Here is a 144,179-nt window from a genome sequence, read left to right on the forward strand (position 1 = left end):
AATTACCCAGGATACCAAGCGCCGCTCCACACTCCATGATCCGGACACCATAACAGGACAACTCGTGAGACACTAAGGGCCGCATCAGTCGATCGAAATCCGGCACCGGAGACAGCATGTTGGTCAAGCACAAATCCAGAGGCCATTCAAAGGGACAATCCAGGCAGTGCAATACAGGTTGTACGCAGGTGAAGTAGGAATACCTGAAGGATAATCCATAAGCCAGGCTCAAAGTCGCCAATGGCAAAGTACCATAGAAGTCAAGCATCCTATCACGAAGAAGATGCAGACGGGACAGGCGCTCGTGTGGCACAGAAGGAGCAGCCATTCCGTAGTATGAAAAGTAAAAGCAGCACACCTTCCACCAGCGCCAGATGCAGCGGAACACCTCCAAAGATGCTCGGGAACAGTGAATGTAAAATGCCGAAATTACACAAATAATAGTGTGGAAGGAGGTCACGAGACCCGAGCCCCACATGTTCACACAAATTGAGCCAGGCCGGTCGTGGACGAGGCATTGATAATACATTGGATCAAAGAGCCGAAATGCAGGGGGAGGTCAGAATTCAGAAGCGCCTGTTCCTCAGTGCGCGTAGTAGCAACGTGAAGGACAAATATTTCACGAGGGAAGTCAAAGGCACCTGTTTGTGGGACAATGGCGCTCTATTCTGCTCAACTAGTTGGACTCTGCTTTCAAGGTTGGAATCGAAGGTCAGATGGAAACATCCCGCCGCCCATGCGGGGGTGGAATAAGAACAGTATTGCAGCAGACAACTTCATGCGAGACAGTTATGTACGGGATTACCACTCACATCCCGCAGCAAACATCATTTATCATATTTAAATGAATACCGTTTGCAAGCACAGTGAAAGAAGGTGTAATCACAGGCACTGGGATACCTCGTAGGACGCACGCCGAAATCGGGGCTTGTACATTGCATGCGCCGTGTACTTGCATGTGCCCATTGTCTCATGCATGAATCCTAGGAGTGAGAGTGCTAGTGCTAATATCTATAACGGCTTAGGCCTTCTCCATGTTCGCTTGGTCAATGGCTCTCAGTCTGGAGGCCGCCTCACTGTGCGACAACTTGCAGACCTCGTTGTAAATAGCATACGCGCACCTTTTGGTTTTGCCACCCACGGGACCTTTCACAATAACATTCCATTCGGTATGCACATTGATGGAGTGGGTGGACTTCCTGATCCTGTAGATGTGCTCTGTGTCAGCTGGTGGACAGAGTGGGATGTGTGTCCCATCAATGCAGCCAATGTAATGGGGGAATGAATTCCTGAAGGAACGGGACAGGCAACTCTGGGATACACCACCCACCGCAGCTGTCACCACCTGCGAAATGCCGGATGCCAGCAGATGTGGGCTGCAGAGCACCTGCACATGTGGGGGTATGGCGTGCGCCCTTCTTATTGGCTGGTCCAGGAGTGGGTGTAGGTCCCTGCTTAAGTCCATGATGGTTTCGGGGTGTAGCCTGTACCTCTCATGTATCTCTGCATCAGTCAGCTGGAATAGTGTGATGCGCTGTCTGTGGATGCGTTCCTTCCGTCGCCAAACCCTCAGTCCTGCTGCCTGTAGACGTAGGCGCATTGCAATGACGTGCATGGCTGCCAGGCTGTCCACGCTGTTGCATTTTGGGATTGCTGAGCTGCACTGCTGTTGGTTACCACCTGCTTTCAATCCGTGTTAATTACCGACTCTTATTTACCGATTTTCCTGGATTTCTTATTTACCGAGTGCTCCTACATGTCATTTTAATTATTTCCACTTCATATTTACCACTTCATGTTTACCGATTCGTTAATGATGTATTCGGTAACTATGAATCGGTATTTACCGCCTCATATTTACCGAAAAGTGGTTTTTGGACTCCTACATCTCACTTGTCTGTATACCGGTCGGTAACGGCATATTTACCGAAATTCGGACGTTACCGACCGGTATTTCGCTACCTACATGAGGCCCTTGGTGCGAGAATGCCGCCCCAGGATCACTGACCAACTTCAACAGCCACCGGCAGCTGGACTTCAGCTTCACTCGGACTTCGGAGGCCTGAGGTTTGATAACTTATCCTCTCTGTTCCTCCGCTCCCTTGCGGCAGGGGGACCCTGCCCGTGAGTTGATTTCGTCATATCTCTGGCTCCGGCTCCTTCTCTCTCTCAGCACATTTGTATGGACCTGGTTTAACCGGTTTTCGGCACACTTCTTCTGGCCTTTCTCCCTCTCCTTGCCACTATCCTTAGTGGCATCTTGTCAATGTAGAGGTAGGAAGAGTTGTCTTATGTCATTAGGATGGCGCGAGGTGGCTTCATTTACAGGTTAAAAAGCATGACGGAGAGTATAAACCCATGGGGGGCTTCTTGAGGTGGAGGTAAAGTAATTTAGAGTGAGCTACCCAATTGTATTTGCTGGGAATGATTGGATAGATGGGATTTGACCCACGTCATGACAGTGCCACAGATTCCCCTCTGCAGTGACAGTGTTTCAAGGAGTGTAGCACGGGCGACTCTGGCACATGTTGTAGATACGTCCAGGGGGATGAGAAGGCCGGAGTTTCTGTTTTTTAAGATACGCAGCTCAGCATGTACTATGCGCAGTATGGCCCATACTGCAACCCGACCTGAAAACTGACTGAAGGTCACCAAGGAGGGTATTTATTGTTGATCGAGTGAGTAAGGATTGGGCTAGAAGGGAAGCCTCAGGGTTGTTCTGCATTGCCAGTGGGGGTTGAAGTCACCTAGGGAGATGTTGTTAGAGGAGGAGTTAGTGGAATCTGCTATGAGTTCTAACAGTGGGCTTGGTAAGATCTCTCTTACCACTCTGTTGTTACCAGGAGTTGGTTTTAAATGAGATGTGGACGTGACAGTGGGGGAGCCATGAGAGAGGGTAGGATAAGGGGCATGGGTGAGGATCCTGTCAGACTGTGGGAAGTTACAAATGTAAAAACAACAATTGATGGACATAATGCAGAACAATGTCATACATTCACCCCAGTACAGAGATCTGGGCCTAAATCCATCGTTTTTATGCTCACCATGCCATTCTAGTTTGAACCCAGCCATGTGCAAATCAGTCTTGCTGAACTGCCAGGCCAGGTCCTCCCTGGTCTGGAAACAAGCATCCTAGGACCGGTTTTAGGGTTTCACCCCTATTCAGCCAGGATAACTTGACTCCAGTGGCATGGAGAGCACGGGGCCCACGTCTGGGCATACCCGTCCCACCCGAGGTGACAAATGCATAAACAACAATTGATGGACAAAATGCAGAACAATGTCATACATTCACCTCAGTACAGATATCTGGACCTAAATCCATTGTATTTTTGCTCAGCATGCCATTCCAGTTTGAACCCAGCCATATGCAAATCAGTGTTGACCCTCTGCCCAATGGGAACAGTCCAGCCCGAACTGCCAGGTCAGGTCCTCCCTGGACTGGAAACAATCATCCTAGGACCGGTTTCAGGGTTTCCTCCTCTTCAACCAGGATAGCTTTACTCCAGTGGCTTGGAGAGCACGGGGCCCACGTCTGGGCATACCCATCCCACTCAGGGTGACAAATGCAAAAACATTAATTAATGGACAGAATGCAGAACAATGTCATATATTCACCCCAGTACAGAGATCTGGGCCTAAAACCATAGTTTTGTTGCTCAACATTCCATTCCAGTTTGAACCCAGCCACATGCAAATCAGTCTTGACCCTGTGTCCAATGGGAACAGTCCAGCCCGAACTGCAAGGCCAGGTCCTCCCCAGACTGGAAACAAGCATCCTAGGACCGGTTTCGGGGTTTCACCCTTCTTCAGCCAGGATAGCTTGACTCCAGTGGCAAGGAGAGCACGGGGCCCACATCTGGGCATACCCATCCCACTCGGGGTGACAAATGCAAAAACAACAATTGATGGACAGAATGTAGAACAATGTCATACATTCACCCCATTACAGAGATCTGGGCCTAAATCCACCCTAATTGGGATGGGTATGCCAAGACCTGGGACCCTTGCTCACTGTGCCACTGGATCTAAGCTAGCCTGGCTGATGAAGGGTAATACTCAAAATCCGGTCCCAGGATGCTTGTTTTGGTCTAGGGAGGATCTGGCTTGGCATTTCGGTCTGGACTGTTCCAATGAAGCGCAGAGTCAAGACTGATTTGCATATGGCTGGGTCTAAACTGGGGATGGCATGGTGAGCAAAAGAACGATGGATTTAACCCAGATATCTTGGCTGGGGTGAATGTATGATTTATTAAGCATTCCGTCCATCATTTGTTTGCGTAGCACTCATGGGAAGTTACAGGCAGGAACTGAAGGATGCTATTGGGACCAGAAGGAGTTGTGTCCTCAGTTTGGGAGGACCCGTTATGAGTGGAGCACGGCAGAGGGCCAGGAAAAGGGAGTTTAAGGCGGATGGTTCTCATTTTGTCTATGCAGAGTTGGGGCATAGAAAAGGGGAGCGGGAGGGGTGGTGTTGGAGTCAGAGAAGGGATAATTATTTTCTCTGTCAGAGAAGGTGAAATTTAAGATTAAAGTCGGCGAATGTTCGCTGGTGCTCGAATCATGAAACTTCCATTGCTAAAATGGAGAGTGGTGCAGAGAGGAGATGGTTTGGAAGAAAGTGTCCATCCATAGGGACTGTTTCTCCCTCTTGTAATATCAAGCAAGTTTGTAAACACTGGGCAATGTTACGGGAGAAGAAGTGGAGGTCTGCGTTGAGGTAACCCTTTCTGAGAAGTTTTTGGAAGTGTGTATTTTTTTACTGTGTTGTATTTTAAGCAAGCAAATAAAATAATACAATGTTTGCAAGTATAGAAGGATATTCTCCTTTTGAAGTGCTGCAGTGTTTTTATTTGCCTTTGGTTTTGTTTTCTTGTTTTCTCTTGTTTGCTGAGGGAGGATGGGCCACTGAACATATAGCGACACGATACCAGAGACCAAGTGCCTCTATAAAACAGGGGCGGCTTCTCCACTAAGGTGGAGGAGCGGTGCCCTACTGCCTTTCAGCATGGCAAAAAAAAGGAAAAATAAAATGCTAATAATGCGATGTAATTATCATTTTATTTTTCAGAGCTGAGGCAGTTTTGTGGGCGGGCTAGGGTGGGCAGCAGGGGGGAGGAGTGGTGGCACCCTCCTAAGTGCGCATTAATGTTTGGGCGGCCCTCTGGGGCCAGCCAAACATTCATGCACATTTTTCATGTTCTCCACCCAGGCTACATTAAAGCATAGGTGGAGAACATGCCCAGGCTCCCATTCCGCATCTGAGCTCCTAACCATGGTGCTCCAACAAATCTTAGGAGAGGAGAGCCTGGGTGCTTACCAATCACAATGCTGCATTGCAGTGCTGTGAATGGCTTAGGTGAGCCTGGGTGCTTCCTGTTCCAAAAGAAGCCAGAAAGAGGCCCCTTCTCCACCTCCCCCCACTCCGCTTCCCCCACCTCACTATTGGTTTGCTGGAGCATGCACGACTGCCATAAAGTCATAGAACAATATCCCTTTTGCCCATGTCATTTAGTAATATCAGTGTCATAAAGTCCAAATTCTCTCTTACTCTTCACAATAATTAATACTCTTGCACTCTGGTAATTACTTTTTCAATCCCCTTACTAATGTGAGACTAAGTACATTAGGGATGGTATAAAGATAGAATATCGACGGGAAAATATCGACTAGCATTAATATCGTGGTAAGAATATCGAGTGTTAAAAATATCGTAATAGAAAATATCGTTGTAAAAAATATCGTTTCGTGAGAATGACAAAAATATCGTCATAAAAAAATATCGATGAACAGAATATCGTTGATCAAAATGTCGTTTTATATAATATCGACACAAAAATATAAGGTGTTATAAAATTTATAAAAAAATATGTATTATGTTTTTAAAAAACTTACAAAACTCCTACTAGTAATAATATGTGTTAAAAAATATTTTCTACAAAAGAATTGTTAAAATTTTAGTAGCGGGTTATTGGTATTATAGGGGATAAGGGTGGGTAGTAATTTAAAATTTGGTTTTTAAAAAATTTATAAAATATAAACAAATTAGAAAATAATTAAGAAATCGAAATTTTAATTTGAAATTTCGAATTGTTCACGAAATTAAATTTGTAATTAAATTTTAAAATTTCAAATAAAAATTTTAGGAGCGGGTTTTTGGTATTATAGGGGATTAGGGTGGGTAGTAATTTAAAAATGTAGTGTTAAAAAATTGTATAAAATATTAATAAATTAGAAATTTATCATGAAATCAAAATTTAACATCGAAATTTAAAATTTTACACGAAATTTATTTTATAATATTAATAAAAATTATTAAATTAATATTGAAGAAGCGTTATTTTGGTATTATAGGGGAATAGGGTCTAAAAAATAATTTAGATAGAAAAATATATATATTGTTTACTAACCTGCACATTTCCTGACTTATGTTGGATTGGAGTTAGAATAGTAATTTATTATAGTTTACTATCCAGCACTTTCCCTGAGTTATGTTATGTTTGGAGTTAGAATAGTAATTTATTATGGTTTACTATCCAGCACTTTCCCTGACTTATGTTGGATTGGAGTTAGAATAGTAATTTATTATGGTTTACTATCCAGCACTTTCCCTGACTTATGTTGGATTGGAGTTAGAATAGTAATTTATTATGGTTTACTATCCAGCACTTTCCCTGAGTTATGTTATGTTTGGAGTTAGAATAGTAATTTATTATGGTTTACTATCCAGCACTTTCCCTGACTTATGTTGGATTGGAGTTAGAATAGTAATTTGTTATGGTTTACTATCCAGCACTTTCCCTGAGTTATGTTATGTTTGGAGTTAGAATAGTAATTTATTATGGTTTACTATCCAGCACTTTCCCTGACTTATGTTGGATTGGAGTTAGAATAGTAATTTATTATGGTTTACTATCCAGCACTCTCCCTGACTTATGTTATGTTTGGAGTTAGAATAGTAATTTATTATGGTTTACTATCCAACACTTTCCCTGACTTATGTTGGATTGGAGTTACAATAGTAATTTATTATGGTTTACTATCCAGCACTTTCCCTGAGTTATGTTATGTTTGGAGTTAGAATAGTAATTTATTATGGTTTACTATCCAGCACTTTCCCTGACTTATGTTGGATTGGAGTTAGAATAGTAATTTATTATGGTTTACTATCCAGCACTCTCCCTGACTTATGTTATGTTTGGAGTTAGAATAGTAATTTATTATGGTTTACTATCCAGCACTTTCCCTGACTTATGTTGGATTGGAGTTAGAATAGTAATTTATTATGGATTACTATCCAGCACTTTCCCTGAGTTATGTTATGTTTGGAGTTAGAATAGTAATTTATTATGGTTTACTATCCAGCACTTTCCCTGACTTATGTTGGATTGGAGTTAGAATAGTAATTTATTATGGTTTACTATCCAGCACTTTCCTTGACTTATGTTATGTTTGGAGTTAGAATAGTTAATTATAATGGTTTACTATCCACCATTTACCCTGACTTACGCAGGATTGGAGTTAGAATAGTTAATTATTATGGTTTATTATCCAGCATTATCTATTTACTATTTTTAATAAGAATAATATATGTCATGTTGTAATATTCATTTCAACAATATAAATTAAAAACATTTTTATAACATTTTTACATACATATGACAAGTTTCTAAATTAAGAAATAACATTTTTTTAATTTTTTTTTATTCATAGTTTAATTTGTTACTGCAAAGATTTTGAACATTTTATAAAACATTTAACATAATTTTTGCTAACAAATTATATTGCAGTTTTGTACATAAATACAGTTTCAATTATGCATAAATTAGTATATTAAATTTTAATATTTTTTATAAAAATTTAATATATTACATATTTTTTATGTCATTGATTTTATCACGATATGTACATAACATAAATTTACATTTTTTAACATCTGAGAAAAATATTTAACAATGAAAAACATTTTTTAATATACAATAAACAATTAATACATAATTCTATTGAACATATTAATGTATATTTTACAATATTCATTTGTTTTTTAACAATAAAAAGTAAATTATTACTAAACATGGTAAATATTATGCTATTTAATACAATTTATTTTTGATCAAAAGGGTATTTAGTCCTATTTTAGTTTTTATTATGCATCCATTTTGTTTTTGGAACTTCACGTTCACAAAGCAATGGGATTTTACTTACTTGAAGTGTAGTATGACGTTTTGTAGTTGTAGTCGTAGGTTTGTATTCTCTTCTCTCAGCAAGGTAACCGTTTTTCTCCAAGTTTGGGCCAAAAATGGTAAATTACGTTAAGTGTATAATTGTTTTTATATTAGTGAGTTAATTAATGGTAGCTTTTGATTGGTTCAATTAGTGAAATTTCAAAATCATTGGTCGAGAACGTTATTTTGAATTAGAAAACCGTTATTTTCTTAAGAGTTTGTTGCATCACTATTTGTTTGTTAAAGTACATAGTAAAAAGTTTTATATGTGCTTTTTTGTTTTATATGTAAATAGTTTATATGTAGAAAATAATGAAATGTGTTTCACATTTAGGCCATCGGAGTGTATGATAGTATCAGTAAATGTAATTTTTTTTAACCTATATTATATATTTTTATATCAATAAGTATTAGGAAAACTAAATAATTATATGTGTGAATAGTTTTGTAAAGTAAAATAGTAAAAAAAAGTGAGTAAAATAAAAGAATACTGCATATCGAGTTGGTAATAAAAAGACGATATTTTTTGTATATTTCTATAAGCAGATAGGTCCTCGATGTTAGTGTAGTCGATATATATGTCTAAGGTAATGTTATTTAAAATAAAGTCGATAATGTAGTAGTCGATATTTATGTTGTCGATATTAGTGTGAACGATATTAGGGTTGTCGATAAAAAAAAATCGATATTTGTGTGAATCCTTGTTTAAGTATAGGATGACGATATTAATGTAAGCGATATTTTAGTGACGATATTTATTTCTGACGATATTTATGTTAACGATATTCCATCATGGAACCATTAGGGATCATGGAAGCAAGTGCCTCCTTTCCAGAAATGATCACTCCCCCCATGCTATAATCACCCCCCAAAGACAGACCAGAGACACTGACCTTAAACCAACCATTTTTACCTTAACACCCGCTCCTTGGTGAAACACCAGCTTGACATATTCAATATTTCGGACTCAAGCCACCCAGACATCCTGTTCCTAACGGAAACTTGGTTGTCACAGAACTCAGCTCTAGACATTTTAGCAGCTCTCCCTAACGAATATTATATCCTCCTGGCAAATCGCACGTCAGGGAAAGCAGGTGGGGGAGTGGCGGCCATTGTGCGCCAAGATTTAAAATTTACAAATGTAATCCCACTTGATCTACCTCTGGTAGATCATTTTGTCCTTAAAATGGAGTCAACTTTGACCCCTTTAATCTGTGTGCTACTCTATAGACCGCCCCAGAATATGTCCTCGTTTCCCTATTCCCTAGCTGAACAGTTGGCTCTGCTAATTATCAACAATGCAAAATATTTGCTGATCGGTGATTTTAATTATTGGGTCAACGACACACAAGGCGGACCCCATGCCAAAGAACTGACTGATCTGCTCATTGGATTAAATCTTACTCAGCAAATAACTACGGCCCCACATAATAAGGGACACACATTGGACCAGGTGTGGACAGCCAATATTACAGTATCTGCATTGACTGTCTCCTCATGCACTTGGTCTGATCACTCCTTAATTCAGCCTACTATCAATGACATTGGCATAGTAAAACCCCAAAGACTAAAAAGACTAGCAGCTAGGAATTGGAATAATATTAATAGAATCCAATTCCATGCCACTCTAGCAAACACAGTTCCCATCCACCAGATGTCAATTAATTCAAGTGAGAAAAATCTCAAAGCATGGCTTACCGCGGCCAGCAATGAAAACGCCTCACTAAAAATAATTCGGTCAGCAAGACGCCACGCCGCACAAAAATGGTTCTCCCCAGATTTACAAAGCCAAAAACTAGCACTTCGTCAAGCCGAAAGGAAATGGAGAACTAACTATTCTCTAGATAAAAAAGAGAGATATTTGATCCAACTGAAAGAGTATAAAAAATCAATTTCTTCAGCTAAGGCTGTTTATTTCCGTTCAAAAAACATGAGCCCTACCAATAAGTCCAAAGAAATATTTGCCATTGTGGACGAATTATCCAATCCTGATAGAGTTACATTAAAATCTACTCCCAACCAAGATTTTTGTAACTCCCTCAATTCATTCTTTATTGATAAAATTGTTACAATAAAAGCCAGTATTCCCTGCTGCCCTGCTCCTGAGGGTTCACCCTCAATGTTGGAAAACCCCTGCTCTCTTGAACAGTTCTCAGCAATAGACAGTCAGACTTTTTTGGACCTTCTGTCCAAAGTAAAGTCAGGATCACCTACAGACAGTTGTCTGCCTCATATTTTAAGAGAAGTTTTTACCATTTTCCCCGGACCCGCCTTGGCACTCCTTGATGACTCTCTAGCACATGGCTGTGTTCCGAAGGCTTTTGAAGAAGCAACAGTTGTCCCCCTGCTAAAAAAATAAGGTACGAACCCTGGGATTTTGACTAACTATCATCCTATCTCCCTGCTTCAATAGTTCCTTTTGCATTTGTCACCCCGAGTGGGACGGGTATGCTCAGACGTGAGTCCCGTGCTCTCCATGCCACTGGAATCAAGCTATCCTGGCTGAAGAGGGGTGAAACACCGAAACCGGTCCTAGGATGCTTGTTTCCAGTCCAGGGAGGACCTGGCCTGGCAGTTCGGGCTGGACTGTTCCCATTGGGCACAAGGTCAAGACTGATTTGAATATGGCTGGGTCCAAACTGGAATGGCATGGTGAGCAAAAAAACGATGCATTTAGGCCCAGAACTCTGTACTGGGGTGAATGTATGACATTGTTCTGCATTCTGTCCATCTACAGTTCTTTTTGCTGGATCTGTCAGCGGCATTTGACACGGTCGATCAGGGTATTCTGATCGACCGTGTCAGGATGGCCGGTCTCAAAAGGATGGCGTCCAGCTGGGTTGAGTCATTTCTTGAGGAACGTACTCAGCCAGTGCGTGTCTCACAATTTTCTGCACCTAAAATGGCAACGACATGTGGAGTACCACAGGGTTCCTCATTGTCCCCTCACTTATTCAATCTTTACCTTCTTCACTTACTTCACACCTTGAAAAATAGGAAGGTATGCACGTATAATTATGCAGATGATCTGCAACTGGTGTTTTCAATCGATAATTCATCTGATTCGATATCTGAATCCCAGGCAACAATTTTACACATCCGTGACTGGATGAATAACAACCAGTTAAAACTGAACCCAGATAAAACAGAAGTGATTCTGATAGGTGGTCCCCTGAACCCCTGGAACGCACTGTTCTGGCCAAGTGAACTAGGATCCCCACCTAACCCTCCTTCCTCAGCTAAAAGTCTGGGAGTGATCATCAATAGCGATCTCACTATGAAATCTCAGATAGGAGCAGTGACCTCCACCTGTTTCTTTCAGCTGAGGAATATAAGGAAGATTAGGAGATTACTCACTCGGGAAACCTTAATCCAGGTGGTCCTAGCCATGGTGATATCTCACCTGGATTATGCCAATTCTTTATACTTTGGCATTCTGCTCTATCTCACCAAAAGACTGCAGATGGTTCAGAAGCAGGCAGCAAGGTTGATATCCCAACAACTCAGATGGGAACACATCTCTCCCACTATGAAAGAGCTACATTGGCTTCCCATCCCGCAAAGATGTGCGTTTAAAGTTGGTTGCCTTATTTTTAAAGCCTTGCATGGTGCTAGCCCAACATTTATATTCAGACTTGTCCAGAAATACCTACCTGCACGGAGCTTACGCTCTGCCCACAAGAACCTCTTAACCATTCCTTCCTATAAACGGAAACAAATAGGTGGCTACAGGTTTTTAGTATTGACCCCCAGCTTCTGGAACACTCTCCCGTTAGATATAAGAACCTGCACTGAATTCGTCAGATTCCGTAGACTTCATAAGACTTGGCTATTTACCCAAGCTTATAACTAGACTTGTTGACAACTAAACACATGAGGTCCCAGTAAAATTCTTAAGTTCAGCGGCAAGAAACCAATCGGTGCACGAGTGCTTTATAAGAAATTTTAACATTACATAACATAACATAAAGTCACCTTCTCTGCATGGCCATTCCATACTTTTTGCCCTTCTCAGAGCCCTATTTTTACTAGTAATGTGATGCTATGAAAAAATAAAGGCCAGCACTCAGACAGATCCATAGTTTATAAAAAGTAAGATGTGCCTGATGAACTGTTCTCATTGGCAGACAAGGGATGTGCAATTTGCACAAACTGGTTTGTGAATGGGAATGCAATTGAAGATGTGATCTCTATACTATAGGTGCATTGCAATCTGTACATTGACAGAGGGTTGTAAAATGACCCATCTACTGCATATTAATTAGTCAGGGCACAATTTGTGATCCCCTGTGATCAGCATCATTTTAAGGATTTTGGGAGCCCCGGGCAAGAAATATTTTGGGGGGGCCTATTTTGAACAACTTCAATTTTTTGTACCCATTTTTGCTAACTCAAGCCCTATGTTGCCTAACAATATTCAATCATACATTAAAGGTTAAGATACAAAAATTAGCAGACGTGAGTTTTGCTTTGCCACGGGCCCCTTGGAGGGCGAGGCCCTTGAGCAAATGTCCACTTTGCCCAGGCCTTAAAACTCTTCTGTCTTTGATTGACTGCGAATGCAGGGATGGAGGCTTTCGAGGGACAAAAGATAGCCGTCCCTGCATCTGCATCCCCAAACAGGAAACATCTTTTGTAAAGCAGTCCATGTCTATTCAAAGAACAGGTGCTGCTTTCAAAAAAGATGGTTAACTTTTGGAAACACATCCATGGAGAAAGCAGTGGTTTACTCTAGAGCTCTGCCTTCTCCGCTGAGGTTATTGACATGATTCCCAAAGGAAAACCTGCCCACGGGGGCAGCTTCCCCTTTGAGAATCGGGTGCCACTCAACTTAGGGTTTGGAAATGTATCAATGGGTTGCGACTGCAATTGCAGTCACAAACAATTCATACATTCTGTTGCAAGTTTCAAAATAGGAGGGGACACCTCGGGATATACGTATGAACATATTTTCCCTTAGACGCAGAATGGGTAAAACACTTTGATACATCTGGCCCCTCATTCACGCCCTTATTATTTGTGATTCGTAGTGGATCACAAAAACGTTAATGTAAAAGGCCTTTGATACACTTAAAAAGCGTTCTGTGTTTCCAAACCTTGTGCTGACCAGATTCGGAGATGTTACACCTGCAAAATACCTTTCTCAATGAGGCTTTGTGTCTTTATTAATTATAGAGAATTGTAAGGCAATTGATTTCATTATTCCCAAACGTACATGACCCCAAATAGATGTATTGCTCTTCTGCAGAGACAGATTTTAATATTAGAATCTATGGCCAATTTATCCTAAGGCTCGGGGTTCACAATGTGTTGGAAGCCTTTGTGTGGCCCTAGCGCCTGAAACAAATAAGGCTCAGTTAAAGCCTGGCATGGTGACCCGTCAATCCACCCACCAGAAGACGAAGACTCTGGCACAAGCCCATGGGTGGAAGAACCTCGGCACATGTATAGATCAATGCCTGCTTGGCAGGGATCACTCTGCCTACAGTGAATTCACCAGTGTGGTGGACACACTGAAGCTGAAGATAAATGACAAGCAGAAGCCATGTTAGTTCCCCCAATCAGCATTTTTTCGTTTTATTGAAGCAAAGCTGGAGATTGTTTCAATAACACAAAGAAACTATGATCCTGAATTGCTCGGACCAGTGCTTAATTTGAACTGGTGGTTTCCGGTGCTCAGCACCAACACTTGATTATCAACACCGGCACTTTTCACAAGCTCCACTTAAGGACACATTAATTTATGGGGAAATTAAGTGATTTGCCCAGAATCACAGGATGTTAAGACAACGGCAAGACTCAAACCTAGTTCCCCAGCTCCGGAGTCTACAGCTCTGGCCATTACGCCACATCCTCTTCCCACTTTCATGGTTAGTGGTTGGTTCTCCTGCTTGACAAGAGCTCTGACACTTATTCTTTTTACAAATTAACCACTCGCTCGGACTATTCACTCTATGAGTGGATCTGTTGTTTGTGTACCCTGGCCGAGTTCCCCAGCCCTTGTGTGGTGGACCCAGGCCAGTGACGGTCATCCCGCTCTACTAGATCTTATAGACTACGACTGTGACCCGATATCTACTGGTGGATGGACCATCCGCTGAAGGATTTCTGTCAGCAGGGCGGGCTGAGGTTCTGCTGCTAGAATTACCGAGGTCACCCCCGACTCTGTGAGGTGAGGACACTGTTAGTTGGGTGAGGCGGGAGCGCCGCCTATGTACTGCAGTGCTCCCAGCATGACAAACTCAAAATGAGCTTTTTACGCTTTTACAAAGAGAAATGTTCCAATCAAGGGAGCTGAGGCCAGGCAGGACTGCAGCAGCAATGTGTTTATTTATTGATGTAACAGTTTAATATAGCACAGTTTCTTCCTGCTGGGCATTAACGTGCTTTGCAGAATACAAAGAGAGATGCATATATAATTATAATAGTGCAGCAGGTCACATGTCGCTTTTACTGGCACTATAAAGAAAAAAACATACAAAGTCAAAGTCAAAAGGTACTTTATTTGGCAACTAGAAGCCATAAAAGCAAACAAATTAAAAGAATACATTTTATCAGGGTATATTCAGTTTGTAAAACTAGGATCACAAAAAAAGATAAAATATGAACATCTTTATGTATCATTAAAGAAGGGCAGGGTTCAAGCTTTAAACTTACAGGAGATACATTATATAAAGTGCAAAAGTGCTAATGATAAAACCAGATACTATGGGGAAAGTATCATAAAGTGCATGTGCTAACATGATGAGAGCCCCGAGCACAGAACAAGAGAAAGCAGGCTAGCTACTGCAGGGACAGCTTTTTCCTGAGTTTAATGGCCCCTGTTAAGAAACTTGCAACCCCCAAACAGACCACAGGAGAAGATAGCATTTGAAGGTACAATAATGCGGGCCTAACTTGGGTAAATTGGCTGTCTCTGAGCAATGGAAATATAAACGTTTTGCGCAGTGAACAATAAGAATCACAGAAAAAGATAAAGTGTTGGGTATCTTGCTCTGAGAAGTTGTCACATGGGAAGGGTTTTAAAGTGCCAGATTTAATAAATCCTTGGGGAAACGCCAATAGCCAGGTGACCAAATGCAGACGGAATCTAATCAACACAAAACGGTGGTATGCATTACAAACGAGGAGTAGATACAATTGAACCTGTTGGCTCAAGGTCAGTGTGACAAACCTCCTAGCAGTGGGCTTTGCTAGCTCCTTCTCTTCCCTGGTCCCCTGCTGTTTGTCCAAGACAGCTGTTTTACCCAGAAGCTTAGGGCTCATGTACAAGCCGGGGCAGCCAAGCCATTTTGGCTGTTCCATTATATATTTTAGCCAAGCAATGTGTAGGGCCCCCTACAGCGCAGTGCAGTCAGTAATTATAAGTGGATTTAGGTTAGTAATGGGACAGGCCCAAATTCTTAGCCAGGGCAGCAGGGGTGCTACTGCTATCAAATCCGAAATATACCCCGCCCCTAATTCTTCATGTAAGATATATGCCGGGGTAGCGGGCGGGACTATGGATGTGATGTCTGGGGTTACAAGGAAATAAAGGATATCCAGGGGGCTGAGAATAAATTCATGAGTAAGCTCTTCAGCTTACGCATGAATTTATTCTCAGCCCCCTGGATATCCTTTACTTCCTTGTAACTCCAGACATCACATCCATATGTTGCCGTGGGGATACATTTTTCTTTACAGATTTTCAGCAGGGCAGGAAAAGGTTTTGACCCTAATCTTTTAGCAAAATTCAGAGTGGCCCCCGCCGCTCTGGCTAAAGTATTCTTCAATAAAATTTAGCTTTAGCAGCCTTTCGGGAACCTATGGACATAGTATGTGATTTAGTGAAGGTTGTGGTCAGGTCTAGTGAGTCCATAAAAGCTATAAAACCATTTAAAAGTTGTTGGAGGCCCACAGCCGTGTAAGATTGCATAATCTGCATACAGGAGTGCAGGGATCAATTTAAATGGTGGGCTACTGCTGCAGATCAGGGCATACAAATTCTCCCTACTTCCACGGATAGAGTAATTTCACAGATACACGCACATACACTCATCATACGCTTGGGCCCATTTCACTAACACACGCTCGATTACTCTATTAGCACTGGTCATGAGAGAAACTCCTGAAACACCCTGTATCTACAGTAAGGTCAATGTGATCGATTTGATACTATCCTGAGTCATGATTTAGACAACAATAATCACATTAGAATATTCAATAAACGACAAGAAATAACCACCAACACTGTATTTGAAATAATGGTACTTTATCTAAAATGAGTTCAAAGAAAGTCAATCAATAGCAAAATCATTATTCTCATAGTTACCTATTCTAGCTAAATGTCATAAACGGGTCAGGACAAGTCTCTCAGTAAAGTCTCCCGAGTCGTCGTCCTCACAGCATCGATCCTCACCAACGCAGGTTTGGGAAGAAGTGGCCTTAGAAATCCCGAATGCAATGACACAGACCCTCTCTAGTCTAGTATATTTATAATGAAAATTACAAAATGATAGCAACAAATAAGTTCTGAATATCCGTTGAGCCGCTGAGCAGAGCGAGCAGGAAAGGATGTAACATCGCTACATTTGGAAAATCTCCGCTCAGAAAAATCACAAAAATAAAAAGACGGAAGAAGGAAACTCGAGTTTGCAAATGTTACTTTTGTAGATGCTCTTCCTCTGAACCATAGCGAAACCACCGCTGTAATCACAAAGTTCATTGTGGCTTTCTTTCCCTCCAACGTTATTTGGATGCTTGCCTGGAGTCACTGTCATCACGGAAACTTTCAAAACTCCAGCAGAAGCCATGGTCAGGTGACTGTCAACCATGTTCAGCAAGGCCCTCTCATCAAAATTCGATCACTCGAGTGCAGGCTGTAAAAGGCAGCCATCTTTTCTTAGGCCAAAACAGACCATCTTAATTAAAAGAGACAAAAACAACGTAACCACAGCATAGTGATTAAACAGTGTTAACCCCACTAATACCCTTATGTGTATGTAATTATCTAGCCTTTTGCAACACAATAAAGCATTAGTACACGTTATTTCAAAAGCGTTTTGTGCTTTAAAACAAACAGCACTTAGCAACATCCATTTAATTAAACCTGCACATTATTATTAAGCAACATATATGCATTCCCACGTGTAATTTCTCTTGTTAGTTGTGTTGGTTAATCAAAGTTTTCACACAAAACCAATTATTATCGATTATAGATTAATAATTTTAATCACGATTTATAGACAAAACTGGAGCTTAAAACCTGATAAATTTTCAACAGAAAACCCTGCTCCAGCAATCCCCCCTTTGGTGATATCATCACCAAATAAACAACCCAAAACAAAAAAAATTTAGTCCCATTTTAGGAGAAAATTGGAAATGTCTTTTTCGTTACACACCAGACTCCCTTTTTTCATCCCTCTTTGTCTCCAAATAAACACTCTCCCTCAATTCTTCTAATTCTATTTCTTGTGGCTCTCTTTTTGACCTCTTTTGTTTCTTTTCAATATTTCTTTTGATTAATTTCTTTTTCCCTCCCCTGTTCTTACAACACAAACACACCAATCTTAGTATGAATAAAGCAACAATCACACATGTCAAAGGAAACAATATCTTACCTATAATAGTACTACCTATCTTAGCAATAAAACTCTTAACAGCAACTATCTTATTAGCTAATTTGGTCCAAATACTTTCAGCTTCTAGTGGTACTAATTCTTCATGCAAATCAGTAATATTTTTGATATAGACCTTCAGGTCTTTGCTTTCGTCAGGAATGTAAGTGCAACAATGTTGAACTTTCAGCATTCCACAGACTCCACCCTCCTTGGCCAATAAAATATCAAGGGCAAGTCAATTTTGCATAGACATGGCACGTACGGCAATCATCTCCGTATTCACCAAAGGAAACCCTCCAGCGGTACTTGTCGATAAGCGATCCACCACTGTTGACAGTTTCCGAATTCCATATGCATTTAAAGAAATTCCCACTGCTGGAATTAAAGCTCCAAAGATATCACCAACTATTTCCGACCAAGTTTCTCTCTTAAAACGTGTTAGCAAATTAATATGTTCTACATCTTCTATTCTATCTATATGAAAGATCTTTGGAAAGACCAGGCCCACATAACACGTGCCATACCAATGGTCAGGCAACCTGTAATAAGCCTTGTTCCCACAAACATAATACACTCCTGGGAAAACTGGATCTTCTCCTCCTTTGAAACCCCATCCTGTTGCAATGAAGTATGTATCATGACACTCACTAGTCCCAACAAAATATGTATCATATTGGGATTTCTTCCTAGTAATGCATAGTTTACCCTTCTGTGGTGCATCTAGAGCTAAAGTTGGACTAGCCCCACTCTTCAACTCCTTTCCCATCTCAATGTCCCAAATTGTCTCACTCACTTTATATTTCCCTGCCTTTTCATGCATGCTCATTCTCCTTTCCTCTACCATGTTTAGGAAAGCCTTCTCTTCTTCTTTCAAATTACAAGTTAAATTGTTCTTAAAAATATAATCTAATGTTAATTCTTCTTTCTCAATAAAAATTTCACCAAAAATGTTAGCTTCTTTAGCTGGATTCAGCCTTTTGTTCATTGGCAATTGCCCAAAAATGTTATCTCTGTTAGACATCTCATAATCTATTTTCCCTAACAAATAAAAAACACTACTTAGCACACTACATGAAATTCCATACGTAGCTGGTAAATGATGATAAGTAACACCCTCTGAAACGGATGCAGGTAATTGCATACATATGTAGCAATCCCTAACTTCCATTGTCTTTACGTATTCATACAACAACTTTGAAAAAACATTACTAGAAAAATCATTAATTGACCTATCTTTATGTAAAGTGTTACTAATTCTAGTTGGAACTACTTTTTGCGCATTCTTCTCCACATTAGTCACATTCTCAGTGTGCATTTCAAATGTACCTATTGTAACTCTAAAAGTAACTAATAAAGCTAAAACTCAGCATAGTAGCATTAATAATCCAGTACAGCAGCAGCACATTCTACACCATCTTTTTAAGAAGGCACATCTACTTTGATTATTTTCTATGTTAGCCATTTTACTACTTTGACCGTGTCTTTTGACTCAGCCTCTACTACTCCACTACTGTAATTTCTATAACTCTGGATTACTTCAGACAGCTAAATTTCAGACTTTCTTCTTTTCACTTTTCTCCAAGTGATTGCTTCAGTTCACTCAATTTGGATATTCATCACTCTTCACTTCAACTTCTTCAACATCAAATTGTATTAGATCTCCAACAACATCCTCAGTATCCGACTTTTCTCCAATGTCAGTCAAGATAACTTTCAGGATTTCACCTGTTTCTTCCTCAACCACTTCTCGTCAGGATTTCCTTGACTTTCTGCCTCTTCACCTTCAGACAGTGCCACGTACGTCCATTCCGGCGACCTATACTTCTGGTTAGGTTTTCTGATTCTTTTGATCCCTTCTGGTTCTTTCAACTCTTTTCGTTTTTCACCTTTTGCTGGATTTTGACTCGACACCTCATTCACTTGTTCAGCTTTCGATGTATTTGCTCGTGTCAATCTGTATCTCAGCCTCTTTACTCTGTTGTTAGGCCAAAGATCTCCTCTTACAACCTTTTTTGGTCGTGCTTCTTTATTATTTCTTTCTCCAATCCAAGCTCTCTTTCTCAGAACTCGACCCTCTGATTTCTCATTATCACTCTCATCTGATTCTGTCTCATTTGCCTCTTGTTCTTCAGCAGTTTTCTTTTGCTCCACAGTCTTTATCACCACTGTTTGAGACTTCCCTAACTCTTTCCCTCCTCGGATCTCCGACACGCAATCTTCTTGCAGTCTACTTGTCCCTTCACCTAACTTATCAGGAATGATCCCTACACCTCCTCGGGGGTCTTCCGCAATCTGTCCCTCTCTATCTTCTTCTGACCCTGCTTCTTCAGGTGTAATCTCAAGTGGATTTTCAACTTCTTCATCTGTTTCAGATGTAGTCTCTGTGGAATCGCTCTTTTCTCTTCTTTCTTCTCCACTGCTTATTGGAACTTCAGGCTCTCTTACAGAATCTGATCTCCCCTCTGTGACTCTCAATGTTTCTCTTGAAGTCTCCCCTGGAAAGAAAGAATCACCTGACCCTCTTTCTCCTTCACTCCTTCCAGAATTCTGATTTCTTCTCACTTGTTCAATTTCTTCTTCATCACTGGAATCTGACTCTTCAAAATACTCCTTACCAGTCCCTTCCTTTGGATTTGGAACTCTCAGAGTATGACTTGCATGCACCCAGTTTTTCACACCAGCACACTTTACTGCAGTTGTCGTAGTCAAAATAACTTGTCTTGGCCTTCCCCACCTTGGAACCAAGCAATTTCTTCTCCTGTGCACTTTAACCCTCACCCAGTCCCCTGGACTCAGATCATGGGCTTGCTTCTTCTCAAGTGTGGTAGCGTCTCCTCCAACCTGGTGAAACACAGAATGAACTGCGTCAGCCAGGCCTTTACAGTAATCCAAAATCATGTCATCAGTTATTGTCATCAACTTATTGACAGGCACAAATGCATGACGCATTGCACGTCCCATCAAGATCTCATGTGGACTCAAACCAGTAGTTCTATCTGGAGTAGATCTAATAGTCATTAGCACTAGAGGCAAGACATCAGGCCATTTCATTCCAGTGGCTAAACACATCTTACCAATCCTGTTCTTGATCGTGCCATTCATCTGCTCCACGACACCAGAAGCCTCTGGTCTGTAAGCACAATGTAACTTCTGCTGTATGCTCAATGCTTCACAAATTAAACTCATGAGCTCATTATAGAAGTGTCCACCTCTATCAGACTCAATCGTTACTGGAAACCCGTACCTAGGAATCAACTCTCTTAACAGTAACTTTGCCACTGTTATTCCATCATTTCTCCTAGTCGGATAGGCCTCCACCCATCTCGAGAACAAACAGACAACCACTAAAACATCCCTCAATCTGTTTACTTGGGGCATTTCAATGAAATCAATCTGCATTCTCGTAAAAGGACCACCTTCTCTGCCTATTGTTCCCAGACTCACCACTGTCTTTTTCCCAGTATTAAATTGTTGACAAATCAAACATCTTTGACAGATGCTCTCTGCAATCAACCTGAACTTTGTATTGTACCAAGTCTGTTTAAAAGACCTGATCATCGCATCCCTTCCCAAATGTCCCTGGCCATGATACATTCTTGCCATTGTCGACAGCATAGAGTTTGGCATGACTGGTCTACCATCTCTATAGATCCAGACATGATCTGTCTCTCTTGGGGCACAACCTGCCTTGATCCAATCTTTCTTTTCTTCTTTTCCTGCCTCATCCTGCAACTGCTTCACTTCATCCCACGTTTCTAGGACATTAGTAAACATCACAGAACAAAAAGACATTTCCTTCTCTCGTTCCCTATTAATCAAGTGATTATTTTTAGCACAATATTGTGCAATGTCGTTTGCGAAACGATTTCCAAGGGTAACAAAATCATCTCCTTGTCCATGAGCAGCACATTTTACTACTGCTAATTCTTTAGGCAGCTGTATCGCCTTGAGCAATTTTCCAATCACTTCAGCATTCTTTATTGGAGTCCCACTCGACGTCAAGAAACCTCTCTGTAGCCAAAGCTGGCCAAAATCATGCACAACTCCAAATCCGTACTGACTATCAGTCATTACAGTCACTCTTAGATTCTTCCCAATTTTGCAAGCTTTTGTCAATGCCACCAATTCAGCAACTTGTGCAGACTTCACTCCTTTTAATGGTGAAGCTTCCATCACTTCTGAAACCTTGCACACTGCATATGCTGCACTTAGCACACCATCATCATTCCTCAGACATGATCCATCCACAAACAGCACATGATCACTCTCAGGCAATGGAAGATCTCTTATGTCTGGTCTCGGTTTTGTACAGTAATCAAGCACATCCAAACAATTGTGATCATCTTCGTTCTTCACACCCACATTTTCAGTATCTGGCAACAATGTTGCTGGATTCACATTCACACATCTCTCAAGAGTCACATTTGATGCTCCTAGAATGACTTTCTCATATTTAGTCAGCCGACTATGTGACATGTACTGAGTTCTGCTTCTTGTAAAAAGAATTGCCACATTATGAGGTACGAATACCCTTACAGGATATCCCATTATTATACCCTCACTCTGTTCCAAACTTTTACATGTTGCAGCTACAGATTTCAGACAACCTGGTAAACCCACAGCTACAGGGTCAAGTGTCGATGAAAAGTACGCAATAGGCCTTCTTAGTTGTCCATGCTTCTGGATTAACACTGAAAGTGCACATCCATTTCTCTCACTGCAGTACAACTCAAACTCTTTTTCATAGTCTGGCATTCCCAAAGCAGGGGCTTCACACATTCTGCTCTTCAGCTCTTCAAATGCTGCCATTTGTTCCCCATCAAGTTCCAATGGGTCTTTCACCTCACTTTTTGTCAGCTTAATCAGTGGTCTTGCTATCAGGGAGAAATTACTAATCCACTGACGACAATCACCCACCATCCCCAGAAACATCCTCACTTCTCTCTGGGTCCTCGGGGCTCTCATTCCCCTGATGATTTTGATCCTGTCATCAGTCACCTTTCTCAGACCCTTTTCAATATTGTGTCCAAGATAATGCACTCTTTCTTGCAAAATTGCAATTTGGCTGGAGATATCTTTAACCCTCCATCTGCCAGATGATTCAATAAAGCTATAGTATCTACTTCACAAGCTTCACGTGTCTTTGATGCCACAAGTAGGTCATCAATATACTGCACTAATACTGAGCTTTCAGGCATGATCAAACTCTCCAATGATTTTTTCAATAACTGATTGAATATCGAAGGACTCTCCTTATACCCCTGTGGGATACGACACCATGCTAAAATACGCTGGCCAAACCGAAATGCAAAAATTGTCTGGCTGTCATGATGCAATGGAATTGAAAAGAAAGCATGACACAAATCAATCACTGTGTACCACTCAGCATCATGTGGAATCTGATACAAAATCACTGACGGATTTGGCACAATGGGACAACATGCCACCACAATTTTGTTAACTTTTCTCAAATCTTGTACAATCCTGAACTTTCCATTAGGTTTCTTTAGCCCCATTATTGGTGAATTACACGGGCTACTCAGTAGTTCTCTCAAAACTCCTTGCTGAATCATTTTCTCAATGATAGGAGTTATTCCTTCAATTATTTCTGGTGTCATTTTGTACTGAGGAATATTAGGATAAGTAATTCCCTCTTTCACTGATATTTTCACAGGATCTACATTATTCATCAATCCCACATCCTCTCCAGTAAAATCCCAAACTGTTGTTTTCACTGTGTCTCTCAGCTCTTGAGGCATATGTACCAACCATGTCACTCTCTCTATTATCTAGAGTCATTCGGTACAAAACATCCTCATCTTGTGTTTCAAAAGCTACTCCATCCGGAGTACAGAAAATTGTACAATTCATCTTGCATAACAAATCCCTACCTAACAGATTCACTGGACTAGTGTCACAGACCACAAATCTGTGCATGTCTGAAAATTTCCCTATTCTTACCCTTACTGGTTCAGTAAGACGTGTCTTGATTTGTGTATTTGCTACACCAACTACTTGGATTGCTTCATCCGAGAGAGGAAGATTTCTCACATCTGCTGACCTGACAGTTGATCTCGTCGCACCTGTGTCTACTAAAAAAGTAACACTTTCTTCATTTATTTTCCCATCCACAAATGGTCCTGCCTGGTCTATTTCTAGAGTTGCACCAAGTATGCACTCTTCCTCCTCTCTTCGGCACCGTCAATAATCACCCTCAGACTCACTGCCTTCATTCTTTACCCAATACTGTTGTACCGGGTTTGAACGTCTCTGTTTGTTTACCTGCTCATCATTGTAGAATCCCGAATCCTGATTGTACTTTTGGGACCCTCTATTCTGCGGCAAGGGCGGTTTTGGCTCTTGACTCTGCTGTCTCACAACCTTCTGTTGTTGCTGCTGTTGATTACTCCCCTCGTTCTGCACCTGTTGATTTAAGGGTTTACTCTCATTATTCGCTAATGGTGGATTGGTACACTCGGGTCTCCAATGTCCCAGTTGACCACAGTTGTGACAAGGAAACTTTTTATTGGCTTCCTCAAGATTCCCCTTTCCTTTCCTCACATATCTGGGCCTATTCCCTGGATTATTTGCCTGTTCCACCAACTGTGCTTCTTGTCTCTCCGCAACTTTCACTTGTGCCCACATTGCCTTTTCTTTCAGCTTTCTTTGTTTTGCTTCAATCTCATCACTGAAGTACTTTGCATGTCTCAGTATCTCATCTATTTTCTTACTCTGCCAATCCACTGTATGCTCACGAATTCTCTCACTAATCTCAGGTCTCAGGCCATATACAAATCTGTATATAAAATGACTCAAATCCTTGTCACCCAGGTGTTCATCCCCACTGAATTGTTTAAAAGCGAGTATCAGCCTTTCGTAAAAAGCATGAACTGATTCTTTTGCTTCCTGATGTGTTCGATCTATCTTAACCCAGTCTGTCTCTTTTGGAGGTACCTTATTTTTCAGGAATACGATCACCTGATCATATTTTTTCATTACCTCTGGATCTGGTGCTCCTGTTTTCTGATCTCTTGGATATTCCTCGGTAGGCCAACTTACAACTATTTTACACTCAGCCCATAAGTCTGCTGGAACAATTATATCAAACAGACTATTCAGGTCAATCCACAGCACTTTTGACAATTTCACAAACCTGTCTACCTGCCTATACCACTCGACGGGCTTTTCTCTCAGTCGAGGGAATTCATTCGTAAATGATAAAATATCCTGTCTGGTCCATGGAACATGTACATATCCTCCTCCAGGTATCTCTCTCATAGGATAATTATCCACTGTTTTCTCTTTTTCTCTCACAGGGAAAGCTGAATAAGTTCTGTCCACTGATTCTTCCCTTTTCTTGTACCACCTTTCCTTCCACTTTTCCACATCACCCCATTTTCGCAATAAAGCGATCATCTCTTTAATCTGTCCTGTTCTGCCAGCACCATTCAGATTCTCAATATCTTTGTCCGTAAAATCCATCCTGTAAGACCTCTGCAAAGCTTTCACCTTATCAATATCAACTCCTTGTTCACTCGCTATTGCTCTTAACCTGTCATGTGTACTTTTAGCTCTCCAGGTAATGCTTTTGCACATAAATAATAATTCTCCTTCATGATGGTTTTTAAGTATGTCTGTAGGAATTGTCCCTGCAATAAGCTCCTCCAATTCTATGCGCAACCTGGCTACATCAATTGCCTGTGAATCTTTATCCCTTTTTTGAAGTACTTTCAACCAATCATTCAAATCTTCAGCTGTTATTTCAGTAGATTTTTTCACTGCACCCACTTTCTCTGGCATCCTTTGTGGTTCCAACATCGGCATCCCTGAACAACTAGTATCACTAGTATCCAATCTTGAATTAGACTGCATCTCTAGTCCCCCACTACATGTGTCATGTCTGGATTGTCTCAAATCATTACTTTCTGTCCTTATTCCTGACTCTCCTGAAGGACCAGCCAAACTTGTTATTTTATTCCCAACAAATGGAACCACCAAACCATTTTCACCCATACTCTGTTTATCAAAAATAGGCATAACCGGACCTATGGTTACAGGCACCATAACAGCTTCCAAATTCTTCGTCAGCTCTCTAATCTTTTCAGTCAGTTCAGATGTAGTTCTGGCTAATTCTCTCATATTCTCGTCACCACATCTATTCTCTCTCTCTCTTTCTCTAAAAGAGCTACCACTTTTTAAATCAGGTGTCACAACTTCTGTCTCAATGATACGAAAAGTATCTCTTATTGGAGTAGCAACTGGTGTGCTCTCTTCTGGTTCTGGTCTATATGGAGGTGGTCTCTTGTAAATCATGTCATCCAAGACCTCATCCTCATAATCATTAACTCTATACCTTTTCACTTCTGCATCAGGAACCCTTTCTGTACCCTTCCTTTCTTCCTTCTCGTCAACTGTTCTCATAGGATATAATCCCTCTGTTATACTAGCATCTCGCCATCTCCCCATTCTATCATGATGGGTTTCACGATCATATTTCCTCCCAAACATATACCTATAGTTGCCTCCAGACCTCTGTTTTTCTCGCTCATGTATTTCATCCTCCCATTCCACCAACGCCTCAAACTGTGTCGACCTCGGTCTTGGGTCAAGACACAACATCTTTTCTCGTAAATTTCTCAACACGGCCATATTAAATGAACCATGTTCTGGAAATGCTAGGACACCATCTTCCTTAGTATACCTAGCCCAGTTCTCCGACCATATACAGGTATGATACCCATATTTCGCAACCATAAAGGATGCAGGCGTTTTCGTTGGAGGTAACTATTCACCTTCTCTTGTTTTAATGTCTTTATCCTTGTCAAACCATCTTTTTATTTTTCCAAACAAGGATTTCTTCTTTTTCTCCTCTTGGTAATACATTTTAGCGTTTACCAAAACTTTCTAATCCCTTCCGTAACACAACTGTGCAGTACGATTTTTCGTCCAATAACAGCGCGACTCACACCAACGCACCAATCCTGGAGCGTCTACGTCACCCTGAACTCCTTCCAATCCCTGCGCGGCTCACACCAACGCACCAATCCCAGCGCGATCACTGTTCTGATCCACTACCCAATCAGAGCGCGGGCTCTATGACGTCAGCAGTCGCTGCAGTTGCTCCTGCTCCTGTCTCCTGTCACTCGTCTACCCCTCCTTTACAAAATCTCCTTAGTAGACTTCGGTTTTCACAAATTCTATTAGTTACAACATATAAACATTTCCATTGTCTGCTTCGCTAACCACAGAACAGTAAAGAAAATCTTTTTTACAAGAATCCCGTCTTTCCCTGAAACAGCACTCACTTCTGCTTCACTACGGAATTAATACTCTCGTTGACACAGTAGCACATCCCTCTACTCTGCCCTTCTAACATGCATCCATTAACTGTTTCCTCTAGGACTGCTCCAAAAAGTCTTACAATCAATTAAATGCTCATACATTCACGCACTTTCATACAAGAAAATATAGTACATACACACAGAATCCTGCCCTTCCCGAGAACAGCGAACAGTCTGTCCCACTACAGAATTATAACACACGTTAACCAAGCAGCATTTACCTCTGCCCAGTCCTTCAAACAAGCTCAGAGAATACCTATTACTTCCCCAGCGATAAGCTTTAACGGCAAACCTTACGGATCCCTGGGACTTAAGACCAGAGTTTCACAGATAACCTTCGCTACCATACACACTCGTTTTATACTGAAAATATATCCCTAATAGTAACACACGACGATGTCACTGATTCCGAATCCAGACAATGTGACGCGCAACTTCAATTGTCACACGTTTCTCCTGCATACGTACAGGACCAACAATCCCGTCTTTCCCGAGAGCAGTATATACTTCCCTCTGCCCTACTACGGAACTGCCATCAGCTCCCAAGTTCCAGAAGCACTACATAAAACTCAATACGACGACTTCAACATATAGTATTAGTACATATACCAACATCAATCAATAATCAATGAATCAAAAGCCAATGTACAAGCAATCTAATCAACTCAAGATAATAATCAAAACCATTACTCTGCTACCAGGAAATTGCTGCAGATCAGGGCATACAAATTCTCCCTACTTCCACGGATAGAGTAATTTCACAGATACACGCACATACACTCATCATACGCTTGGGCCCATTTCACTAACACACGCTCGATTACTCTATTAGCACTGGTCATGAGAGAAACTCCTGAAACACCCTGTATCTACAGTAAGGTCAATGCGATCGATTTGATACTATCCTGAGTCATGATTTAGACAACAATAATCACATTAGAATATTCAATAAACGACAAGAAATAACCACCAACACTGTATTTGAAATAATGGTACTTTATCTAAAATTAGTTCAAAGAAAGTCAATCAATAGCAAAATCATTATTCTCATAGTTACCTATTCTAGCTAAATGTCATAAACGGGTCAGGACAAGTCTCTCAGTAAAGTCTCCCGAGTCGTTGTCCTCACAGCATCGATCCTCACCAACGCAGGTTTGGGAAGAAGTGGCCTTAGAAATCCCGAATGCAATGACACAGACCCTCTCTAGTCTAGTATATTTATAATGAAAATTACAAAATGATAGCAACAAATAAGTTCTGAATATCCGTTGAGCCGCTGAGCAGAGCGAGCAGGAAAGGATGTAACATCGCTACATTTGGAAAATCTCCGCTCAGAAAAATCACAAAAATAAAAAGACGGAAGAAGGAAACTCGAGTTTGCAAATGTTACTTTTGTAGATGCTCTTCCTCGGAACCATAGCGAAACCACCGCTGTAATCACAAAGTTCATTGTGGCTTTCTTTCCCTCCAAGGTTATTTGGATGCTTGCCTGGAGTCACTGTCATCACGGAAACTTTCAAAACTCCAGCAGAAGCCATGGTCAGGTGACTGTCAACCATGTTCAGCAAGGCCCTCTCATCAAAATTCGATCACTCGAGTGCAGGCTGTAAAAGGCAGCCATCTTTTCTTAGGCCAAAACAGATCATCTTAATTAAAAGAGACAAAAACAACGTTACCACAGCATAGTGATTAAACAGTGTTAACCCCACTAATACCCTTATGTGTATGTAATTATCTAGCCTTTTGCAACACAATAAAGCATTAGTACACGTTATTTCAAAAGCGTTTTGTGCTTTAAAACAAACAGCACTTAGAAACATCCATTTAATTAAACCTGCACATTATTATTAAGCAACATATATGCATTCCCACGTGTAATTTCTCTTGTTAGTTGTGTTGGTTAATCAAAGTTTTCACACAAAACCAATTATTATCGATTATAGATTAATAATTTTAATCACGATTTATAGACAAAACTGGAGCTTAAAACCCGATAAATTTTCAACAGAAAACCCTGCTCCAGCACTACCACTAAGTGGAATTCTGAGGAGTTGAATAAAAACTCAGTGAAACTCCACTCCCTAATTCCATTAAATCTCATCCCAATTAATAAAACTGAACCCTCACATACTTTTGGTAAAAGAGGTGACTCTATTTTTACATACTAAAATGCATATAGTCATGAAAATATAGCAAGCAGTGACAGAGGTGATGATTTTAGGGTCCTCCCTAACCTAGGGATAGAACCAAGCAGATGCCTTGAACACAAAGAACACATCATGCTGAACGATTCGGTGGTGGTCCCATCCTCCTAGGACGACCCCAAGCACAGTTATGGGCAAAAATACAATCCCAACCAGAGGCCCTGCAAAGCATTATGGGACGAGATTCTAGGGTGCAGTGAATAATATAGTATCCAATATCAAAACATTCCTCAAGGGGCAGTGGCTGTCCGGCTCAGCTGAGAGCTAATTAATATTCACTGTACTCTAGAATATCGCCCCATAATGCTTTGCTTAACCTTTGGTTGGCATTGTATTTTTGCCCATAACTTTGCTTGCGGTGGTTCTAGGAGGATGGGACCACCACCGAATCGTTCAGCATGACATGCTCTTTGTGTTTAAGGCATCTGCTTGGTCCTCCCCCTAGGTTAGGGGGGACCCCAAAATCATCACCTCTCTCATTGGCTGATATTTTTCAAAGTTCATTTTTGGGAATTGGTTATATGCTGCAAGCTGTTAGCATGTAAAGGGAAAGTTGTTGTATCAAAGGGTAGTGGGTGCAGTAGCTAACTCCGCTACGTGGCAGAGTCAGAGTTTAGAGTTTTTGCATGAATTCCATGTTCTCCGCTAGCGGAGCGGAGTTCATTGCCCTTGAACCGACCCTGGGGATGTCTTTACAGCTTGTTATTAAAAAATTCCCTAGCTTATTAATGTAGAGCGTAAACAACAGGGGGGGCCACAAACTCCTCTCTTCACTGTTATGTAAAATCACCCATAATTTAGACCTTTTTACACAATCAAAGGCTGATGTTAAATCCATAAAAGCCAAATGTAAAATTCCCTTCTTGGCAATAGTGCATTTCCCAATCACTAAATACAAGTTAAGACATTGATCCAGCGTCCCTTTGCTCTGCCTAAAACCATACTGTAAGTCAGAAATAACATTATAATGATCCATCCATACTGTTAAATGATCCAGTATCACTTTTCCCATGATTTTCGCAGCAGAGTCTAAGAGCGACATCGGTCTATAGCATGCAGGATCGTCCTGTGCACCCTTTTTAAAAATGGGGATATTAACTGCCATTGCCCAGGAGGGTGAAAACCACAAGAGCAAGCTGCATTATAAACGTGAGCTAATATCTTTGCCCAGATCTTGGGATCAGTGTTGTATAGGACTGCATATCCACCGCTCTTAAAACCCTCAAATGGCTTCCCATCGAAGGCAGATCCACCTATAAGATTGCATGTATCATGCACAAAGCCCTTCACCAAAACTCCCCACGTTACCTCTCAGACAAACTCTACAAAGCGGGCTGCACCCGACTGACAAGGAGCACCAACGCCCTCATTCTTATCCCCCTATGTTAAAAAAGAAATGCACACAAGCTCGCTCCTTCTCTGGAAACGCTCCTTCCATCTGGAACTCCCTGCCGAAAGACCTACGCTGTAACCCTTCCTACATCAACTTTCAAAAAGACCTCAAATTGTACCTCAACAAATACTGGGGTCAGTAATACCTACCTCTGACACTGTCTCCCACGCTGCACCCCATCGGGCTCCCCCCTATTGCCCTCCAATTCTCTCCCCTCCCCATTCACCCTCCTAACTCCCCTCCCTCACGCTACATCTTCCCCTCCCCCAATCCCCCTCCCTGCCTCTACCTTTAATTATGACATCTAGCCTCACGCACGACATCACACTGATCTCCTATTCCCCTATTCCCCTTACTCCCACTCTCCTTATCCACCTCCTTTATCCTCTCTTTTTCACTTCCACACACCCACCCTAGCCTAACTACTCTCTACCCATGTGAGCTTATTGTACTTTTGCAAATAGCATTCGTATTTATCTGCTTTCCTTGTTATATTGGTTCTTATTGTAATGTTTTTGACCAAATAGATCGATTACTGTACCTCCTCACACTCCTGTAAAGCGCTCTGTTACCCCTGGGTCTAGCCAGCACTATATAACACTTTTAAAATAAATAAATAAATAAAATAAATTAACTGCAGGTACCCCGTCTGGACCGGGAGCCTTATCCCCGGATGTTGAGATGATTGCTTTATGGACCTCATCCATGCTACAGTGGGGGGGGAGTGCTAGCTGTACTACAGACCATATGTGCCTCAGGTTCTCCTAGGTTGGTGCCGCTATAGATATTACCAAAATGCTGTACTCAATGCTCAGCGGGAATTATACAGTCTGTGTTGGGGTTTGGCATGTCGGAAAAGAAGGGGCTATTGACCACAGACCAGGATTTGGAGCTATCTGCCAAGATACTTGCTTGCCCAAGAGCCTCCCAGGCCTGCTCTCTGATCAGCTTCTTCCTCACCACCAGTGCAAGCTTATATGCCTTTCTTCTACTCCTGACCGCTGCTTCATCCCTTGGATTATGTTTAAGGGCCTGCAAAAGCTCCCTATGAGCCACAGAACAGGTGCCGTCAAACCACGGCTTGGCCTTAGGGCGTCTTATCCTGCTCACAGTGGTTAGGTTAGATGATATCTGCTTAGTTATTTTGTCGAAGGCCTCTAAAATGGCTCTGTCATGCGTAGTGTAAGCTTTGACCTCTGTAGCACAAACGGCGTACAGATTATACAAGAAACTTTCAGGGGTAATCCTTTCCCACTTCAGTTTGCGTGCTTGATCTTTGGAACTAATATTGTTGTGGGTGATACAACTGGTCACCTCCCCTTTTAAAATGGCAGAAAAGGACAACTCAAGTGTAAGAGGATTGTGATTGCTGTGACAGTTCCAAGAGACGTTCATGTTCTCTATGACCGGAACTAGTGGTGCGGACAGCATGATATAGTCAATATTACTAGGCCTTCCATTTCCTGCATAGGTAGGAACCGGGGCAGACATATCTATTTGCTGTAAGCAATGTAGGTTGTGGGCTGAAAGAAGACCTTCTAAAAAGATGCATGGCGGTCTGTGCTCAATAGGATTTGTCGATGGTAGAGAATCCCCTGGCTCCATTTTTAAAATGCAATTAGAGTAACATTGGTGAATCTTAAAATCCCCTAAAATTATCAAATCGTGGTAAGCTGGTTTGCCTTCCCTGTAGTGTTCCAGGAGTTCCTCTAGCGCTTGAAGATATTCTAACTCATGAGTTCCGGAAAAGGAATTATAAAAATTAACCACTAGCAGGGTAAGAAGGTTCTTGAATGACAACTCTACTGCTAGCACATGAGATGATCTTCATTCTATAATTTTGGTCTTTGCAGGAAAGTTTGAGTGAAAACATTAAAAGCAGGCCCCACCCTTGCTCTTCCTATGTTCGAAGGGTCTGCATATTTACAGAATGAGATGACACCATCTAAATAAAAACTTTCATTTACCTCCCAGGTTTCTTGTAGGGCAATAATATGGTACGTTGAGAGGAAATTTTCCCAGGATACACTGCCCCTTTTTGACCTAAGACCAGCTATGTTCCACGGGAGTGCCTTCAAACATGGGGCAGCAGAAATGGCAGATGTGTAGATAATGCTAGGGGATTCATCAAACATTGGGTCAGGCATAGATGCTAGTGGGATTGAGTTGTTTGGGACCTTATGTGGCAATTGCCCTGAATCTTTTCAACCACCGGCTTTAGTCAATCATTTTCATCTAGACCCTGTAGACCGGCCAGGGGTTGGAAGCGGTTTGTCATGGGTAAAGATTATATCCACAGTTCTTATTTGACCAGGCCTAACCGGTTTAAAGGGTAACTGTCATTGGAGATTAGCTGAGGACTGCTTAGGGGGATAGAAAAACTGTAGGGAAGCAGTTCTGTTTATGGATGTAGTGCTGGTCTTACATTGGCATCCCACTAGCGCCTTAGCCTGAGCAGGGTGCTTAAAATTGACAACTCTACATTTATTTTTGTCCTATGACCAATCCATCCCACTCTTCTGGCCATGATGATATTAGAGGATATTGTTGGACTTGGCCCTTTTTGCAGGGTCATCCCTGAACTTTTTGCCTTCCTCCTGTATTTTTTCTGACCTATTGTTGGCTGTTTTATGACTCTGGGGACTTTACCACTGCTGATCAGTGTTAAAGTGCATATGCTCTCTATTGTAAATTGATGTATGGATTAGTGACTCCATTATTGACTTATTTGGTTTACTTGTCAGACCCTAGTACAGTGCACTGCGTGTGCCCAGGGCTTGTAAATCAAATGCTTCTGGTGGGCTTGTGCCACCCACAGAAGCAGCTTGAAAAGTGTGTCTGCCATTGCAGGGCCTGTGGGCAGTCTGGTACTGCCATGTTGACTGGGCAAGTGCCCCCACTTGCCAGTCCTTAAACCTTCCCTTTTCTGCATATTAGTCACCCTTATGGTAGGCCCAAGGGCAGTGTGCATTGTAGGTAAAAGGTAGGACATGCCCTGGTGTGTGTGGCATGTCCTAATAGTGAATTACAGCCAGTTTAGTTTTTTACTATTGCAAGGCTACCTGTTCCCCATAGGCCAGAATGGGCAGTTTGATTATTACAGCTTATAATCCTAACTGTCTCAGGGAACCAGGTAGTAATTTGAGTTTAGTATGCCTGAACTCAGAATGATAAAATACATCTTTTAGTGAAGTTGGTTTTAACATTCTGTGTTGAAAATACCACTTTTAGAAAGTAGGTATTTTCTTGCCTAAACATCCAAGCCTGCCTCTGCTAGGTTGTGTATTCCTTGTCTGGAGTTTGAGTGACAGGGGCTGGGGGATTCCAGGAGACACGGTGAGTCAGCACAGAGCTGAATAGAGAGCTCTGCATGTAGATGGGTGGGAGGAGTTGCACCTGGGACCTGAATAAGGCTGTGCCTTCCCTCCACAATGCTGGCTCCACCTCCTGTGGTGCGTCTGATGTCCCTTGCCTACACTGTGAAAGGAAAGAAGAAGTCATGTAAACAAAGTGCTCCAGGACTGACCAGTACTGGTTTGGACTAGGCAAAGGCCTCACTGCCTTCAGAGAACAAAGGGAAAATTAGTATAAAAGAGGGGACCCAATCCCCAGAACTTTAGATCACTTTGGGAAACAAGAAGAACCTTTGCTGAGGAGAGGAACCAGAGAAACTGAGGAAGAGACTATCCCTAGCTGAGTTCTGTTTAGAGGATTGGCCTGCAGTGGTTGCCTGACTGCCAAAGAAAGGAACATTGTGTGTACTTTAATCAACTTGTGAAGGATCTCCAAGGCCTTGAGATAGAGCTTGCCTCCTGCTGAAGTCTCATGGACAACAGACTTCACCCATCAGCTCCCCAAGAGTTCTTTGGAAGTGCCTGTAGTTGTATTGGGCTTTCTGCTGGACTGCGTGTTGGAAGGAGCTGGAAGCGCGACTCACAAAGAAGAAGCATGTCGCCGCCGCAGCCCACTGTCGTCGCATCACTGGAGAAGGTTGTCGCCACTACAGCTGTCGCTTCGCATCGCAGAAGTGCCTCGCATCACCGGAAAAGTGTGTCGCCGCCGCAGCCACTGTCGTCGCATCACTGAAGAAGGGTGTCCCCGCTGCAGCTGTCGTATCACATCGCCGAAGCGTCTCGCGTCACTGGAGAAGCGTGTCGCCGCCGCAGCCGCTGTCGTCGCATCACTGAAGAAGGGTGTCGCTGCTGCAGCTGATGCATCGCATCACCGAAGCGTCTCGCATCACCGGAGAAGAGTGTCGCCGTTGCATCAGACGAAGTTTCATCACCGGGGAAGCGTGTCGCAGGGTCTGTCGCGGCTCAGAAGAATCGTTGAGTCACCGCACGGCCGTCGGGCGTGCACGCATCATGTCGCATCAAGAAGAAGACGCCATTTTTGTTTCATTGCACCGGATCTTCATCGCATCACGGCGTTGCGGGTCGCACCACCACGGAAGTGCAGTAAGAAACGCATCATCTCGCCATGCTAAGAAGAACCGACTCATCCCCTACGCATCAGTAGGGACCTGACGCATCACCGTTCTTGCGTGTAAGGAACCGACGCATCACCTTCCCTGCAACACTTTCGTTGTATAGCGTTACGCATCCAGAGGTACATTGAACTTAAAGTGTTGCATTTACCATCTTAAAAGAACTAAGCTATTTCTACCATTTTTAAGTACAGTATTGTGAATTTATGTTGTTTGTGGTCTTGTGATAAGTCTATATAAAGATACTTATTTTTATACTACAACTTGTGTGGTGTCCATCTGTAGTGTTGTCACTGGGTTACTGTATGTGTTCACATATGCTTTACACACTGCCTCCAAGATAAGCCTGTCTGCTCATGCCAAGCTACCAAGGGGGTGAGCGGGGGTTATTTTAGGAGTGTACCCCTTACCCTGACTAGACGCAAGGGTCCCTATTTGGTCAAAGGTACCTACCTCTGCCAACTAGAGATCCCCAAATCTAACATTGGTGGTCAGCGATGAGGATTCTGGACTTGCATTTGTGACACATATATAGTGATTGGTGGACACTACTAGTGGGTGCAGACCAAACGCAAACACGTACTATTTTTCCCTGTTTCCCTTTCGAATTTTGTTGTTGGAACTCTGGTTAGTTGTTGCACCTGTTGGACCTTGTCAAAATGGAAGTCAACTTTTCTCACCTTTACATCTACAAGATAGGGGAGCTAAAAGTATTTTGCAAGGAGAGGGGGCTGCCTGTGAAGAGGAGATCCACAAGGCAAGATCTTGAGGCAGCCCTGTATAGCTATGAGGTGCTGCGCTGGGAAGCAACACCAGCAGATGACTCTGAGGAGGAATCTGAGGGGGAGGATCCCCAGCCAGAATACCAAGAGGGCAGTGGCCCTGAGGAGGAAACATTTTGGGAAAGATTGGCTCGTGAAGAGAGGAATCAGATTTGTGCTCGTGACCGGAGGCTGAGGCAGCTAGACCAGGAGTGCGAGGAGATGGAGCAAGCCTTAGCTGAAAAAGAAAGTTGTGTAGCTCAGGAAGTGAGCTTTGCTGAGTTGGAGGTGGAATCCAGCTCAGATGGTGGCAGCAATATTGAGTTATCTAGTGCTGAGGGAGTAGTACACACACCTAGAGATGTGGCACCGACTTGGAGGGGTTGATTTATGCCAGAAGGTTCAAGGACGTGAGGTAGCTCCAGTGGTGCACAGTGTCCCTGAGATAGATTAGGGAACTGGCCCAGGGGTTCATGGTCCTAGTGGTGGGAGGGACACTCTACTGACTCTAGATGAGCGGTGCAGGGAGAGGGGTGCCCCGAGGGTTGAAGTCCTGGTGTGTGAGTGTGAAGACCGCCCAGAAGAGTGTGGGTTGTGTGACAGAGACAGTCAGATACTGTCTTGCCAATCTCAGGAGAGTGGTGTGGAGTATGTGTGCGAGACACTGGATGGTGAGGTGAAGGATAGTTTGGTTAACCCCTGTGGGGGGCTGTGTGATCCAATTGTGGGAGAGCATATTGTAAGTCCCTGTTTTCCAGAGCTATGCCAACACCTGTTGGAAAGTGAGTTCTCTGACCCCAGGGAGCTCACCAAGGAGACAGACCTCTGGCTGCGTGTTAGAGGATCTGAAGAGGTATCTGGGGGTGATCCTAAAGAAGGTGGCTCAGGCTTCTCCCAACCAAGTGAGGTGGGGGAAGAGGTTCAGAGTAGCCCAGCTAGGTCCCAGTGTAGTGGGAGGGGTGTAGGGACTCACGTTCAGTCTCAATGGATAAGGAGTGAGTGTGGGGCTGCATGTCCCAAGGTGCCAGAAACCCAGTCTCAGAGCCTGAATGGTTCTTTAAAGGAACACCAGGTGGGAAGCCTAGTCTGTCCTGAGGGGCTGCCCATTGTGGGGTATCCCCAAGTGTCTGGTGAACTGGGAGTGTCTGTTAGCAGGCCTCCATCAGTTCTGGTGTTTGGCAGTGCCACTGCTAAGTGGAGGGTGCAGGAGTCCAGATTGAGGGGTGAGAGGGGGAAAGAGTCCCCAGTGGAAGAACCAGTGGGTCAGGGGCCAGCCAGAAGGGCTGAGTCACTGGTTAATGACCATGGTGACACCACTTCTGTCCTGGGGGATCTTCACGCACTGTCAGAGGGACAGGGGTCAGGAGATCTGCGCCAGGCAGACTGTCACACAACACATGAGTTATGTGTCACCCTCGAGGAGTGCTCCCAATGAAGTCCTGGAACTCCGGGCAAGTGTTGAACCGCAGGGGTTGGTCCCTGGGTTGAGAAGCCAGGTTCAGGTGTTGTCTGACCTGGAGGGTGGGACAACTGTAAACAGTGTCCTGACCATTTTGTCTTCTGGGGGTACCGCTCCTGATGGGAAGGTGCAGTACTCTGGAAGAGGGTGCAGAGGGAGGAAGTCCTCGCCTCTGACCCCGGTTCAACTGGAGGGTTTAGACCCTAGTTTGGAGGACCAGTTTCAGGGTGTCCCCTCTGACCTGGAAGCCCAGTTGCAGGATAGAACCCCTGAACTGATGGGCAAATTGTTCAGGACACCTGCTACAGGCACCCTGACAATTCTGGAAGGGGTACCACTCCAAGGGGGAGTGTACAGAGCCCCAAGGAGGACCAGGTGTGGGAAAGCCCACCTCAGTCTCCTGTCCAGCCGCCGGGTACAGGCCTGGGACTGGTAGGTCAGCATCAGGATGTCATACCTGACCTGACAGAAGGGAGAGTGAACAAAGGGTGCCAAGCACCTGGGGCTACTGCCCCCCGTTCTCTGACTCCACCGAGGTTTGAGAGCCCTGAGAGCATAAGGCCTGGGTCTCATCACTGACTACTGTCAGTGGCCACTGTGGCAAGCTGTCTGTCTGTTGGGTCACACCTGTGAGCAAGCTAAGGTTAGGTGCTGCACAGGTGGTGTCCAGAGGTGAGGAGAAGTGTTCCCCATGGGATAGCTTGGTGGGCCCTGAGAGTATGGACAAAGGGATCCAAATGGGGTCAGATTGGCGGAGACCTAGAATATGCCCCTGCTGTTGCGGGCCAGGGTCCATGTTCTATCGCCCAAAGCAGGGAAGCCCATCAAGGTAGTGATTGGTCTACCCTGCGTTTTGGCTGGAAGGGGGTTGTGTTGGACTTGGCCCTTTTTGCAGGGTCATCCCTGAACTTTTTGCCTTCCTCCTGTATTTCTTCTGACCTGTTGTTGGCTGTTTTATGACTCTGGGCACTTTACCACTGCTGATCAGTGTTAAAGTGCATATGCTCTCTATTGTAAATTGATGTATGGATTAGTGGCTCCATGATTGGCTTATTTGGTTTACTTGTCAGACCCTAGTACAGTGCACTGTGTGTGCCCAGGGCTTGTAAATCAAATGTTGCTGGTGGGCTTGCAGCACTGGTTGTGCCACCCACAGAAGCAGCTTGTAAAGTGTGTCTCAGGCTTGCCATTGCAGGGCTTGTGAGCAGTCTGGTACTGGCATGTTGACTGGGCAAGTGCACCCACTTGCCAGTTCCTAAACCTTCACATTTCTGCATATTAGTCACCCCTATGGTAGGCCCAAGGGTAGGGTGCATTGTAGGTAAAAGGTAGGACATGCCCTGGTGTGTTTGGCATGTCCTAATAGTGAATTACAGCCAGTTTCGTTTTTCACTATTACAAGGCTACCTGTTCCCCATAGGCCAGAATGGGCAGTTTGATTATTACAACTTGTAATCCTAACTGACTCAGAGAACCAGGTAGAAATTCGAGTTTAGTATGCCTGAACTCATAGAAAACACCATTTAGTGAAGTTGGTTTTAACATTCTGTGTTTGAAAATACCTCTTTCAGAAAGTAGGTATTTTCTTGCCTAACTATCCAAGCCTGCCTCTGCTAGGTTGTGTATACCTTGTCTGGAGTTTGAGGGACAGGGGCTGGGGGATTCCAGGAGACAGGGTGAGTCAGCACAGGGATGAATAGAGAGATCTGCATCTAGATGGGTGGGAGGAGTTGCGTCTGGGACCTGAATAGGGCTGTGCCTTCCCTCCACAATGCTGGCTCCCCCTCCTTTGGTGCGTCTGATGTCCCTGGCCTACACTGTGAAAGGAAAGAAGGAGTCATGTAAACAGAGTGATCCAGGACTGACCAGAACTGGTTTGGACTAGGCAAAGGTCTCTCTGCCTTCAGAGAACAAAGGGAAAATGAGTATAAAAGAGGGGACCCAATCCCCAGAACTTTAGATCACTTTGGGAAACAAGAAGAACCTTTGCTGAGGAGAGGAACCAGAGAAACTGAGTAAGAGACTATCCCTAGCTGAGTGCTGTTTAGGGGATTGGCCTGCAGTGGTTGCCTGACTGCCAAAGAAAGGAGAAAGGAACTTTGTGTGTACTTTAATAAACTTGTGAAGGATCTGCAAGGGCTTGAGATAGAGCTTGCCTCCTGCTGAAATCTCAGGGACAACAGACTTCACCCACCAGCTCCCCAAGAGTTCTTTGGAAGTGCCTGCAGTTGTGTTGGGCTTTCTGAGGGACTGCGCGTCGCAAGGAGCTGGAAGCGCGACTCACGAAGAAGAAGTGTGTCGCCTCCGCAGCCGCTGTCGTCGCATCACTGAAGAAGGGTGTCCCCGCTGAAGCTGTCGCATCACATCGCCGAAGCATCTCGCATCTCCGGAGAAGTGTGTCGCCGCCGCAGCTGCTGTCGTCGCATCACTGAAGAAGGGTGTCGCTGCTGCAGCTGTAGCATCGCATCGATGAAGCGTATCGCATCACCGGAGAAGAGTGTCGCCGTTGCATCAGACACTGTCGCATCACCGTGAAGTGCATCGCAGGGCCTGTCGCAGCTCAGAAGAGTCATTGAGTAGCCACACGACTGTCGGGCGTGCACGCATCGTGTCACATCAAGAAGAAGACATTTTTGCTTCATTGCACCGGATCTTTATCGCATCACGGAATTGCGGGCCGCACTGCCACGGAAGCGCATTAAGAAACCGACGCCTCACCTCCCCCCGCCGAGAAGAACCGACGCGTCCCCTACGCATCAGTAGGGACCCGACGTATCACCGTTCTTGTGTGTAAGGAACCGACGCATCAGGAAGCTTTGGGCTGTGGACTACTCAATGTTAGATCTCTCCCTAAACATGTCACAGAGATCCAATTACTCACTGAAGTGCATCACCTTGACTTGCTACTCATGACTAAGACTTGGACTTTTCCTGACTCCGCTTTTGAACTAGGTCTGGCCTGTGCCCCAGGTCAAAAGATCTTTCACAAGCCCAGGGCCACAGGTAGAGGTGGTGGGGTTGGTTTTATGTTTAAAGATGGCTGGGATTTTGCCCCTTTGGACATCGACGCAATAGAGGGTTTTGAGCTCCTGGGGTTTTCCTTAAAAGACCCCATGGGACACCTACTGGATGGCATAGTGTGCTACAGACCCCCAGGCGCAGTCAATCCGTCTCAATTACAGGTGCTGATAGATGTTTTTAACAATATGGCTGTCACTCACTCAAGACTGCTTATTGCAGGGGATTTTAATCTCTGGCATAATGGGACCTTAGATATAGGTTGCCATACCCTTTTCCAATCTTGCGAAAGTCTTGGCCTCTTCCAAGGAGTAACTGGACCTACACATATAAGGGGACATATGCTCGACCTAGTTTTCACGGAGGAAAGGGTTATTGACCCCATGGAGATTCTTCCGGTAGATTGGACTGACCATCATTTGATCAAATTTACAATGGCCATTCCGAGCCGAGGAGCTACCGTCCTGATTGATGTTAGGAACTTCTCGGGTAGTGATTGGAAGAGGTTATTGGAAAAAGCGACACAGGCACCAATGTTCCCTTTCAAAGGGGATTTTTATGTACATAGATCAGTGGAGGAGAACTATACGGTCTTTTGTAGTCATATTACTGACACTGTTAATCAAACTGCCCCGCTGAGAAGCTGCAAAAATAGAGGCAGACCCTCCGCTAGGTGGTTCAATGAAAAACTTAAAGACTTGAAATCAAAATGTAAAAGGCAGAACGAAAATGGAGAAAGCACTATGCAGATGAGGATAAGTTTGCCTGGAAAGTGGCTATATCTCTTTATAAAAAATAAATTTCTGCCGCTAAACAGAAATATTTCGCAGAGATCATTCTGAACTCGTCGAATGAGTCCAAATGCATTTTTAAATTAGTTGATGATCTCACTAATCGTCAGTGCTCACAAAATCTGATTCAGCCTACTCAAGATCTCTGTGATAGTTTAGCAGCCTTTTTTACGAAAAAATCAGTACTATCATCATGGGGCTTAAAAACAACACCTCGGGGGGGGGGGGGGTAGGTTTTATGATTCCGAAAGTAGCTACCTCAATTGATAGTGCGGGCGGAGTGCCCTATGTAGGTATACAGACTGGGGAATGGATCGGTAAACTGAGACTCTTGGACCATTTTGAGCCCCTCTCGGAGGAGGAATTCAGTAGGCTCGCCTTTTGCGTCTCCTCAGGTTCCCCCTTGGACCCTCTCCCACATAAAATTTGGAAGGAATTTGCCTCAGAACTTTTTCCCAGGCTTCGACAGATTTGTAATCAATCACTTTCCAGTGGAGTGGTACCATCTGGCTGGAAACAGGCTGTAGTTACGCCACTCTTGAAGAAGGCCACTCCTGATTCAACCTGCCCGGGTAACTATCGGCCCATCTCTCTCCTCCCCTACCCAGTGAAAATTCTCGAACGCCTGGTCAGCAAATCTCTGTCAGCATTTTTAGAACGCACTAGTTTCCTGGCAGATGTACAATTTGGTTTCGTCCAGAACACGGAACAGAGTCAGCTCTGGTGACCGTGATGGATGATCTACGTCAGTTGGCAGACAGGGGACAATCATGCTTGACTTGTCTGCCGCTTTCGACACGGTCAACCACAATATTTTTCTAACCCATTTAGAAGAGATGGGAGTAGGGGGCACTGCCCTAAATTGGTTTCGATCCTATCTATCTGGCAGGTGTCAGGCCGTGGCTCTTCCACCGTTCCAGTCAGCCTTCACCAATATCTGTCATGGGGTTCCACAAGGATCTGCCATCAGCCCAATTTTATTCAGCATTTATTTGAGCCCATTGATTAATACCATTCTGGCCCATAATGTAAAATTGGTAAACTATGCTAATGACACCCAGAATATTCTATCTCTTGATGGAACCCAACCTAATGCCCTGGAGGAGTTTCATGCGTGCATGCATGACACTGCGCAGTGGTTACGAAATAACTCTTTGCAATTTAATTCGGATAAGACCGAAATTCTGCACTGCGCAGTTGGGAAGGTTCCTCTGCCTCTTCCTGGTAACTTCTGGCCTCTCAGCGCTTCCACTACCTTGGTGCCGATTACGACGGTGCGAAACCTGGGAGTCATGTTCAATGCCAACCTGTCATTGGAGACGCAAGTGAACAAGACGGTGGGGTGCTGTTTTGGCCTTATGAGAGCTCTAAGAAAGATCCTTCCATTGCTTGCAGTCTCGGCCAGAGCCTTGATTGTCCAAGGTGCTATCCTAAGTAGACTTGACTACTGTAATGCCTTATTATTGGAGTCCCCCAAATATTTAATCCAGAGATTACAACGTGTTCAGAACACAGCAGCGAAACTAGCTTTGTCCAGACCACGAGGTTCTTCTGCCTCAATGCGCCTAGCCGAGCTACACTGGCTTCCTGTGCAGCATAGGATATATTTTAAATCCCTTTGCATTGGGTTCAGGGCGCTGCACTAAGCCACTACAGAAGAAACTGGTTCGGAACACTCCTGCCCAAAGTCTCCGTTCCTCTTCCGCCTATCTGGCAATGGTACCCAGATTCTATAGGGCTAGACTGGGAGGAAGATCCTTTAGTTTTCCTGCCGCGAAACTTTGGAATGAACTTCCACTCGCAATCAGACAATGTAGTACCCTGTCCCTGTTCAGGAAAGGGATCAAAACGTGGCTGTTCCCTAGAAATTGATCCTGTTATCTCTGAGTAATGCTCATTTTAGGCTCTATTTCTTTTTTCTTCTTGTCCCTTGTTGGTCCGTGTTCATGTATCTTCAGCGCCGGGGTACCCGTAGGGGGTTTGTCGCGCTCTATAAATATTATATACAATACAATACAATACAATACAATACAATCACCTTCCCTGCAACACTTTCGTTGTATAACGTTACGCATCCAAAGGTACATTTAACTTAAAGTGTCGCATTTACCATCTTAAGAGAACTAAGCTATTTCTACAATTTTTTAAGTACAGTATTGTGGATTTTTGTCGTTTGTGGTCTTGTGAAAAGTCTATATAAAGATATTTATTTTTATACTACAACTTGTGTGGTGTCCATCTGTAGTGTTGTCACTGGGTTACTGTATGTGTTCACAAATGCTTTACACACTGCCTCTGAGATAAGCCTGTCTGTTCGTGCCAAGCTACCAAGGTGGCGAGCAGGGATTATTTTAGGAGTGTACCCCCTTACCCTGACTAGACGCAAGGGTCAAAAGTACCTACCTCTGCCAGCTAGAGACCCCCAAATCTCACAGATATGTTCTGGCCATTTACCATATTCTTCTTACACCAGTGAGTAGCCTTGTGAATAAGGTCCAGAGAAGTTTTCTTTGAGTCTTGTGAAAGTGGGCGGACCCCCGTTAATACAGTAACTAGGGGAAAGGATGGGGGGCAGATCAAGAATGCAAAGCGCAAGGGTCTACAGAACAGTTCGTCGCTCTCTGGATCTTGAGAACATTTTGTCTGAAAAATTTGATTTGTGTTGTCAGACACAGAACATGTCCCCCAACCCACTGGCTTTGGCCTTATGGGGCAGTCATACACATAGAAATAGAGTGAAGTCTTGTCTCAATCCCTTCCAGCTTTAGTGTTATTGGTGTTAAAAGGGCTTTGGTCATTGACTCCAGTCTTACAAAGAGAGTGTTCAGCAACAGTTCAAATTTGGGCCTAGCTGGTGGCGGTGATTTTGGCCGTGGTGGCTTCCCCGTGACTTTGTTACAGTCTGTTCGCTTCCTCTTGGTGGGTGGACAGTCCAAGATTAAATCATCACCCACTGGCGGTTTGGCTGTTGACATGCTTATGGGTGTTGCCAGCTCACCAGGTGGTGCCGCTGTGGGTGTGAAAACAGATGCAAGAGGGCTTGAAATCCCCGGTGTGACCCCCGCAGTGTCCCCTGTCGGCCCCGCGCCTCACCATTCATGGCCAAAACAGAGCCCTGGGCAAGTTTCTCTGTGTCCAATGAGAGTCTTCCCTCGGTCAGAGCTATCTCCTTCATTATCACATGCGCTGCTCTATTTAAAAAAGAGTTGATGGTCACTACTGTGATGTTTCCTGGGGCCCCCCCTTGGCCAGTTGTCATTTTCCTTTTGCCCATGTCTACATTAGCTGGATTCACCGTAATTATATGTACTTATATGTACCACAGTATGGACCGGATGGGAGGCCAGGGGAAATAGATAGCATTCTCCTTAATAAAGATTCTTAGATGGGCTTGATAATGGGGGTACCAGAAAAGTCAATAAGAATTCAAAATAATTAAAATTGCACTTCAAAGTGGAATATACAAAGTACCTTATTCTTGACCGTATAGACGAATGATGCTGGAACCACATCTTGGTAGCCTCAAAAACCAGCAGGTTCCAAATTAAAAACCAAAGGGCCTGGCCCAGCCCAGCCTCTTCCGGGCACAGAAGGACGCGGCCAATGATTTTCGCAGCAGAGTCTAAGAGCGACATCGGTCTATAGCATGCAGGATCGTCCTGTGCACCCTTTTTAAAAATGGGGATATTAACTGCCATTGCCCAGGAGGGGAAAACCACAAGAGCAAGCTGCATTATAAACGTGAGCTAATATATTTGCCCAGATCTTGGGATCAGCGTTGTATAGGACTGCATATCCCCCGCTCTTAAAAGCCTCAAATGGCTTCCCATTGAAGGCAGATCCACTTATAAGATTGCATGTATCATGCACAAAGCCCTTCACCAAAACTCCCCACGTTACCTCTCAGACAAACTCCACAAAGCGGGCTGCACCCGACCGACAAGGAGCACCAACGCCCTCATTCTTATCCCCCTTTGTTAAAAAAGAAATGCACACAAGCTCGCTCCTTCTCTGGAAACGCTCCTTCCATCTGGAACTCCCTGCCTAAAGACCTACGCTGTAACCCTTCCTACATCAACTTTCAAAAAGACCTCAAATTGTACCTCAACAAATACTGGGGTCAGTAATACCTACCTCTGACACTGTCTCCCACTCTGCGCCCCATCGGGCTCCCCCCTATTGCCCTCCAATTCTCTCCCCTCCCCATTCTCCCTCCTAACTCCCCTCCCTCACGCTACATCTTCCCCTCCACCAATCCCCCTCTCTGCCTCTACCTTTAATTATGACATCTAGCCTCACGCACGGCATCCCACTGATCTCCCATTCCCCTATTCCCCTTACTCCCACTCTCCTTATCCACCTCCTTTATCCTCTCTTTTTCACTTCCACACACCCACCCTAGCCAAATTACTCTCTACCCATGTGAGCTTATTATTGTACTTTAGTAAATAGCATTCATATGTATCTGCTTTCCTTGTTATATTGGTTCTTATTGTAATGTTTTTGACCAAATGTATCGATTACTGTACCTCCTCACACTCCTGTAAAGCGCTCTGTTACCCCTGGGTCTAGCCAGCGCTATATAAAACCTTTAAAATAAATGAAATAAATTAACTTCAGGTAGCCCGTCTGGACCGGGAGCCTTAACCCCGGATGTTGAGATGATTGCTTTATGGACCTCATCCATGCTAAAGTGGGGGGGAGTGCTAGCTGTACTATCGACCATATGTGCCTCAGGTTCTCCTGGGTTGGTGCCGCTATAGATATTACCAAAATGCTGTACTCAATGCTCAGCGGGAATTATACAGTCTGTGTTGGGGTTTGGCATGTCGGAAAAGAAGGGGCTATTGACCACAGACCAGAATTTGGAGCTATCTGTCAAGATACTTGCTTGCGCAAGAGCCTCCCAGGCCTGCTCTCTGATCAGCTTCTTCCTCTCCACCAGTGCAAGCTTATATGCCTTTCTTCTACTCCTGACCGCTGCTTCATTCCTTGGATTATGTTTAAGGGCCTGAAAAAGCTTCCTAGGAGCCACAGAACAGGTGCCGTCAAACCACCGCTTGACCTTAGGGCGTCTTAGCCTGCTCACAGTGGTTAGGTTAGATGATATCTGCTTAGTTATTTTGTCGAAGGCCTCTAAAATGGCTCTGTCATGCGTAGTGTAAGCTTTGACCTCTGTAGCACAAACGGCGTACAGATTATCCAAGAAACTTTCAGGGGTAATCCTTTCCCACTTCAGCTTGCGTGCTTGATCTTTGGAACTAATATTGTTGTGGGTGATACAACTGGTCACCTCCCCTTTTAAAATGGCAGAAAAGGACAACTCAAGTGTAAGAGGATTGTGATTGCTGTGACAGTTCCAAGAGATGTTCAGGTTCTCTATGACCGGAGCTAGTGGTGCGGACAGCATGATATAGTCAATAATACTAGGCCTTCCATTTCCTGCATAGGTAGGAACCAGGGTAGACATATCTATTTGCTGTAAGCAATGTAGGTTGTGGGCTGAAAGAAGACCTTCTAAAAAGATGCCTGGCGGTGTGTGCTCAAAAGGATTTGTCGATGGTAGAGAATCCCCTGGCTCCATTTTTAAAATGCAATTAGAGTAACATTGGTGAATCTTAAAATCTCTAGAATTATCAAATCGTGGTAAGCTGGTTTGCCTTCCCTGTAGTGTTCCAGGAGTTCCTCTAGCGCTTGAAGATATTCTAACTCATGAGTTCCGGAAAAGGATTATAAAAATTAACCACTAGCAGGGTGAGAAGGTTCTTGAATGACAACTCTACTGCTAGCACATGAGATGATCTTCATTCTATAATTTTGGTCTCTGCAGGAAAGTTTGAGTGAAAACATTAAAAGCAGGCCCCACCCTTGCTCTTCCTATGTTCGAAGGGTCTGCATATTTACAGAATGAGATGACACCATCTAAATAAAAACTTTCATTTACCTCCCAGGTTTCTTGTAGGGCAATAATATGGTACGTTGAGAGGAAATTTTCCCAGGATATACTGCCCCTTTTTGACCTAAGACCAGCTATGTTCCACAGCAGTGCCTTCAAACATGGGGCAGCAGAAATGGCAGATGTGGAGATAATGCTAGGGGACTCATCAAACATTGGGTCAGGCATAGATGCTAGTGGGATTGAGTTGTTTGGGACCTTATGTGGAAATTGCCATGAATCTTTTCAACCACCGGCTTTAGTCAATCATTTTTATCCAGACCCTGTAGACCAGCCAGGGGTTGGAAGCGGATTGTCATGGGTAAAGATTGAATCCACAGTTCTTATTTGACCAGGCCTAACCGGTTTAAAGGGTAACTGTCATTGGAGATTAGCTGAGGACTGCTTAGGGGGATAGAAAAACTGTAGGGAAGCAGTTCTGATTATGGATGTAGTGCTGTTCTTACATTGGCATCCCACTAGCGCCTTAGCCTGCGCAGGGTGCTTACAATTGACAACTACACAATCTCCCTCTACATTTATTGTCCTATGACCAATCCATCCCACTCTTCTGGCCATGATGATATTAGAGGATATTGTTGGACTTGGCCCTTTTTGCAGGGTCATCCCTGAAATTTTTACCTTCCTCCTGTATTTTTTCTGACCTGTTGTTGGCTGTTTTATGACTCTGGGCACTTTACCACTGCTGATCAGTGTTAAAGTGCATATGCTCTCTATTGTAAATTGATGTATGGATTAGTGACTCCATTATTTACTTATTTGGTTTACTTGTCAGACCCCAGTACAGTGCACTGCGTGTGCCCAGGGCTTGTAAATCAAATGCTGCTGGTGAGCTTGCAGCACTGGTTGTGCCACCCACAGAAGCAGCTGGAAAAGTGTGTCTGCCATTGCAGGGCCTGTGGGCAGTCTAGTACTGCCATGTTGACTGGGCAAGTGCCCCCACTTGCCAGTCCCTAAACCTTCCTTTTTCTGCATATTAGTCACCCTTATGGTAGGCCCAAGGGCAGTGTGCATTGTAGGTAAAAGGTAGGACATGGCCTGGTGTGTGTGGCATGTCCTAATAGTGAATTACAGCCAGTTTCGTTTTTTACTATTGCAAGGCTACCTGTTCCACATAGGCCAGAATGGGCAGTTTGATTATTACAGTTTATAATCCTAACTGACTCAGCGAACCAGGTAGTAATTCGAGTTTAGTATGCCTGAACTCAGAATGATAAAATACATCTTTTAGTGAAGTTGGTTTTAACATTCTGTGTTGAAAATACCACTTTTAGAAAGTAGGTATTTTCTTGCCTAACCATCCAAGCCTGCCTCTGCTAGGTTTTGTATTCCTTGTCTTGAGTTTGAGTGACAGGGGCTGGGGGATTCCAGGAGACATGGTGAGTCAGCACAGGGCTGAATAGAGAGATCTGCATGTAGATGGGTGGGAGGAGTTGAACCTGGGACCTGAATAGGGCTGTGCCTTCCCTCCAGAATGCTGGCTCCACCTCCTGTGGTGCATCTGATGTCCCTGGCCTACACTGTGAAAGGAAAGAAGAAGTCATGTAAACAGAGTGCTCCAGGACTGACCAGTACTGGTTTGGACTAGGAAAAGGCCTCACTGCCTTCAGAGAACAAAGGGAAAATTAGTATAAAAGAGGGGACCCAATCCCCAGAACTTTAGATCACTTTGGGAAACAAGAAGAACCTTTGCTGAGGAGAGGAACCAGAGAAACTGAGGAAGAGACTATCCCTAGCTGAGTGCTGTTTAGGGGATTGGCCTGCAGTGGTTGCCTGACTGCCAAAGAAAGGAGAAAGGAACTTTGTGTGTACTTTAATAAACTTGTGAAGGATCTGCAAGGGCTTGAGATAGAGCTTGCCTCCTGCTGAAGTCTCAGGGACAACAGACTTCACCCACCAGCTCCCCAAGAGTTCTTTGGAAGTGCCTGCAGTTGTGTTGGGCTTTCTGAGGGACTGCGCGTCGCAAAGAGCTGGAAGCGCGACTCACGAAGAAGAAGCGTGTCGCCGCCGCAGCCGCTGTCGTCGCATCACTGAAGAAGGGTGTCCCCGCTGAAGCTGTCGCATCACATCGCCGAAGCATCTCGCATCTCCGGAGAAGTGTGTCGCCGCCGCAGCCGCTGTCGTCGCATTACTGAAGAAGGGTGTCGCTGCTGCAGCTGTAGCATCGCATCGACGAAGCGTATCGCATCACCGGAGAAGAGTGTCGCCGTTGCATCAGATACCGTCGCATCACCGTGAAGCGCGTCGCAAGGCCTGTCGCAGCTCAGAAGAATCGTTGAGTAGCCACACGGCCGTCGGGCATGCACGCATCGTGTCACATCAAGAAGACACCATTTTTGCTTCATTACACCGGATCTTTATCGCATCATGGAATTGCGGGTCGCACTGACACGGGAGCGCAGTAAGAAACCGACTTCTCACCTCCCCACGCCAAGAAGAACCGACGCGTCCCCTAGGCATCAGTAGGGACCCGACGCATCACCGTTCTTGTGTGTAAGGAACCGACGCATCAGGAAGCTTTGGGCTGTGGATTACTCAATGTTAAATCTCTCCCTAAACATGTCACAGAGATCCAATTACTCACTGAAGTGCATCACCTTGACTTGCTACTAATGACTGAGACTTGGACTTTTCCTGACTCGCTTTTGAACTAGATCTGGCCTGTCCCCCAGGTCATAAGATCTTTCACAAGCCCAGGGCCACAGATAGAGGTGGTGGGGTTGGTTTTATGTTTAAAGATGGCTGGGATTTTGCCCCTTTAGACATCGACGCAATAGAGGGTTTTGAGCTCCTGGGGTTTTCCTTAAAAGACCCCATGGGACACCTACTGGATGGCATAGTGTGCTACAGACCCCCAGGCGCAGTCAATCCGTCTCAATTACAGGTGCTGATAGATGTTTTTAACAATATGGCAGTCACTCACTCAAGACTGCTTATTGCAGGGGATTTTAATCTCTGGCATAATGGGACCTTAGATATAGGTTGCCATACCCTTTTCCAATCTTGCGAAAGTCTGGGCCTATTCCAAGGAGTAACTGGACCTACACATATAAGGAGACATATGCTCGACCTAGTTTTCACGGAGGAAAGGGTTATTGACCCCATGGAGATTCTTCCGGTAGATTGGACTGACCATCCTTTGATCAAATTTACAATGGCCATTCCGAGCCGAGGAGCTACCGTCCTGAGGGATGTTAGGAACTTCTCGGGTAGTGATTGGAAGAGGTTATTGGAAAAAGCGACACAGGCACCAATGTTCCCTTTCAAATGGGATTTTTATGTACATAGATCAGTGGAGGAGAACTATACGGTCTTTTGTAGTCATATTACTGACACTGTTAATCAAACTGCCCCGCTGAGAAGCTGCAAAAATAGAGGCAGACCCTCCGCTAGGTGGTTCAATGAAAAACTTAAAGACTTGAAATCAAAATGTAAAAGGCAGAACGAAAATGGAGAAAGCACTATGCAGATGAGGATAAGTTTGCCTGGAAAGTGGCTATATCTCTTTATAAAAAATAAATTTCTGCCGCTAAACAGAAATATTTCGCAGAGATCATTCTGAACTCGTCGAATGAGTCCAAATGCATTTTTAAATTAGTTGATGATCTCACTAATCGTCAGTGCTCACAAAATCTGATTCAGCCTACTCAAGATCTCTGTGATAGTTTAGCAGCCTTTTTTACGAAAAAATCAGTACTATCATCATGGGGCTTAAAAACAACACCTCGGGGGGGGGGGGTAGGTTTTATGATTCCGAAAGTAGCTACCTCAATTGATAGTGCGGGCGGAGTGCCCTATGTAGGTATACAGACTGGGGAATGGATCGGTAAACTGAGACTCTTGGACCATTTTGAGCCCCTCTCGGAGGAGGAATTCAGTAGGCTCGCCTTTTGCGTCTCCTCAGGTTCCCCCTTGGACCCTCTCCCACATAAAATTTGGAAGGAATTTGCCTCAGAACTTTTTCCCAGGCTTCGACAGATTTGTAATCAATCACTTTCCAGTGGAGTGGTACCATCTGGCTGGAAACAGGCTGTAGTTACGCCACTCTTGAAGAAGGCCACTCCTGATTCAACCTGCCCGGGTAACTATCGGCCCATCTCTCTCCTCCCCTACCCAGTGAAAATTCTCGAACGCCTGGTCAGCAAATCTCTGTCAGCATTTTTAGAACGCACTAGTTTCCTGGCAGATGTACAATTTGGTTTCGTCCAGAACACGGAACAGAGTCAGCTCTGGTGACCGTGATGGATGATCTACGTCAGTTGGCAGACAGGGGACAATCATGCTTGACTTGTCTGCCGCTTTCGACACGGTCAACCACAATATTTTTCTAACCCATTTAGAAGAGATGGGAGTAGGGGGCACTGCCCTAAATTGGTTTCGATCCTATCTATCTGGCAGGTGTCAGGCCGTGGCTCTTCCACCGTTCCAGTCAGCCTTCACCAATATCTGTCATGGGGTTCCACAAGGATCTGCCATCAGCCCAATTTTATTCAGCATTTATTTGAGCCCATTGATTAATACCATTCTGGCCCATAATGTAAAATTGGTAAACTATGCTAATGACACCCAGAATATTCTATCTCTTGATGGAACCCAACCTAATGCCCTGGAGGAGTTTCATGCGTGCATGCATGACACTGCGCAGTGGTTACGAAATAACTCTTTGCAATTTAATTCGGATAAGACCGAAATTCTGCACTGCGCAGTTGGGAAGGTTCCTCTGCCTCTTCCTGGTAACTTCTGGCCTCTCAGCGCTTCCACTACCTTGGTGCCGATTACGACGGTGCGAAACCTGGGAGTCATGTTCAATGCCAACCTGTCATTGGAGACGCAAGTGAACAAGACGGTGGGGTGCTGTTTTGGCCTTATGAGAGCTCTAAGAAAGATCCTTCCATTGCTTGCAGTCTCGGCCAGAGCCTTGATTGTCCAAGGTGCTATCCTAAGTAGACTTGACTACTGTAATGCCTTATTATTGGAGTCCCCCAAATATTTAATCCAGAGATTACAACGTGTTCAGAACACAGCAGCGAAACTAGCTTTGTCCAGACCACGAGGTTCTTCTGCCTCAATGCGCCTAGCCGAGCTACACTGGCTTCCTGTGCAGCATAGGATATATTTTAAATCCCTTTGCATTGGGTTCAGGGCGCTGCACTAAGCCACTACAGAAGAAACTGGTTCGGAACACTCCTGCCCAAAGTCTCCGTTCCTCTTCCGCCTATCTGGCAATGGTACCCAGATTCTATAGGGCTAGACTGGGAGGAAGATCCTTTAGTTTTCCTGCCGCGAAACTTTGGAATGAACTTCCACTCGCAATCAGACAATGTAGTACCCTGTCCCTGTTCAGGAAAGGGATCAAAACGTGGCTGTTCCCTAGAAATTGATCCTGTTATCTCTGAGTAATGCTCATTTTAGGCTCTATTTCTTTTTTCTTCTTGTCCCTTGTTGGTCCGTGTTCATGTATCTTCAGCGCCGGGGTACCCGTAGGGGGTTTGTCGCGCTCTATAAATATTATATACAATACAATACAATACAATACAATCACCTTCCCTGCAACACTTTCGTTGTATAACGTTACGCATCCAAAGGTACATTTAACTTAAAGTGTCGCATTTACCATCTTAAGAGAACTAAGCTATTTCTACAATTTTTTAAGTATAGTATTGTGGATTTTTGTCGTTTGTGGTCTTGTGAAAAGTCTATATAAAGATATTTATTTTTATACTACAACTTGTGTGGTGTCCATCTGTAGTGTTGTCACTGGGTTACTGTATGTGTTCACAAATGCTTTACACACTGCCTCTGAGATAAGCCTGTCTGTTCGTGCCAAGCTACCAAGGTGGCGAGCAGGGATTATTTTAGGAGTGTACCCCCTTACCCTGACTAGACGCAAGGGTCAAAAGTACCTACCTCTGCCAGCTAGAGACCCCCAAATCTCACAGATATGTTCTGGCCATTTACCATATTCTTCTTACACCAGTGAGTAGCCTTGTGAATAAGGTCCAGAGAAGTTTTCTTTGAGTCTTGTGAAAGTGGGCGGACCCCCGTTAATACAGTAACTAGGGGAAAGGATGGGGGGCAGATCAAGAATGCAAAGCGCAAGGGTCTACAGAACAGTTCGTCGCTCTCTGGATCTTGAGAACATTTTGTCTGAAAAATTTGATTTGTGTTGTCAGACACAGAACATGTCCCCCAACCCACTGGCTTTGGCCTTATGGGGCAGTCATACACATAGAAATAGAGGAGTGAAGTCTTGTCTCAATCCCTTCCAGCTTTAGTGTTATTGGTGTTAAAAGGGCTTTGGTCATTGACTCCAGTCTTACAAAGAGAGTGTTCAGCAACAGTTCAAATTTGGGCCTAGCTGGTGGCGGTGATTTTGGCCGTGGTGACTTCCCCGTGACTTTGTTACAGTCTGTTCGCTTCCTCTTGGTGGGTGGACAGTCCAAGATTAAATCATCACCCACTGGCGGTTTGGCTGTTGACATGCTTATGGGTGTTGCCAGCTCACCAGGTGGTGCCGCTGTGGGTGTGAAAACAGATGCAAGAGGGCTTGAAATCCCCGGTGTGACCCCCGCAGTGTCCCCTGTCGGCCCCGCGCCTCACCATTCATGGCCAAAACAGAGCCCTGGGCAAGTTTCTCTGTGTCCAATGAGAGTCTTCCCTCGGTCAGAGCTATCTCCTTCATTATCACATGCGCTGCTCTATTTAAAAAAGAGTTGATGGTCACTACTGTGATGTTTCCTGGGGCCCCCCCTTGGCCAGTTGTCATTTTCCTTTTGCCCATGTCTACATTAGCTGGATTCACCGTAATTATATGTACTTATATGTACCACAGTATGGACCGGATGGGAGGCCAGGGGAAATAGATAGCATTCTCCTTAATAAAGATTCTTAGATGGGCTTGATAATGGGGGTACCAGAAAAGTCAATAAGAATTCAAAATAATTAAAATTGCACTTCAAAGTGGAATATACAAAGTACCTTATTCTTGACCGTATAGACGAATGATGCTGGAACCACATCTTGGTAGCCTCAAAAACCAGCAGGTTCCAAATTAAAAACCAAAGGGCCTGGCCCAGCCCAGCCTCTTCCGGGCACAGAAGGATGCGGCCCGGGCATGCCCACGTGCGTCCCATGCTGCGGGAGCTCTTTGCAGATTTTGAAGTGCCTCTAGGCACGGGAAGCTGACGTTGGCGGCAGCAAGCCGCTCGGGAGGCTGGGATTCGTGGTCCTGGTCGTCCCCTGTGCTCCCGGGCAAAATCAGGCAGGCAGGCAGCAAGATACAGGCGTCCCACACTGCGGGAGATCATTGCAGATTTTTAAGCGCCTCCATGCGCGGGAAGCTAACGTTGGCGGCAGCAAGCCGCCCGGGAGGCTGGGACTCGTGGTTCTGGTCATTTCCTGTGCTCCTGGGCAAAATCAGGCAGGCAAGCAGCAAAAAACGGGCATACAAAGCAGCTTACTGATGCAACTGTGGTGTAGCGAGAGAAAGGGAAGAGGAGAAATCAGAGCCAGGGAAGGCTGGAGCAAGGGCGTATAAGAAGGTAAAATATATTATTAAATAATGTAAACATAAGAGAAACTTGTATATAGTCGTAAATCAGAAAATTTGTCACGTTTAGAATATTTCCTGGATCAAATTTTGGGATTATGAGCAGTTCCTTTAATGGGGGTGGGGGTGAGCCATGCCAATCAATCAATCAATCAATCAATCAATCAATCAATCAATCAATCAATCAATCAATCAATCAATCAATCAATCAGATGGCTTGTAAATGGTGACTCCTCACCCATAAGAGTCTCAAGGCTTTGGGGGGAAGTGGGGGTGACTTGCGGTCTGTTGAAAGTGCTATGATTCAGTCGAAGAGCAATGTCTTGAGGACCTTCCTGAATTGAGGCAGTGACGGTGATTGCCTGAGGTAGAGATCAGGGTGTTCCAGGGCTGTGCTGCAAGGTAGGAGAAGGACCTTCTACTGGCTGTGGTCTTGCAGATATGTGGGACAGTAGCCAGGGCCAGGTGGGCAGAGTGGAGGTCTCTGGTGCGCGCGTGAAAGGCGAGGCTGTGGTTGAGGTACCCAGGTCCTGCGTCATGTAGGTCTTTGTAGGTGTGTGTGAGGAGCTTGAAGGTGATTCTTTTGTTGACTGGGAGCCCGTAGAGGTCTCTCAGGTAGCTGGTGATGTGGCTGCGGCAGGGGATGTTGAGGATGAGTCTGGCAGAGGCGTTCTGAATGTTCTGCAGTTTCATGAGGAGTGTGTGGGTGATGCTGGCTTAGAGTGCGTTGCCATAGTCGATTCTGCTACTGATGAGTATGTGGGTGATTTAGGGAGATCACAGGGCTTGGATCTTCATGGTAGAATCTAAATAGGTATGTCTTTGGTCCTTTTCTGAAAGTCAAGATGCTGCGTGCTAATCTCAGGTGAAGAGGGAGAGAGCTTCAGGAGCTCGAAGTGGAACATAAAAAGAACTGTTTTAGAGCAATGAAGGATTTCAATGTTGGTGTTTCCAGTATGAGAGCTCTTACTCCCTGATTGTCGTGAGCCTCCTGAGATGGTCAGGAGGTTTGCTAGTTAGCTGGGTGCCCCATGGTGTAGTGCTTAGTAGGTTGAACAATATATTTTGAATTTGACTCCTGGTTCTAGTGGGAGCCAATGGAGTTCCTTCAATATTGGAGAGATCTGGTCACACCTTTTACTCTCTGTGATAAGGCATGCTTTGGAGCGAGAAAATTACTTTTAACTGGGATAGAGTGGAAGCTAGTAAACTAGCTAGTATGGCATTTCCAGAGTTTATTCTGGATGTTAGGAGAGCATGGGCAGCAGTTCTGAGCTGATTGTAGGAGAGTAGGTATTTTATTTTATTTGCCTGGAGTAGCTGATGTAGGTGGAATGTATCCAGACTTTCAACACCTAGCAAAGTGATCACCAGCAGCAGGTTGAGTCCCTGCCGTGGTGTTCTTTAATCGTCAGAATCTATTGCTCAACACCCATACTGGAAATTGAATGCAGTCCCAAAAGAGGGTGCTCTAACTGGTAAAGGAGAGGTGCTTCACTCATTCAAGAGGTCCTAGTCACCCAGAGTTGGGTGGCTACAGGGTATCAGGGACCCTAAAGAATCTGATAGATGAGAGACTGAGGTGAAAGAAACTTGACACATTCAGTTTTCAGGATGCCAAAGGTGAAGGAAGTGACCCGATTAGGGCCACCTGGTTCATTCACGACCACCTCTCAGCCTTCCATACAAAGGAAGAGTCGGTCAGGCAGTAAAGAATACAAACCAAGTATATTTATTCAGGTACACTCGAGCAGAGTCCAGTTTGACCAGCCTCCTGGGATTGCTGCAGAGGGACTGACTTCAGAAAACATGGTGATACATTGGGGCATATTCGCAAGGAGCCATCGCCGAGTTAAAGGCACTTTATCACAGCCAAAGTTGCGATAAATTTATCACCCCATTCACAAGCTGGTGTTAACAGCCCATAACACTAGTTTACCCACCATAGCAGCCGCAAAAAACATCGCCACAGATGACCCCGCAACTATCACTAATGAGATGCAGGGTAGGCGTTCCTGTGCATAAAGTCGCGTCAACACCACACCGCAACATTCTCAACGACCAGCCACATCGGCGATAAGTCCACGAAGCATGCAAAATGGCACATTAGCAGCAGGAAACTAACACCTGCCCTGACCTGGTGTAAAGTCGGACGGCAGCCGACACCAGAAAAGGGAGCCCAGCCCACAGCCACACCTGAAGGACAACAGATGCCATGGAGCTACTCGTCATGCAGCTCGGAGCCCCAACAGGCCCACAACACCCACCGCCATCATCCCCCGGACTCCCCCCGCACCACCCCCACGGACCACCACAGAGGCAGCCCAGACACAGACCGCGGACCTTCAGGAAGTACGCCAGCCTCACAGACATAACACCAGAATAGGTCATTGCTCACTACATGCTCAAAAGGACAACCATCATCCGTATCCTGAGCATCATTGCCCACAGGCTGACTGTACCAACACAGCGGACAACCAACATCCCTCCGCAGACAAAGCTGCTAGCTGTGCTGCACCTGTTGGCCTCTGGGACATTCCAACCAACAACCACCAGAGTCGGAGGAGCCTCACAGCCAGCCCTATCAAAGTGCCTCACACCTGTCTTGGATGCCATCATCAGCTTGGTACCCCAGTACCTTTACTTCCCCCACACTGCGCAGGAACAGCTGGAGACCAAGCAAGGCTTCTACGCCATAGCTGGATTCCCGGCCGTGTTGGGGGCAATAGACTGCACACATGTCCTACTTGTGCCCCCTGGCGACACTGCACACAATTACCGCAACAGAAAGCACATGCATTCCATCAATGTGCAGGCAATAGTGGACCACCGGGGACTCTTCACCAATGTCGTCGCCAACTACCCAGGCAGTGTGTATGATTCATACATCTTCCGACAGTCCATCATCAACCGGCGCTTTGAGGATGGCACTTACGGAAATGCAGTGCTCGTTGGTAAGTACCAAATGCACACATCACACACCTCAACTCCACAATAATACAACTCACAACTCTGGGAAAGCACACGTTACAAACCCACATACAACATGATAAACAACATGCCCACCCACCAGACAGGACAGCACAACTTACCGTGGGAACCTGGCCTAGCCATGGACATGAGCCATCAACGGCATGGCACCTCAGCCACACATTAGCAGAATGTGGGAAGAGGAGGGAACCAGGCATGTGCGAAGGAGGCGATGTGACCGATGAATGAGACTGCACACAATGCCAAGTGTGGTGTGGATGTGTTGGACAGACTGCAGTATGCATACCACACACATATCCATGTCGACACACACCGCTGATGTTTGGTGTAGTGGACAGTGGACGCAACCATGTCACCCCAGCCAGTGGGGGATATCAAGGAAATGTAGCTTGTTACGTCCCCCCTAAGCGTGAGAGGAGTAGGCCGGCCCGGCGTACGCCAGGCCAGCATAGGGGTGTGAATAAAAAGCATGTAGCCTTGGGTGTGGTCCTCTTCCGGAATGCCCAACATCCCTGCCAGGGCAGTGCCCCTCCCCCCGTCATGAGGCCTACGCCATGAGCGGTATTGCCTGGGATCCTGTGGGCCTGTTGCGCCCTGGCCCGCTGGTCCCCGAAGCCGTCATGGCAGCCCCTGCACATTCAGGCATCACTGCTCACCTGCCGACACCAGCGTGTGTCAAAGAGGGCCCACCACATGCCGATGCAAGCTCCAAGCCTGAGGCCCCCGACCTTGGCAGACTCCTCGGACCATCACGGCCTCCGCGACACAGGCCCGTGGAACTCCTTTCTGGTTGACGTACTCCACCGGCGTACCCAGCGGACAAGTAGGACACACATTTGGAACTGAGTCTTGATCACACCATGGCAGAGTACATGATTTAATGCTGAGTTCATGTCACTATACTCCCTCTGATGTGGCACCACCAAGTCTGTGCATAAAACTCCCACCAAACGTGTCTGTGGGCCCTTGCTGACTCTGGCCTTCGGCCTGCCTGCGGTCCTGCAGCCCTCACACCAATCCAATGCAGTCCATCACCGGCAGGACACGGCCTCCTCCCCGGCTGCACACCCGCTCAGCTCTGGTGCCACTACGTATGTCACCCACAAATGTAATACAAATGTCATTCCAACGTCGTGTGTGAGAGATCCAGGATGAGATGGCTGGACAGGGGTTGGCCCGTGCTGACCACTGCCTCCGGCCGACACTGCGGCCAACTAGGTCACAATTTTGGAACTGAGTCTTGATTTCTTCATGGCAGTGTTTATGTCACAGTACGCAAGGAGTGGAGTAAGAGAAAGATGCGCTTCAGTCCGGAGGAGAAAAGGCTCACCTATCCGGAGATGATGGGACACTGCCAACAACTGCACTGGTGCCATTGACTCTGTGCATGACAATGGTGTGCCGTAGGGGTTCATGTGATGCAATCGCGCTGCGCAAAATAGTGAATGTGCTCGTGGGGAGGTGCAGCAGTGAGGCTACGTAATACACTGTGATGCCTCTCATTAGCAACACCCAGTACATGTCATACAGGAATCACTAAGTCACACATATCACACACCAATGAACCAGTGAGCCTGCCAACACATCATGCAGTAAGTAGTCTTGACTCATGTCTCTCTGCACTGTCACAGGTGACCAAGGATATGCAGTCTGTGCTTGGATGATGACACCACTCCAAGCCCCGAACACACAGCCCCAGAGGCAGTACAATTTGGCCCACAAAGGCACCAGGGGCATCGTGGAGCGCACATTTGGTGTGTTGAAGTCACATTTCAGGTGCCTGGACGTCACAAGCGGAAAACTCCTGTACAACCCAGGCCTCGTGCGCAAGATGATCGTTGCATGTTTTGTGTTGCACAACATATGTGTACGCAGCAGAGCTCCATGGATACGAGTGCCAGATGCACCGGACGATGATGATGAAGATGAGGCAGGTGGACAACACCCCACTACAGCCACAGCAGGAATTGCCCATAGGGACTACATCATTGACAATTTCTTCTCTGGTTGACGTCACATTGTGAGGGTCCTTAGCAGTAATGGCACAGTACGTTGACTGACCACAGGCACAGCATGTGCTAATAAATGCATTCTGAAAAAGATTTCCCACATGCATGTCATTCATCTGTACAGGCACTTCACTCAGACAAGTGTGGGTGTGACATGTTGTGCTGTCAATTTAGGAATTCGTTAATGGAAGGTGGGTCTGTTACCTCTGTGCAGTGAGGCTGTTTAGGGTGTCACGTATTGGAACTGCCAGTTCTGTGTGTCACAGTTGTTATGGTATCCCACTCTTCGGCGTTTCACATGTGTCCCAATTCATTCCATTTTGGCTGTCATATGTGGCCTACAAGTGACAAGAGGGCTTCTTTTGGGCTCTGATATGTGCCACCATGATGCAGAGATGCACCCTGTGACTCAAGTTCCGTGACATGGGCGACATGTACGTGGGGGGAGTCACTGCCCCTACATTGGTCCATGCTTTCATTATTTTTTGGTCATGGACATGGCACATCGGTGTGCAGGGGGAGTTGTAGCCCTGCAATGTGAAGAGGAGATGCAGTTTCACAGTGTGTTCCATATTTGTTTCCGTATTGGCGAAGGTTACATACTGAATGCATGTCAATGTACATTGTGGCTGTTTGTGGGGGACTGCCTATCTGATTTGGACAATGGTAATTTTTTCTGCATCTCAGCTGTAGAGTTGTGCTCGTACGTTGTCATATCACCTTTTTTTTGGTCTGCTTTTATGGTGCATTTTCCCGCCATACGCGTGTGAATTGCAGGCCTGTCGCTGCTTTTTGCTGCTTTTTGTATCACGCTTGGCCTCATCGCAACTTTTTATGTGTTCGTGTTTCGCATTTTTGCGGCGTGGCATTGATTTTATCAGTCATTTGACACGTTATCGTTAGACGCCCTATTTCTGACCGAAACATGGCTAACCCCCAACAACGACTTCGACCTGGTCAATGCAACCCCCCCCGGCTACAAAATCCGCTGTCTGAACAGATCGGTCGGAAGAGGTGGTGGGATCGCCATACTATATAAAGATCATCTCGGCTGCAGAATCGATGGGGGCACGGTCAAGGACTGTGAAAATTGCAATTTCACCCTCCAGATCTCCCCATCCACTTCAATATCGGGACTACTGATATACCGACCACCAGGCCCGCTAGGAGACTTCTCAAGTACCCTGATGGACCACATCCTCCTAAAAACAATATCAACTCCCAACTTCCTCCTCTTAGGAGACCTGAACCTACACTTCCTGGACCCAGCGGATAACACAGCCGCCAACCTACTAGCAGACCTTATGTCAGCTGACCTCATGCTTCTGAATTCTAAAGCCACCCACGAGAAAGGACAGCTCCTTGATCCTGTCTTCACCAACATTAGGAACTTCCAAACCCAAAATCCCACTCCCCTCCCATGGACCGACCATTTACTGGTCCCTATGCACTGGTCCCTCCAGTCCACCCCTGCCCTCAAACAGAAAACTAGGATACAAACTAGACGATGGCATAAGTTAATACCAGAAGAATGGGAAGCTAAGCTACGGGAATCCGCTGGCCCCCTCTCAACCGACCCTAACACCGCCGATAGAGAATTCAACAGCTGGCTCTCCAACCCCCTAGACAGCCTTGTCCCATTAACCAGCTCCCTTAAGCATGTAAAAAGGATCAACCATGCCCCTTGGTACACCCCGCCCTTGAATATGCTAAGGAAGGAGTGTAAAAAGACAGAGCGGACATGGAGAAAAAACAAATCGGCGACGGAGAAAAACGCCTATCAAACAGCGATGAAAACCTATAAACTAGCCCTCCATAACGCAAAAAGCTATTTTTATGAGGAAAAAATAAAGAACTCCTCTTGCTCAGCCAAAGAGACCTTTTCTATCCTCAAAGAGCTTCTCCATGTTCCAGCCCCTCCGCAGATACCCATGGACCCCAAAGCAGCCGTAGAAAAATGTACCAACCTCGCCAATTTTTTTGACGATAAGATCAAAAAAATTCTCTCATCCCTTCCTGCTACCAAATCCGCTACCTCAAACAAAGTAAAGGATTTATCCCCTGCGTTAGGGAACGCCCCTGATAAACCCGACTTACCACATTTAGTGTCATTCGGACCAGTCACTGAGGAGGAAGTGGCAGTAACCCTAGCATCTACTAAGAGTGGTGCCCCCAGTGACTCAGTTCCCGTTCGGTTCGCTAAACACATCACTCGGACCATCACAGCTAACCTTACTGCCCTCATTAACACCTCGCTTATCCAAGGAGAAGTTCCACAAAAGTGGAAAGAGGCGGTCGTCAAAGGTCTACTCAAGAAGCCTTCGTTAGACCCCGCGGACCTATCCAACTACAGACCCATCTCGCTCCTCCCCTGGATAGGTAAGATCGCGGAGAAGCTTGTTAACAAAAAGCTATCCCACTTCCTAGAAGCAAACCACCTTCTTAAAAACTCCCAGACAGGCTTTAGACCAGTCCAGGGCACTGACACCGCCCTTCTGGTTGCCGTAGATAGGGCAAGAGAAATTATCGACACCGGAGGATCAGTGGCAGTGGTCCTCCTAGACCTAAGCGCGGCATTCGACACTGTCAACCACCAGGTCCTAGCCCAGCGCCTGGATGACATCGGCGTGAAAGACAGCGCGCTGAAATGGCTCGCATCCTTCCTCTCCCGACGCTCCTTCCAAGTCTGGGAAGGAGAAAGCCGCTCCCCCTCTATCCCCCTCCGGTGTGGAGTGCCTCAGGGCTCCTCACTGAGCCCCACGCTTTTCAACGTGTATATGGCCCCACTGGAGGAGCTGGTCTCACCATTCGGAATCACTATCGTCAGCTATGCTGACGACACTCAGCTGGTGGTGACACTTTCCCACCCCAAGCTAGAGACCGCCAATCTTCGAGACTGTCTCTCCAACGTCCATCAATGGATGAATGACTCAGACCTCAAACTAAACGGGTCAAAAACAGAGATCTTGCTCCTAGGTCACAACACTGGGAGCCTTCCCTCAAATCTCTGGCCCGCCTGTATGGGTGAACCCCCTACTCCCAAGACGGAGGTCAAGAGTCTGGGAGTATGGCTGGAGACAGATCTCACCTTCAGGACTCAGGCTAGGAAAACAGCTGGCATCTGCTATGGCCTACTTAGATCCTGTAGAAAGGTGCTCCCGCTACTACCATCCCAGTCCCGTCTTCTGCTAATTCAAGGCTTAATTCTATCCAGACTGGACTATAGCAATGCCATTTATCTCGGAGCACCGGAAGCCACTTTCCAAATATTGCAAAAAGCGCAGAATGCCGCAGCGCGCATACTCACGAACACCCCAGCGAGAGCCTCAGCTAAACCAGCTCTGAGGAAACTTCATTGGCTCCCCGTGAGGGAAAGAGTCGCTTTTAAAGCCCTTTGCCTGACCCACAAGGTTTTGCACAACGCCGGCCCCCCTATTCTGAATAATTTGATCACTCCATACAGACCAACGAGAGCGCTCCGGTCTGAACAGGGAAACCTTATCACTGTCCCCAGGGTGAAGAAGGCCCGCATAGGCGGCCGCCGCTTCTCTGTCAATACAGCTAGAAAGTGGAACGCACTCCCCCTGAATCTCAGAGCTGAACCAAACCTCCTTCGGTTCAGAAAATCCCTCAAAACTCTTCTTTTCCCCTGACTCGTCAGCAGCCTCTCTTTGCCCCCTCCTTAGGAGTCTGAGGTTTCAGCGCTGGGATACTCAAGGGTGACTACGCGCTCTATAAAAACCTTAAATAAATAAATAAATAAATCTGGAGAGTATCGCATGGTGCCGCTGTGTTGTGAATACTTGGTTAACACGGCGTAAATTTCCCGCGATAGACTGCGATGTTAAAGGTTGCGTTATAATAATAATAATAATAATAATAATAATAAGCAAATTTATAAAGCGCATGGTTACACTAGGCTAGTGTGTCCCTGCGCTACGGAAACAAGGCCCCTGACATCCATGTCGAGATACAATTCCTACCCGTATGAGCTCCCTGCTACTCTATTCAGAGGGGAAAAGATATGTTTTCAGCTCCTTATGGAAGGTCGTCTCTGAGACCTCCGTCCTGAGCCCCCACAGGAGTTTGTTCCACTGTTGAGCTGCCACAAAGCGAAAGGAGCGCCCGCCCATCCTTGCTCTCTTGATGGTGGGTATGATGACCTGACCCTTCCCGCTAGACCTTAATTGACGGGTAGGGGCATAGGAGGTTAGGAGGTTATGGAGGTAGGCGGGCCCCTTCCTCTGTACAATCCGATGACTCACACAGAACGCTTTGAACAGAATTCGCTCCTTAATCCGAAGCCAATGCAGGGTGGCCAACGCTCTCTTGGAAGAGGCTCTCTTGGGCAACATCAAAACCAGGCGAGCTGCCGCATTCTGGATGCGTTGTAGCCTCTGAATGCACTTAGTGTTAGCTCCCAAGTGGAGGACATTTCCATAGTCCAGCCTAGATGTCACTAAGGCAGGTAGGTAGCAGGTCCAACGTCTTCCTGAGTCCCCGCAGGACTCCAAAACAGGTGCCTGCCACCCGTCTAGTATGATGTTCAAATGAGAGCTTATTATCAAGCCACACCCCTAAATTCCTAACCTGTTCGCTAGGCTTGGGGGTGGGGCCCAGTGTCTGTGGCCACCATGCCGATGTCCACACTGATGGTGCCTTGCCTATGACCAACACCTCCGTTTTGTTTCCATTCAGTTTGAGGCAGTTACTAGCCATCCAGAACGCCAACTCCTGCAGACATGGTGTAAGATTGCTGGCTGCCATCTCATCTGGTTGAGTAAGAGACACAACCAGTTAAGTATCGTCAGCATACGACACGACCTTGACCCCAAAGTTCTCCATAGTCTCTGCCACTGGTGTGACATAAAGATTAAATAGGGTCAGACTAAGGGTAGACCCCTGTGGGACCCCCTGTTTCAATTTGATATGTTTTGATCTGTGGGGTCCCTGTGCTACCTGGAAGCTGCGGTCCTGCAGAACAGATTCCATCCATTCCCAGGCTTTACCGACCACCCCTCCCTTTCTGAGACACTGTAGCAATGTGTGATGGGCCACAGTGTCGAATGCGGCACTCAAATCTAAAAGAACTAAGGCCACCATTTGTCCCTCATCCACAAATTTCCGGATGGTCTCAGTAGACAGAGGCAGGGTTGATTCAGTAGAATAAGATGCTCGAAAACTGATTGGGTTGGGTGGAGGAGATTATGCTTACTAATGTGAGCCGTCAGTTGGATATTGGCTACCTTCTCATGCTTTATATTCACTCCTACCGATAGCTGAAAAGTCTCTTCTCCACCTTCTTTCGAGGCGTTTACAAGCTGCCTTGGCCATCATAAGTTCCACCCCGAACCAGGGGGTAGACTTTTTTTGTCTCCCTGATACTTTGGTGGACCAGGGTGCATCATTATCGAGAGCCTCCGTGATGTGTCTGCCTAAGGCATCACAGACTGACTCAATATCCAAGCCGCCCGGAGGCCCACCCTGTATAAGGGCCATGTTGAAATTTTCTGAAGAGAAGCCCACCCACCTCCTACGTTTCTCCTTACTTTCCACCTTTTCCTGTACCTTAATTACAGGCATCCTAATTTTGAAAGGAATCAGGAAATGGTCTGACCATAAGACCGGCAGCGGTGGCTCTATTTCTAGTAAATGGGGTCCATTAGATGACCCAACTGATGAGTGGGGAGCTCCGATTTTAAATATCATCTGTAATGCTGCCAGTTCTTGGCAGATCTCTTGAGCCCCCACATTAGAAGCATCATCAAAGTGGAGATTCAAGTCCCCTAGTAGCAGTAATTTCTCATACCTAAGTGCTGGTTGGATAAGACACTCTATCAAGCTAGGGGCAAACCGCGTGGATGATCCTGGGGGTCTATAAACCAAGAGCCCCGTTAAGTTACTTTTGCGATGGTTATCATACGTTCTTGAGAATATGCCCCATTATGTACAATTCAGAACTAATGAAGACCCATCCTGACTAGAAATTTCCTGTTGGAGGCAGCTAGACAAAGAAGGTGCAGAAGAATGAGTTTCGATCCTGAGACCGGACACACGCTATCTTAACACCAAGGTTGTTCTGCCTGTGCCTGCCCCTCTAAAGGTGGGAGCAGGCCTATCTTGTGGGAAAGGTATGTGCTAATAAGAACAGTGTATTCATTAGTACATCAAGGCTCAACCTTGGAGAAACAAAAACTATCACAGCTGCTTTCCACAGGGGCAGGGAGAGAGAAATGAGTTTCAATCATGGCTCAAAATGACGACTAAACATAAAATGGTGCCGCGAATGCTAACTTAAGACGTACAATAAATAAACAGCACAGCTAAAACCTTTTTATTCCAACAGACCCTCCTTTTAGCATTCCCTAACAACTTTTATGTTACTATCTAGAACAGATAACATATTGCAAGGATAAGAAAACATCACCATAAGCTGATGTGTACATAGTCAGTATTCAAAGATACCTTCATCGATCTGCATGATGTCATCAATGTGTTTCTGCAACCTGATCGCAGCATTAGTGTCATGAACTGATATTTTTGGTTTAGGGGCCTGAGCACATACACAACAGGTACAACAAGCCGGGAGACAGTGTATGCAGAGGTAACATGTAAAGATAATACCAGCTACTGCAACCAAAAAGATAAGTATCTTCCAGCCCCATGTTGTTAGTATATTCCAGAACCACCCTGATAGTGTCCAAGTACCTGTCTCTTGGTGCATGTCTGACGAAAGTCTATGCAATTTTTGTATAGCTGTATACACACTAGGGGCATGGTCAGGTATGTAAACGCAACAGCTGCTACCAATGATGCGACAGGCCCCTCCCCGATCAGCAAGGATAACGTCTAACACCATCCTGTTCTTTAAGGTAACTAATCTTGTAGCCTGGAGCGCAGCAGTGATGTTTGTCAGTATCCCAGCTGTTGTATTAATAACCCCTTCCACAACTCTTGTTAGCCGAAGAAACTGAAGACTGTTAGCCATGGGCCTCAGAAAGGCAAACGACCCCTTGCAGCATCGTCAAACTGTTGCCAGATGGTATCTGCCTGATGTGTATCCCCAGTGTAGCAACCCTTCTGACTCAGGGCAAGTATATACTCCTACGTTGCAGCAGATGGTCTTTATGGTAATTGGACCGGGCAACATACACAGGGGGAAGAAGGAAAGAGAGGTAACATCTGCCAGACATGAGCCTGGGATCCACAATCAAAATAGACATTCTAGGGTAGGATCAAGGGGGGACTATTAATGGTGCTCAGTCTGTAGGTGAAATTGCATTTACTCTCCCCCACCTTTACCTTCCTGGTCCTCTGGACACAGAAACTAGCTGTTGTGTTAACCATAGACACTGGCATCAGGTTGTCCTTAGTAACATTACGATCTTGGAAAGATTTAAAATATTCAGAGGTGTTGAACCTGTGGAAATCAGCTATTTCCATTCTAAGCCATGTTTCGTTCTTCACTTTTTCACATATTCTAATAGAGGATTTTGGGGATAATGTACCAGAGGTCTCATTTCCTACCTGTCCTATGGGAGTAAATCTGTGATTAAAACGTATTTACTCTATCACAGTGTGAGAGTCAGCAGATGTAATAACCTGGGTAGTGAGTTGGAAATGATAGTGCACCATAATGAGCAATTCAAACCAACCTTCACAGCTGCCAATATATGACAATGGCATGGACAAATTATCGCTCTTATAATAATCCACATTTGTAAAGCGCGAACAATTACCCGTAAGGGTCTCTAGGCGCTGGGGGCCTTAGGGAAGATTAAGCAAGCTATCGCCCAGAGTCACATGGTGCTGGGCTAATCTGCCGCTGGCGCCGGGGATCGAATCGTGATCCCCAGATTCCGGAGTCAGTCACCCTGGCTGCGGCGCCACACCTCTTCCCTCACCCTGGCCGCGGCACCACACCTCTTCCTCTTATGAGTGACTGAGGGCAGCAATCCAAAAACCCAACATTTGTATAAATACAGTGTCTGTGTAAGACTTTCTATGCTCTTCTTTGTTAGGGGCCAAAGTAACAAAGATGTGCTCAGGAGAATCAGGCATTGTACTAACCAAGGAATGTACAGGATACTTGTCCTCCAGAAACCAGGATATTCCAAGGACAGTTATTAGTGCAATCACATCTATTAATGCGAAAACTATTTTACTCTTTGTGGACCAACCCCGCGCTGGACGAGGTGGTGCAAATGGCTGCACCTCCTCATTAATAGGCCGACCAAACAGATGCATTGTGAAGCAAGAAAGAGAATGCAATAAAACTAATAACAGAGGCAATTGTTCCCAGTATCCATCTGAGCCTCACTGGTACAGGGTTCTATTGTTCATCAGCGTTGGGGCTCTTGAGCACCGGCGGTGGAGCTTGCTCAGTCTTAGCTCTCGATGAATCCCATGTCACTCAGGATAGTATACCCTCCAAGGCAGCATGTTCGATCTATCCTGTCCAGTGTCAGAACAGTGCACCAATCTTGCCTCACCCTAAACTAACACAGTTGGTACTATAGCAAAGTACACCCTAACTTGCACAGTCTATCCCTAGCTAATCTGACTTCTCCTTTCATGCACCCTTCCTTAGCCGAGGGCACAAATTGTACCTGGTGACTCCACGCACCGAGGTGGTCAACAAATAACTTTTCCTTAATGGCTCGTATTTCCGGAGGGACCGCTGCATTTGGCATAAAATCTTTCTCTGCATCCGTTCGGGTCCATGTAAGCTTCGCATCACCAAAAGGGATGAACTGAGGCACCTTTTCACCCTCGGGGTCCCCAATGCCGTCCCTCACCCACTGATCATAGGGTAGGGGTAAGGGTATCCTGCGGAAACGGCTGGAATGGATCCAATTTTTTCAGCCATCGACTTTCACAGAGTTCCGAGTTGCAAGGAGGTCTTGCTCGGGCCCCTTCCACTGGGGCTCCAAGCTCTTCTTCCGCTGAAAATTACGCAGCAAACTCAAGTCCCCAGGCTGAATGTTGTGACTGGGCCCCTCTGGTATGGGTGGGAGTGACTCATGAATCTGTTGGTGAATAGAACGTAAACTTTCTGTTAACTTGCACAGATAATCTTTCAATAAAGGGTACTCAATCTCAGAAAACTTATGCGGGACGCCCCAGACATTTGCGGGACGTCCAAACACGACCTCATAGGATGACAATCCTCTTCTATAATGTGCTGTGGTTCTAGTTGACAAAAGAGCTAATGGTAAAGTATCTGACCACTGTAACCCTGTTGTCTCCTGAATCTTTGCCAATTTTATCTTGAGAGTACCATTGTACTTCTCAACCAAACCTGCTGACTGGGGGTGATTCCCAGCATGAAATTTCTGTTTTATGTGTAGACCCTAACAAACTAACTGAATAACCTTGGCATTGAAATGACTTCCGTTATCACTCAGATCAAACGGGGCAAGCCGAAGCGAGGAAAGAACTCCTTCAGGAGTACCTTTGCAGTCGCAATAGCTGTATTTTCTTTGGTGGGGTAGGCCTCAACCCATTTACTGAACGCACAAACAACCACCAACACGTACTTTAAATTATTGACCCTATCCATCGCTATGTAGTGCATTTGAAGGAGTTCAAAAGGGAACGTGGGAGGTTCAAAATTTACGGGTGGTGTAGGAGTACCCTTGCCAGGATTGTGCATCATGCACACCATGCAGTACTTCACTAAATATGCAGCTGTCTTCCAAATGTTGTCTTTTTGCCATACATGGTCTAACAACTTTTTAATACCCTTAGCACTGATATGGGCTGGGCCATGAGCCATTGTGACTACAGGAAGAACGTATGCATCTGGCAACATTCATCTCTGCTTCCCTGACTTGTCAATCCAACATCCCTCATCGTTCAAGTTTGCTGTACCTTCTTGCCTCACTGCTAATTCCTCCACTGTGGCCTACCTCTATATATCCTTCACATTCTCTAGTGTATCCTCAAACATGGAGACCTCGGGCACCCACCTAGCAGGACCTGCTACAAATAATATTTTCATCTTAGTTTGAGCTGTTTCCTTAGCTGTCTGATCTGCAAAGGTGTTCCCAATATCTACATCGTCAGTAACTTTCCTATGGGCGCTGCACTTCACTATTGCCAATTTCTTAGGGAGTGTCAAAGCAGACAGAAGCCTATATATAAGAGGGTTGTGTTGAATTTTCGCCCCATGGGAAGTAAGGAACCCTCTCTGGCCAGAGCTGCCAAAAATTATGGGCGACTCCAAAGGCGTACTGACTTTTAGTATAAATGTTAACAACTAGTCCCTCACTCAATTCACGGGCTCGAATAAGGGCAACAAACTCTGCAGCTTGGGCCGACTGATAGGGAACTCGTGATGTCTCAACTACCGTATGCAGTGTAGTAATGGCATACACAGCAGTTGAAGTGCCATCTAGTAACTTGAAGCAAGAGCTATCGACATATAGTTCCCCTTGAGGGTCAGATAAGGGAACATCAGTCAGGTCTACCCGTCCTTTCGTCTCTTCTTCCGTCCGGAAGATACAATCATGTATGTCAATTTCTTCATTCTCAGAAGGGAGGGGTAGTAACATGGCTGGATTCAGCGTGGCACAGCGTGTGGTCGTAATGTGCTTCGCAAAGAGCGTTAGCTCGTAACCTGTCAGACGTGCACTGTGTCCTTGTCTTCTTCAAAAGTGTATCCACAGCATGGGGTACCATAACTGTGGGGTCAGTATCAAGGACGAGTCCAGCCGATTGTCTTATTGAGACAGCCACGACCGCTCTTAGACAGCTCGGGAGGGCTCGGGCGACAGGATCAAGCACAGCAGAGAAATAAGCACACGGTTGTTGCTTATCCCCGAATTTTTGTGTTAAAACAGAAAGTGCACAACCACCCATCTCATGGACGTACAACATGAAGCATTTAGCGTGGTTAGGGGTACCAAGCACTGGACCCGAGCAAAGTGCAGTTTTTAATTGCTCAAAAGACTGCTGACACTCTGGCATCCAAGGCAGGGGTTCATGCACATCTTTTAGTGTTAACCCTTTCTGCGCTGCGCGAAGTTTCACGCTGTGCGGCCGTTTTATTGAGTGGGCAGGGTTCAGACGGCACCCGGCCATCCTCCACACACGCCCACCATGATGTCAGACAGCAGCGAATAGCCAGGTATCTACCACTTGCAATAGGAAATGATACCTATGAAAGCGCGCACATCTTTCCGTGTTTGTGGAACGGGCATTTTAACAATGGTACTGATGCGCTCAGGGGTCAATCTCCTACCTTCCTTCGACAGTAGGTGACCTAAGTAGGTGACCTCCTGTCGACAATACTGAAATGTGGAAAGGGATACTTCATGGCCATGTTGAGCTACATGTAGCAACAATTTAACTGCACTGTCGCTGCAACCTTGCTCTGTCTCCGAGGTGATGAGCAAGTCATCAACATATTGAAGCAATACATTACATGTAGGGAGCGACAAGGAATCCAACTGACTTTTCAATGCCTGACTATAGATATTCGGACTCTCTGCATAGCCTTGAGGAGTGCAACACAATCTAAAGCTTCTATCAGCTATGGTGAACCTAAACAGATATCTGCTATCAGGATGAATGGGAATATTGAAGAATGCATTTTTCAAGTCAATGAGAGAAAATAATTTAGCAGAAGCAGGAATCATTGTCAAGAGACCACTATTTTGTTAACTTTATGCAAATCAATCACAAAGCGATAAACATATTTTTGATACTCAGAGGGACCCAAAGGTGTTTGCTTGAGTATGGGAAGAATTGGGCAATTGCAAACATTAGCGGTCGTCTCCTCAACCACTCCTTTCTCAATCAAATCCTGCACAATTTGTATCAAAGCTCACTCACCTGCCTGCGATATTTTATACTGAGGTATAAGGGGTAAAATAGCACCTTCCTTGGCTTGCATTAAAAGAGGCGATATCTGCAACAAACCCACATCTGTGTCACCCGTTGCCCACAGTGTGGGAGGCACATCCTTAAATTCAGCAGGGAGGGGTGCATCTTTGGATAGACACTGCTTAGCATGCACCACATCAGGACCCATCATTTATATAGACGTCTGCTGGGGAGCAATAAATCGTAGCATGCAATTTCTTCAACAAGTCCAAACCCTTCAAATTCTCGCCACAATTGGACATCAACAAGAATGGCGAAGGATCAACAGTCAATGCAAGGGGTTTTGAAATGGGGCTCACAACCGGTACTCCAGAAAAACCTACTGAAACATTATTATGGCCAGACAGAGCCACCCCAGGGACCAAGAAACGAGAAATAGAGCTGTTTGTTGCACCAGTATCCACCAAGAACTCCTTAGTCGAACCATGCACATCCCCTCTGATGTACGGACCACGTTGATCTACAGGTTTCGCAACTACTCCCTCACTCTGTTCCTGGCTGTCCTAGCTATAAGACATCTCTGTCACCTCATCCATATCATAATCATCATGATAATACTGTCCACCCCGAACAATATCAAAATAGTTCTGAACTGAACGACCCTGAGAGGCCACAGCATTCTGAGCCCTGTCTTGGCCACCAGCTCCACGATCCCGTCCACGAGAACCTCATCCTCCAGGAGCCGCGACCTTCTACAACAGCACCGGACACTCAGCACGCAATGTCCCTCCTCTTTACAGTACACACACTGATTCGGCCCTAAAGGCGGGGAGCTCGTGGGCCTTCTAGTGAGGGGAAGCTGTCAGGCCGAACCACCATGTCCTCTATCATTTCCCCTAGAAGCCTGCTGTTACAAGACCTTCGTCTTCAAATCCTTATGCTTCTTTTCTGACCTCTCCTTATCCTCATTTTCCCTATGCTCATAATCCTGCGCCATATTCAGAATAACAGAAGGGGAAGAGGTAGACCAGGTGCTTTCGGAAGCCTGTAATCGGGTCGCAATCTCAGGAAGCAAATTGGAAACAAACATATTAACAAACAGTCGCACACCCCCTTCAATCGACAAATCCTGTCCACTATAATCCAAAAACACACCTTAAAACTGAGTGAAAAAATCAGACACACTCTCATCTTTCTTCTGACTACAAGCCGATAACTTGTCCCAATCAACCTTCCTCAGAGGAATAAGAGAATGCAGATACATAATGATATGGCCGGGCAATGAAAGTATCTGTGCTCTAGGCTTATCACCAGGCTTTAGTTCCTGATCCCATGCTTTAATTTGATCCCAGGTACCACCCAATTCCGTAACTTGATCCTGTGTGTGCACTTGTCTCCAAATATCGACCGGAAGTAGTAGGCTAAAAACATTTCAATATCAGCAAGTGTAATTAGTGTTGAAGAGGGCCGTTTCAGTCAATTCCTTATGATAAGTGGTAGGATTTTTCCTAGGGTCAGGATAACTGAGTCTTAAGAGACAAAACTTCACTCCTTTTCCATGGAGTAAACACCCATTGTTCTTGAAAATGGGCCTCTACCCTTGGCCTACTAACATGATCATGCTGATCCCTTAGCTCTGGTATCTCAGGATGGTGGACAGGATGAACCTCCGGCATCTATAATTGAGTTACCGGGGTGGGGTGCTTCTCAAGCAGCCTTCTCTGACAAGCAACCAACGTTGCAACATTACCAAAGACATGAGCAGGCTCCATATCAGTAACATACACCTGATCCCTAATATCGTATATGATCTGCGGTGCTGCGCCCTTGAAATACTGCTCCGAAAGACTGATCAAAGTAGCTGACATTAGGCCTGGGCGGTAAATTCCGTTCCGCTCACAGAATTTGCGGAATTTGGGTAATTTCGCATTCCACAGAGAACGCGGAATTGCCAAAAATTCCGCGATCCGCGCCTTCGCGGTATTTTTTGCTTGTTTGCGCTTTCAAAATGCGTGTTCGCAAGATATTTCTCCATGAGCACGCAAACAGCGTTCGCGAACAGGAAAAAAGCACCGCGAACGGGCGGAACAAGCAATTCCACGTGTTCGCTGAACTTTTGCGTGCTCGCAGAGATGTTTTACTGTTTCGCGGAGCTTTGTGTAGCGCGACTACGCAAATTTCGCCCACCCCTAGCTGACATATGCTTAAGGGCATGTTGTTGTACAAAAGGCTCATAATCTTTCATCACACGCCACACATCTTCCACACTGTAAATGGTGTTACGAGCCCACTAGGCAGCCTGATTGGCCACCACCTGTTTCTCTGCATCTCCCATATCAAATCGGACCAACGTCCGCCCCATACGTACATTAAATTTCATCCAATCTCTATCCTCAGGGCCGCGTACCGGTGTTCCACTACTCAGTAATGTCGGGGAATGGAGGAACACGGTGGGGGTAACAACAGAGGGAGCGGGCCCTAACGTCATTGGCGGCTGTTTTGAGGAGCTGGAGAGAGACGCCGAAGCAATAGGCGTTGCAGGAGTACTAACAGTCACAGTTGCCACAGATGGCGAGGGCAAGGAAAGGACAGGAGGTGCCATGGCCAAGGTAGTCTGATCAACAATAACAGAAGCAGAAACATCAGAGACAGCAGAACCAGGCAGCTGGGCCTGTGAGGGATAAGCTGGAAATACCCTCTGTGGGGCAGATGGGGGTGGGGGTCATTATCTAACAATTGTTCCACAAACATATCATTTTCTTCTTGGGCTACATAGGATTTATCAATCTGTATCCGGAATCTCCTGTCTTCACGTCCAATGCCTAGCTCCTGCTTCTCTCTATCATGCGCTACAGCTTTCTGAGTCAATGTTTGAATTCTCCTCTTCCGGGCATCTTTCTCTGCTTTCATTCACCTCTGTTTAACCTCCTTTTGCCATGTTCTGAGGGAATCAAACATAGACTGCCTACTTCTTCTTGCAAACAACTTCTCCTGTAAGACAGCAATTTTTTGCTCATTAAAGGTGCCCCTCAATGGCCACTTCAACTCAGCATTGTCCCTCGTGTATTTGTGCCATAGAGTACTAAACATAATAGGGCCAAGGCCATGCTTCACATACATGTCAAAATTCGGAGTGCCTTCCGGAGGCGCCGGCTGACTTTCTTACAGTCGAGCATCAGCAGAACAACAACAACAACAGGAAACCAAAAAGCCGACTGAACCCAGGAATTTTCAAATGTAAGCCAAATTCGTTATGTTGCCTGGCAAAGCGTTCACAAACACTTTGTATCCAAATCAGTCCTCAGACCGCACCAAATGTAAACCAAAATCGTTCCCAGACCGTACCGAAAACAAACCAAAATGGTACTATATCCACAAAGAACCAAAACAAACTCACCTGGTGCACACAGGTCAAACAAATTTATTCTCCACTGCCGACTCTTCGGACCAAACGATCAGATCCAAGGGTTTCGCCATTCAGGACCCCAGTCGGGATGACCACTTGGCGAGGCACCAACCGGTCAGACCGACGGGGCAGCTGTGAGTTCAGGAACTCTTGTGCAGGGATCCCTGGTCTGCCCGTCTTACCCGACGATGGGCACTACCTCCCCACTCGTCCGTGAGCAAGGATGGGTCAGCCGATGGAGTCCCTGTTCGGGCACCAACTGAAGGAAGTGACCCGATCAGGGTCACCCGGGTCACTCCCGACCCCTTCTCAGCCTTCCATACAAATGAAGAGTCGGTCAGACAGTAGAGAATATATTACAAACCAAGTATATTTATTCTGGTACACACAAGCTTAGTCCAGTCTGACCAGCCTCCTGGGATGGCTGCCGAGGGACTGACTTCAGCAAACATGGTGATACTTTATGTACAATTCAGAACCAATGAAGACCCGCCCTGACTGGAAATTTCCAGTTGGAGGCAGCTAGACAAAGGAGGTACAGAAGAATGAGTTTCAATCCTGAGACCGGGCACACGCTATCTTATCGCCAAGGTCGTTCTGACTGTGCCTGCCGCTCCAGAGGTGGGAGCATGCCTATCTAGTGGGAAAGGTATACGCTAACTAATAAGAACAGTGTATTCATTAGTACAGCACGGCTCAACCCTGAAGAAACGAAAACTATCGCAGCTGCTTTCAGCAGGGGCAGAGAGAGAGAAATGAGTTTCGATCATGGCTCAAAATGGGGGCTAAACATAAAATGGTGCCACGAACTTAAGACGTACAATACATAAACAGCACAGCTAAAACATTTTTATTCCAAAAAAGGTACTAGATAAATGGAAGCACAATAGGACGCACCCAAGAGAAACTGTGTCTTTAAGGGCCTTGGATCAGATGTACAAATCTATTTTGTGAATGCAAACCTTGTGAATTGGCAAATCACTGATTTTGAGACCTCTAAATGGTTTTTTGGTATGCATTAAACCCATTTTATGAGTCAGAAAAACATTTTCAGCATACAGAATGGGTTTACCGCCCCATATTGAATCACACTAAGGGAGGACGTAAAAGGGGTGTCCTGGCCTAGTTACAATTCTGCATGGTATATATCAACGGTTAACATTTGCTATTGCAGATCTAAATCATTGATCAGTTATTGGCCACTCAAAGAAGGTGCTAAGTGATTCACCAAAAGGCCCTTTGTGAAGAGTGTCAGCAGCCCCTGAGGTTTTCCCAAACGGGAAACATTTTTTGAAGCAGAACCAGCTCCATTAAAGAACATGAGCTGTTGTTAAAAACCTGTTTGTGATTGCAAACACGTGGGTGGAGTGTGCTGTTCCTTGCAGGCCACCATCCCTGTGTTTATAACCAATCACAAGGGGGTGCACATAGTAATCTGTCCAATTAATATTCATTAACGAGGTCACTCTGTCATCATCTGCAAATGGACATTTTTTTTGATGCGACTTAGGTCACATTGCAAAATTAAAGACTGGCCACAAAATTTCAGTGCCCTACTTGGGTCCACTTTTATGAGACTCTTGGTACATTGGGTCCTCAGTTAAGGACGGTCATTTATTTGTAAAAAAAAAATGTATCTGAAGGAGCCCAATGTTTTGCTCAAAAAGCAGTGGCTGGCGCTATGAATGAGTGAAGAGGTGGGGTTGCGGAATGCAAAGCCTTCGTAGTCTTTATTCCACCTCACGCCTCTTTCATCCTCAAGCTGGCTCTCTCGGCCCTTTTATCTCACTCTTGAAGGTTCTTTTCCACCCCTGCTTTCTCCTTTTGTCACTATTTCTCTGTCTTCCTCTTCCTCCCTCTTTCCACGTTTGGTGTGTTTTTCTGTCCTGCTCTGCATTCAAATATGTTGAGGAAAAGTAAGTGCAAGCCCCCTAAAGTAAGTTCTGGTGGCGCCCACCTGCAACCACAGGCTCAAATTAAGCACTGGTTATGGAACCAGTGTCAGTGGCACCAAGGGATCCGGGCACACCCACTGAATATGGTGGGGTGTGACAGCAACAGGGGCCCCCTAGTTTAAGGGTAGTTTACACCAGAATATTCCTACCTTGAGATCACAGCGTAAGATTTGTTAAGGTCAGGTCTCCATGATGAAGGGCACCATATGACCCTTGGGAAAACCCTAATGTGCTTTTTTAGGCTGTGAGATGGGCAAAATAGGTGTGTATATTTATGGTTCCACCAGTAAGGTTTGAGAAAGTAGCAAAATTTACTACATCATGAAGTTGCTAAATTAACCACCCTCATGAAACTTCACCCGTAAGTAAAACTTCCCATACAAAAAGACTTTTACAGATAATTTTTCAATAGAAGAAAATTGTGAGAAACGTCCTTTTTTCATAAAGTTTTACTGTGTCATCACCAACAATGCACTGCTGCTCAGAGTATGTGACCTTACTTATGTTTATATGTATATGTTTGTGTACATAAATATGTGCATATTTAAAAGATGGAACAATAACAGAGCCCTGTACTGAGGAGCAGGTATAAGCTAAATGAACTGGGCAGATTGGGGCTGGATATTGGTGGACACAACAAAGGGTGGAGAGCAGTGTGAGCTCAGCACGGGTAGAAGAGTTAAGGTGCGGAGAGTGGAGACGATACCGGGGTGGTAGGGTTATCATCCGGATTTGCCCAATAGATTGGCCTGGAGATCCAGGCCTCAGCTATAGCATGTTTATCATTTTTACTCCCTTGCAGAACATAAACCACACACATAGTCCCTTATTGGTCAGAGAACCAACCAATGAACTGCGGAGCTCCTCAGGACAAAGCTTTACCATCAGCACTTTAAACACTTCCAAGACACTGGTATTACCACACATTTCTTCTTTTAGATTGAAATTTGATGACTACATTGATGCCACACAAGTCTATCTCAAATAACAAAGCCACCAGAATCCAACACAAACATCTTTCTCAACTTCCTACAAAAGTTCAATTTCTTGACGACCACCTTAAAACTGAGATCTTGGGCAGACAGGACATGATCGGATTAGCAACCACCTTGTCTTTGCCACCTAGCTTATGCATATCATTCTATAAAACCTCTGGAAAGTACTGTGGGGAACAATGTAAGTGTTGTATCTCCACACCCTTTTCTACAGAATCCCAGTCCTCTCACATCCTCAAAGCTTCCAACTATATTATTCAAAGACTTCTTACTATCCCTTCGCCAACATCAGGAGAAGACTCCAAAGATACAAAATGCTGCATCCGGGCTCTTTCTTCACCTCAACCCCAGATAACACACCTGACCTGCTCTCAAGACCTTCCAATGGCTCTAGATCACACAAAGAGCCAACTCCAAAACGTGGTCTATCACTGACAGGACATGCAGACTATGGGGCCTTAGTAACAACAAAGTAAAGCAGCGCGGTGCCGCTAACCATTTGGGTTGCACCATGTTGCAAGGGGGCCTGTGTTGCGGGGATGATAGTTTTTGTGCCGAAAGGGACACCTTCCTACACAAAAACAACCACAAAAGGACTTTTCTTCTTTCTATGTGCGTTGCAGAATGCAGCACACATAGAAAGATGAAAAAACGAGGAGAAATGAAAACATTTCTCCTCATTGCACCTCCCTATGCATCCCCTGGAGAGGTGTAGCATTCAGACGCATTTCCAGGTTTCCAATTTCTCGTAAATCTGGAAATGCGGCAGAAGTCATGGGTGGTGAGTGAGAACACCCACAGCAACACCCATGGCACGCCCCTTTCACGCAAAGTGATGCGTGATAAGGGGCCATATTTAACAGGCCATGAAAGCCACGCAAGGTGGCTTCACTTGGCTTTGTAAATATGGGGCAGCACACTGCACCACTGGTGCGCCACAAAAAGTGATGCACCAGTGGCGCAAGCGGCTTTTAAATATGCCCCAAAGTTTCTCCAGTTAAAACTCCTCTTTGTCAGATCCAACATTCTCATCTCATCAAGGAAGCAGCATTTAAGAAAAAAGGATGGGTTGCTGCTGCTTTCCGGTCCTCAGTACTGACCAACCGGACTTACATCCCTCATCCCTCATTTACTGCTTCCAGACCACTGGTGCTTTTGAAAGGCATTGATATTCTGGCTACTTGAAAGCACATAGAACGCTTTATTACAATTACACCACTCACATCACCCATGTAAAGCAAGAAAACGACTCACCTCACTTTATCTATTAGTGTTCCTTCTCCTGAAGATCCCACTTTTCATCCTGCTCACTTCCTTCTCTTCTCTCTCTCATCTCACACCATCCATCCAGACGCTCAAACCCAAGCAACTGTAAAGTAAAGCATCTCTGCACTCAAATACACACAGACACACTGACCCTAAATCTCACACACATACTCACAATGCCATCGTAAACATTCAAACAACATAACATATGGAACCTACAACCAGGCATACAACTGAGCGCTGTAACATACCATTGGAGAAGGGTAATTTTGACTCCACCCTTTAACGTCTTGACTATGACATATATACGTACACACAAATCTAACTCTTTTTTCCACCCTGTGGGGCACCCCAGGGGTCTTCTTTATCCCCCTCACTCTTTAATATCTATATTACTCCCCTGCTGAAATGTATTCAATCATATGTTTTTCCTGCCATATTCTATGTGGATCATACTCAAATAATCATATATATTCCTATCGAAGAAGGGATGGCTGCTAAAAATGTCAACAACTGTTTGACTCCAATTTCAGTTTGGATGCAGGAAAATTGTTTACAATTAAACAAAGACAAAATGGAGGTTATTTTGTCTGGGAGGAATACATTGTTCTAGAACAACTCGTGGTGGCCTGTTTATCTTAGCCCACTATCCTCTCTGGTCCAGAATGTCAAAAATCTGGGGATCTTAGACTTTTCAGAACAGATCAATCTCAAAAATGGTTGTGGTGACTTTGATCCTTTCTCGGATAGATTATTGTAATGCTCTATATTTAGGGATAAACAAACTACTTAAGTCTAAGCTCCCATCATTACAAAATGCTGCGGCAGTGCTTCTCTTGAAGGTGCCCAAGTTCTGTTCTGTCACAAAGAAGATCCAGGAATTGCATTGGCTGCCGGGACCTGAGAGGATCCTGTTTAAGGTTCTCTGTATGATGTATAAAGCGTTGCATGGCCCTGATCCCTTTTACCTTCAAAAAACGTTTAGGTGGTACTCCCCTCAGCGAGAATTGAGATCTTCTCTTTCCAAATTTGTGGTCATCCCAAAAATAAAGAATGCCAGGTGGGGTGGCAGGAGTTTCCCATTCTCAGCAAGCAAACTTTAGAACTCTCTGCCTCTATCCTTAAGATCTTAACCTAGTCTTACCCTCTTTAGGAAGTCGATAAAGACATGGTTCTTTGTCTCCTCTTCTAAATAAGATCTGTGTTTCACTTTAAGCTGTTTTGAGGTTCTGCTAGCGCCAAGACACTTCGGTATTCGCGTGCCCTAGACATTTTTTACTCACTTATGGTAGCATATATTTGTGTGCTTTCATTTCAATAACGTAAAAGTGGTGGACTTGACCGAAGTACTTGAGGTGCATTTGGTGTATAATCCTGACCTTGAGTATGCATGCTAATGTTTTCTTCTAGTGTCACCAAATTGCAGAACGAAACGCGTCATGCCAGGTATTCAAATAAACTGCAGTTTCAACTGGGACCCCCGTGTGCGCTCAACTTCTTGCCGAAAGCGAAGTAGTGTGGTGTGTATGTTTCGGGTGCAGCCACTAGCACCCTGTGAGCGCCCACCTTTAAAGTGATCCAGAGGATATGGTGGCAAAGTAATGTTGGTTCAAAAACTTTTTGAAAACGCTGGATCCCCGCTCACCTGGAACAGTGAATCTTGCCATAACTGATGGACTGCAACTTCGCGGGAGGCGGCTGCTTACCTAGGTGGTGCCTGCTGGTCCTGTTCCTGGATGTCAGCGGTGAGGTGAGGGGTCAGAGGAACTGCTGCCTGCATGAGATCACGCCCCAGAAGATCAAAGGCAAGCCGGGGGAAAGGAGCAGACACCGTCCACTTGGGCCAGTACTGACGCCAGGTGTCTGCTCCGCACGGACTCACACAGTTGGGTCCGGGCCGTATTTTCCCTGCAGCAGTGCTCGCAGTGCATCCAACCAATTGTAGAGGGACACTGTGGTTTTAAACTGAGGGCAGCAAACAGTTCACTTTATCACGGCCCCTGAGGAAGTTCGCAAGAACGAAACGCGTCATGCCGAGTGTTCAAATAAAGCGCAGTTTCAACTGGGACCCCTGTGTGTGCTCAACTTTTTGCTGAAAGCGAAGGAGTGTGGTGTGTGTATATATATATATATATATTACCTACTGGCGGTCGCCAGTAGGTAGTTATAGTTAGGACCACGTTTCCATAGGAAATCCGCAACATTCTATTTTGAATAACTTTGGCGCCGGTCGACGAATCCTCGCAAATTTTTCAAAATAGGTGGGGCGCTACGCTCCGCTCCTACCCTGAAAGTCTCGGGGAGATTCATCAAGCGGGGGCTGAGATAAAAGGGGGGTCCCAAAACACGTTTTTCCCATGCATTTTTCCATAGGACCTTTAGACAGGGCTACAGCCCGAACGGCTGAACAGAATTACTAGAAATTTGGCAGAGAGGTAGTCCTCAGGTCAAGGAAGTGCCTTTTGTAGGTTTGGTGTAAATCTGTTCAGTAGATTCTGAGAAAATAGCCTTTAAATCAATATATATATCTGAGCCAGCTTACGGTGCGCTTACGGTACGCTTACCGTACGCGTACGGTGGCGTGCGCGAGCGCGATTCTGATTGGCTCTTAGATCTAAGTAAACATTCGAATCGGCCGAAACCAGGAAGCGGCGGCCGCCATTTTCTCTCTCGCACTGAGAGTGATTTTTAAAATATAAAGCCCAAAAACATGTAAAGGGGCTGTTTAGACAGCTCCCACACACATAGCCATGTTGAGGGAGTCCCCAAAGATCCCCCAAGGCCAAAAACGGAATTTTTATTTTTTCGGTAATTTCGCCGATTACGCTTACCGTACGCGTACGGTAAAAAATAAAAAAAAATAAAAATTATCCACACTCTCTCCACCCCGTGTGCAATTGGTGCCCGAAGGGCACCAATTGTGCATTGCTTATTACACATGAGATAAACTAAAATATTAAAAAAATAATAATAAAAAAAAAAATTATCCACACTCTCTCCACCCCGTGTGCAAATGTTGCCCGAAGGGCACCATTTGTGCATGGCTTATAAAATATACGAAAAATTACAATATTACCTTTCAAAACGAAGTGCATCATATGTCCTCCATGTGCGCACGGTGCGCGAAGCGCATCGTGCGTACATGGCCCATCTAGCGTAACGTGGGCACGCGGTGCGCGTAGCGCACCGCGTGCCCACCATGCGTGCACGGCACTAACTGCGTAAAGTGGGCGCGCGGTGCGCGAAGCACACCGCGTGCTCACTGTGCGCGCACGGAACGAACTGCGTTAAGTGGGCGCGCAAGCCACGAATGGCGTAAAGTAACTTAGCATTTAAAAAACCGTACAAATTCACTGAAAAAACCATAGGTTTCACACACGTTATAGTTAGGAATTAGCATTTAAAAAACCTTGCAAATTCACTGAAAAAACCATAGGTTTCACACATGTTATAGTTAGCGGAAATTTTACCGATAAAAAAACAATGAAATTCCCCCGTTATAGTTAGTGCAGGCAACTATAACTCACGCGACCGCAATCTTCTGCTGATGACATATGTGTCTTTATGAAAAAAAAATATTTGTAATATATGTATAGCTAAAAATGTATGGAAGAAGACATGGGCAAATAAGTGTCTAAATACAGTATTAGCATCAGCAGAGGATTGCGGTCGCGTGAGTTATAGTTGCCTGCACTAACTATAACGGGGGAATTTCATTGGTTTTTTATCAGTAAAATTTCCGCTAACTATAACATGTGTGAAACCTATGGTTTTTTCAGTGAATATATATATGTATATATATATATAAATATGTATATATGTGCATTTAAACATGTCTGAAGTGTTAACTTAGCCAAAAGCCTTAAGCATTTGGATTCTAATGTTTAACCTTCAATGGGAAAGTTTGCTCGAGTTGCAATGATTCCTTCTTCTTGCAGTTACATATATATGATCTCATAGTTAGTGAAAGGCACAGTGTGCATGCGAGATAGGGAGGCTTGGGAGAAGAACTTTTGACAAGGACGAGAGGTGCTAACGAACAAAGGGAAGACCATTATACATGTTGTATCTGGAGACGGGAGATATCCAAGGACTTTCTAATGTTGGACCAAGAGATGGGAGTTTCTATTGAAGCTGCAAAGTTTTACCTTGAGAAGGACACATGATATGTGATTCTCGAATGTTCTGTGGAGCTGAATAAGTGGTCACAGTTTAGCTTTAGTCAGACTCCCTTTAGGCTTCGAGGGGTACATACGTCTTTGCTATTCTTCTGTTGTGTGGCTTTATGCTATGCAATACCTCTGATTTTGGAGAACTTCTACAGACGTCTCTACAATGCTGACACCTTCCTGCTTTACTGGATCTAATTTGGTCTTCCCCACTTCAAGCTTCTTAGTTCAGGCTTAGTGTAGGTACTTTTGGGTCCTCACTGTGTAGCCAAATGGATTGCACTGTAAATGGAACTTTTGTATGATGTTAACTACTCTATGTTTCTCAGGCATCTAAAAACGGTCTATCGTAAGGGAATTTGGACACTAAGCTCAGTGCTCTGTCAGATGTTAGCAAAACGAGGATGGTTAGGTCTCAAGACAGGGGAGTTAGAATACTTCATGGTAGAATAGTCCAGGTCTAATCCCAGCCCTAGAGCCCATATTTCGGTGTGGAGGATTGGCGGAGTTCCAGCGGTTCGAGAAAGAGTTGTTATTTCAGATGTGTGAGTATTAACAGGGTTGCTCATTTTAATGGCTTATGCTTAGCTTGTGGTGTTTATGGAAATTGCATGATGTTTGGCGGAGATGTTTCGAATGTTGTGTCAATGTGGTGTTTAACATGGAGAAGTTAAATTTGTTATCGGGTCCGACATGGCCTAAGATCTCGGGATGATATTAAAAAGTGTAGAAGACACTGTATTGGAATTGTCTGCTAAAGTTTTGTGGTGCCTGTTGTGAGGCGTCGACAGCAGAATTGAGATAGGAACATTTATCTTTGTGTGCGAAAGTGAGGTGTGGTTAGTTATTGTGGTGGACTCTGCACAGGGGGAAGATATACTAATCAGGATGACACTCTGCAGGCTGTGGTTTCATTCTGAGTATGTGCCTGAGTAGATCGGAAAGTGTTATTCCCATCAATTTCTTGTATGAGTGAATACTGTTGATTTCTTTAGTGGAGCAGACAAAAATATGTGTTGCAATTGCTTTGTATTTGCTTGCATGCATATTGCTCAGGAGAGTGCGTTCGTGAAAATTGTAAAGTAAGCTGAACTGCTGCAAGGAGTGAGATTGACGTCATGGTATGCCGCATTGAGATTGTTCAGTTGGTGTAAAGCTGTGCTGTGATTGGTTGTCTGCGTCATAGGGTGTTGCGCTGGTATTGGTTGTCGGCTCTGAATGAGAATTGTGGGTAGACCATTCTTTCCTGATCTTTTTTTTACCTGAAAATTAAATGCTTTAAGGTTATATGATATTTGATTAGGGGAGATATGACGATAACTGTTAGAGAAGGAGAAGAGGCACCACCAGAAGAGAAACCCTAAGTCATTATATGCCAATAAATGTATGGCTTCATACCTGTATTTGGCTTAAACAATGTCACTAGAAGAAGGTATACTGAAATTCCCATGCTATGGTACATTTAATGTGAGAATCATTGACAATTTAAGGAGAATATTGTATGAGATGAAACCACAGCCTAGACCTACACAGTTTGAAGTGCTCAAAGCTTGGGATAAATGAATGAAACCATATGAGAGAAGCAAGTGACTCTAGCGATAATCTTCTAAATGTGTTGTTGTCAGAATGCCCACCGCCGTATAATGAGACCCAACTGATGGGAGGTGGAGGTGCTAATGCAAATGGAAATTCTGGAGTGGCTACCACACCAGTAAATGTGAGCCCTAGTGCGATGGGAGCCACCCCTGTGAATGTGAATCAAAACCTGGTGAGGGGTAATCCAGGAATGTGTGCCCCTGGCACCTCAACAGCTCATAATGCTCCAGATGCTCTTACTGTCCTGGTTACCATTGGTCCTGTGATTTCCTTATCTAAACCTAGTACTGCATAACATGTAACACACAATTTGACTGTCCCTGTCAAGGTAAAGGCCCCTACAATTTCGAATGCGGGAGGATTTGTTCATTTAATTCCAATTAATGCGAGTTCCTCTTGTGGTGCGAGTGCAGACTCAACAATAAAACAGACAGGATTTGGACTTCTAAGGTAATTCCCGGCATTGCGAGCAATAGGGATGCACACTTGAGAGCCACCCCTAAATGCACATAGTGGCACATCCAGAGAGAGCGCAGTAGCTAAAGTCCCTGAAGTGCGCCATAGTCTTAATGCTCAGGAATTAGATAAATGGTTGAAGGTTCTCAATGCCACCTCAAATGAAAGTGAAAGCACAGAACTGAGTCAAGGAACGATTAAGTCATCATTTAGGGTAAACTTGGTGGATGTAGGTAAATTAAAACTTGAATTGGACTAAATGATAAGAGGAAGTCTTGAATTGGTCCAATTAGATACTTACCAAGAAAGTGAAGTTTTGTTTATGAGTAAGGATGTTAGCAGATGAGCAAAGCAAGTCGACAATAAATTGTCTGAAGCAACTCAGAAATATGAAGTAGATTTGGATTGGACCAAAGCCTTACATAAAAGTTACTGACTTTATTTTAATGGAAGATATCGAGTGTATGAGAATACCAGGAATAAAATTACAAATTCGAGACCTGATTCAAAACATTCAGATCTGGAGTGGACTAGATAAATGGGAAGGCAAATTGGTGGAAAACAAAGGTCCAAAGAGATCTACGGGAGAAGCGCCTCCTCCTATAGGAAGGGGAGCAGGTCCTACAAGTTTCCCTTTATGGAAAGTACTTAGTGGAGGTTATATCCATGTGCCTTGGAGTAGGATTGATCTTGTGTCATTCATAAATGACTTCCCACAATTAAGAAAAAAGCCTATAGACGGGTATAAACAGGTATAAACAGGTTGAGCAGGTTGTGAAAATCTCGTAGGTTTTGTGGACTGATTTGAATACCTTATTTGATATTGTGCTTCCAATTGATTTGTGGACAACATGTAAGATATCCACAGCCTAAAGAGTGAACCGGTAAGAGATCCATTGACTAATGGTCCATCACACTCAGTAATGAGAAAGTATAACCAGTTGATGACGCGGTTGAAATATAAGGTAGCGTCCCATTATATTGACTGGGTCAAGATTGACAGAACGACCCAGTAGCCCAAAGAGACAAATCATTCATATTATGAGCGATTGTTGCAGGCACTTAAACCATTCAGTGGAATGCAGACGCTTGAGCCTAAGGATATGGGACATTTTGTGTCCAGGTTTGTGACAGGAGTGAGGCCTGAAATTAGCATAATGATTTTGCAGCATCTGATTGTTGGCAGAATAAGTAAGTTAATGAGATTTTGAGATACGCAAAGTACTGTAATGACAAAAAAGACATGAGGCAGAAGAAATTTAAAGAGAAACTGAAGGTGGGACAAATTAAGGCTGCTCAGAGAGGAGGACAGAGTAAGTCTTTCATAGGGAATGTTCCTCTTATTCAAAGAGTGTATCAGCAGGGAGCTCCTATGATGAAAGGTGGAGGTGGATTTCAGCCACAAGGTAGAGGTCGTGGTGTTCCAATTGACCAGAGTACTGGGACTGATGTAGCTACTTTGAAGAAGTCCAACCCCTGTCATTATTGCAATAAGTTGAAGCATTGAAAGCGAGAATGTTGTCTTAATCCTGCAAACCAGGGTCAAAATGTAGGTTTTGCACAGCCACAGAAAAACAACCCTGTGCAGTCACAAATTATGCTGAGACAGAGGTCCCAAATTGTCAATGTGCCCCAAGCTCCATTATGCAAGTTCCACAACCCCGAGCCCACAACAAGCTGCTAATGGTCCTAGATTCACTTCAACTAAAGTTCCAAAGATGAATCCGAATACTTTTCAAAATATTAATCCTTTCCAGCAGTATCCCATGTTTGACACAGTTGACAATTATTCTACGATCAGTCCACCTGACGGTACCTGAGAGGAGATGAAGAATGCGCGCTTGGGGCAGTCTTGGAGGTAGACCAGAATGGTCCATTTATAGATGGTAAGGTAAATGCCCACCCCGTATAATTTGATGGTTGATACTGGTGCTACCCGCTCTACTGTTAGAACAGTGGAGGTTTCAAACCTACCCCTCTTGAGATAGAGAATCCAAGTTGTAGGCGTTGCACATAAAAAAAAATAACAAACCCCGTAACAGAGGATGTACCTGTGAAAATAGGGGATTTCAAAGAGAATCACCAATTTGTGGTACGTGATTCGCGTCTCGTGAGTTTGTTGGGATGTGATTTGTTGTACAAGTTGAACTATACTATTTACTGCACTTCAAACGGAGTGGAGTTCTAAACCCATGATGAAGATGTTACTTTTAAATTGGTTAACCAAATTCCAGCAATTGAGCTGTTCCCTATGATGACAAGTGAAGAGTTATCCCTGGACCTCAGAGATACAGTGAATCCGGAAGTTTGGGACTTTTTAGGAAAGTACATGGGACTCATTAAAGGCATTGAGCCTGTTCGTATACAGATAAAACCTAATGTTGAGTGCTCATTAACCCCGCAATATAATCTGAACCCTGAAACGATTGCTGGAATTGCTCCAGTTATCGAGACAATGATCCAACAAGGCATTTTGAAGGAGATTATGGGGAGTCCATGTAAGTCACCCATTATGGGTGTACAGAAGCCTAGTACCACATAATTCAGGACCTCTGAATGATAAATAATATTGTGGTTTCTTGTTGTCCTATGGTACCGAAACTTCCTGTGATTTTGTTTCAGATTCCATGTGAGGCTGAGTAGTTTACTATCATTAATCGTTGTCAGGCCTTTTTCTCCATACCCTTGCATGAGGACAGCCAGCTCCTCTTTGCATTTCGGATTGGTAGTTGTGTTTTGGCATGGTGCCGAGTCCCACATGGGTATACGAAGAGCTTATCCATTTTCACCCAGATTCTTAAAAAGAACCTGGAGTCCTTGGTTATGCCCTGTAACTCTGTCTTTGTGCAATAAATTGATCACCTGTTGGTGGCATCACATTCTCAAGAAGCTTGCCAGACTGAAACTGTTTCTCTGTTGAACCACTTGGCTGAGTATGAACATAAGGTGTCTCCTAATTTGTTGCAATACTGCTTGAGAGAAGTCCTGTATCTCGGACATCATATTGAGAAAGGAGTCGGGAAGGTGTCACAGGAAAGAATCTCGGCGATTCTGCAAATGAAGCCGCCAACAACATAGAAAGAAGTCAGGATGTTTCTGGGAATGGTGAGCTACTGACACCAGGTGATATCCAACTTTTCTCTGTGGCCAAGATTTACAGAAGCTGACACACAAGAATGTGTTGGATCAGGTACCCTGGGATAATGACTGTTTGGTTGTCTTCCTAGAGTTGTGAGAAAGTCTCTGCCGCGTCCAACACTGGGAAGGCCTGATTACAACAAAGTGTTTTCACTTTCTACAAAGAGAGGGAGGACTGCGCTCTATCAGTGCTTACACAAGCGTATGGAAGTGCCGTAGACCTGTCGCTTACTTCTGTGCTACCTTTGATCCAGTAGCTGCAGCGTTGCCCATGTATCTCAAATTCATGGCTGCTGCTGGTGTCAACACTGAGAGGTGTGAACGCATTGTAATGGCTCATCCTCTAACTATACAAGTACCCCACACTGTTGAAATATTGTTGACAAGTACTTGCACTCAGCACTTGGCAAACAGTCGCCTGGTCCAGTATGAGCAAATCATACTGGTGGCTGAGAATGTCACTTTTTAAGAGATGTGCGATCTTAAACCCTGCCACCTTGTTGCCCCTTCCTAAGAGTGATAGTGATAATGGAGAAGTTGAGCATGTCTGTCTCAATGCTACTAAACGGTGGGCCAAGTCCAGATATACAAGATTAACACTCCCTGAATCTGGTTATGCATTGTTTGTGGTTGGCTTGTGTATGGGAGAACATGGAGGAAATTTACGAACTGCCTATGCAGTCTATACAATTTCAGGAGTAGTTGAAGCTTCATGGCTCCAGGAAGTGTTTTGTGCACAGGTGGTTGAGTTAATTGCTCTTGCAAGAGCATGCTGTGTCTCAGACCAGCTGAGAGTGACCATTTTCACTGATAATCAGTATGGCTTTGAAATTGTTCATGATTTTGGACAGTTATGGTCACAGACGGGGCATATGACCACTTCAGGGTCACCTAATCGAAACAGAGAGCAAGTGAGAAAGCTTCTTGAGGCCTTGAAAATGCCTACTCAAGTTGCGGTCACCCTATGTGCTGCTCATTGTTAAGGAGATGATTGATTATGTGACTGTTGGCAACAGATATGCTGATGAGGTCACAAAGTTCTGTCCTCCTAATGCTTGCACCTTTAATGGGGAGTAAACCAATGAAGGGACAGATGAGAGCAACTAAAGCCTTTTGTTAACAACAGCTGACACAAGGGAGGAGGTCAAGAGGCTTCACGATGAAGTGTCAGAGCAGAACAGCAGAGTTTGGTCAGAGCCGGTTGTGCTGAGAGGGATGATAATGAGATGTGGGTTTCAGGAGATGGCAGACCTGTGTTGCCGAATAGACTTTTACCACCGATGGTCAGGTAATGTCATGTGCCTACTCATGTTGAGTGGGACGCCTTGGTGAGGTTGTTGAGACAGACCTGCGTTAATCCATGTTTTAGATTGATGGCTGAAACATTGTGTCACAGATGTGTTGTGTGTCAACAGAACAATGTGGGAAGATAAGATGGTCCCTTCAACAGGATGCAGTTACATTTCATTGAGAAGCCTGTGTGCAATGAGTTGAGATATGTCCTGGTTGAGGTGTACCCGACCAAAATAAATGATAGTCTCACTGTAGCACAGATGCTTTGGAGGGAGTTAATAGCTAGGTTTGGCTTTCCCCCTTATCTGGAACCAGACCAGGTTACAAACTTCAGCAATTAAATCTTGAGAATGTTGTGTGTGGCTTTACAAGTTGAGCTGAGACTGCATTGTAGCTATAGACCTGAGACTTCAGGTCTAGTGGAGCAGATCAATAGGACATTGAAATCCAGGCTTGCAAAAGTGTGTACCTCTACGTCTCTGAAGTGGACTGCTGCTTTGCCTCTTGCGTTGATGAGTCTACGCAGCATACCAGATCGGGGACAGGATTGTACCCCCCATAAGATCATCATGGACAGAGCTATGAGACTGCCAGCTGTACCTGCAAGTGCGCTTGTGAACATTCCCGATGACATTATACTTGATGACTGCAAAGGACTTGTTGATGTGGTGCATTCTGTGTCTCATCAGGTTGAAGCAGCTTCAGGCCACCTAATCAGGAGAAATGCCATGACCTTACTCCTGGCGACTATGGGGCATATTATTGCTGGCCGTTCATAGCGATAGAAAAATTATCGCCAGCTATCGCTGAATATTATCGCCATGATAACGCTATATTTACAACGCATAGCGCTATGGCGATAATATTTCAGCGATAGCGGTGTTTTCAATGGAACATCGCTGGTTTTCCAGCGATGTTCCATTGAAAACAGCGATAACATTGCTGATAGGACCCTGTGGTCCTATCAGCATAATCCATATCCCACTAAAAGTATGCCTTAGTCAGGAATTTAACAGGTGGTAAATTCCTGAGTTAAGGCTGAGGTAGCGCGATTTTTTTATCGCTGCACCTCCTTGTTAATATCGCGAAGCTGCCTTCACGATATTAACATGTGTTGTTTTCACAGCCACGCCTCTTTTGCATCTCATTAGCGATGCGAGGCGAGGCGAGGCTGTGAAAAAACGGGCTCTACATCAAGGAAACACGCACTAGCGTGTCCTTGATGATATTGCAATATAATTATCGCCGCTTTTCGCCCACAAACGGACGCTAAAGCGGCGATAATTATATCGCCAGCCCTTGCTAATATGCCCCTATGTCTTGGAGAAGAAGCATGTACGAAAGAGTTGTCTGGAACCCCGCTGGTGTAGTCCTTTCCAGGTGATTCTAGTCACGACTACACCTGTGACCCTTCACATCTCCCCAACTGGGTGTACAATGCCCACGCTTGTCAAGTTTCATATTCTCTTGAAGATGTATCAACACCTTTCCCAGAAGTGCCGGTAGTGGTCGAGGGACCAAGGAAGCAGGTTAGTCAATCTGTAGGGGACCAACAATAATCTGAAACAGCATGTGTTCAGCGTGAGTAGGGTCTTGAGGAGTCAGTAGCTGGAGCTGAAGCAGGAGAGTCTTGTCCTGTGGTGGTGACTGAGTTAGACTCAGACCCAACGAAGGGCCTAATGCTGTAGGAACATGAGTGGCAGCAGGAGAATGTTGGCTGAGAAGACAAGAGAGAGGGAGACTGATCCCGCAGGTTGAAGGTGGGCCACTGTCTATTCCGGAGGACTCTGAAATGAAATTAAATGAAATAGTTTTATAAAGTGCCCAATACCCGAAGGTGTCTTAGCTGTAGACGGATAAAAAAAACAGGACAAAACATAGAACAAGACAGGCCTGGGACAGCTATTAATCTAGTGTGTAAATAACCAGATCTTCAACTGCTTCCTACATTTCTACAGTGTAGCCTGCGAGCGTAGAGCAAGTGGCAAAGTGTTCCAGAGTGTCCCTCCACAATAAGAGAACGTTATTTCCCTCTATTTCATTATGTATATTCTCAGGACCTAGACTTTTCGAGCCGAGCATGACCTAAGGTTCCTATTGGGGGTATAGCAGGAGAACTGTTCCTGAAAATATGTGGGGCCGGTCCGGTATAGGGACTTATGAATTATGCACAAGGCCTTAAAGGAAATTCTTTTTTCCACCGGAAGCCAGTGTAGCCTGTGCATTAGTTGAGATATTGGCGCAAACTTTGGAACTTTCAGCAGCACTCTCGCTGCCGCCCTCTGCAATGACTGCACTTTTCTTATCAGATGTTTATGGGTACCTAAATATAAGGTATTGCAGTAATCCATCTTAGAGAAAATGCAGGCCATATCACTCTCTTTTGTAAATCAAAAGGGATAAACTGGAGGATTTTTTAAAGCACTTTCAGCATAAAAAAACCTGATGAGGTAACTGCATTGATTTGGTCTACAAAACATAATTTAGTGTCAAAAATTACTCCCAGGTTTCTTGTTTTCTGGGCTGGCCTCGGTAGCGTGCCTAGGTCTGAAGGCCACCATGATGCATCCCAAAAGGTGGTCTCTTTTCCAAAGAGCATTACGGCCGTCTTTTTTTAGTTCAGCTTAAGACAGTTTCTCTACATCCAGCTGGCAACATGGGACAGACTCCTACAGAAATTGCTTGCCTCCTTTTCGGTGTCTGATAAGATTCTAATCTAAGTGACGGGGAAAGTGAAGCATTGCTCTCAGAAGATCAAAATGAGGTGGAGTACCTTGTCGGAGGTATTTATCTCCTGAATGTATGTATGTATGTATAGAGTACTTATATAGCGTGGCTGCTACCCGACGGGTATCCTGGTGCTGAGATTACCACTAACAGACACTGTGCGTAACTGAAAGACTGATCAAGGGCTAAAAATGTATTTCTTGGAAAAAGTCTGATTTTCAAATTCTTCCTAAACCTCAACAAGTTGTCACTTTGTCTGATCTCAATAGGCAATGAATTCCATAGTCTGGAAGCTACCAGACTAAATGATCTGCCTCCTAGACGGGCCTTGTTGAAATGTGGAATACATATCAAATTAGCTGAGGAGGAGCGCAGATTCCTAGCAGGGGAGTACCAGCGAAATTTTCTCTGCAGTATCGAATGCGGCCGACATGTCCAAGAGTACTAAAATAGCAGTTTGCCCATTGTTGGCCCGCATTCGAAGGTCATCAAGAACTGTCACCAGGGCGGTTTCGGCACCGTGTCCCGGACGGAACCCAAATTGAACTTCATCCAGAAGTTTATTTTCTTCCAAAAATTTCGAAATCGCTTTACTTACTATTCTTTCCAAAACCTTTATCGGATATGGTAGCAGAGCAATCGGTCTGTAGTTTGATGGACACAAAGGGTCCAAAGAGGCTTTCTTTATGAGGGGGGACACCACCGCCTTTTTCCAACATTTTGGGACCATGCCAATAGTTAGAGATTGGAAGCATAATAGGGGTAAGTGCGGGAAAAGCTCCACTCCGAAGGCTTTCCACAACTTGTGTGGAAGGGGGTCCAGAGAAGGGCCTGAGGAGATACCAGCTGCAATGATATTAAACTCCTCTTGTGTCGGGGTCTGAAAAATCTCCAGAACTGGCATGTGTTCTCTAGTATATCCTTCATCTAGAGTGCTACTACTAGACAACATCCGAATATCGGCTGTGCTATCCTTCTCTCCTGCACTAGGAGTGTCTAGTCCAATAAAAATTTTATTAATTTTTTTCTTCAAAGAACAGTGCCAAATTATCGCATAGTTCTTGTGAGGCCGGGATCTTATTCTTTGTGCAGTCAGGATTAGACATATCCCGTACTATATTGAAGAAAGTTTTTGACTTATTGGGTGCACTTAGGATAGTTTCCTCCCAGTATTTGGCTTTGGTCTTACCCACCATTTCTTTATAAATATGTAGCAATCTTTCAAATGCAGCTTTATCTGCTTACTCATAGTTCCTTCTCCATTTCCTTTCTGTCCGTTTACACTAAATTTTCATAAGCCTCAACTCCTCATTGTACCAGGGAGCCGACAGCTTCTTTTTGCTTTTAATTTTTTTCATCGGCTTCACTTGGTCTAATGTACTAATAATCTGATTGCTCCATTTCTCATAGTTCTCATCCACCATTTTATTGATGTCAAAACAACTATCATTGGCCAGTCGTGGGAGCTCTTTCAAAGCTAAAACTTTAGACCACCCCCTGCCCATACGAATATGGGTCGGGTTAAGAGCAGGTTCCTGTGTGGTAGCTAACCTCAAGGAAAAAAGGACCAAGAAATGGTCTGTCCAGCAAAGTGGGAGTATCTCCCCCATCGCTCCATCTGAATCATTAGCAAAAATTAGATCGAGTTCATGACCTACCACATGTGTGGGCTGCAATACCAGCTGGTGTAGGTTAGTATTCACACAGGCTTGGCACAATTCTTTAAAAGCGGTCTCCAAGTTACCATTTTCCCAAAGGTTAAAATCACCCAGAATCAGTAGTTTAGTATGAGTATGTGACAGAATATATATCACATCAATCAGGTCTTGATATTGGAGAGTGACTCTCCCAGGGGGTCTGTAACAAAGGATTCCGGAGTACAGACGGCCGCTACATTCTGTGATTGAAAATCCAAGTAGCTCAAAGCCCTGTCCCTCCTCTACATCCATAGGGACCAGGTTCCAGATTTCTCTATATATAATTCCTACCCCACCCCCTCTTGGTTTATGAAATATTTTAAAACCTGGGGACAGGCTAGGTCTAGTTCAACTTCCCTATCTGAACGTGTCCAAGTTTCAGTGAGAAACAAAATATCCACATTTAAATCTTCAACCAATAAATTGATTTCCGAATGGTGTTTAACAAGTGATCTAACATTAACCATACCGCACTTAAGAACTTTTATCCCAGCATTTTCCAAAATGTTCTTACCCCCAGTCTTTCCCTCATTACCAGTAATCATATGCCTCTCCGTACCCATGGAGAAGAGTTCATCCCTGGTGTAGGTAAGGCGAGGGGTAGAAGATGCAGCGTAGCTGGTGCTGAGCTCGATCGATGCGCGGACGGGTGCAGACGGGCTTGCCTTAGGCGCGCCTTCGGCGCGCCATCGTCACGCCCGCTGCGCGCTTGCATCGCGTCTCCTTAAGTAGTAAGGAGTACGTCTGGCCACTAGAGCGCTAACCAAGATGGCGTGAGTTCTGGTGGCCAGCTCTTACAGACCGAGTACATCAGCACACCTTGGTAGCTCTGAAGACTAAGTATAGTGTTGGTTACGAGTTCTAAAGTGACATGTGCAACATTCGCAAGTAAGTTGTTTTTTAAAAAAGCACTTCCTATAATCTAAATAAGAATATCCTGAAGCAGCGTTAAAAATAGTGTCGCGCACGTCAATAGTGCAATTAGTACTGATGCCCCCTTTTTTAAAAACATCAGTATAAGTCTAAAAGCAGCAAAGTGATTCTAATATCAAATAAAAACAGTCAAAAGCAGTTAGCAAAACGTTTCCAGGATGCGCAGCGGGTAATCAATCATTTACCTTGCTCTTGCATCGCGTCTCCTTAAGTAGTGAGGAGTACGTCTGGCCACTGGAGCTCTAACCAAGATGGCGTGAGTTCCGGTGACCGGCTCTTACAGACCGAGTACACCAGCACACCTTGGTAGCGCTGAAGACTAAGTATAGTGGTGGTTACATGTTCTAAAGTGACATGTGCAACATTCGCAAGTACGTTGTTTTTGTTAAAAAGCACTTCCTATAATCTAAATGAGAATATCCTTAGCAGCATTAAAAATAGTGTTGCGCTCGTCAGTAGTGCAATTAGTACTGATGCCCCTTTTTTAAAAACAGCAGTATAAGTCTAAAAGCAGCCAAGTGATTCTAATATCAAATAAAAACTGTCAAAAGCAGTTAGCAAAACGTTTCCAGGATGCGCAGCGGGTAATCAATCATTTATCTTGCTCTTGCATCGCGTCTCCTTAAGTAGTGAGGAGTACGTCTGGCCACTGGAGCTCTAACCAAGATGGCGTGAGTTCCGGTGACCGTCTCTTACAGACCGAGTACATCAGCACACCTTGGTAGCGCTGAAGACTAAGTATAGTGTTGGTTACGAGTTCTAAATTCTATGTCAGGACCGGAGGCTCCGATTATGCTACTCATTTCTTTACTGAAATTTGCTCAGCAGCCAATCATGTTACAATAAAACTAAAAACCACAATACCCATGAACCCACTGGGTACCACGTAATAACCATAGAGTATGCACGTATAAATAGTCAGCAAGAGAATACCACATCCTCTTTCTTTGCTGCTCCGCAGCCAGTTAAGTGCTTTTCTCATTACGATAATTGCCTGTTTCATTATAGCGACTGTATTGTATTAATTTTTACATTGTTTGCATGCTTTAGCGCTGTGTGCGTACTCGGCTATTGTTATTGTTGGTTCTCACTCGTTTGGATGCCGGTATCGTATCGCTGCAGGGAGCGCGTGTCTGCCTCCCCGGTTCGGGCGCTTTGCGCCCGCGCCTTTGTTGAGAGTGGAGCGGGAGTGAAACGGGGCAGAAAGACTACGCGCGTGTTGCGTAGGTCTTTCATTTCATTGTAAATCGGGCGGTCGTTACCGCGCATGCGCGGCGGCCATTTTTTCCTGTTGTACACAATATCTCCTCAGGACTTCAGCGCGAGAGCAGCGCTTCCTTTGCTCATGCCCACAGCCTGATTTCACTTGCCCCTTTTGACGTCCTACTGTATACTGACTCAGTTGGGGCTGTATAATTTTGCATAGGCATTGCCTAGAGTGGCTTTAATATTGGCAAGCCCTCCCTCCACATTTGAATATTTACATATTTCAGGTTATTTTTTTACCTGTTTCTGTGTAGTCTTGCCTTCGGGGTTTTGCCGCTCCCCCTTTATTGTGCTTAGGCATACAAGATTTCTATAGTGTTTCCTTCCTCTTGTGGGCTTTATTTACGCCAGGTTCTGTCATGGCTGACTATTTTGAGGAAGATGATTACTACTATGACTATGAAGATGAAGATGCCTCTGGCTCTATGGAGCAGGATTTGGTAGAGGCTCTTGACTTGGGTGTACAAACTTCTGTGAACAAGGCGCTGGTTCGCGCTATTACACCATTAAAACGTCACCTATCTCAATATACAGTGCAGCAGGGTTGGCTGCCTTCGTCCTCAAAATCTTCGAAATCCTCTCAGTCCTCCAGGTCCTCAAAATCTTCGAAACTGCCTAATCCTCACAAATCAGATTTTGTAAAGTTGGCTAAGGCCCTTTCTTCAGAGCATTCTTATGGGCAACCTCCTAAGGAGCTTTCTTCCTCTCCAGTTCATCAAACAGATGATGACGGTACCTCTCCCTCTTCTTCCTCGGACCATGGGGTTTCTTCTCCTCCCCCTCGTAAAAAAGCTCGTAAGGAGCATTTTGTTGATGCGCCGTCGCATCCCCAAGTTCTTACGTTTGAGCCAGCAGACATCATACATCCCAATTCTTCCTCTTGGCTACCGTCTCAGGAGGTGGCGGAGTACGTCCAGACACACATTCGTCAGCCTTTTGACAAGGATGTGCGTACCCGTCTTCGTTCTGAATGTCCACGTCCTGATTTAGCAGATAAATTAGCGGACACTCCTGAGGTGGATCCCACTATGGTGACATATCTTAAGAAATATGCCAAGGACCCTAAAAGGGGCATTGACAGAGCATGGCGCTCTTGTCAGGATAAACCTTTGGATTTACTGGGACCTCTCACCAAAATTTTGGATTTAGGTTATCGAGCCAAGGAGTCTTCCTCTGCCATTGACCCTGATGATCTGATTGGTTGGGCTCAGAGAGCTGTTTGTCAATTGGGTAACGCCAATTGTGCTATGTCTTCTGAACGCAGACGTTCTATTTTACTGAAGTTAGACCCAAAGTTAGCCGAACTCTCAACATCTGAATCTGGTCCTTTGGCACAGGGATTATTGTTTGGCCAGTCTTTCCTTAAAGAACTCACTAAATTTGTGGCCACTTTTAGTGGTCTTGATAAGGCTCAAGATTCTATTAGACGGGCTTTTCGTCCGGTTTTTGGATGGGCCGGACGATATAGGGGACGATCGTCCGGCCGAGGTTATAACCAATCTAACCAACGTGGTTTCCAGTCCCAACGTGGAGGGGGTCAGGACTCCAACTACTCCAACACCAGGTCTTCCTTCTACCCTTCCCGTAGAGGTCGACACCAATTCCGGAAGGGACGTGCAGGCGGTAATCAAGAAGGACATCAAGATTCCTCCGCTTCAGGTGAGTTTGATCTCTGCTTCAGAGGTCATGTTGGGGGGCAGAATTCAGTTTTTTCTTCCAAATTGGCGGTTGATCTCCAACGATGCATGGGTGTTGGAGACGGTCCAAGGTTTCCGAATAGTGTTTTTCAGTTGCCCAAGTCAATCTTTCCCTCTTCATCCCTTGGTTTTTTCCGTTCAGGATCAAGCGGTTATTTCCACAGAAATAGACTCCCTTCTGAGAAAAGGGGCAGTTGTCCGGTCTTCCCCTCATCCACAAGGTTTTTCCAGCCAGGTCTTTCTCGTTCAGAAAAAAGGAGGCGGTTCCAGGTTGGTTCTCAACCTGAAAGAGTTCAACGGCTGGATTGTCTATCGCCACTTCAAGATGGAGGGCATCCATCTTTTGAGGGATCTTCTTCAGGAAGGGGACTGGATGGTTCGTCTAGACCTGAAGGATGCGTATTTGTCGATTCCCATTTACGGTCCTCATCGCCGGTTTCTCCAGTTCCAATGGCAGAGTGTCTGGTACGAGTTCCAGGTTCTCCCGTTCGGCCTGTCGTCAGCACCCTGGTGCTTCACAAAACTTCTGAGACCTGTGGTAGAGTCTCTCCGATCTCGGGGTGTTCGTCTGATAATTTATCTGGACGACATTCTTATCATGGCTCACTGTCCACGTCTATTAATGCTCCATTTGGATTGGGCAATAGATCTTTTACAGTCACTCGGGTTTCTAGTGAATCCTCAGAAGTCTATGTTTCGTCCTTCGCAGTCGATAGAATTTTTGGGTTTTCTGATCAATTCCCTCTCTTGCCAACTGTTGTTGCCTCTTCAGAAGATCAGGATGATCAAACGGGAGTTGAAATTGATTTTACACAAACAGCTTGTGTCATTGAGGTCTCTAGCTCGGATTGTCGGCCTGTTGGCTTCTTCAATTCAGGCCATCTTCCCGGGTCCCCTCCATTATCGGGCACTTCAGCGACTCAAAATCCGTCATCTCCAGAAAGGCCTCCGTTACTCAGATCAGATTCCTCTTTCAGAGGAGGCGAGGTGGGAGATGTTGTGGTGGTTGGAGCACATGGAGTCCTGGAATGGCAGAGCCCTGTTCGGAGTGTCCCCGGAGGTGGTGATCGAATCCGACGCCAGTCGGTGGGGATGGGGAGCCCGTTGCGGTCCAATGTCCACGGGCGGCCGGTGGTCTTCGGAGGAATTATCTCTCCATATCAATTGTCTGGAGCTTCTGGCGGGGTCGTTTGCGATCCGTTGTCTGTCTCCACGCACGACGAATTGTTGTATTCTCCTACGCATGGACAATGTCTCAGCGGTTCGATATGTCAACAAGTTAGGGGGGACACGTTCCAAGATTCTGCCAGAGATTGCCAAGGACTTTTGGCACTTTTGCCTTCAGAGGAACATCACGGTGATTGCAGAATACCTGCCGGGTCACAGCAATCTGATAGCCGACTGGAATTCTCGGCATCTTCGAGATTTCAGCGACTGGAGACTTCATCCTCGAGTGTTCAGATCTCTGTCTCGAATGTGGGGCCCCTGCCAGATCGATCTTTTTGCCTCTCGCCTCAACACTCAGCTTCCTCGGTTTTTCAGTTGGCGTCCGGATCCGGAGGCTCTAGCCACGGATGCATTTCTTCAGACATGGCCGTCTCTCCTGTGTTATGCCTTTCCCCCGTTTGTCATGATATCCAGGGTTCTGGCACGCATGAAACTCTATCGGACAGAGTTAATTCTGATCACCCCTCTCTGGAGGGCTCAGGCTTGGTTCCCTGTTCTCCTGCAGCTGTCTTGTGCAGTACCAGTTCTTCTTCCCCAATTGTGGAATCTGTTGTTGGATCCGCTCAACAATCCTCATCCTCTAATAGAGTCGGGTCAACTCTTTCTGGTGGCATGGCGGGTTTCAGGGATCGCTGGCAGATCTCAGGTCTTTCGCGAGACGCTTCCAGGTTTATCGACGAAGCTTGGTCTCCCAACACACACAAACGTTATGCTGCAGCATGGAAACGATGGTGTGATTGGTGCGCTCAACGGGAAGTGGATCCCTCTTCTGCAGATGTCTCTTTGATTGTGAATTTCTTAGCTTCTCTTGCCTCCTCAGGCCTTGCGTATCGGACTGTCAACAATTTCCGTTCGGCCATCTCTGCGGGGCATATTCCTATTGATAGTAAACCTGCAGGTGAACATCCTTTGATTTCCAAATTACTCAGAGGTATCAGATTGGTAAAACCTCCTTGTCCGAAGTATGTTGCGTTATGCGAAGTGTCTATTGTCTTTCGTTTCTTAGAGGCTTGGCCTTCCAACGACTCTTTATACCGCAAACAATGATCTGCAAAGTTAACTATGCTGTTATGTCTAGTCTCTTGCAAACGTGTGTCTGATGTTTGCGCGCTAGATCTTGCAGGTCGTACTTTTTCCCCTGAAGGGGTTACTTTTTCCATTTCCAGACGTACTAAGTGTAATACTGCCTCAGTCACTTACCCACGTTTTCCCAATAATCCAAAACTCTGTGTAGTGCAATGTATTAAAGATTATGAGGTAAGTACTGCTCCATTTCGACAAACTTTGCATGGTCAATTGTTGATTGCTTTGCAAAAACCCTTTCGCCCTGTGACTCCGGCTACTTTAGCCAGATGGGTCAGATGGCTCATGGGTGAAGCAGGTATTGATGTTACAACTTTCGGTGCACATTCAACTCGTGGAGCTATGGCTTCCAAGGCTTTTTCTATGGGTGTGTCTTTAATAGATATTATGAAAGCAGCTGATTGGTCAACTGATTCTATGTTTAAAACGTTTTATTATAAACCTATTTTGGATATTGCTTCTGTTGTGGTGGATCAGCTTTGAACAAGCATAATCGGAGCCTCCGGTCCTGACATAGAATTCAAAATTTGCGAACATACGTGACAAGAATTTTCAATTCTATTAAGGACACGGAGGCGAGGATTATCCCACCCATTTTTTGCTGTCATGTAATTTTGCATATATATCGTTGCATGTGATAATTTTCAACTATATATTTTGGTATATTATGATATTTGGATAAATTCCTTGTTTTCTTTTCCCTCCCTAAGTATTTTATGCTGTTTGCTTTCTTTCGGAATGGTATATTACGACTTTATGTTTTTTTCAGGTTCTGATCCAAAGTGAGCTGCGCTCCTCTCTTTTGTCTTGGATTATCTTTTGGACGCCTGCTGGTTCCAGTTTTTGAGGTGTCGATTCAAGCATCAAATCAGCTGTTCCATCCTGTTGGTCTTCAGTTGCAGTGTTCAAGCTCCGATTGTTTCTTCCAAGCTCTTTCCAGTTGTTGCACTATTTTCTTCTTCTGACTGTTGCTAACTACCAAAGAAAGAGGATGTGGTATTCTCTTGCTAACTATTTATACGTGCATACTCTATGGTTATTACGTGGTACCCAGTGGGTTCATGGGTATTGTGGTTTTTAGTTTTATTGTAACATGATTGGCTGTTGAGCAAATTTCAGTAAAGAAATGAGTAGCATAATCCTCGCCTCCGTGTCCTTAATAGAATTGAAAATTCTTGTCACGTATGTTCGCAAATTTTGAAGTGACATGTGCAACATTCGCAAGTAAGTTGTTTTTGTTAAAAAGCACTTCCTATAATCTAAATGGGAATATCCTTAGCAGCATTAAAAATAGTGTTGCGCTCGTCAGTAGTGCAATTAGTACTGATGCCCCTTTTTTTAAAAACAGCAGTATAAGTCTAAAAGCAGCCAAGTGATTCTAATATCAAATAAAAACAGTCGAAAGCAGTTAGCAAAATATTCCAATACGCGCAGCGGGTAATCAATCATTTAGCTTGCACTTGCAACGCATCTCCTTAAGTAGTGAGGAGTACGTCTGTCCACTAGAGCCCTAACCAAGATGGCGTGAGTTCCGGTGACCGGCTCTTACAGACCGAGTGAATGGACTTGCTTTGCCACAGATGACAGAGAGAGAGGGAGAGAGAGAGAGAGTTCTGGGAATTTTGGGATAACATTGCAGATCCAACCGAACCCCTTCTAACTTAACGTTCTGTTTGAACTACGATTTGAACTTGCTTTGCCATCAAATAGACAGACGTTTTATTATGCATGTGATTATCAGTGGCTTTGAACTGTGCATTTATTAGAGACAATTATATATATTTGGTAGGAAAAGAAAGAAGAGTACCGAGGCCTGAGGCACCTGAAGGAGCGTAGATTTTCCTTTAGATGAACATGGAATAGGGCTAAGGAAGAGTCATGAAGTCCTTGTACATAATTTTATTGCATATCATTCGAACTTTGGTTTTGCCGTTTGCACGGGTGGAAATCGACAGAGAAGAATGTGCTGCTGCTAAGTTCCACCCAACGGTTCGGTTTTAGAGAAAATATGTATCCAATCCTATTACTAGTAGGCGTAGGTACATAATAGGAGGCAGACTAGTAGTTGTAGTACTAATCAAAATAAGTAATTAGATGTTATTGCCTGATTAATAAAAATCATTACAATATATATGAAACATTTATTACAACACTTCACACATCGATACATTAATCTCATAAAATAAAACCATGTTAAAATAATTAGAATAGTGATTGGCTATTACTGTGGCTCATTTAAAAAGGAGAAATTTACAAATCAGTAAAATTTCCTTCTTAAACTATGTCTGTCATTGTGAAAAATTGGTGCAAAGTAACAGTACAGTGCTTCAAGTGTAACAACCCATGCTAACATTGTAGAGACAATGGGCCTAGATCAACTCGACAGATAGTAAAGCAAAGTATTGTTTAAGGTGCTTCAGTCAATACGGGTATGCTTAGAATATCATCTAAAAAGTAGAGATTTACAAATCAGTAAAAAAATTCCCTTCTAAAATAATATTTTTCCTTGTACAAGGATTGGTACAAAGTAGCAAAAAAGTGTTTCAAGGGCAACAAGGTTCTTTAGTAAATACGGACTGGTTTAATTTGAATACAATGAGTCCAGAGTCAGCTCGATACAGCCGCTGTTTGTTGCAATTTCACAGTTACAAGATTTGAACAAAATACAACAATTCTTTAGATTTTGTCAGGTCTATGAAAATAAAACGGAGCCATTACAAGTAGCACAGATTAATTCTTAATGTTTATAAAACTACTTTTAACTTATTTTAAATACTTAGTACTAATCATTTTGCTTATAGGATTACACCCATCTACACCTAGTTCAGTAGGGACAGTTGCCCTTACAACACCTCATCCTGCTGAAGGTAATTTGCATTTCTTAGGTGATAAGGAGTTGCATGCAGATGCATCAAGAGGAGATTTCTCTTCAAACGCGTATTTTAAACTACTTTATGAATACATTGACACTATGGATGCGAGGGACTGCTATGTTTGCATGGAGTTGCCTGCATCAGCTATAGAGGGTATTGTAGGAAGCTGGGTTTCTGTTGCAGTAACCCCCCCATAGTTTGCCAGACTACTGATGCACTTTGACTTGATATGCCCTGGGTCCCTGCCAATCAGGTTCCCAGGGCCTGTGTTCTTTTCCCAAAACTGTACCTTGTACACCCAATTGGCACTCTCTGGCCACAGGTCAACCCCTGGTAAATGGTACCACAGGTGCCCAGGGCACTGTGACCAGGGAAGGCCGCTAAGGGCTGCGGCACTTATTGTGCCACCATTAGAGGTCCTGTACTTTTACACTCACACACTGCCTTTGCAGGCTGCATGTTTTGGTGCAGAACAAAGTGAAGAGTCGACATGGCACATATACATGTGTGCCATGCCTACAACCCACTGCCCTGGCCTAGATCAATCACCCCTCTAGCTGGGTGCCCCTATACCAGTGGTGAGGGTATAGGTGCATGAGCCCTCTACCCCTACAGTGTCTAAGTCCATTCTTATACATTGTATGTGCAGTGCTGGCGTTAAGAGTATATGGTGCTGGGAGTTTGTCATTACGAGCTCCACAGCACCATAATGGCTACACTGAAAACTGAAGTTTGGTATCAAACTTCTCAGCACGTTAAACCCACACTGATGCCAGTGTGGGATTTAATGAAAAATGCACTCAGTTGGCATCTTAGAGATGCCCCTGAAAAACGACCAGTATCTAGTGGGTTCCCTGACTGGTACACACCAGCCTGCCACCACAAGACATGTTTCTGGACCCCTAGGGTGGGAGCCTTCGCTCCCTGAGCCCAGAAAGTAAGTATTTCCAGGGCAGAGGTCAAGAAGAGCCATCTGTGGCAAGATTCAAAGGCCTGGCAGCCTTTTGTAATGCGACCCTCAACCTCTCCTGCTATCAGGAGCAGGCCCCCTTCCTGTCTCCCCTCCTTTTTGGCGGGAAGAAAGGCGTGAAGCATTAGCCAGCCCTGAAGTTGTGCCCACCTCTGCCATCTCCACCCCTCAGTTGGGGGAGACGAGGTGAAGCCCACTCTTCACTCCCCAATCAGGATTAGGGATTGTGCTCCCCATGTGGAGTGAGCACACCAAGGGTGTACTCACCCAAAGGTCAGTCGCCCATTGGATACAGAGCTCGAGACCCCTAAAACGCCCTCTAAAACAGTATTTAGGGGGCAGCCCTGAACCAAGAAGTCAGACATGAAACTAGAAGCAAAGAAGAAGAAGGACTGAACAGCCGTGCCAAAGCTAACAAGAGGAGGACGTCCTCTGATTTGGCCCCAGTCCTACCGGCCTGTCCCCACCTCGAACCTGCTCCAGCGAAATGCCGGCGTGTCCTGCAGCCAGCAACCTTGAGAAACCCGGAGGACCTGTCTTCCTTCAATCCCATGACTCTGGATCCAAGGATCCGTGGGTCTGCACCACTCTGCCACCGATGCCCATGACCCGAGTTCGAATGGCCCAACACCAAGAGGAGGTCTCCCCGGTGATCCTGACCCGAGATCCGGTGATCCCTGACCTGCCTCAAGCCTCCAGCCTCCAGCCAACGCCTGCAGCCTTAAACCAGAAGGTCCCCCCAACCACGACCAGGAGCTGGTAAGAAGATCCGGCCCTAAAAGGCAACCCTGCACCCGACTGGCTGTGCCCAACTGACTGTGCCTAACCAACCCCCAACATCCCAACTTACCTCTGCAAGTGGTGGTCGCACCCAGAAGACCTTCATCCCTGAGCCTGCAGTGTTTTTGCATACCGGAGACTCCCCATTGAAAGCTACAGGGCACCCGATGCCAAAACAGCACTCTGCACCCGGCCGCCCCAGTGCTGCTAAGGGTGCATCTTTTGTGCTTGCCCTGAGCTTAAGTCCAGGAGCTTTGCTCCCACAACCCAGTGGCCTGCTCGTCAGCAGACAACAACCGGAGGCCACTTATTGTATAACATTGGGCCTCAGCACTCTGCTCCCGGCCGCCCTAGTGCCGCTGAGGGTGCAACAAGAGTGCATCCTTGACCCTGGGGGACCACAAAGTCTAACCCCAGAATACCAACTTCCACAATAAAGTACTTACTTTTGAACCGATAACACTATTTTCCTCCATAGGATAACATTGACTGTTTTTCTATGAAAAGTTTCCAAGTGTGGAGGTGGAAAATCTATGAAAACCTTTGACAACTGTAGTAAATAACAAAAAAACGCTTTTACTTCCCTGTTTACAGGAAATGTCCCTGTGTAGTATCCAGGTATACTACACTGTGTAAGAAAAGTAATCTGAAAGTAATGTACTGGTCATTTTACTAAAAAGCCCATTCAAAGTGTTTGTACTGTTTTTCCAAAGCATTGCATTTCTCAGTAACAGTTCTGTAAATCAAAACAAGGTGAATATACAATTACAATCCAAACTGTATTACAACTGTATATTTACTGTGAAGTTTTTATCACTTACCTGTGTCAGGCTTGCTTGGTTGTAGAAAATAAAATAACTAATAGAATATTTGTGTACAAAAACAATTTGTCTGGAGTTCAGTCTTTGAGTGTGTGAAATCATTTGCTGACTGAGTGTGTACAACAAATGCTTAACACTGTCCTCTGATACTGCCTTACTGCTCGACCACACTAGCACAAATAGAGAGTGAGGTGCTATCTACTTTACCTCTGCCTACCTTTTGAGTTCCACTGGACTCTGTGCCCACTATACCTCACTTTGGTATAGTATATACAGAGCCAGCATCCTACAGGTATTACATACCATTACCTCCCTTTGACATATGGTTTCACTTGCAGCCTTTTAATAAGTCTTTTGTATGGACAGGGCCATTTCCAATATTATTTTCAAACTATGATTTAGTCCTTTTAGATGTTTCCATGTATAAACATTTAAATATGTGTAAACAAAGAGGGGGACGAGGGGCTATATTTTTAATTTGGATCTACACCTGTGTTTCTCATAGGCTAATGTATTTCAACACATAGACTGGAGTAGTTCCTCTCTTGAGAAAGAGTGTGGGCCCTAATTTCAGTGAAATCATAGAACTGGTCAAAGGGATTTACGGGGATCTGAATGATCAGATCTTAGTGCCCTCACACACCTGGTTGGGTGTCATGCTTCACATATGGCGCTCTTCGTCAGGCCGGCACTGCAATGCTTGACGGGCCTGGGGGCTCTTTATCGGAGATCTTTTGATCTGTAATGACATTCAGATGGGTGCAAGTGGGGGGTTATTGCAAAAACTAGGGTGGTGAAAAAGTTCAAGTCAAGAATTAAAGAGTCTAAGGGAACCAGGTGGAAGATTTATGGGGTAATGGTCCCTTGACCCAGTAAAAACGATGGGGCTACCCAAAGGCCAAAATGTACCCTGATAGCTAGAATGGTATAAGGTGGGGCCAACATGTTTCACAGCTATGAGAAGACCGAAAATCATATACTGACCCATACCAGATTTTGTTCCTTATTTTTCCCATTGCTGTTACTGAATTTCTTGTATGCTTCATGCTTTTGAGATTAAACTTTGTTAGACGATTTGGACTGCCAGTAGTAATTCTGTATTTTTACAATGCATTCCTAAGATTTGTATAGATACGTCTGTCTTTAAATTTGTAATAAACCTATACTTAACCCCATTTATCGACTTTTGGGTCCTCACTGTGTAGCCAAATGGGTTGCACTGTAAACTCAACTTTTGGATGATGTTAACGCCTCTATATTTCCCAGGCATCTAAAAAAGGTCTTTTGCAGAGAAATTTGGAAATTTGGCTCAGTGCTCTGGCACCCTCTCTCACCCTGTTCTACCTCCAAACCCTCCCACTCATTTACTCTCTCCCCTCCGACCCCCTATCTCACTCTGAACACCTCCTCTCTGTTGCCGTTTGCTATATGTCTTAGCCACTCTCACTTCCTAGACAGGCAGACAGATCCACCCACCTTAACTCTCACATACATAATCACAATATCTACTCCTCACAATCACTGTGTTTTTCCTTATCTTGTCTGCTTCCTATCATACCTACAATGAATTTCTCTCTTCCTACTTCTCTGCCCTCGGATTAACACAATATGCCCTAGTGCCTCTTCTAATCTCTCATCACAGCTCTTTCCCAGACAGCACTGTGCTGACCCATTTGTACCCTCTTTCTCTCAGCCCCCCACACTTAACCTCCCACATGATCATCCGCCAACAAGCATTTTCTTATCTGATTGAAACAGCTACATGATTCTCCAAGAGCCTTTACCTCTCCACACTTACAGTAATCACCTAACCACTCTGACTCCATTACTTCCTCCCACAGCTGTATCTCCTCCTTCTCAATCCTTCAGCCCTCTCCCCACCTAACCTGATAGCCAGAAATGCTACACCCACTTCATTTCATCACACTTTCTACCACATCAACCAACCACCAACTTGTCCATTTTCTTCCTTTAAACTCTGCACTCCTATCACAGTAAACATCATTACAACATCACAACCTACTACATTCCATATCATACAAGTCCCCTACATCCACATGCTACACCATAAAGCCACCCATCGGACAACTACTAGACAGCGTCAAAACATCACCACCAACCTTCCACATCAAGAAGCCCAGGCTTGCCTTATCCACATGCTACATACCAAACCCATGCCTCACTGGTATACAAATGACGAAACATCCACTGCACACTCGATCTAAGACAATACCAGTCTAATCTAATGGGTAGAGGATGTAGTCTTAGGGCTAGAGCGGTCGACCTCGAAGCTGGGGAACCGGGTTCTAGTCTCGGCATCAACGCTCAACATCCTGTGATTCTGGGCAAATCACTTAATCTCCCCATGCCTAACAAAAACTGAATGTGTCCTTCTGTAACGAAACTGGTGCTATGTAAAGAGGTCTGATACCCGATGTCTCGGGTCTAATTCGCGCTATATAAAACTCTAAAAAAAAAAAAATTCTTTCCCTTTTATTTACCTACTCACTCCATCCAAATTACCACATGGTACCACAATAGAATACAATGTAAAACATTCTAAAAACATTGGCTACATGTCACATGAGCCAACCCCCACATCTCCAGCACACCCTCACCGGCCCACACTCCCGGGCACCTAAACGTCCTTTTATCAACATATTGGCTACCAATCCAATTCCCTCACCACTACACTCCTCTAATACATAACTAATAACAACCCCAAGCTATACTGAATACAACACCTTACCTTACTCATCATCGCGCGTCAGTGAAAGGCAATGCCACAATATCTGTCCATCCTGATAACCAATATAACAGACCACCCCAAATAGAATACCACACACAGGCAGGGGCAGTGACCCCATTTCCGGAGACAACCAACTTGATGATCAGAATGAGTTGTCATTGCCCAAGAGAAGGACCTCCGTTTTCCCAGAGTTAAGCTTTAGGCAATTATGCATCATCCATTTGTTTATCTGTACCATACAGGTACTAAATCTTGATGTTGTTTCCTCTGGATTGCTGGATACCGGTACCACTGGTCCGGTATCATCCGTGTATGATACGACAGAGAAGCCGAAGGATTTATTAAGCCTTGCCAGTAGGGTAATATAAATATAGTGGAAAGGGTAGGGCTCAGCCTGGAGCCCTGCTGCAACCCACATGGCAGGCATAACTGGTTGGAAGTAAATTCCCCCATAGCAATGTATTGTACCCTCTCCGAGCGGAAGGATTTCAGCAAGTTAAGGGTGAAGCCTCTTATTCCAATTTCTGAGAGCTAGTCAAACAAAATTTCATGATTGACCGTATTGAAGGCCGCAAAGAGATCCAATTGTTTCACCGCCACCTTCCCTTCTCCATCTAGAGTGGACCTTAGCTATTCCAATGCGACAACCAGGGCTGTCTCAGTGCTTTGTGTACCTCCAAATCCAAATTGTGTCTAATCTAGGGGAATATCAGTTTCAATAAAAGACGTGAGTTCCATATTCAGAGCTTTTTCTGGGATTTTGGAAGGAAACTGTAGCTGGCAGATGGGCCTTTATCTACGGAGCTCTTTTGGATTGAGACTAGGTTTCTTTAATAGGAGAAGGATGGAAGCTATGTTGCATTCTACAGGAAAATATCCTGATGTAATTATCCTATTGAGGATTATGGGCAGGTGGCTACTTACGATTTCTGGGACAAGATGTTCAATTATTAGTGGGCAGGGATCTTAGGGTAAGCCTGATTTGGTGGACTTAATTAAGCTTGAAACCTTTCTCAGGACTGAGTAGGGAGAACATACCCAGGAATACAGGGGTGGAAGATGCTTCGCTTTCTGCCAAATAAATGGTAATGTTTTGTTTGTTGGTTGCAAAAGTGTTGAAGACATCCTCCACCTGTGTGTGGAAAAAATGTGCAACTGTATTGCAGAACGCTTGGCCACACTTATTATTTTTGGGCTCAGGCACCTTTGCCAAGCTTTTTACTGTACTAAATAGCTCTTTAGCAGAGTTCTTGTATTGTAAAATCGTGTTGGAGAGTAGATTTTATTCCTTCAAGATGAGCTTTTTGTAATCTGCAGTGGGTTTCATATAGATTTCTCTATTCTGTAGGTCTTGGTTTGATCTCCACCTCCTCTCTTTCCTTCTACAGAGCTGTTTCTGGGCCCTGAGATCTTCAGAAAACCAGGGTCTGAGGTGGTTTTCTCTGACTGTTAAGAGTTTATTCAGGAGTGAGTACACTTCCATTAGGATAACCCTCGCCACACAACACACTCACACCACATGAGGATTGGGAACAATTTTAACCCAGTAGGAAACCTCAACTGGGTAGATTAAAACAGCAGAGCAAAGTGTGCATCATGGCTGAGGTCAGGCCTAGGGTGAACACTGTGCCATATAAACCCATCGACTGACATGGCACGATAGAACATGTGCTGTTGAGGTGGACTCTTCAGCTAGACCATACCCGAGAGGCTATGCTGCTCTGATGCCACTTTCTGCAGAGGAGGAGGGTTGGTGCTTGCTGAGGTCTGTATCTTTTGGGCATGGCAGGAGATGACTGGTGTCTGGTCTTTTGCTTCTTACACTTGCCTGGCTCTAGTCTTGCAATGTTGCTGCTATGTGGAGGCTGTGTGGTGCGGCAAGATTGTTGACTGCCTTGTAGGTGATGCAGCAGGTCTTGAAGATGATGTAGGTAATCAGTGTATGTCGTTGGACTTGCCCACTGTAAATACCAATAACATTTTGCCTCACTTCCAGGGTTTCACCCTATGGGTCGATCTTTGTTTCATATGCATATAAACGACACCATTCCTCACACCTATTCCTGTAATATTTACTATGAAGATGAACGGGTGAAAAATACCCATCCTAAGGTGGAGAAAATAAGAAATTCAAGAGATGCCGTTTACACTCTCTCTAGCCCTTACTAATATCCCCTGCTTTTCTGACTTCTGGATCCTGTTCCTGCACCACCAGAGTGGGGCAGGCATGGACATCTATGACCATCCTGGTTGTAAAATACTCAGACCAGGGCAGTTTGATGGATGGGGTGCAATTATCAGCCCTGGATCTCATATCACCATCAGGGGCATAGCTACCAATGGTGCAGCAGGTGCAGTGTCACCGGGGCCCATTAGACCCTGATAGTTTCTGTATTTTACAGCCCAGCAGCCGCCAAAGGATCCATTTTCCTTGCTAGCCACAGACCCCACAGCATCCTTGCTGTATAACTGATAACCATGGGTGGACAGCTCAAAGGGCACTATGGGACGTCATTTTATCTCTAAGATGAGATCTGGTGCGCTAACATCTGTTTGTTATGAACAGCACCTAAAAGATAGATCTTTGCGGGTCCCTACGAGTCAAATTGTTTTCCATTGAGCTCATTTAAACTTTCCACACCCTGTCACTTGCCCAGTTGTAAACACATTTACCATCTTGGCATCCAGTGTAAAACTGCTCAACATATGTGCAAGTCTTCTATACGGAAAAATATTGCACCCTTTACTTATGTAAGGCAAGAGGGAAAAAAAGAATGCAAGAAAACTAATGGTAAGGGGCAAGTGTTCCCAGTGTCTGTCTTAGCCTCACTGGTAGGCTCCTATTGTTCATCAACATTGGCGCTCTTGAGCACCGGCGATGGAGCTGCTCAGTCTTAGCTCGCGATGAATCCCACGTCGTCCAGGATACAGTAACCCCCTGCAGGGGAGCACGTTCGATCTATCCGGTCCAATGGCTGAACAATGCACCAATCTCACCTCTACCTAGTCTACTGTTGGTACTATGAGCAAAGTACACCCTAACTTATGTAGTCCATCCCTACTAATGTAACTTCTCCTTTTGTGCACTATTCCTCCGTCGGGAGCGCAAATTGTACCTAGTGACTCCGGGCACAGAGGGGTCAGTAAAAAGGGGCTCGGGCGCAGAGGAGCCAGCAGAAAGGGGCTCTTGAATGGCCTTGATCTCTTAGGGGGCACTGCCGCATTTAGCACCTCCTCATTCTCTGTCTCTGTTTGGGTCCACGTGAGCTTGTCTTCCGAAAAGGGGACGACCCGCAGGACTTGTTCCCACTACGCGAGTCCCCAATTCTGTCTTTTACCCACTGATCATAGGGTAAAGGTAGAGGCACTCTGTGGCAATATTGACATTGAATCCAGTTCTTTCGGCCGGTGACCTTTACTGCTGTGCAGGTGGCAAGGAGGACCTGGACCGCTCCCTTCCACCTCGCCTCCAAATTCTTCTTTCGCTGAAAATGTCTTATTACAACAAAGTCACCAGGCTGAATATCATGTACTAGCCCCTCAGGTACTGGCCATAGGGAGTCTTGGATCATTTGTCTCATGAATCTTTGCCAATTTCAGTTTGAGAGTGCCATTGTACTTCTCAACCAAACCTGCGGACTGGGGGTGGTTTGCAGCATGAAACTTTTGCCTAATATGTAGTCCCTCACAAACTAAATGGATAACTTTGGCATTAAAATGACTTCCGTTATCACCCCAGATCAGAAGGGGCAAGCCGAAGCGAGGAAAGAACTCTTTTAAGAGTACTTTTGCAGTTGCCAAAGATGTGTTTTCTTTTGTGGGATAAGTCTCAACCCATTTACTGAATGCACAAACAACAACCAACACATATTTCAAATTATTGACTCGATCCATTTCGATGTAGTCCACCTGAAGGACCTCGAAAGGGAAAGTGGAAGGTGCAAAATTACTTGTTGGCGTAGGGGTACCTTTTCCAGGATTGTGCATCATGCACACCATACAATATTTTACCAAATGAATGGCGTTCTTTGGGATATTATACTTTTGCCATACAGGGTCCAACAATCTCAAAATACCTTTTGCGCTAATGTTGGCTGGCATGTGTGCCATAGTGACTACGGAAGAACATATGCATCTGGTAGCATCCATCTCTATTTCCCTGACTTATCAGTCCAACACCCCTCCTCATCCAAACGTGCTGTGCTTTCCTGCCATATTGCTAATTCCTCTATCGTTGCCTCACTCTGTATTTTCTTGACATTCTCCAGTGTATCCTCAAACATGGTAACCTTGGGCACCCACCTAGCAGGACCTGTTACAAACATTATTTTCATCTTCGCATGAGCTGTCTCTTTAGCTGTCTGATCTGTAAAAGCGTTCCCCTTCCCCACCTTGTCAGTAACTTTCCTATGAACGCTGCACTTCATATTAGCCGATTTCTTAGGGAGCGCCAGGGCCGACAGAAGCCTCTATATGAGAGGACCGTGTTGAATGCGTGTCTCATGTGAAGTAAGGAACCACTTCTCTGCCTAGAGCTGTCCAAAACTATGGGCGACCCCAAAGGCGTACTGGCTGTCAGTATAAAAATTAACAACCAGTCCCGAGCTTTACTCTCAGGCTCGAATAAGGGCGACTAGCTCAGCTGCCTGAGCGGACTGTTAAGGAACTTGTGATGTCTCAACTACCATGTGCAGCGTAGTAATAGCGTATGCTGCAGTGGTGGTGCCATCTGGTAATTTAAAACAAGAGCCATCGACGTATAATTCCCCTTGCAGGTCAAATAAGGGAACATCAGTCAAATCTACCTGTCCCATCGTCTCTTCCTCAGTCTGAAAAATGCAATCATGTATGTCAATTTCCTCATTTTCAGAAAGGAGGGGTAATAACGTGGCTGGATTCAGAATGGAACAGCTTTTGATCGTGATATGCTTTTGGAAAAGCTTAACTTACCATAAATGTGAGGTCAGTATCAAGTACGAGTCCCGCCGATTGCCTTATTGAGACAACCACAGCCGCGACCACCCTTAGACAGCTTGGGAGGGCTCGGGTGACAGGGTCAAGAACAGCAGAGAAATAAGCACACGGCCATTGCTTATCTCCAAATCTTTGTGTTAAAACACGAAGCGCACAACCCGCCGTCTCCTGCATGTACGGCACAAACAGCTTGGTATAGCTAGGAGTACCAAGCACCGGAGCCAAGCAAAGTGCAGTTTTCAATTGCTCAAAAGACTGCTGACACTCTGGCGTCTAAGGCAGAGGTTCATGCACATCTTTAGTGGTTGATACAAGCAGAGATTTGTTAGGAGGGAATAGTTTGGGATCCATTGGTGGCAATAAGAAGTAATACCAATAAAAGCGCACACATCTTTCTGGGTTTGTGGAACAGGCATTTCACAATGACAGGGATGCGCTCGGGGGTCAATCGCATACCCTCCTTCGACAGTGGGTGACCCAAATAGGTGTCCTCCTGTTGACAATATTGAAATTTGGAAAGGGATACCTTATGACCATGGTCAGCTAAATGGAGCAACAATTTAACTGTACTGTCTCTGCAACCTTGGTCTGTGTCTAAGGTGATGAGCAGGTCATCAACATATTGGAATAAGACATTACTCGTGGGAAAAGACAAATAATCCAACTGACCTTTGTGGGAAGGTGGAATCTGACTGCATGGTTACCCCCACTTTTTTTCTGGTGTTTTTCTGTTTTTTGACTGATCTGACTGGGATCCTGCTAATCAGGACTCCAGTTTATCTGCTTTCTCCCTAAATTGGTTGTGCATGTACTTTAGGTACACTCCAGATTGGATTCTGGGGTACCCTTATCAGTCCCTATTATATGGTATACACAATGTACCCAGGGCATCGGTACCCCAGAGGCGTCCCAGGGGCTGCATCATGTATTATGCCACCCCTGGGAGACCATTCAAAATGACACCCCAGATTTACTACAGTGCCTGTGTACAGTGGTGCATGTGACCCTTACTTAGATATAGGTTCACTATATCTATTCTATATCAATGCACATATAAACCTATCAGTCACCCCTATAGCAGGCCTTATCAATCCTGAAGGCAGGGTGCTGGGTTTTATGTGAGAGGGTGCAACTGCATGAGCAGAGCCCCTCTGCAGCCTTCGGAACCTATTTTCCAGGGTTGTTTGTGATGCAGCCAACCATATATATTTAAGTGCATTATAACCTTGCGGTAAATGCTAACTTTCAAACCGTTGCATAGAAACATGTTGTGTTTGGTGTCAAACACCTTGGAATCATACCTCCCTGCCAGTAACTGGCAGACGAGGTATGATTCCACCCTACTAGAGGGACTTATGTGAACACCGGTACACCCGGTACTAGCTTTCCAGAACCTGGGCATCACAAAATGGATGCTGCCTGTCACAGACACGAGTCTGCCCTCCTGCTGCTGGACAAAACTCAAGCAGAGGACGGCCTGACAATAGGTTTCCTGTCACAGGGAGGTGTGACCACCTCCCAGACAGGCTTTAGTGTATTGGGGCTGGGTGGGTGCACTCTGAGAGTGCTCTGATGTCTGCACTGGGGGCACATTTGGTGTCCCTGTGCATAGTTCACCTCAAACCGGTTGGAGGAGCCATTTGCTCCTGCTCTGGTGCAAAACTGGACAAAGGACATGGGTGTAGCCACCGATCTGTCCTGACCCTCCCACAGGTGGGTCCCCAGAGTTTGTCCCACCCCTAACTTGGGTATACAGTAGGAACCCCTGACTACAGGACTTTAGATTTTACCTGGACTAAACTCTGCTACGGAAACCAAGTACTTCGACGATCTGCACGATGCTGGATGACTGAAGAATCTCCCTTGGAGTAAAGGAGTTAGGGCCATATGTATGAAGCAAATGTTTACTCGCAAACGCTGCGAATCGCAAAAAACAGTGTTTGCGACTAAAATTTTGCTAAACGCGGTGTATGACACATTCTCGCATCGCAAATATAAGGAATCGCTAAAATAGCGATTAATCACACTGCGAATCAGAAAGTCTGTGAATATTGGTGCGAATTCCAAAATTGCGATTTGCACCTAGCGAAAATCGCAATTTGAAAATTCTTATTTTTGGCAATCGCAATGAAATGTATGAAAAAATCGCAAATTGCGATTTCATCATATTCGTAAATTTGAGAATCGCAATTACCACCAAGTCTGAGCAGGTGGTAACCTGGTGCAAAATATTTAAGGAGGCCCACAATGCAACAGATTTTTCCACAATGGCTGGGCTGTATGTGATAGCCAGGAGGCTGCAAATCAGAGCTGCTGCACAGAGGAGGAGATGCCAGGAGAGGATCTTTCATGCACGCATAACCCTGTTCCAGTGCACTGAGGAGGAGACCCATACAAATTACAGGCTGGATGAAGAGAGCATCCTTGATTTAATTGAGGAGCTCAAACCTATCCTTGAACACTGCACACACAGGACACACACCATCCCCACCCACATCCAGGTCCTGTGCTCACTGCACCTCTTGGCATCAGGTAGCTTCCAGGGGGTGATAGCCTCAGCAGGAGGGGTCTCACAGAGTGCATTGTCGCTCTTTTTCCACGTGTTCCTTGATGCCATGCTCCAGAGGCTGCATCACCACATCCACTTCCCCAGCACACCACAGGCACTAGACCAGACCAAGCAGGAGTTCTATCAAATAGCCCAATTTCCCCACGTCATTGGATGCATAGATGGGACACATGTCGCAATATCCCCCCCTTCACAGAACGAGTATATGTTCAGGAATCGCAAATCCTACCATTCCCTGAACATACAGGTGGTGTGTAATGCCAAGCACATCATCACCGACATTGTCGCAAAATACCCAGGCAGCACGCACGACGCCTTCATCTTCCGTCAACTCACAAGTGGGGAGTTTGGTGAGGGATACCTACTAGGTAAATGCATTTGTACAAAGGACACGCAAGTAAAGGATAGCATTGTCAGGACAGTGTTTAACCATATTCCTCCCACCCCACAGGTGACAGTGCGTATGCGGTCCGTGACTTCATTCTGACTCCCTACCTGAATCCTGCCAAAGCTGGGGAGCGGAGGAACAACAGTGCCCACATAGCAACCAGATGTACCATTGAGCGGACCTTCGTGATACTCAAGAGCAGATTCAGATGCCTACAGAAGAGTGAAGGGGCACTACAATACAGCCCCAGACCTGTTGCAAGATAGTGGTAGCATGTGCTATGCTGCACAACATCGCCACCAGGAAAGGCACCCCAGTGGAGCTAAGTGAATCGGATTCATCCGATGATGAGGGGCCAGCGCCAGGACGCATGCCAGCCGGTGTAGTTGGTGCAGCTGCTGGGCGCCAGAGGCGAGATGAGATTACACGCAACTATTTCTAGGTAAGAATATATGACACAATGCTAAATATCAGTTGTGAGGCAGTGTTTTATTTCCTTAACTTCAGGATAAATGACGGCACACAGCCTGTGTTCCCCACAATGTATAGTCAAATGCACAGCACATGCTATTATCATAGTGCGATTGCACAATCCGGAGCAAGTGTCCATGTGAACTGGGTTGAGGCACCCAACTCCTGGTCCAACTTAGTACACCTCAAGTGCGGCGCTGTCGTGCCGGAGCCCCTGACAGGGGGTGCACAGTGCCCTCCTCACATGTCCCAGTAGCCCTGCTGTGACGCCCACTAAGGCGCCTTTCCGGAGGGGGGGGTGATGCTGCTCCTGCCTGATTGTGCGTCCTCATCTGTTGGAGTGAGGACTCCTGGTCCAGTAGTGCAAGCTGCCCGCAGCTCATCCACAGCAGATGTGATCTGTACAAGGGCCCTTGCCACGTCCTGGCTGTCATGTGCCACCTCACGCTGCATACATATGCTTCGCCTTGACAGAACATTTGTTCTGCCCGTGTGTACAGGTCTAGGCGCTGCATCTCCCTGTGCCTAGCAGCACGATCTGCCCTCAGTTCCACACAGAGTGCCTCCAGGGCACCCGTCATGCCCATGAAGCCAGCCCTGACCTCCCTCTGTAATGAGCGTATGTTTTTCACCTGCAGACGCTGTACCGCCAACATTTGGCCCTCCAGCCCGCCGAAGACTGTGTCCTCTCTTGGGGCTGCTCCACTGGTGGATGTACATGCCCTGCGCCTTGATGGAACTGGCGGGATCGGATCAGCACGGTGTTGTGGCTCTGGCTGTGCTGGGACTGGTTGTACATCGCCATCTCTGGCCTTCATCCTCCAATGGGGGCAGTGGTGGCACTACAATACGCCTGCTGCGTTTTGGAGGGATTACTGGGCTGTCCTCCTCCTCCGTTTCATCCTCTTGCCTTGGTGCCTCTGGGTTTGGTGATTCGTCCTCTCCTCCTCTGACTAGTTCCTGTGTTTCTGATGGTGCTGTGGACGTAAATGCACACATTAATTTTCTGTCCAGACTTGCACTTGTCATGCAATAAATTTCACTGTTTGGATTTACATGGGTACTGTCTGTCTGTATTTTGCCTTTCCTGATGTGCATATGCTGTTAGGGACTGGCTGGGTCTAAATGCACCACTGTGATGTGCATGTGACTACATCTCCCATAATGCATTGCTTTGTGTGCTTGGGTACCTGCACTGGAGTTTTTGTTTTGTTCTGCCCATGGGTCGCTACTGGGTGTGTGGGGATAGTTGGGGGGTATCAGGGGGGTGATGGCATGCTTCTTACCTTGTCTTGGTGCCGGGGGGTCGGAGCTGTCCAGTTCGGATACGCCCATCACACTCTCTGGTAGCAGGGTCCCCTCAACCAGTCCCTCAAGTGGTGTGGAGTCAGTGGCGGTGGAGGGCCCAGCACCAGTCTTCTTTGCTTGCTCCAACCTGGCAGCCACCTTCTCCTTGGAGCGCTGGCGCATATCATACCAGCGCTTTCTTAGATCTTCCACGCTCCTGTAGGTGACACCTACTGCATTGACTTTGCGCTGGATGTCCAACCAGATCCTACGCTTGCATGTCTCCGGCACCCGAAGGGACTTCTTGCCAAAGAGCAGTTCGCGGCTTATCACCATTTCCTGTATCAGGACCTCCAGTTCAGTTTCAGAAAACTCATGTTTTCTCTTCCTGGCTGTTTCCAACTGCTGCTGTTTGTCCTGGCTGGCCATGTCTCCAGTGTCTGCCATTGGTTCTTGCACTGCAGAGTTCCCTCACCTCCACTCCTTCTCTCACACTGTGCTTCAGAAACTCAGGTGCAGCATGGGTAGTCACACCTGGTTGTGATGCCATCATGCTGCACCTGAGTTTCCGATTCTCTAATTTGCGAATTTCGCCAAATTGCGATTTTTTCAGATAAGGAATCGGTATTTGAAATCTCGCAATTAAATAGCGATTTTTACGGAATCGCTATTTAATTGCAATTTTTTATATACATCCCATTTTGCGAATCTCAACTTGCGATTCGCTAAAAATCACAAATTGAGAATCGCTAAAGGGGGGTTTGATACATATGGTCCTTAGTCCCCTGCATGGCAGGCACCTAAACGCATCTGACCAGTTTGCATCTCCTGAACTCCTGAGCACTCCGAAGGTTCCTGCAACACAGGGGGTGGGTTCCTGAGGTCTCTGAGGTTGATCTGTGCTCTCAGCAATTCTGAGGCCCGTATCCCTCGTGGGGACTGTGCAACCCGAACCACTGTGCACCGCGTTCTTTTGCAGCAGCATATGCTTTTTGGCAATCCCTGAGGCTGTGCTTTGAGCTACTTGTAGTCCTGACCCCGAGCAGTAATTCCACTGAAGATTTCCGGCCTACACTCCATGAGTGTCCTGTGCGCTGGTATTTTGTGATTCAGCTAGAGGTCCCTACGCGATCCCTGGTCCGTTGGCCTGTAGGTCCCTGTGAAGGTAACTTTGGGGCATATCAGCAACAACCGGCGATAATTATCACTAAGCGCACTTAGCGCTAGGATAATTATCGCCGGCTAGCGTGGATTTTTATCGCTGAGATAGCGTGCTATTAGCAACGCTTATCTCAAAAGCGATAAAAATCCTCACGCTAACTGCCTAACGTGAGATTATCGCTGGAAACCCAGCAATAATCTTACGCAATGTGGCGTTAGCTTGATGATAGGGACTCACAAACTTAGCCATGATATCCACCTTCCATAGGATATCATGGCTAAGTCAGTCCTGAAGCAGGCGTAAGGAAAGTAGCGATAACAGGGGTTAGCGCTACTTTTCTTGCCGCTATGCTTCATAGCGTGGGGCTTGATGATAGGAGAAATGTCGCTTAGCGACATTTCTCCTGTCATGTCAGGTCAGGAAAGCCCACTTTGCATCTCATTAGAGATGCAAAGCTGGGCGTTAGGAATTCCTACGCTAACGCAAGTTTTCACGTGTTAGCGTGAGCGTGCTAATTAGGCGATAAAATTATGGCCGCTTTTTGGCCGAAAACGGCCGCAAAAGCGGCGATAATTCTATCGCCTCGCCTTGCTGATATGCCGCTTTGACTTTCCGTGGGCTTCCCTGGTTGCTCCAGACATGCTCTGACTCTCCATAGCTTGGAGAGTCCCCAGGACCTTGCGGGTCCTCACCGAAACATCTTTCCTCTGCGCGCATGGGTTGCAGTTGCCAAGGCTTGTTGGTGTTCAATCCGGACATTGACCCCCTCAGCACTTGACATCCTTTGCGGGACAGCTCACCTCTGGACTTTGGTCATCGTCGATGTCTCCTGGTCCCTGTGGCTGCAGAGTCAAGCTTCACCTCTTCTCACCTGAAACACCCGACATCAGTGGGCATTCGTCTATCGTGCCCCTGGTCACTGTGAAGTGACCCAGACTCTGTCCTCTCTGATTTCAGGTTCTTCTCATCTCCGATCCAGGCTTGGATCACATTGGACACTTTTCATCTTCCCGGTAGCAGCACTTTTTCGCATCATGCCATTGACAACGACAGAGGTTTCGGACATCACTTGACCGCTATGCACCAGGCTCCTCTGGGATAGGTAACACAGATACCTCGGTACTCTCAAGGGTGCTGGCCTTAGAATCTTCTATGTTTGAAAGGGTTTGCTCAAAGTCCTCTCGGAAGTGTCCTTAATCTTTAAAATTCCAACCGTGACTTTCCCATAGAGTTGTACGAAGCTCGCGCCTGTGTTCACACACTGTACCCGTCCTCCGTGGGTCCCTTGTGTCACTACCTTGGGGGGTTCCTTGGGGTCCCAGCGATTCTACGTGCTCTAGGCACTGTGTCTAGTCAAGTCATGGTTGTTATACCACTTTCTTAGTATATGGTTTGGTCTCCCCCTGGAGCCCACTGTGTATTTTGCTATTTACTGTCATTCTAGTGATTTAATATTGTGTGCTTTGTTCTCTAATCTCATAAAGAGGTTAGTAGAGAGTGTTTGTAATAAATACATATATTTTATATATTCCTTGTGTGGTCCTCCTTTCATTTGGTCATTCAGGAGGTTATGATCTGGTAAAACAAGCTGCTTTACATTCCTTCGAGACTCAGCCTGAAGGCTACTCTGCATAGCTACCACTAGGATAGCTTCAATAAAGGTTGTCTTTAACCTAATCATCAATAAGGGTTGTTTGGACTGGTACAAGGTGGCCACTTTACCTAGTGGACAGCATATACCAGGCCAACTTCTCACAACCTTTCAATGCCTGACTATAGATACGCAGACTCTCTGTATAGCCTTGAGGAGCACAACACAATTTAAAACTTCTACCAGCTAGGGTGAATCCGAACATGTACCTACTATGAGGATGAATAGGCATTCTGAAAAAGGAATTTTTCAAGTCAATGACAGAAACTTTTTTAGCAGAGGAAGGAATCATCGTCAATAGAGTCGTAATGTCAAGGACTACCAGAAACTGGGGACTCACTATTTTGTTAACTTTGCGCAAATCAATCACAAAGCGATAAACATCTTCCTGATACTCAGAGGGACCTTAAAGCGTCTGTTTGAGGATCGGAAGAATGGGACTGTTACAAACATTGGCAGTCGTCTCCGCAGCCACTCCTTTCTCAATCAAATCGTGTACAATCTTGATCAAAGCACGCTCACCTGCTTAGGGTATCTTATACTGAGGAATGCGGAGTAAAATTGCACCTTCCTTGACACAAATCGAAACAGGTGATATCTGCAAAAAAACCACATCTGTGTCACCTGTTGCCCACAGTGTGGGTAGCACATCTTAAAATTCAGCAGGGAGAGGCACATCTTTTGATAGGCACTGCGTAGCACACACAACATTCGAACCCACGGTCATGTAGACACTATCTGGTGAGCAATAAGTAGTGACATGCAATTTCTTCAATAGATCCAAACCCATCAAATTCTCTCCACAATTGGACATAAACAAGAAGGGGGAATCCACAGTGAAAGGACCAAGAGTCAACGCAAGAGGTTTGGAAATTGGGCTCACAACCGGTACACCAGAAAATCCTACCGAAACATTATTATGACCGGACAGAGCCACCCCAGGGACCAGGGAACGAGAAATAGAACTGTTTGTCGAACCTGTATCCACCAAAAACTCCTTAATCGAACCATGCACGACCACACTGACATCCGGACCTCTTCGGTCTACAGATATCAAAACTGGTCCCTCACCCTGTCCTCGGCTGTCCTAAATGTAAGACATTACTGTCACCTCATCCGTATCATAGTCACCATGATAGCACTGTTTGCCCCAGGGGTCGTCAAAGTAGTTCTGGTCAGTGCAACCCTGTGATGTTCCAACTGACTGACCCCTGTCCTGACCACCGTTTGCAAAACCCCGTCCACAAGACTCTCGTCCCCTTGGGACTGCCACTTTCTACAAAAGCACAGGACACTCGCTGTGCCAGTGTCCCTCCCCCTTACAGTACACACACTGGTTCGGTCCCACAGGCGTAGTATTCCTGCCTGTACGAGAAAGCTGTCGGGCCGTACCACCACATCCTCTGCCATTCCCTCGGGAAGCTGTTGCAACAACACCTTCATCTTCAATTCTTTATGCTTCTTCTCCACCTTCTCCTCATTTTCCCTGTGTTAATAATACTGTGCCATACTCAAAATTACAGAAGAGGAGAAGGTAGTCCAAGTGCTCTCTGAGGCCTGTAACCGAGTCGCGATCTCAGGAAGCAAGTTTGTAACAAATCTATTAACGAACAATCGGACACCCCCTTCAACCGACAAATCCTGTCTGCTATAAACTCCCAAAACACACCTTCAAACCGAGTGAAAAAATCAGACACACTCTCATCTTTCTTCTAATGACATGCCGTTAACTTGTCCCAATTCACCCTTCTCGGTGGAATAAAAGAATGCATATACGCAATAATTTGGCCAGGCAACGCTAGTATCACGACCTTAGGCTTCTAACCAGGCTTCCTCTCATGGTCCCATGCTTTAATCTGATCCCAGGTGCCACCCAGTTCCACAACGTGGTCCTTCGTGTGCACCTGCCTCAAAATATCAACGGGTACCAATAAACCAAAGAACATTTCAATATCTGCAAGTGTCATCACCGTCGATGAAGCGGCCTCAGTCAATTCCTTATAATATACTGTATGATATTTCCTAGGGTCGGATAGCTATGTTTTAAGGGACAAAACATCACTCCTTTTCTATGGAGTATAAACCCATTGTTCTTGGAAACGGGCCTCTATCCTTGGTCTAATAACGGTATTCTGCTAATCCCATAGCTCCGGTAGTTCAGGGTGATATATAGGGTGGACCTCATCGGAAACTGAGACACCATCTGTGAGCTCTTCTCGAGCAGTCTACTTTGATATGCAACCAACATCGCAACCTTACTAAAAACCTGATCAGGTGCCATATCAGCTACATAAACATGATCCTTAATATCATGGATAAACTTTGGTGTTGCTCCATTAAAACATTGCTTCCAAAGCCCAATCAAAGTAGCCGACATATGTTTAAGGGCATGCTGCTGCACAAAGGGCTCATAATCTTTCATCACATTCCACACATCCTCCAAACTCTAAATGGGATTACGAGCCCACTGGGCTGCCTGATTAGTCACCACCTGTTTTTCAGCCTCCCCCACATCAGATCATATGAACGTCCGTCCTAAGAGGTCCTTGAGTTTCGTCCCTATCCTCAGGGCCGCGTACTGGTGTCTCAACATTCTGCAACATCGGGAATAGGGGAAAACAGTGGGAGTAATAACAGAGTTACTGGGCAGTAACATCGCTGCTGGCTGGGTTGTGGGTGTAAGAGCTGGTGAAAGGGATGCCGAAGCAATAGGTGTTACTAGAGTGCTAACAGTCGTAGTTGCCACAGACGGCGATGACAAAGAAAGGACAGCAGGTACTGTGGCCAAGGCAGACGGAGAAACACTAGCAGAGACAGAGACAGGAGAGACAGAAGAACCGGGCAGCTGGGGCTGCGGGGGAAATACGGTGTACACCCTCTCCAGAGCATACGGAGGCGGGGTCGAGCATCTAACAATTCTTCAACAAAAGCGTCATTTTCCTCTCGGACTACATAACAGTTATCAATATTCAATCGAAACCTCATACCTTCAGGTTCAATTCCTATCTCCTGCTTCTCTCTATCATGCGCTACAGCTTTCTAAATCAATGTCTGCATTCTCCCCTTCCGAGCCTCTTACTCTGCTTTCATTTGCCTCTATTCAGCCTCCTTTTGCCATGTTCTGAGGGAACCAAACTTCGACTGCCTACTCCTTTTCACAAACAATTTCTCCTGAAGAAATTAATTTTCAGTTCATCAAAAGTTCCCATCAATGGCCACTGCAACTCGGCATTGTCCATCGTATATTTGTGCCATAATGTACTAAACATAATAGCGCCAAGGCCATGTTTTACGTACATGTCAAAATTTGATGTGCCTACTGGAGGCGCTGGCTGACTTTCTTCCAATAGAGTATCAGCTGAACAACAACGACAGCCCAAACAAAACAACTTACTCAAACAAGGCATTTTCAAAGAAAACAAGTTCACTACTTATGCCTAACAGATATTTGCAAATATCTTTACCAAAGTCGGTCCTCACACCTCATCAAATACAAATCAATGTGGTACCATGTTCATAAAAAACTCAAACAAATTCAAGCTCTTGTCCAAAGACAGTCCTCAGAACGTGTCAAAAACAAACCAAAATGGTGCCAGGTCCTCATAGAACCAAAGCAAACTCACCTAAGAGGTGTGGCGCCGCGGCCAGGGCGACTGACTCCGAAATCTGGGGATCACAGTTCGATCCCCAGCGCCGGCGGCAGATTAGCCCAGCACCATGTGACTCTGGGCAATAGAACCCGGACACCCCCATAGCGACCCCGTTCCACCCATTGAGTACCCACAAACCATTCACTACTCCAAGGTGTGGGAAAATTAGGCCATGTTTAATACAAAACAAGTTATTCATAAACATGACAATCAATAACATTGATAAATTGCTAGGTTATAAATTCTTGCATATCACATTTAATGCTTTCAAGCGTTCTGAATTCATAACCTAATATTCTTGTCCCTAATACCCTCCAGCACTAAGGGGCCTCCAGGCTCGCATCCCCGCCGATTGAGAACCACGTAAGGCGCCACCCACCTGCGTCCTTGAGTGGTGAGCCCCCCAGCCCTTGGTCCTTATCCGTCTATTTCCGGGGGGCCCACCCCTCGCCACCAGGCTGCCAAAGGAGGCTCGTGTGACCTGTCGCCCTTGCCTCCCCAGCAGCCGGTGTCCCCATTCTCCCTGCAGGGAGCTTACCATCTCTCCCCTCAGTGCTGGCCTCAGGAGTATGCCAGCAGGCCTCCCGTTGTCCTAAAAATCACAACTCTGTAACCCCTATTCCGCAACGCCCCTCTCCCCAATCCTAACCAACCTGCCCCCTAAACTCAAGGGACAGGTGGGTGGGAGCTAAAAAGGAGTCCGTCGTCCGGGCAGGAATCGCAGCAAACAGAGGATGAGTGGAGGTGAGAGCCGGGCCTAAATAGCCCCCAAACCCCACCTCCACTCCTCCGCACCGGAAGTCTACATTGGGCCCACGTCGTGGTGCCCCGGAAGGACTACTACTGGCCAGCAACCAATTGGGTTGCTGGCCACGCTAAAGCGTAAGGGTGTGTGTCCCGGGGCGGGGCAGGGGGGCCGGGCCCTAAGAGCGCGCTTCCCGATGGTCACGCTTGGCATAGAACCCGGACTTAATCTTCCTGACGGCCCCCAGCGCCTAGAGACCCTTACGGGTGATTGTTCGCGCTTTACAAATGTGGATTTATTTACCTGGTGCCCACAGGTCAAACAAAGGTATTCTCCAGTGACGAGCATTAGGACCAAACGGTCAGATCCAAGGCTTTCGCAGTTTAGGACCCCAGTCGGGATGATTACTGGATGAGGCACCGACCAGTCAGACAGACGGGGCAGCTGCGAGTTCAAAACTCTCTTGTGCAGGGATCCCTAGTCTGCCAGTCCAACTCGCCGTGGCCCCGACCTCCCCACCCGTCCACACCGAGGATGGGTCACCCGATGGAGTCCCTATTCGGACACCAACTGAAGGAAGTGACCCAATTAGGGTCACTCGGCTCACTCGCGACCACCTCCCAGCCTTCCACACAAATGAAGAGTCGGTCAGACAGTAGAGAATACAAACCAAAGATATTTATTTCCGGTACACCTGAGTGGAGTATCGTCTGAACAGCCTCCTTGGATTGCTGCACAGGGACTGTCTTCAACAAGCACAGCGATATAAGAAATACAGTTCAGAATCAATAAAGACACGCCCTCACTGGAAATTTCCAGTTGGTAGCTGGTGAACAAAGAAGGTACAGAAGGATGGGTCTAGGTCCTAAGACTGGGTACAGGCTATCTGAACGCCGAGGTCACTCTGCCTGCGCCCGTCGCTCTATAGGTGGGAGCAGGCTTATCTACAGGGAAAGGTATGCGCCAGCAGACAGTGTATTCATTAGCACAGTGAGGCTCAGCCTTGGAGAAACAGAAAAACTATTGCAGCTGCTTTCAGCTGTGGCAGACGAAGAGTGAGACAGAAGTTAGTTTCGATCATGGCTCAAAATGGCGGCTGAATACAAAATGGTGCAGCGAATACTAACTTAAATTGTAAAATGCATAGAGAATTCAGTTAAAAACATTTCTATTCCACCATTGGCGAACTATGAGTTTTTAAATATAAACCATTGGCAAACTATGAGGCAAGACAGTTGTGATGTAAACCCAGTACATGCCCAGGTTATTATAGAGCGGCATTATGGTCTATTAAAGCAAGAACTATAGGTGTTTGGACAACTGGCATTCTGAACTCACCTATTGGAAAGTGCTTTCATCCGGGATAATGAAGAAAAAGGAGTCTTAATGAAATAAAATATTTGCCTAAGACCACACTGTCTAAGCAGGGAAACTACGATTTAGCCAGGTTTCCTGGTTTCACTTTGTACAAATCAGCCACTAGCTGGGTTTCTATTTGTCTTTTTATGTTACCACTTTATTTTTACCTCGTTGTGCAGTTTTATGTAAGGCAAACTCAGTCCAAAGGTATTTGAGCGCTGTACATGTGCACCGATTACATTACACAAGGTCACATTCATGTGTATTTCAGGCAAGGGGAGGTTTGCGTTATATAAAATTGCATATGTATTCTGCCTGTCACCCCCACTCTAACTTCACAGGCCTACAATTCAAGACAACTCATTAACCGTTGATGTTAAAAAGAGATACCCATTGAGTGGCTAAATTGCACAATGGGAAAGTGGAAATTCTGAGAGCAATCCCGGCTTCCCTTAAACTTTGTGACCCTGGACTAATACCTGGGCCAATGGAATTTTGCGATTGTGTGGCTGCGGTGATTTTCACATAGTTATAGATTTGCAGAATTTGCCACATAATCCATCATCTGCTACATAATCTATAGATTTTAACCCAAAAATATTTTTGTTAAAAGTTACTCTAAATGTGATGAAACAAGTTGCCACACAATGGAAGGCTTTTTGCAATGCTGGACTGCACACCTTTCTATTTGCTTATTGCTATATTTGGATGTTAAACTAGTACTAATGAGGTTTATAACAAAATGTGTCGAATTATGCTGCATCATTATCCTTTTCTTGCCACATAATTTACTCACCCCTGCCGCATACTTTGGCCCTTGCCTGCTGCATAATTCCAGTGGCCCTGATTAATACGTTATTTCAACAAGTCTCTTTTTTCTTCACTATCACATATAAGACCACGTGGAAATAGGTGAGTTCAGGGTATGCGCTCTGCCAAAACCCATTACAATCTATACCAAGAACCTAGGTCACATATAGGGTACACGTGACGACTGACGTGACTCGTAAGTCACTAATAGGGTTGTCATTAGGGCGGGATCAAGAATGCTTGTCATTTCATGATTTAAAAACTCTCACTTTGAAGAACTACTTCTCAAAGCAGCGCTATTCTCTGATGTACTAAGGTGAAGCGCTTTCGTGTGTTGAAGCAGTACACTTTCTTGAATTCCGAGGAGACCCTACCAATTATCAACATGGATTTTTCTTGTATGATTGATATGGCAAATGTTTTCGGGGCTCGGCACGTGCAAGGGCTCTTAGAGTCAGACCCCAACCTTGTCTCTTCTCTGGCTTGGCTCTACTAGATAGATAGATTTACTGGTATAGATACATCCTATTGTGAATTCCTTGTACTCGTAAATCAAGCCATTTAAAAGTTGAACTAAAATATATATGCAAGCTTAACAGCCCAAAATCACGAGTTCGTGACCTGCTCTCACAAGAGCATTCGGTGTGACCTTGAGCTAAATCCGGTAACACTTTAGCACCCAGCAAAGCACTAGATTTTTTTTGCAGTTTTATATAGTGCGTACTCGACCCGAAGGTATCAGAGCGCTTTACATGAGCTTCAACAAAAAAGTACTGGCACAATGTAGCAAAGAACTTTCTTGTTACTCTGGACTAGGTGGGAGGAAGTGTACGTTATCACAGACCTCCAATGCTCGTTTATAAAGTCTGGAGACAACCCATCCAGAATGCTACAAACTCAACAATTAAAAAAAATTAGAAAAGTAAGAAAAGGAGAATGTGTAGTCAGTCCACAAACAGATACACTCTACAGAAACCCTCAATTGGTGACGAGGTGAGAAAATATGTAGAGAGAGAGAGAGAGTACCTCACGTGCGCACCACCAGAGGAGCTACTGGTTGGTTCTCACCAGCTTGCCCACGTTTATTTCATCATCGGTCACTCTCTCTCGTGAAAAAGGTGTGCAGTGTCCCATGGAAAACACAAAACACAAGACAGTGTAATGTGAAACACACAACAAACAAATAAATTGTGCAGACAACGACAAATATAAAAATGGTGAAAGTGTATAGACTCACAAATGATTGTTTTATTCTGGTTAGGAGTCTATCACTCTGTTAAAAACCACAGCATGTTGCATACCTTAACAATGACGGCCAACATGTTTCATTGCCAATAGAGTTTGTGGCAAATTCATCAGGGCAAGAAGGGGTCAAAAAGTTGCAGGGGCGTACTAAATTTTAGACTATCGCCAACCTGCTCAGCAAAGCACGACCGGCGTTGGTGCCTGCACCCTGTCTCTTGTACGACCAGGCGTCACCTCAGCACTGGAGTGCTGAGGTGACGCCTGGTCGTACAACGCCGGTCGTGCTTTGCTGAGCAGGTTGGCGATAGTCTAAAATTTAGTACGCCCCTGCAACTGGTTGGTGGCTGGTACGTGGGCCCATAGCCACAACTAGTCTTTTTAAAGGTGTGTGTCCTGAGAAGGTGATTTTTCGACCCCTTCTTGCCCTGATGAATTTGCCACAAACTCTATTGGCAATGAAACATGTTGGCCGTCATTGTTAAGGTATGCAACATGCTGTGGTTTTTAACAGAGTGATAGACTCCTAACCAGAATAAAACAATCATTTGTGAGTCTATACACTTTCACCATTTTTATATTTGTCGTTGTCTGCACAATTTATTTGTTTGTTGTGTGTTTCACATTACACTGTCTTGTGTTTTGTGTTTTCCATGGGACACTGCACACCTTTTTCACGAGAGAGAGTGACCGATGATGAAATAAACGTGGGCAAGCTGGTGAGAACCAACCAGTAGCTCCTCTGGTGGTGCGCACGTGAGGTACTCTCTCTCTCTCTCTACATATTTTCTCACCTCGTCACCAATTGAAGGTTTCTGTAGAGTGTATCTGTTTAGGGACTGACTACACATTCTCCTTTTCTTACTTTTCTAATTTTTTTTTAATTGTTGAGTTTGTAGTATTCTGGATGGGTTGTCTCCAGACTTTATAAACGAGCATTGGAGGTCTGTGATAACGTACACTTCCTCCCACCTAGTCCAGAGTAAGGGTGGGCGTAGTTCGCGAAGTAGCACTTCGCGAAGCTACGCAAAGTGAAGTTCGCACTACGCGAGCTACGCGTAGCACTTCGCGAACTGCGAAGTAACATGTTCGCACTGTGCAAGATGTTGTTTTCAATGATTGCACAGTGCGGACAAGCAACCGGCACTGTGCAATCATTGAAAATGGCATCTTGCACAGTGCGAGCTGTAGTTTTCTGCTGCTCGAGTAGATTTTTCCTCGAGCTGCAGCTTTCTCAACGCGAACTGGTAGTTTCTCATCGCGAGCGGTCGCGAGCATACGCGACCCCTCGCAATGAGAAACCTGACCTTCTCGCGTTGGGAATCTCGCCGGGAGGTTTATTTTCCATGCTCGCGATCGCGAACAAGGAAAAAGTCTCGCCAGGATGTCATTTTGCTTGCTCGCGGTCGCCAACTTGACGTTGAGGACCGCGAGCAAGCAAAAAATGACCGCAGCACTACGCAACACTACGCTACGCGTGTTCGCACTGTGCTACGTGCAGTTCGCGTAGCGCGAAGTAGCGCGAACTTCGCAAACTACGCGAGCGTAGCGTAGTGCTTCGCCCAGGCCTAGTCCAGAGTAACAAGAAAGTTCTTTGCTACATTGTGCCAGTACTTTTTTGTTGAAACTATTGTTGATTGGAGGGCGTTCTGGCACTTGTTCCCTCTTTAGCTCCCTTGTTTGATTGAATACGCTTTACATGAGCACCAGTTGCATTACAGACGGACACATTCATTTCTAGGCACGGGGAGATTATGGGGCTGAAGTATGTAGGAACCATTTTGCGATTCAGTAATTGCAATAGGGCATGTTTGAAAGTGTGTTGAACACATGCGATTCCTAAAGGTCGCAAATGACCTACCTCATGAATATTAATGAGAGAGATCGCAATTTGCGCCCCCTAGGAATCGCTAAAATCACGCGGAAGGTGGCTTGCTGGTGTCAGCAAACCACCATGTCTGTGATTGCTTATTAAATAAAGCAAAAAAAATGTAGAAATGCAGCCCATTTTCCTTAAAGGAAAACAAGTTGCATTTGAAAAAATAAAATGAAAAGTTTTCTTTTCAATTTTTAAGAGCAGGTAGTGGTCTGTGAGACCACTGCCTGCTCTGAAAAAACTTTTTCGCTGCCAGTCCCAAAGGGGGAGGGGTCTCCGTTTGCAAATGTGTTACCCCCAACTTAAAGTAGGTGGTAAAATGTGAATGTTTTACGACTCCATTCACAGTCACAAATCATTCATACATACCATTAGGATTCGCTGTTTGGAAGGGTAGCCCTAAACACGCCCCTTCCAAATAGCGAATCGTAAACTAGGGTTGAATACATTTAAAAAGCATTTTTTGCATTCGTAAACAGGAAGATTCTGAGAACAGGCCCGTTTGCAAACGCAAAATTGCTTGTTACCTATGGCCCCTAGTGATTTGCCCAGAATGATAGGATGTTTAAGCCGACGCCGGGACCTGGATCCTTTCCCAGCTTCAATCCTGGCCGCTCTAGCCGTTAAGCCACATGCCGAGGCCGTTCGATTTATAATTCAAGTGTTCATTCGTCGCGCTGTCGCGAGATCCCTGTCGGGGTGATTCTGCACGAGCCCGTGGGCTGCCATTAATGAATGTGTTTAAGTAAAGTTCACACGAGGGTGTGAGATGAACGCCTTATGCTGCCAAGTATTATCCGTGAAAGGGGGGGAGGGGGCGCGCGGCAAGAGGGGCAGTGACGCCATCAAGAAACGCTGTGATAGCCGAGCTGATGAGGTGATTGATAACCCCCATCAAACTCGATTGATTAACGGGCCGAGCAGCCGTGCCCGGCCCGAGGGAAGCGTGCGGTACGAAGTGACATGTCTGTGGCTGGCGCAGGTATGAGATGCGATGTGTGAGAGGTCCTGGGAGGGAAGAGGAGCTAGCAACAGGATGGGGGGAAGGAGAAAACCTGGGCAGAGAGAGCAAAGGAGCGCCGACATCTGGTGGGGAGGGAGGCGCTCATGAAAGATGCAATGGGGAGCAGGCGTGGTGCTGAATTCATGCCAGGGGGTGAATGCACGCTGAAATGTGCGCTCCAACCTCGACTTGCTTTGCGCCCTCCCCTCCTCCCCGCCAACACTTTGTCTCCTCTAATTTACACCCTTCCTGGTGTTATGCATGGCCGTGGCGTCAAAGAACCCATCTGTTCCCTCAGCCTGGGTGCTGCCAGTGGAGACGAGGGGTGCGGGCACCTGCTGCCCTGGCTGGATGTCTCACAGACACGGCTCATGCCAGGCTGGGGCAAGAGGTGGTGGCGAGGCCCGAGGGGGCCTAGGCAGAGGTGTATGGGCGGTGTTAAACGGCCTTTGACTCTCAATGCCGAGGCAGGAAGTGATGTCACAGGAAGTGATATGAGTAAAAAGGGTAATCATCTCTACGTGCCTAGTCTTTCTCTGCTCTGCTCTTCTCCCTGCCTGCCTTGTTTGTCTCTCTCTGCCCAGCTGCTGATGCCACCCCATCCCCTCAGCAGCCCACCCTAGAAAGGTAAAGGGGGCAAGAGCCAGGAACAGGAGGCACATTACTGGGCAGCGGGAAGCAGAGGGTGCTGCTTTATAATACCGCAGCTGCTACAGCAGATACAAAACACTTTGAGAATAGCAGGGTAATATTCAGTGCCACGGAAGTAGTGTCTGTCTGATACACTGTAGTCCCCTTAATATGCACTGAAAGTACCGTACTGACATGGGGTGGGCCAAGAATTCTGCTCCGCCGGTGAAGTTCGCAGAGTTTTGCCCACTCTGCGCTGAGTTCCGCTTTGTTGATCGCTCGTGAGGAAAAATCACCTGCTAGACCTCCTGGCGAAATTTCTCAATGCGAGCGGTCGCGGCAGGTTGCGACCGCTCGTGTTGAGAAATCTGCTGCTCGGGTTGAGGAAGCTGCCTCTCGAGTACGTCTACACGAGCAGCAGCTCCCTCCGGCACGACGCAGAGTGCCGTTCGCACTGATTTTACAGCGCGGGACAAACTCCCGGCACTTAAAATCAGGGCGAGCAGTGCGACTTAATAAAATCCACGGCTGGCGGAACTTTTTGCAGCACTTTGCGGAATTCCGCAGAGTAGTACTCCGCGAACTCCACCCAGGCCTAGTGCTGATGTCACGGGTATGAGGATGGATGCAGAAATGCTGTCATTTAAAATTTCGCACTCATAAATGAGTATAGCCGCATACAATTCTGTTCCTTTACCAATTCCCGCACGTTGTAACTCATTACCGGGCCTGTTTTCTTTCACCTGCATATTTCGCCTGCTTTTATTGTGGAAAGTGCCTGACCGAAACCGAGACAGGAGTCGCAGTTTTTCGACAACACTTGTAATCCCTGATTTGGCCGGCAATTCCTAATCCTTTCCCAATTCTAGATTAAAGACAGGGCAGGGTTTAGGGTTGTTACCTTTTGAAGAGAAAAATATGGGACAATTGTGCAGTTTTACAAGTCTGCAAAGGCCTGGACGTGATATTAAATGGGTCTGTAAACACAATGGTATGTATTCATTTGTAACATGACTTTTCCGTCTTTGTTTACTTTAATTGCTAGTCATGGATCATTCACTTGATTTTGCTTATATTCGTACCAGCCCAGACATCAAAATAATGGTGGTGCTGATAGAGAGCCGGGCAAGTGGCAACACTAGCCGGACTGGGGAACCAAAAGCAAGCCTGGCAACAATTCTCAAATCAGCTCCGCTCTCTTCATCTTCTGGGGCAACCTCTCTCTCTTTTCATCCATACATTCTTTCCCTCTCTCCTCCCTCTCTGATCACTTTCTCTCTGCCTTCCCCCTCCATCCCCCTCTTGAATCCTCCCCATCAGTGCTTAATTTGAGTTGGTGGTTCTGGTGCTCGGCATATAGAGGCATTGATTGTCTAATTCTTTTTGCGGAGCACGCAGCTGTTGTTTAATAATTAAATATACATAAACTCACTAATAATACCTGCCACCCAAACCTAGAAGAATATTTTGGGTGGGATGCATTAGTCAATTTACTGTATAATTAAAGTCTGAATGGCCTCACTTGTATGAGTAAGATGGCTACTAGTGATAGTACTGTCATTGGCAGCGCTAGTGGGAGCAGTGGGTGGTGCAAGCTGCAGTGGCCTCCTGACAAGGGCCCTGGCTCTTCTGTTACTACAAATTAAGCACTGCTCCCCATGCCGCAGCAATTACCCTCAGAGAGCTGCGGGAGGGGCAGAGGTACCAGGAGCGACCCCTCCCTGTCCTAGGCTTCCTGGAACACCAACCCTCCAAGGAAATGCCCAGTGGAACAAAAGGTCTGTCCGGCCCTGAGTAGCGGGCCGCTCAGCACGAGGGGCTAATGGTAGAGCGGTGCCATGCAAAGATCTGTGACGTCACATAGACCAGATGAAATAAAGTACGCAGAAAACTAAGAGCGCGAATAGGAGAGTGACTGAAGGCAAGAAAGGAGGTGGAAGCTCTTCTGATATGCAAATGAGGGGATCATTCCAGAGGCGGGGGGGGGGGGGCGGAGGGGTGCGTGAATAGGGTGATAAGGAATGCTGCAGGCAGATGCCGCCACGGCATAAATAGCTGACAGGGCTATCCTGGCTATAATCCACTTGAAACAATTTTGATGGAGTGCAAATTGCTCCGGAGTTGGCCTCCCACCATCATCCTCAAGCCCACCGTCCTCATCCCGCTGGTAATGACTGGTGTTGTGCGGAATCTGCTCCAATTACAGCGGTAACAGGTTGCGCCGAGCATGCTTGTGTGTTGCGAAATTGATCATTACTGCTAGCTGTCATATCACTGGAAGCTCCTGCGGCCCGCGCGCAGTTCAGACGCCGCGCGCCGATGAGAGGGGCGCGCGCCGCCGCTCTTCTGCGGGGGCGGACGCCGCGCGGACACCATTGGCTCATAATGGGCGGTGGCATCCGCTAATCGCTCATTACTGAGAGCGGCAATTAAGGAAGCGCGTGCTGACTAGCAGGTGGCTCTTAGGCAAAGCGCTGCAGTCGACCACTGAGACGTCAGGTCGTGTGTTAAAAGGAGCTTTAATGTGACAGGCTTGAGCTCAAAAACATTGCCACGCCGGGTTCCATGCTCTACAACATCCAGTGGCAAAGTCAAAAGGTCTCGTCTTTCAGTTGTGTTACCCACGGTATTGGCTTTCCTTATAGTTTTTTTTAACCAAAGCATTTCGAAAACAGCAAAAACCCAAAAAATGCTTGCTGATGCTAAAACAAAAAAAGCTGCCGCAGATACCATTTGGGCATGTATGCTTTAGACCTTGGCAAACATTTTTTTGTCTTTTTCATTTACCCTTCCAAGATGGTGGATGCCAATCTAGGAGAAGTACAATTAGAAATGATGCGCAAAAGTGCATTCAATCAAAAAAAGAAGCGGCCCAGAAGCAAATTTGAAATGCCAGATACTCCAGAACAAAAATTAATAATAATAAAGCAAAAACTACCATGAGCAACAGAGTAGAAAGGAAAGAGCAGGGGTGAAGTCAACACCAGAGCGGGGGAGAATGGTGCAGGGGGTAGGGAAGCAATAGAGAAGCTTGGGGTGAGCCACACCAGATGAGGAGGGGTAGGGAAGCAATACATGTGCTTAGGGGGTGGGGAGCAACATACAAACATGGAAAGTGCATAGATTGGGAATTGAGTGTGAAGCAGCACACGAGGGAGAAAACAAGAAAGCACATTACCCCCAGGTCCCTTATGTCCTCGTCCCATTCATTTACATATTGGAGATAACCATCTCCCGACAGAAAAAAAGAGCAGAGGCATGCTGGGACCCTAATACTGCCCCTCCCACCGGGAGTACATAAGCAGTACTTACCCAGCATCCCGTTTGTTCTTTTTTTCTGTCTGTCGACAGAAGTTTGCTGTGGTTGCTGGTGCTGCTCCTGCTGGGCTTGAGTGGCTTCCCTCTCTTGGTGCTCCCCGTCCGGCTGCCTGGCTGTTCGATCAGGGTGTTGGCTGTCCTGTCTCCTGGCGTGCCGGGCTTGCTGGGAGGCTGGTTTCTTCCTGGGTTGTGGATTCTTGGGTGCGCCGGCCCTTTGCGGCTGGTGCGCCGGCCTCCGGGTCTCTTCCGGGTCATGGAGCGCGTCTTCCTGGATCCTGGCTGAGAGAAAGACGCGCTGTGTTTGCTCCGGACTGTCTGCCCGGCCCTGGCGTTGTTCCTGCGGTGTGTCTTGGGCTGGTGCGAGGGGGGGGGGCCTTGTTGGCGATGTGGAGTGTGCTCTGCCGGCCTCCCTCCCGGGTAAGTCCCGCATAGCGGTTTTCTTTGCTTCTGCACACATGCTGGAAATGATGGCCTTGTGTATGGTTGTCATTCTTTTCTTTTTCCCGCTGTTGGTGCCTTCTGCGTATGTAGGCGGCTCCCGATGTTGCAGCGTCCTGTGGCTTTGGTGTGGCGGGCCCCTGCGTGTATGGGTTGGGGTTCCGTCCCCGGCTCCTTTCTTAGTCTTGAGCGTGGGCCACTTTCCTCCGTGGCGTGGATCCTTCTTCTGCCTTTTTATGTTGCAGGTCCCTGTCCGGCGGGGTTTCTACCGCTGAGATATAGCACAATGGTGTTTTCTGTGCCTCTGGTGGCACTGGACGAGGGTTCAGCTCTTGACAATGCTGTCTAGTTATACTATGCTGGTACTTTTGTGTTATAAGGAGGCTGCACAAAATGTACAGTATCGGCGAGGCGCGCGTAGCTGGTTGCGTCCTCTCTGTTTCGATAGCTTGGTGACGTTCTTCCTGGCACTTCTGGTTGTTGGGCTGCGGGAAGCTCCTGGGGATGCCGGGGTTTGAACCCGGGTCCTCATGCTTGCGATGCGTGCGCTCTGCCCCTGAGCTACATCCCGGTCAGAGCACTCCTGGCTTCCCTGCATGCTGGTGCTGTGCTGCTGGTTTGCTGTTCGCTTGGGCTGCCCCGCCCGGCTCCGGTGGTGTTGGGGTGCGTGAGCTCCTTGCTCCGCCTTCTGCCAGTTTGCCGGCTGTGTGGGGTTTGTGCCTATGGCAGTGGGGCGCTCCTTCTGGCTACTGCCTTGCCGCTTGGCTGCCTGTTTTTTTCGCTGACTTTCCGGGTTGGGGCTTGGTGTCGGCTTTCTGTGCCTTTTGCCGGCTACGCTTGGGGTGCTTCCTGCTGGGGCTGGTCTGCTCCTCGCAGGTGGCTGTCTCCGGGCTCCGGCGTCTGCTGCCCTGGTCGATTGCGCCTTGGTGGGGGCTGTGCTTCTGTGGGTGCGCGTTCTGCTTACGCCGCTCCTCTCGGGGAGCGTCCTGTCGGGGCTGCTCTCCTCCTCCTTCTTGGTTCGCATGCTGCAGGCTCCTCTCCCTCGCGCTGCTCCTGGCATGCTCTGCCCGGTTCAGGTGCGCCTTTGGTTGGGGCTGTGATTCTCTGTGCTGCCTGGTTGCTCTGGGCTCTGGCCTCTGCCCCCCGCCTGCGTTGTGTAGTCTGGGGGGGTGGTCGCGGTTTTTTCCCTGGTTGCTGGCGGCCCTCGGTCAGGTGGCTTGCGTGGTGTGGCCCGCCGCTGCCTCTTCCGGCTCCACTTCTCTGCTCTCCTCCCGTGGTCTGCGTGGTGGGTGTTTTCGATTTCCTCCTCAGGCCTTCTTCCTTTGGGTCGTTGCCTTCGGGTGGTGCCCCTGCTCCTGGCTGCGGGTGCATTTGTATTTTGTTTCGGGCCTTGTTAGGGGGGTTCTCCTCTCCGTTGAGTTCGTTTGCTGCTTCTCTGAGCTGTTGGTATTCACTCTTCTGTTTGTTGGCCTGCCTCGGGTTGGCGTGGGTTCCTGTCGCCTTTGTGGTGGCTTGTTCCTTTTTTTGCTGGCTCTGTCTCTGCTTGCTCTTGGGGTTCCCTGTGTTGCTGGGGTCTCCCTGCCTGCTTGCTTGTGCCTTGTCCTCTGCTGCTCTTGTGTCGGGGTCGCCTTTCGCTTCCTCAGCGGCGGCCTGTTGGGGTGCGCTTCTGGTCCACTCTCCTTCGGGTTCCTCCGCGGCTCACTGCCCCTGGTAAGTGGTGAGTCGGTGTTCCTACTCCTTTGGCGGCTGCGGGGGGTGGGGTCCTGTTGGCTCCCCTGGGTTCCTGTTGGTCCTGACTGGGTTTTCCCGCTTTTCTTGCTGCCCATCTGATGCCCTGATTTTTGGGGTGTTTCGGGTGCGGGTGTCGTGGCCTCGCCTTGGGTGTGTTGGGTCAGTATGTCTGTCCGCCCCTTTTTGGGTGGCCTTGCCTCCGCTGCGGGTTGGCTGTTGTGTGGTGGCCTCTGCTCCGCTTTGGGTTCTGGGTGTTCGCCTTCGCTTCCTGGCTTCTGCGTGGTTGGTTGGTGTTTGGTGCGTGAGGGCTCCTGGTTCCCCCTTCCCTTGGGTTGCGCCTGGTTCCTCTTGTGGCTTCCAGGTGTCGGACCTGGGGCTCTCTGCCTCCTCTGCCTGCGCCTGGATGGCTCGTGCTGCAGTGCGTGCGGCTGTTCTGTTCTCCTTTGCTCCGGTCTGAGGCTTCGGGTGTTTGTCCCCAGGCCTTCTGTGTGCTTGGGTTGCTTCTGGGGTCTGGCTGCTTCTGTTTTTGTTTGCTCCTGCCCTGGCTCTCCCTGTGCTTGCCTTTGGCTTGCTTTCGGGCTTCTCTGTCTGGTGTGGTTGGGCATCTGCTCTTCCTTTCTTTGGCATCCCTCCCCCGGTTGTGTTTCCGGAGCGGGTTCGCCTTTTGGTCCCTGGGGTTCGTGCCGCTGCTGTTTGGGCCTGGCTGTCTTTCGCTGCTGCCGTGTCCTTGGCATGGCGCCTGTTTCCCCTCTTCTGTTCTGCAGTTCCCCTGAAGGCGCTGCCGGGTGCTGTTGGTTTCTTGGTCCGTCTGCACTCTGGTTCATTTGTTGCTGGGGTGGTTCTGGTCTCCTCTGGTTCCCGTGGTGGGTGCCTGGTTGAGTGTCTGCTGGGGCTTTTCCGCTCCTGCGGGGTTTTGTGTGGCTATGGGTCACCTTTTTGGGCTCTGCATCCTTGCCTGGGCTCTCTTTTGTGTCCTGGTGGGGCGCTGTGCGGTTGTGGCCACGTCCTGGTGGGTCCTTTGGGGCCTTCTCCTGCTGGCGGTTCTCTTCCCGGGCTTGTTTCGCCTGTGTTGAGGTCTGTAGGGGGTCCTGTGTCTCCGGCTTTGCCGGCTTCCTGCTGGTTTGGGGTGGCCTCATGCTGTACCTCCTTGGCTTTGTGACTGTGCTGTCGTTTTCGGCCTGCTCTGGGGTGTGTTTGGCTGGGCGTTCCTGGTTCTTTCCTGGTTCTGTTGTCCTGGCTCGAATCTCCCTTGCTTCCCCGGGCTTTCTTCCCAGGCTGTGTCTGTTTGGGTGTCCTCCCGCCCCTCTCTGGTTTGGGTTTGGTTCTGTGGTGTCCTCCCTCCTGGCTGCGGGTTGTCTGGGGTTTTCCTGCTGCTTGGCCCTCTGCCTTCTCTGCAGTTTCCGCTTTGGCGGTTTCCTCTGTTTATTTTTTTCCGGCCTTTTTGTGGTCCGGCGGTGGTGTGCTAGGGGTTTTCTGTTCCTCCCTGCCCTTTGCTTTGGCCTTGGCGCTGCGTGGGCTCCTTCCAGGGTTTGGTTGGGACTGCGGGTTCTCCTGTGTTGTCGGGTTGCTTGGCTCTGGTCCTGGCTTCCTGGCTCCTTTTGGGCGTTTGTTGCCTGGTTTGTGCTGTTTTCTTGGCTCCACTCCGGTGTTGCTGGAGTTGGGCCTTGTGGCCTTTTGGTCTGGGTGCTGTGCTTCCTGGAGCCGTTTCCTTTTTCGGCTGCTCCTGACCTTGCTGCGTGCTTGGCCTGGGTTTGGGTTGCTGAGCGGTCCTCTGCCGTGTTGGCACCTCTTTTTGTCTGCCCTCTGTGGTTCGGTGGATTCCTGCCTGGTTGTTTCCTGGTTTGGGGTCTGCTGGGTGTTCCCCGTTGCTCTGGCCTTCCTTCGTGCCCTATTTACCGTCCCTTTTGGGGTTTGGGGTTTTCTGGGGGTTGTGGCCGGTGGCTCTGTCTCCGCCCTTGTTGGGCTTGTTCGTTGTTGGTTTCTGGTCTTGTTGGCCTCTCCTTGCTGGTCAGCTGTCGGCTGGTTCTTTCTGGGGGGCGTCTCTGGCCTGTGGTCTTTGGGTTGGCCTCCTCTTCCCTGCTGTTCTGGGTTTGGTCTCCTTCTTGTTTTGGCTGGTGGCCTCCTTCCCGGTGTTTTTTTTTTGCCTCCTGGGGTTTTCGGTTTTCTTTCCCTTGCCTGTGTTTCTGTTTGGTTGGGGTCTTGCTCCTGTTCGGCCCCTGCTCTAGCCTTCCCGGTGGTTCTGGGATGAGTGGCCTTGTCCGGTGGGTTGCTTGGCCGTGTCCTTTGGGTCTTGGTTCCGGTTGCCCTGTCTCCGGTTTCTCTGGTTGGCGGCCTCCTTGTTGGGGCTCTGGCCTTCTGTTTTTCTGGGTTGTCTCCGGTCCTTGTTTTGGCCCTGCTGTCCGGTTCTGGGTTGCGGGCCGGTTGTTTCCTGCAGTTCCCTCCTTCCCGGTGCTCCCTTGGGTTGCTACTTTTGGTTGTGGTTTCCTGGGTTGCTTGTGGGTGCGGAAGGCCGGTTTTCTGCTTTGGTATTCTCCAATATGTAAATGAATGGGACGAGGACATAAGGGTCCTGGGGGTAATGTTCTATTACTTACCGGTAATCTTCATTACACCGGGTCCCGTTGTCCTCGTCCCATTCATGCGCCCCTCCCTCCCTCCCGGGTGGCCGGCCTTCCTGTCTGGGCTTGGTTGTACATACGGGATGCTGGGTAAGTAGGGCAAGGAGGGGCAGTATTAGGGTCCCAGCATGCCTCTGCTCTTTTTTTCTGTCGGGAGATGGTTATCTCCAATATGTAAATGAATGGGACGAGGACAACGGGACCCGGAGTAATGAATATTACCGGTAAGCAATAGAACATTCACTCCCATGGATTTGTGAAAAAAGCACTTCACTATATTTAAGTAGTGAGTAATATAAGTCATCCACTAAAAACATATTAAAGAAGCTATGCTCCTGGGGATGAAAAAAACAAATACAGGAAGCAAAGCAGTTGGATGAAAAACAAGCAAATGAGATTGTCAAAGAAGCCAACTATAGTGAGCACCGGTCAGATCTGAGCCCCACTGTAAGGACTGGTATTGCCCACAACAGATCTTCGACAACAGAAATCTAAAAAGCTTTCCACTGGGCGAAGCCTAAAAACAACCCTACCTCCTTCTTCTCTAATGTGCCCCCTTCCTAGGTTTAAGATGCCCACGCCCAGAGATCCTCTTGACCATCACTCCTGGGCCTTGCTAACTCCTTCAAACATCCTCGTACCTGCCTATAATAGCACCAGACCAACCGGGCTCCTCTCTTTTCCTGGACCTCCCTGTCCAATCTCTACTTTCCTGTGTCCCCATTAATCATACTTGATCCCCGTTCTCCTTTGGTTTCCTGAACCCACGGCCTTCATTTGCCGTCCTGGGCCTTATTTCCTTCTTGTGCCTTCTAGCCTTTCTGTCCCCTCTCTATTCTAGACCCCCCAGTCCTACTTCCCTGAGGTACCGGTGCCCCAGAGCTCAACTGTCCAATACTCATGCACATGCCCTATCCGTCCAGGGATACATGCTTGGGCAGCCTAGACCCGCCACTGATTGTCTCTTTCGCTAGACTTACCGGCCCTCCATAGCCTATTGCCTACAATGCATCAATAAATACAGATGGGAAATAGATTGTTTTCTGGCAGTGTTTAGCTGTAAAATCTGTAAAAATTGAATACTGAAAGCCTTAATTAAGAAATAACAAAATGCATGAATTGATCACAGCCAGTGGCCTTCCAGGCTCTCATATTTAACTTCTCTTCTGCAGGGTGACATTGTTTTTATGCTTCTCGATGGGCAGGTTTTCTAGGCCGGTCAGATGAGTCCAGCCTCAGAGTTTTTTATGGGTGAAGCTTGGAGAGCACAGGTTCCATAATGGATACCCACTCGGGTTGAATTTTACAGGTAACCTGTCAATCTTTATGGTAATAGGCATAGATTATAACTAGCCAATTGTGTGGTATGTTGTGTGGTGCAAAGCAACATTAAATTAGGTTGAGCAATGTTGTTATAGGAGTTGTGTGGTTTGTCATAGCTACCAGTGCCAAAGAAAAGTCTCATAACTGATGTACATCAAACCACCCAGGCCAACATTCTGCGGGATTCCTGGTCTAGGACAGATGTGAACGTGCAACTACCTGCAACTTACTTGTCTCTGTTATAACTTCACTCTTGTTAGCGGGGTACAATATGTTTAATAAAAAGAAGGGGAATCATCTCTGCTTTTAAAATAAAGGGAACTAGAAGGAGAAGTGGTCTTACATGTGAACACAATGTTTACGTACCGAATGGCACTACAAGAACCTGTTTGATGTCACAAACAACATGTGGGCTTTAAACCCTTGAAAATGTGACCCTGTTTTGCATACATTGAATTCCCAGCAGAGTGCACATTCACTTAATTCCATAATGTGTCTGCAATCTGCAGTGGGTTTGCATCAGAGAGGAAATTGAGTATTCAGGGGCATATCATCAAGGCGCCGCGATAAAATTATGTTATGTTATGTTATGTTATGTTATGTTATTTAGGATTTCTATAGCGCACGGCTACTCCATTGGAGTGTCCCGGCGCTTTTTATTGGCAGCTTGAAAACATAAAATCATAACACAGAAAGACAAAAGAAAGACAGCAAAACTGAGGAAGAAAGCATGCTAAGAGGCAAAGAGCCAAGTTTTAAGGCCCTTCCTAAAGGTCAGCAAATTAGACGTGCTACGTACAGACAATGGCAAAGCATTCCAAAGCTGCGATGCCTTCAGCTTGAAGGAACGACCCCCTACGCGGGCCCTCTTTACTCGAGGGACCACCGCAAGGAAGAGAGATTCGGATCGCAAAGATCGAGCCGGGCGATAAAAAGTAAGCCTCCTTTGCAGATATTTTGCGCCCGAGGCATAGAGAGCCTTATGAGCCAGCGTCAACGCCTTGAAGACTATCCGCTTCCGGATAGGCAGCCAGTGCAGCGACTGCAGAAGGCCAGACACTCTGGCTCGCCTATGAAGGCCGAAGATAGCCCGAGCAGCCGAGTTCTGGACCACCTGAAGGCGCTGTAACAGATACTCCGGAAGACCCAGAGATAGGACATTAGAATAGTCCAATCTGGAGCCAATTAAGGCCTGCACAGTGATCCTCCTGTGCTCTTCTGAAAGCAAAGGAAGAAACTTCCGGAACATCTTCAGGAGGCCAAAACATGTACCCGTAAGACCGACGATCTGAGATCTCAGCGTCAGACCATTGTCGATCTTAATTCCCAAATTTTTTGCCTGCTGGGAGAAATGTGCAGGAGGAAACATATTAGTCGGCCACCATTCCTGCCAATCTGGATCAGAGGTACAACCAAAAAAGAGTACCTCAGACTTATCTGAGTTGCATTTGAGGCTGTTCAGCTGGAACCATTTGAAAACAGCCCCAAGGCACTCACGAATACTCTCTCCGTCAAACTCCTCACCTTTCCCACACGTAAAGAGGAGCTGAGTATAATCGGCATAGGATACGATCTGGGCCCCCAAGGACTCCGCCAGAGCGGCCAATGGAGTCATAAAGATGTTAAAAAGAGTCGGACTCAACACAGAGCCCTGAGGGACTCCGACTCCCAAAGGCGGCATCACGGCAGAGCTTGGGGAGACCCAGACCGTTTGTCGACGGTCCGCTAAGAATGATCTAAACCAGCTGAGCACCGTCCCCCTCAGACCGATCTCATGAAGTCTGACGAGGAGACGCTCGTGGGGGACGGTGTCAAAGGCCGCCGACAAATCAAGCATGACAAGCATAGCTTTACCTCCTGAATCCAGTGCCTCCTTAATGGCTTCAGACACCTCCAAAAGCGCCGTCTCGGTGCTTAAATTGGGGAGGAAGCCAGATTGAGTAGGATGAAGCAGATCGTTGGTTTCCAAAAATCCAGAGAGCACGGTGTGCACGTGCTTCTCCACAATTTTAGCCAGCGCAGGAAGAAGGGAGATTGGCCTATAATTGGCCAATGCCTCAGGGTCTAGTCCAGGCTTCTTGAGGAGGGGGATCACCATCGCCTGCTTCCAGGCCTGCGGGGCCACCCCCTCACACAAAGAGAGATTCAAGAGTGGATTTGCCAAGGGATTTACAACCGCCGCCATCTTCGCCAAAAATTTGGCAGGGCGTGGGTCAACGGGCGACC

General features: G+C 45.9%; 1 long non-coding RNA gene across 2 annotated transcripts; it reads left to right on the forward strand.

The window, feature by feature from the left end:
• The first annotated feature begins 1,975 nt into the window (after positions 1-1,975).
• LOC146813777 (uncharacterized) lies at positions 1,976-118,203 on the forward strand. 2 transcript variants are annotated; one of them, XR_014962441.1, is made up of 3 exons: positions 1,976-2,067; positions 116,703-117,081; positions 117,749-118,202. It is a non-coding gene; the product is annotated as an uncharacterized LOC146813777 (long non-coding RNA). The 2 variants fall into 2 exon arrangements; XR_014962442.1 differs by having other exon boundaries at positions 1,982-2,124; positions 117,749-118,203.
• The last annotated feature ends 25,976 nt before the right edge of the window (positions 118,204-144,179 follow it).

The sequence above is a fragment of the Triturus cristatus genome, chromosome 6 (assembly GCF_964204655.1).
Source record: "Triturus cristatus chromosome 6, aTriCri1.1, whole genome shotgun sequence".
Taxonomy (NCBI): Eukaryota; Metazoa; Chordata; class Amphibia; order Caudata; family Salamandridae; genus Triturus; species Triturus cristatus.